Source organism: Aristolochia californica, unplaced genomic scaffold (genome assembly GCF_029961685.1).
Source record: "Aristolochia californica isolate CCGP_79_NKW_82.1479 unplaced genomic scaffold, dmAriCali1.0.hap1 SCAF_2, whole genome shotgun sequence".
Lineage (NCBI taxonomy): Eukaryota > Viridiplantae > Streptophyta > Magnoliopsida > Piperales > Aristolochiaceae > Aristolochia > Aristolochia californica.
Genome location: NW_027181881.1, coordinates 6,279,479 through 6,403,670, shown reverse-complemented (window position 1 = coordinate 6,403,670; position 124,192 = coordinate 6,279,479). Strand labels below are relative to the sequence as shown.

Genomic DNA, 124,192 nt, shown 5'->3' with positions numbered 1-124,192 from the left:
CATAGTATATGATTTTTGTATACAATAAGCTATTCAAAATAATTGTTATCAAATTATATTTTTTTCCCAATATAATATTTTTAATCAAAATCGGAACCCAATTTGTGTGCTTGAAAATTTGAGTCTGGTCATCCAAACCCAATTTAATCCATATATGCTTTCATGTATTAAAAATAAAATAATATATGAATAATAGAATTAATATAGAATCCACACAAATCAAATATGGATTTTATCTATGTTTTATTCCTTGTCTTTACAAATAAAGAAGAGAAAATAGAAGAAATGGAAGTTAACTTCCCAAAGTTTATCTCTTCCTCAAAAGGAGGAGACAACTTACTAATCTTTCATAACTATTTAAGATTAATCTGGGGCATTCATCAAAGTCCAACAAAATTTTGAGGTCTTTTTTTTTTTTTTTTGTGAAACCAGTGATGGCCCACAAAGTTCTCTAATGGTCGTGCTCCACTTAAAGAACTTTAAACTTGGCCAATGGGTATTAGCCCTCTTTGACTTCTCTAGAGGGGGGTGAATTAAATTTTTTAGATTAAAACTAAGTTGTGTGTATAATAAAAAATTATGCAATATTATAATTTTAATATAAAGTAAATATTCACTACCATAGGAGATAAATAATTTTTTTTATTGATGTTCCCGTAATGGTATTCATTGCCCAATAATCCTTGTTTGAAAAATTCGACTATTTCAAAGCTCTAATAGCTATAATTGATACAAAGAGATTCTAGCTCTCTTTAAGCGACGTGTAGCTCAATATACACACTTTTTACAATTACAATCTCCCCAAGAGATTGGTTAGATTCTAGCTCTAGTTAGCATTTTTTTTTATCTTAGATTAAATAGGTTTTAGATAAACCTTTCACAAATTAAAAATAAAGAGAGAAAAATTTACACCATAAACTTGAAGAGTACATTTTCCATAAGAGATCCAAGCTTCCACTTCTTTTTAGCATAGAGCAAGGTGTTTGGGAGTTTGACTATGTGATTTGCAAAGAATAGGTGGAAATTTGTGCAATGTTGAGGCTCTCTTTCACTCCGAAGCACTTTAGAGAAGATATGTAAGATTGAGAATAAAAGTTTATAGATTTGCCAATAAATGTTCATTCACTTCTCTATGTGTGGTTTGGTGGGGGTATTTATAACTTCCCCAAGCCAAATAGCCATTTTTTGCTTGTTTACAAAAATCAATATGTTGATTGATCGATCAATCGATCATAACATATCTTTTTGTGTCAAAATGTGACTTATTCATCAATGAACTGATCTATCAATATGTTACTATTGGTCTCGAAAAGTTAAATTGATCGATCATTATTAGGGGATGATCGATCAATCAGAATTCCCTCTAGTTGTGCAATGCAAGTATGATAGATTAATGAACTTCCTATGATCTATCATTACCAGGGGATGATCGATCAATTAGAATTCCCTCTGGTTGTGCAATGCAAGTATGATAAATCAATGAATTTCCTATGATCGATCATTACCAGGGGATAATCGATCAATCAAAATTCCCTCTGGCAATGCTATGCAAGTATGATAGATCAATGATCGATCATGTTTTATGTCCTTGACTGGTAATATTTTGTTTGATCGATCAATCTGGTGGGATGATCGATCATTCCATGTAAATTTTGTTTGCCTGGACAATATTGATTGATCAATCATCTGATCATGCATTATAGCATGATATGGCCATGATTTGGATGATCGATCAATCATCTAAGGTTGATCGGTCATGCTTCATTGATTGATAACGACGTCAATCTCGTTGTTCTTTGTTGGCATTTCCATCTCATAATCTGCCCATAATCCTTGTTGCGTGTGATTATTGTTGTTATTTCACTGCTACTTCTTCAGGATCTTACTGTTATCTTTTGAGCAGTATTCAATCGTTGCTGGTTTTAGAAATCTCTCTGGTTGTCTCTTTCGTTGGTTTATTTTCTCCGCCACAAAAACAGGAGGGAAGCTAAGAGAGAGAGGTGACCATTTAACCTAATTAGTCTGTCGGGTTCACATACTGTTTTTGTTCGCTGGTTATTTCCCGAGCGCCAACCCTGTTGTTGTTTCTGGAGACAACTTCTCACTGCGAGGAAGTCACACTGGTCACTAGTGGTGTCGTCGCACAGGAAGACGAAGGTGTTGTTTTTGAATTAATTAAACTACTGCTAAGTTAGGTGGTTATTTGATTGATAGCATATTATTTGGTTCTAACTTATTATTTGGTGCATATCTTCCTTATTTAAGGATGGACTCCGTGTTATTTGGGCATTGACCCATTTTCGATGCTACTATTGTGTCTATTTGATCGAGATATTATTACTGGAGAAGTACTCCTCGGTTGCTTGCCTTGGGTGCACTATTTGTTGACTGTTGTCAGCATTGGTTCATTTGATGAAGAATTTGAATTTCTTAGCAAAATAAAGCACATGGTGCCCCCTACATCTTATCTTCCTTTGATTCCCCATTACCCTCTTATTATTTGGTAATCTTTCTCTTTTCGTCCTTTATTTGACTCTTATTATTTTGCCAATCTTTTGGAGTGTTGCTTTGGTTAGTCTCTTTTATATATATGGGTGTTTTTAAGTCCTTTGACATTTTTTATTGGTACCCTTGGATTTTTTATCATCTTGTGAATGACAGACATTACCCACTTTAGTGATTATTATCACTATATTTTTTTGAAATCATTTAAGGTTGGTTTCGACTTATCACATATTTCTATCCTTTGAGAGTTTGTGTCTGGTGTTGTATTTATCCTTGGGACACCATGATGGAGGAGTTTATTACTACGTCTATGTTATTTGTTTCAAGTTGGGATCACTGCCATTACCTCCTAGCTTGAGGGAAAATGTTAAAAGATATGATATATTTAGGGTGTCATTAATGTAATTAGTTTATGTTTCTTATCTCTATTCATTCTTACTAGGGTGAAGGACATACTTATAATATTATACTTTTATCAATTATAAATAGAGCTTATGGGGGAGGGTTTAGACACAAGTTTTGAACCTCATTCTTCATCTTTTTTTCTCCCTAGCGTGTGTTTTTCTTCTTTCTTCATGATGTAATCCATGAAGTCCTGAAAATCAACACAAGATATGAACAAGATGAATACCACAAAGAAGATGAATCAAAGTAAGACACTCAAAATTTGTCTTTCAAGCACGCAAGTGAAGTTGCAAACATGAGTTTGAGGGGGGAGGGGGGGTGCTTAAAGACACCCACAAGTATAGGTGTGGCATGGCTAGTAAATAAGAAGAACTTTCATAGAGATGACATATAATTGTATTGTAATTATCCAAACTGGTATATCCTTTTATGTATTTTTCCTTTTGAAGCATGTAGTCCTAAGGGCATTGTAGTCATTGCAAACACCTTCACACAAATATAAATACAACCTCAAGGCATGGGGTACAACATACAAGCCTCTTCCTCTTGTCTCAAATTTGTCCATACACCTCTCTCTCTTTTCCTCTTCCTTCTCTCCCTTGGTTTCTTTTCTATTTTCTCCCAAGAGCTAGTTCCTCTCCTCTCCTTCCATTGGAATCTCCTGTGTTTATGTGTTGTCCCTAGAAATCAACATGCCTTTACTAGATATTTATAATCTTTTCACATTATTGGCTTATAAATTTTTTAATATGCTTTGATAAAGCAAGCAAAAGGCATCCAAAGTAGCCACACATCTACGATTTCTCAATTAATCTAATTATGGGCTACATACGCTCTAATGGAAGTAGGACCTGAAAGTTTTATAAATATCTTCTAATTTGTCATAATTCATTTCTATTAGGCCTGATTAGTTTGAGTAGAGGTGTAAAGTTTCATGAGTTTTATTTCTCCAACAAACTAACCATTCCCGTATTGTGTAGCTATTCTGATTTTTGGAAAATACTTAATTAAAAGTTTGCCCAAGTACATCTAAACATCATGACTTGTATAAGTAGCAAACTAATGATTACCAACTAAGCTCATGTCAACAAAGTGGCTAAAATTACCAATTTTTGATAAAATTCACTTTGTTGTGGGTATAAATATATTCCAAGTTTAAACTTACAATCATGGATCTAATTTTCAAATGTGTTACAAGCCAAAAGTTCAAACAACTAGCATTAAGAATAATAGACTCAACAACCTTAGCTTAAGGTTTCATATTCATCTAATCTCTTAATCTCCAACTGAGTTGAAACCAAGTGCTATACAAAATTTATTTAACATAGAGTTCTTAATTTTCCAAGTTAGCTTAACTCAACAAGAACCATTTTCAGACTTGGTTAATGATGTAAGGTTAGTTCAAACTTTTCATACTCAAAACCAACTTACATTGAATACTCCAAAAATTAATTAAACAATAAATACATAATAACTTATAGTTCCATATTTGTAACATGCATCATTATGCATTGTTGATGTTGTGACCTTTGTCACACTCGTCCTTTGAGAAATTTTAAATTTTCTATCTTTTCTAGTCTATGGACCTTAGCTCCAAGTTCCTCTTTGTTCACATTTTTTGTTCGATGTGCTAATTTATCCGAATGAGTGATGTTTTTTCTGAAGTTAATTTCTCAAAAGCATGGGATAATTTAGAGGCCTTTCTTTCAACTACCCAAATGTGGGATTTTGTCATTTTGTTTTTGTTAAGAGACACCTATGCATGTAGGGTTGGCATGCCCAGTAAATAAGGATAACTTCCAAAGAGATGACATAAAATTATAATTATGCAAGCTGGTGTACGTCATCTTATGTCTTTTTCCTTTTGAAGCATGTAACCCTAAGGGTATTGTAGTCATTGTAAACACCTTCACACAACTATAAATACAACCTCAAAATATGGGCTAGAGCATTCAAGCCTCTTCCTCTTGGGACAAATTCGTCCTTACACCTATCTATCTTTTCCTCTTACCTTTCCCATGGTTTCTTCTCTCCTCTCTCCCAAGGGCGAGGGTTTCTCTCTTATCTCATTCCCTTGAGATCACTTTTGTTTATGTGTTGTCCTAGAAATCAATATGGTATTAGAGTGGGCAGAGATATGAGATGGAAAAGGAGAAGAAGCTAGAGAAGCAAGAGAGGAAGAAGAAGAAGAAAAAAAAGAAAAAAGAAGAGTTTTTTGTTTAAGTCTTCTTTTTCCCAATTCTTGTTTTTCATTAGATGTTTTACTCTGTAATTGTATATTTCCTATAGAAAATTATACACCTTTGGAAAGATCTTTGAGTTTAGTTTCCAACTCAAAAAGAATTGTTGAAATCAGATTTTTTCTAGAACTAGAAAAATTTCATGTAGTAGCAGAAAACTTCAACTTCCTGCTTCCTGAAAAGTTTATACCAATTTTACTAAGGATTTATATTGAGAAGTGTATCTCAAAAGAAATCTATGTGAGTCTACATTCTATCCCAATGAACTGTTTCTCAAATCTTATCTTTATAGAGAGAGATATCCACATTGGAATAATCAAAGGTCATGTTGGTATCCTGTTGCATGCGAGATCCGAATTTAAGCCAGATTTTTTACTTCACTTTTTGAGTTGCTAATGTTGGTTAAGTCTCCTATTTGTTTTCAAAATCTAGTCAAGATTTTACCAACTTGAGTATTTTTCCTTCCTTAAAAGTTTCTTTTGTTTGATATCACTTTACATTAGTTTCCTTAAGAGAAATCTTTCCCATTACGAGTTTCGTTTCATTTTTTACGAAGTCTGAAAATATTGATTTAGAAAGTTTTGTTTTCTAATTCTAGATTCCAAATAAATGTCCTAAATCTTCCTTATTCTAGAATTTATCTTTTGAATATTTCATTCCAAATTGGTCTAGTTGTGTAAAAAATAATTGCCTTATATGAGAAATCTATATTTATAAAGTGTCCATTACTAAGTTCAATTTTAAAAATTTTCTTATTCAGGGCTTTTAAAGTTTCCTAAATCATCATGTTAATAGAGAAATTATTTTTTAACCTCTTGTTTGAGTAAAATCTGGTCCCTTTTTATCCATCTATTTGTCTAAAAACGTCTCCTTCTTACATGGAAGTACGAAGACCTGCATTGTGGGCCTCCTTTTTGAAGAATGAGAGTTGTTATCTTTTTATTCACACTCTTGATTCCTCAAAGTACTTTATTCAATTTATTTTTGTTAAAATCACTTCAGAGCAATGCTTATAGAGCCACTACCTAAAATGTATAGGAGTCTGCCCAACATCCAGCTTGAGTCAAGTCTTTTATTCTTCACCCAAGAGGTGTTTTTTGTTTGAGCTACCTTAGAAAGTGAGTGTCCCTTTGTTGAGCCCTAAAGTTGGGCTATTTTTTGCCTTTAAAATTAAGCGGAGTATGTTTCAGACTATGAGCATTTTAACTGGTGTATGGAGTTTTATCATACGGCTATGAGTGATTTTTCTTCTTTCACCATTATGGTGTGCAAGTTGGGTCTCTTGGTAAAGAATAAAGAGATCTACAACATGAGGGAGAGAAGTAGAAGCAGAAGTACAATACAGAGGTAACCAACAATGAAGAATTCCACATGTTGTAGTAATCGGGTTTTATGAGGCTAGAATATCCAAGTAAGGGGGATAAAAGATAGGATCAAGATGAATAATACAAGCAAGATGTGAACAAGCAGAAGATAAATCAAATCACGACAATCAAAATTTCTTTTTCAAGCACACAAGTTTCTTGACCAAAATTGTTTGCAAGTGAAGTTACAAACACCAACTTCAGGGGGAGTATTAAGAGACACCACATGTGTTGGGGTGGCATGGCTAGTAAATGAGGAGAACTTCTATAAAGATGACATATAATTGTAATTATACAAGCTGGTGTATTTCCTCTTATGTCATTTTTTCTATTGAAGCATGTAGCTCTAAGGGCATTGTAATCATTGTAAACACTTTCACACAACTATAAATACAACTTCATAGCATGAGGTAGAACATTCAAGCCTTTTCCTCTTGGCTGAAATTCGTCCTTACGCCTATCTCTCTTTTCCTCTTCTCTTGCCCATGGTTTCTTCTCTCCTCTCCCCAGAACTAGAATTCCTCTCTTTTTCTCCTTCCCTTGAGATCACTTGTATTTATGTGTTGTCCCTAGAAATTAACAATTTTCTTATTAATATTCTATAATCAAAAGTTGCCATTTTCATTTCTTAATTTATAAATATTTGCGGAGTTCAAGTCTCTCACATTCTAACATGAGTCTTTTATTTCCTTTTTTTACACACTGCTTACTTGAAGGAACAATCAACTTTCAAGGATTTGATTTCCTTTTCTAATTTCGAAAGTTATCTTCTTAACTATTTTTTCTTCTTCTAATTGAAGACATAGATTTATCTAATTGTCTCATAAGTTCTTCCTTCTTTGTTTCCTCGTAATTATACTTTTAAAGTATCGTATTTATCTAAGATGATATTTTCAATTAAGCATGAGTGCATACAATCTTCAATGCTAACAATGTCTCAATGTGTAGTCCACTCGGAGTGTGAAAAGCTACATTCCATGTTCCTAGAAAAATTAGATTCTAATTTATGCCATAAAAATCCTAAACTAGTTTACTAGATGAAAAAGAATCTAACATTTATTTATTAAAGGAAGCAAGTATGAGTTCTATAGCCTTAGCATTGTCATATACTTTTGTAATGTCTATGTCATCCCAATCACATAATTGCTTAATAATAATCCTTCCTTCTATATTTTGAAATCAGATGAAGGGTCCACTAATGATGGCTTCCCATAATTCAAATCTAATGGATTGTAAAAAAATTGCATTCTAATTTTTCACCATTTGTATTAGGAACTATAAAGCATATGTGAAAATAGGGATCACGACTGTCTTAGAACATCATTTTTTCCTTAAAATGCAATGAAATCAATTGAATTAAATCAATTTTTAGGATTTCAAATGATTCAAGCTTGTTCTAATACCGATTGTTAGCCCAAATGACGTTTCAAGAGTCAGGTGAAATGAGATACAAAATAAAAATTTAAGCTCTTATAGTGCAACCAAAAATAAATAGATAGACAAAATGGAAGCATATTCACACAACTACATAGAGGTAAAAAAAAAATCTTATCAATGTTTTGCTAGTGCTAATCAATGCCCAAGAGCCCTTGCTCAAGAAAATTTTCACTGTCTTGCTCTAGTAACAAAAAATTCAAAGAGATTTCAATTCTCTTTAAGCCTAGTATAATCTCCAATTATTCTATCCTAAAATCTCCCCAAAATATTTTTATACAACTATATTCTAGCTCTAGCGTGCACTACCTTTCTACATTCACAACTCAGAATGCCAGAACTACAAACTTTTAAGGTACTAGAAAACTTTTTGTAAAGAAAGTAAAAATACAAAAGGGAAAAATGAAACTTACAACTTTCTTTTAGAAAAATAGCACTTCTACTAGTGAGGTTCAAGCTTACTGTTGCAGAGCATGTATGAAAGACTCTTACATGACTCTCACAAAACAACAATTAATATGATGGAGTCTTATAGACTCTTACAGGAGGTCTCATAGAAGAGTATTAGTTAATAGTATTTTAGTTATGTTAATATTTTATTTATGTTTAGTTGTTCAATTGTTCTAGGATTTATTTTTAGTGATTAATTTTAGGAGTAACTAGGACAATGATAGTTTATTTGTAATTAGATTTTACATGTTTCCTCTATTATAAATAGAAGATCGTTGTACTCAAATTAAAACTAGTGAGTGAAATATTTCACTTTTATGGAAACTCAACATGGTATCAGAGCAAATTCTGTGAGTTGACTTGGTCAACCCACAAACGTCATGTGATTTTTTTTTCTGATTTATCTTTTCTGGTAGTTTATGTTCGTATTCTACCTTTTTTCTTTAGGATTCATTTCCTTTGTGTGGGCACCTCCATACTGAACTTGTCATATTAAATATTATATATTGATGAAAATATCTTTGAGTCTAATTTCCAACGCAAAAATAATTTTACCAATCGAAGTTTTCCACAAAGAGAATTCAATATTTGAAGCAGCAAAGGTAATATTGCAAGAGAGGTTCGAGCATCAATAGAAAGCTTTAACTTTCGAGGTGTTTTATCACATCAAGAATGAGATTTTATATAGAGGTATATGTCAAAAGAAAGATTTATAAATCTATTTTCTACCCTATTAAACCAATTCTCAATCTAAGTTTTCTAGATGGGGATACTAATTTCGAATGGGTCAATGGTCATTCTGGCCAAAGAAGAAAGAGTACTAAATTCGACCAAATTGCACATGTTGAAATCTATCAGATTCTCTCTCAAAAGAAGTATATTTCATGAAGAAATATTATACTTTAATAAGAGATTTTGAAGCCTAGTTTTAGAAGGATCAATTTTCATGCCAATTTGATTTATAAGGTAGGAGATACTCTCATTGATGTCTAAAAGGGTTATGCTATAGAACGAAGTAAATCAAGTGGTCATAACAAATTCAAGAGCAAAGATTTTTATGTAAAATTGGAGATTAAATTAAAACTCTTGAGTCAATTTTCTTTAACAATGTACCATTTGTGATTTTGAGCTATATTTTTTTGGAGACATTGATATCAGAAGTACTAAAGGTCAGTTTTGCTAAAAATATATTCTTTTGTTATTTTATCTCCATGTATTGACGTGAATTGAGTTTCCTTTTATTCTAGAATCCTAGTTTTTTTTCCAAATTTGTCTTCCAATTAGAGAGTTTTGATAAGATTTAATTACTCTATGACGTGTTCATTCAAAATATACAATATCCTGCTTTGATGTTGTTTTCAAATTTGATGTTTTTGTTACTTAGTTGTATATCTTACGCATAGTCAACTCCAAACATTATGGTCACCCTACAAAAGTTATACTTGGTCAAATTTATTAAGTTCTACCATTATAATATCCCCCCTTTTTTTTAAGTCATGTTATAGATTAGTTTGGAAGTATGAGTATTGCGTAGTTACCTCTTTTCGGGTAAATTTATTTTCTCTAGTATTCCTTCAGTTATCATCTTTTGTTTTCACCACTTCATAGCAATACCTAGACTCAGTACCTAAAAGGTATATGAGTGTGCCCAACATCTAGCTTGAGTCAAATCTTTTAGTCTTTACCCAAGAGGTGATTTGTATGTGAGCTACACTTAAAATGTCTCTTTGTTGTACCCTAAATTTGAGTCATTTTTTCGCCTTTAAAATTGAGCGGAGTGTGTTTCAGACTATGACTATTTTGACTGGTGTATGACGCTTTGTCATACGACTAGGAGTGATTTTCTTCTCCTATATTGTATTTTATCTAAGTTGGGTCTCTATGTATTTTTTATCCCTAGTTTGTGGGGAGAAGAAAAAGTAGTACACAAAAGAGGTATTTTGTACTACATGTTTTGGTAATTTTTATGTGATTAAAATATTCAAGAAAGAGGGAAAACAAAAAATAAAAAATTTTGCATTTATGAAAATTTGTAGCCAATGAAGATTGCAGACCAAAAATCATTTTCATTAGCAGTTGAAGTTATAAACTTCTGCTTGAGGGGGAGTGTGGAAGGGCAACTATAAAAGAGTATTATACATCTCTCATAGGAAAAAATTCTGACAAAACTGCAATTAATATGGTAGAGCCTTTCAGGAGTTTCATAGGAAGAGGTCTCACAAAATAATCTCAATTAAAGGTGTTTTAGTTATGTTAGTTTTCTATTTATGTTTAGTTGTTCAATTATTCTAGGACTTATCTTTTAGTGTTTAACTTTGGGTATAACTAGGTCAATAATAGTTTAGTTGTAATTGGATTTTACTTGTTTGTTCTATTATATATAGAGGTTCATTGTACTCAAATTACAACAAGTTAATGAATTATTTATTTATTTTTCCAGAAATTCAACACTTCCAAATCATTAAGCATGTGAAAAAAAAGTGTACAAAGCTTAATGGAACTATGAATAGTAAGAATGTAAAGAGAAATTGGATGATTTAGGTAAATTTGGAGTTTTCTATTTAAAAGGGTAAAATCAAAATTTGAAGCACAAAGTATTTGTCGAGAGGTTTGATAAGCCAATATAAGCTCACTGGATACTCCTCTACAAGTTTGAGAGCTTATTTATAAGTTTTCTAACCAAAGTAGCCATTTTTTACCATTTACAAAAAACTACAAAAAGGGTTTATCAATCACGCCTTTTCATTGATCAATTATGCCTTTGTAACGGCAATTTTTTTTTTATTTTCTATAGCACAATAATCGATCATGGCATCAGTCAACCATTCAACTCTTTGATAAATAGGTTGATCGATTATGCTTTATAAAATGGATTGGTTGTATTCTGTATGATCCATCGTGCTACACTAGATGATCAACTATGCGCCTTCAATGATCCATCATGCTTTATAAATCCTATAGAGTAGCATTCAATATGGTCGATCATTCTTCTAATTGGATGATTAATGATATCTATCACCAGTGTACAAAAATGAGTTTTACGGGGGTTAGTCCACAATGAAGTGGAATGAATTCCCCCCGTATTACTTAGTTCATAAAAAAATTGCGTTAGTGTAGAAAGAATTGAATTGAAGTGAGATTACACCATTTCATTCGCTCAAGCAAATATGGGAGAAAGTTGATTCCTACCTATTTTGCGAATTATCAACTTTCCTCGCACGATGCGCGTTGCTTCTGCCTCCCCCCCCCCCGAAACGAAAAACTTCTCCACATTCGTTGTTCTCCTCTCCCTCTCCCTCGGTCTTCGTCTCCCGACGATTTTTTGCCCCATCTTTTCCTCTCGTCTTCTCTCTCTTTGCTCCTTCTCGACCTCCGTCGCAAAGCACGGGAGGTCGACTCTCTATCGCAGAGCTATTCGGCCTCCCGACTTCTCTTCTCTCTCGGTCTCCCTTTCTTCCCCCCTGTTGGCCTTCCTCCCTCCTCTCAGCCTCCCTCTCCTCTCCCTCATGACTTCCGTCGCAGAGCACGGGAGGCCGACCCTCTGTTGCAGAGCCTCTCGGCCTCCCAACTTCTCTTCTCTCTCGGCCTCCCTCTTTTCTCCCTCTTGACGTACCGTCAGAGCGTCGCCTCCATCGCCGTTGCCTGCTGGCTCGCCGCTGAGGAAGACGACGCACACTAAGGAAGACGATGTTTAATTTTTCCTAAGTTAGGAAAAATTAAACCATCGTCATAATTGGTTTAATTATCCAATTAATTAAACCATTAGTTTTTCATTTTTTTTAATATATTATTAATTAATAATATGTAAAATATATGTTATGTTATTGACAAATTAATATATTTATTTATTTATTATGTATTTATTTATTTTGTATTAAAATAGTGAGTTTTAATGTTAAACTATATCTTATGTTATTACAAATAATTTATTTATTTATTATATTCACTTATGTTAATTTGAAAAATTTTTAGTTATTTTAAATAATTTATTCTAGTCTCATGTAATTATTGTTTTAATTTATAATAAATTATAATTATTAAGTAATATAATATAGTTTTTCGTTAATTAGGATATTAATATATTCTAATACCACACGTTAAATCACTTATAAGTGTAGTAACCATATTTATTTTGGTGAATTATATGTTTAGGTATATGTTCTATTTAAGTATATTATAAAAGGTTACTCATTCTCTTCTTTATATGATACTTTTCATTTGGGGGCACTAACACTAAAATCTGTTTTCCCCCCATTTGAACTCGTCTACACTAACAGCCAAACATGAATTGAAGTTGAATCAATTCAATTCTTCACTTCAATTCAAGTTCATTGTGGACTAACCCCCCCTTATGCATGAAATTGGCATGGTTAAGGGTCTTGAAGTTTTCAAATATTTATATGCAACTAAAAACATATTTTTTGAAAACATTTCATGCCTTATTGCTTTTTCTTTATTTCAAAGATTGATATAATACAAAAGCATGAGGTTGGAGTTTTAATCGAAGTTCATATTTGGTAAAAACTTACATTATAATTCCAAAACCTTTCTATAACATGTATATGATGATTTTAAGTATGTATTTAAAAATATGAATGCCTAATAGTCTCTAACATACTTGTACTTAAGAATTAGAATTTGGAGAGTTATCTACTTTCATAGCTAGAGTTCTTGAGATTTTTTTAATGATGCCTGGACTCCACTCTTCAAATCTTTGTTCATCTCTTGTCTAAGTTTTTTTTTTTTTTTTACAATAATAATCTTCAATGAGTTTTTGGTTCAAGTCTTAACTTGGCAACTTGATTGATCATTCTTTTGTCTTGAATTGTTGCCATTAGGGGTGGCATCGAGCCGAGCCGATCCCGAACCTATGTTCGAGCCGAGTTTGATTTAAATATTTCGAGCCGAGCTTCGAGCCGAGCCTCGTCTCGAGCCTAAAATTGTTATCGAGCTCGAGCCCAAAAATCTTAACCGAGCTCGAGCAGAGCTTCGAGCCGAACTTGAGCCTCAACATACATTTAAAAATTTTCAAAAAATATATATCAAATTAATTATATATAAAATTATACATACATTTTACATAAAATTGGACATGACCTCTACAAAAAATTAAGCATAACCTATATATATAATACATGTAAAAGATTGAGGCATAACCTCTTCTTAAAATTGAATATAATCTATGTATATAATACCTGTATAAAATTCGGCCCTCTACTTAAAATTGGACATAATCAATATACATAATACCTGCATAAATACTCCATAAACACTCCATAAATACTCCATAAACACTCCATAAATACTCCATAAACACTCCATTAATACTCCATAAACACTCCATAAACACTCCATAAATACTCCATAAACACTCCATAAAATTATCTATACATTCCATAAACACTTCATAAAATAGTCCAAACACTTCATACACTACATAATATTATAAATAAACTTCATACAATAATCAAACACAACAAAATTAAATGAAATATCACTATCAATTTACAATCACCCAAATAAAAACTATAAATCCATTATAAAATTACAAACTATAATTGTTTCTCTTAATGCTAGAAAATAATATACATCCCTGCATGAGCAAAATCTCCACCTACGACAAAAACAAAAAAATAAAATTAGTTATTGTCAGATAAAAAAATACTCTTCCATTACTAGTTACTTAATGTCGTTAAAAATATTAAAATTACCATGATGAGAGAAACATGAAAAATCATGTAGCTAGTAGCATTATCTCTACACTCTTTTTCTCAGGTTGTAATCATAAAACAAAATTTTAATAAATAAAACTAAAAAATATACTAAAAATATCATAATAAAGAATTGATAAAAGAAATTCACCTTTTGATTTTTCTTTACACCGTGAAGAACCCGAATCCAATCACTGCCACAAATCAAAGCTTGAACTGTACTTGGTGCCAAGGAAGAACGATATGAGTCTATTACTCTACCACCAGCACTAAATGTAGACTCTGAAGCTACTGTGGATATGGGAATTACAAGGATGTCTACTGCCATCTTAGATAATACTCGAAATTTCATATGATTCACTTTCCACCATTCTAAAACATCAAAATCATATTGTGAAGTTTTCTCACAACTATATACACCTTCTTCAAGATAAATTTCCAATTCTGACCTTGGTAAATTAACTGCATCCTTTTGTTTCATATAACTCATCAACTTTGACCAACCTGAACTTGATGAAGGCCTACGACTTGTGGAAACACCCATAGAGCTACTAGTACTTGAAACAATCTCTTCATTTCTAATATCCACATTATATAAGGATACATATTCATCGTAGATCTCATATAAGGTGCGTCGAACTAAATTTATATTCATTGTAGCTTCCTCCATAGAATATATCACTGGAAAACACATTTTGATCAACTTTAATTTGACCCTTGGATCCAAAACTGAAGCAACAACCATCAATAAATTGCATTCACCCCAATACTTCTCAAATTTCTCTTTCATTCTACTAACCATTGTCCTAATGAAAACATTTTTATTTGTAGAATGAAAATCCAGAACTTCTTTTACCCTATATACCTCACTAAGGTACAAATTAGAAGTAGGGTAGTCACTCTCAGAAATTATATTAGTAACTGCATTAAAAACTTCTAAAATCTCACACACCATGTCAACTTTTTCCCATTCATCAAAACTTGGCAAACAATCATATGTTGGTTCTCTAACTTTTAATCTAGAGAATGCATCTTTGAATTTTAATGCAGAAGACAACATGTCATAAGTAGAGTTCCAACGAGTTGGACAATCAATAACCAACCTCTTTTCACCAAGTTCTAATTGTTGTACAATTTCAGAAAAAGTGCGAAGTCTAACCTCAGACAGATTTATGAATTTGACACTTTCACGCACATTATCAATGATATCTTTAATCTGAACAAGACCATCTTGGACTAATAAGTTCAAAATATGAGCACAACAACGCACATGAAACAACTTTCCACCACACACCAAATTTTTTTTCCTTGAAAAATCTTGTTTCAAAACTCTGATACAAACATCATTATATGCAGCATTATCAACTGAAATACTAAAAACTTTATTTTCAATCTCCCACTCTTTCAAACACTTGTAAATAGCATCTGTTATATCAACGCCACGACGAGGAGGAGGAACATGCACAAAACTCAAGACTCGTTTTTGTAGCTTCCAATTACTGTCAATAAAATGCCCAGTAATAACCATGTATTCAATTTTTTTATTTTGAGACTTCCAAAGATTCGTGGTAAGACTAATCTTGTTAATCTCTTTTAACAAAATTTTCAATTTCTTTTTTCTTGGCCTCATACACCTCCATACACTACTTAATAGTCTTCCGGGATATTTTCTCATAATTCATATTTGCCATCTTCATTACAAAATTAAATCCCTCCTCTTCTACTATCATGAATGGATGCTCATGCATAAGAATCCAATGAGCAATGAGTACTCTCATTTTAGCTTGATCATAATTTCCTCCAAAATCCATAAAAGGAAGTCCAGATGGACTCTGATCAACATTAGACCCCGCTCCCACTGGTTGAAAGTTTAAGGTTTTTTGTTTTCTCATTGCCACTTTTCTACTAGTGCAACGTTTCAAATGTCGACTCATATGTGTGGTCACTCCACTATTAAAAACACTCAAATTGATTTTACAATGAACACACCGAGCCTTTTTTGTACCATTAAGTGATACTTCTTTGAATTCCAACCACACATGAGACTTTTTTTGTCTTTTGGAGGTATGAGTAGAATCACCTTCATCCTCATTTATGGTAATTTCATCTGGGCCCACTTCTATGACAGAGGGTAGTGACTCTGGTGGAGTTGAGTCACTATTTATAGTTACACTAGAACTAGTGTTAATTATTGATGTCAATTGAGGAGGTGTTGACATTCTTACTTCTACAAAAAAACAAAATTACAAATTAAAAACATAAAGAAAAGAAAGTTATCCGAACAACAAAGATCCTACACATAATTTAAGATACTTGTTTATTCTTAGAGGAAGGTACGTGACATTGTGACAATCGGGAACGACCCTTGTCTTTCAATGCAGCGAGGTCTCTTTGAGCCAGTAGCCCTGCACCCAATAGTTTCCAGTCCAATATACCGATCCTTTTTTATATATAAATTTAAAAACTTCTAAGATAAGGAAATAAGCACACCAACATTCTCTTCTAATATTCTGATGAAATTCAACCTCAATACCAAGAAATTAATGATAAAAATGAAAAAAAATGAAATTCAACCTCAATACCAAGAAATTAATGATAAAAATGAAAAAAAATGAAATTCAACCTCAATACCCCACTATACCAAGAACAGCAGTAGATATAAGTTCAATGAGAATTAAGAAAGAAGGACAAAAACTAACTTTTTTATTCTTTTTTATAATAAAGAGAAGTTGGATGCAATTAAGAAAGCTCCTGATTCCATTAACTATAATAGAGTATTATTGAACAGAATATGTTATTAACACTCAAAATCATGAAATAAAATTCCATTGCTAAAATATATCAAGTAACAATTTGAATACCATTGCTGTTTATTGCTGAAATATATGATAAACGTACAAAATTTTATAAGAGGCCAGACACCTAAAAATAAGAAGGCAAAAAAAAAAAAACAAGATCCCACAACATAAAAATATTTGAAATTCTAGAATATTAACTTCATTTATGAAGAACAATGGAATTTGAGCAAAAAAATCATTGACAACCAACCAACTATTTTCCAAACATTATAGCAATTGAGCTTAGTAAGTCATTCTGAGATATACAAAAACATAACAAATGACAAGGTGGGGGATTTTTCTCCCCCACCCTTCCTTTCCTTCTTGAATGTTAGCTCAGTATGAAGTGTCCTGGCTCTCAGCCAGCTAGAATGCAATTTGTGGCACACTCAAGCAAAAAAATAAATTAAGAGAATAAAATAGGTCAACCTTATACAATCTGTATAAAATGATCTTCTTACATTCTACCCTTAAATCAAGAACTCACCATTTCAAAAAATCAAACAGTATCAACACTTAAAATCATGAAATAAAATTCATACCAGTTTTCTTACAATGATTTCTTCCCGAGTGTATTTGAACTGTCAGCTGGAAATATCGAAAAAAAAAAAACAGAGCTGAGTTTGCTTACAGAAACAGAGTGTGCCGTTCGGATATCCAAAAAAACTTTCCAATAATGAAGGAGCACTGCTGAGAAACGAAGCTGAGAAACGAAAAGAGAGTTAGAGATTTTTTAGGTTAGCTCGGCGACGAAAAAAAAAACAGAAAGATTAAATAAAAATCTTACCTCCTTCCATCGGACCGTCGATTTCGTCTCGTCAGCGAGGAAAAGCTTGGATGAAGAAATCGAAGAGGAAGACGGGAAAGAAATCTTTGAGGAAGGAAGACAGAAATCGTAGAGGAATAAATCGAGGAATCGAAGAGGGAGAGGGAGAACGAGGGATTTGAAGACCAAATCCCCCATTTCCCCTGAATACCTGCCGACGTACAGCAATTTCCGCAAGAAATCACACTGAAACGGCATGGAAATGGCAGACGGAGGTATGGGTTTCGCAGAGAAATTTTCCGAATCGAAGAGGTCTCCCGATCCCCGATCCACGATCCTGAATCGCTCGTTATATTAACGAGTCGGCTCGCGAGCCGACGAGCTGAACCGGGCTCTGCTCGAGCTCGACTCGTTAATGTAAACGAGCCCATCCCTGAGTTCGAGCTCGGCTCAAGCTCGAAATATAACGTTTCGAACCGAGCCGAAACTGAGACAAACTAGAGCAGCTCGCGAGCCGGCTCGGTTCAAAGCCACCCTTAGTTGCCATAGACCTCAAAATATATATACAGATAAATAGTCATGCAATAGTTCTCATAAACGTTAGGAATAAGGTTTTGTGGACTAGAAACTACCCAAAAATTGAGGTAGTTTCCAAGCATGATAAAGCTAAAGCCATCATAGTAAACACCAAAAAATATAAAGCTTCAACAAAAGGATTAAAACTATGTTTACAACTTTGTCCATTAGTATATTGAAAGACCCAAAAGGATGTCCATTAGAACTACGAAAATAGAAACTAGAAACCTAGAAGTTATCTTGGCTCATTCACTAATTCATACATGGAAGAGATCAACTAGGTTCAATCAAAACTATGGCTCTTTCTGGGCCTTATCTAAAATCATTTTCCCATAAAAACAACTAATCTAGCATCTGATTCAGTTATTCTACAAAAATGGATGGAATAGAGATGAGATGATGATTTGTGGAAAGAGTTGAGAAAGAATGTCTTTGGAATTAGAAATGTAAAGAGACTTTTAGACAGAGAAGAAGAGGGTCATCACAAAAATTGTGCAGGTACAAAAAAGGGATTTAAGAGAGGAAGATAGGAGGAAAGAGAAGAAAAGAAGAGGGAGAAGCATACCTTTTGTTTCTCAGTGCTGAATAGAAACAGTGCTGAATTGTTCGAAGGATAGAAGAATCACTCTCTTTTTATGTCTTGGGTTAGAGGGGATAGTTGGGTTACAGAAATTAGAGACAAGAAGGAATAATATGCTAACCCAGTGACCGCTGCTGTTGACGAGACCGATAATGGTATTCATGCTTCAGTTCACACTCCCACGTCGCTAGAAGTCGCTCTGAGTTTTTTCTCCTCTGTTTCTCCTCCTATCTCCGTTCTGAAAATTGAACATAGCATGTCTAGGCAATCACCTCCATCTCGTCGAACCAGGTCAAAACCTCTCTTCCTCCCTTCTTTCTCCATTGTTTCTCCGCTCGGAAAATCGAACAAAAACCCTAGCACATCTACACAAATATACCCAATCTTGCCAAACCAGATCAAAACCTCCAAGAATCAGCTACGTTCTCGCCGAAAGGTTGGTTGCTTTATATATATTTTTTTCCCCTCATTTCGAGCTTGTTATTACTTCTATTGAACCTTTTTTGTTTTATTGTTCGATTAACCCATCATTTTGACATCTACTTGTTGCATTCTTGATTCTTGCGTTTCCTTATCCCTTGTTTTGGTGAAATTGGAGGCATTTGGTTTATCAGAGAACAAAGGAGAGGGCAAAGCGTCCGAAGTATGCTGTTACTGGCAAGAGAATCAGGGTGCATGATTATTCATCTGAATCAATGTGACTTGAATGTTCAATGATTTGTATAAAGTTGCTTTCATTTGTTCAACAAACAAACTCGCTCTTAATGTGTTCAGCATTCCGTTCGCTAGTCAATGTGTTTGCTAGTTAATGTATCTGGATTTGAATTGGCATTTTGTTCAGCAATGTCTTTCTTGTAATGTGTTGTTGATGGTCCATTTAGATTTAGGGTGTGAAGATTTCTGTTTTTAGTTCTACTTTCAGCACCTATTCATTTTTAAATATATATATTTGCTAACTTGTCAGGTCTTAAGTCAGATGTGCTTCATTTATTGTAACCATCTGTGTTGCTTGATTGATTATGGAGAAATTATGTAGCTGCTAAGCACCAATCATGCGAATGGAATGTTATTGATGTGAAATTGTTGATCTTGTTACTAATTTGTATTGCTTGTGGTTATCCTTGAGCTCTAGAATGCATCTGATTTTGTATGTAAAACTCGTGCTTTCAAAATTCATGGAAGAAAGGTAAATACTCACTAGATTGTAATTCAAATATTTTTTCATTATATTGCTAGTTATAGTGAGTTGATCATTTATTTTTCAGGTTTAGTTATTGGGATTTCTGCAAACAGACCATATATTGAATTTCAGTATCAGGACGAGAGCCTGTGAGTTTACAGCTCTAGTAGTGGCGTATACAAGGATGCTACCATTGTGAGATCAACATAAAACTGTCAAAATGCAGCAGATGTATCAGAGACAATAATAGCAGTGAATAAACCTGAAACTGCCGATTTTCAGAGAAGCAGGACTTGAAAAAAGAATTACAGCTGGAGAAATGAAGTTTCAGCTTGAGGATATCACTGTATACTTCCCCTACTCACACATCTACCCAGAGCAGTATGCTTATATGCTAGACCTAAAAAGGGCCTTGGATGCCAAGGGCCACTGCCTCCTGGAGATGCCAACCGGCACCGGGAAGACCATTGCCCTTCTGTCCCTCATTATCAGTTATGCCCTCTCACACCCCTCCAGCCCCCCCAAACTCATCTACTGCACACGGACAGTTCATGAGATGGAGAAAACCCTAGCCGAGCTCAAGCTTCTTTACTCCCATATCCAGACCCACCTCTCCGGGGCAGTGCCGCAGTTCCTTGCGCTTGGCCTTTCCTCTCGCAAGAACCTTTGCATCAACCCCAGAGTCCAATCGGCTGAATCGCGTGATTCTGTTGATGCCTCGTGTAGAAAACTTACTGCGTCCTGGGTCCGAGCACTTGCTGCAGAAAACCCTAACATTCCGACCTGTGATTTTTTTGAGAAGTACGACAAGGCAGGGCCGGCCGCCATGTTACCCCCGGGAGTGTACACGTTGCAGGATCTTCGCACTTTTGGCAAGGACAAGGGTTGGTGTCCCTACTACTTGGCGAGGCATATGATACAGTATGCCAATGTCGTGGTCTATAGTTATCAGTATTTGCTTGATCCCAAGGTTGAGATATTCTTTTAATCACTTGATTCTGTTGCTTAGCAAGATAGCCAATACTAACTTCAATCTCATCAGCCTTAACATGCATTACTTTCTCTTTCTTCTCCGTTGGGACTTGACATTTCCATTTTGTTTAATCGTATTCGATGGTATATTTCTAACTACATGTAGATCTATTTTTCTTCTCTAGGTGGCAGGAATAATTTCAAAAGAAATGCAGAGAGAATCTGTTGTTGTATTTGATGAAGCACATAATATTGATAATGTATGCATCGAGGCCCTCAGCGTAAGTGTTAGACAACAGACACTAGATGGGGCCACCAGGAATCTTAACAAGATGGCGCAGGAGATTGAAAGGCATGGCCTGTTCTAAATGACTCTTTTCTTCAATTTTGTTGCATGAGTGTGAGGTTCTTTAAGTGGAAGTTGTTGTAGATGTTTAGAGGAGAATCAAATTGCACCAAAAATATCATAAATTATCTCTTGTATCATAGGTTAGAGGTGAGGTCAGTTATGGATAAGTAAAAAGAGCCATGATAATTATTGAGGTTCTTGACATATTATTTTAATGGTGCTTTGCTGTTGATTAATTCCTAAAATGTTTGATCTGTTAGAAAGGTTCAAAGCCACAGATGCTGGCAGGTTACGTGCAGAATACAACCGCCTTGTGGAGGGTTTGGCCCAAAGAGGAAACTTACCAAGTAGGTGCTAACTTCTAGTCTCTATTGGATTGTGTCCAAATTTCATTACTTTCAATAAGTCCTTGTCCTATTCTCCTTCTGCAGTAACGAATACCTGGCTTGCCAATCCTGCCTTGCCTGATGATATTCTAAAAGAAGCCGTGCCTGGAAATATTCGGCGAGCGGAACATTTTTTGTCTGTGTTACGGAGATTAGTTCAATACCTAAAGGGGCGTCTCCAAACTGAAAATGTTGAGACTGAGGGTCCAGTTGGTTTTGTTGCTTCAGTCAATTCTCAAGTTGGCATTGACCAAAAGATGCTCAAATTTTGTTATGATCGCTTGCACTCTCTCATGTTGACCCTTGAAATAACTGACACAGATGAATTTTTATACATCCAAACTGTTTGTGACTTTGCAACATTGGTTGGAACATACACTCGTGGTTTCTCTATCATTATAGAACCCTTTGATGAGAGAATGCCACATATACCGGACCCTGTTTTACAGGTAATCTCATAGCTTCTCTTCCCTTGTCAAAGTCCTCCTGAAAGGGCCTTCTTGGGGGCAGTGAATGGCTACACTTTCTGAGATGTAGGCCATTCATGTGCAACCAAAATCTACCAAGCATGAATACTGCCATGAATGACCTGTTACTCAACAAGGTAACAATTGGAAATTGACTCATGGAAATCAAGTGATAGAATTAGTTGATTTCTTCATAGCTGTTGGGTAGTGCATTTTATGTCATATAGGGTTAATGATTAAGTGGCCATGAATTTCCAATCTTGTTGTTGATTTGCCGAGTGATGGCTTATTCATGGTGAGCACCCCCAGTTTTTTGTTCTATGATCAGTCAATCATGCTTCTCATTTGAGTTAGAGGTCCTTGTTTATCTATTTCTGTATCTCATTTCAAAGTCTGCCTACATGTTCTTTGGTGACCCAGCTTAGCTGCCATGATGCTTCTCTTGCCATTCAACCTGTCTTCCAGCGGTTCCAATCAGTTGTTATCACGTCTGGGACTTTAAGCCCTATTGATCTATACCCACGTCTTCTTAACTTCAATCCAGTCATTAGCCGGAGTTTCACAATGTCTTTGACAAGGGATTGCATATGTCCTATGGTTCTCACTCGTGGCAGGTTTGAGCCCTTATACTATTTTGTTGTTTGTACTTTTCTATTATTTGACATTTAGGATATTATGTCAAATTATACTGTACAGCCGTAGTTTTAGAATATTTTTTAGAATGGTATGAAATTTTATAAGAAGCAAAAGGTTACAGTGATCCATTGCCGATTTCTGGTATTGGTGCTATTTCAGTGATCAACTTCCTGTTAGTACAAAGTTTGATATGCGTAGTGATCCGGGTGTTGTGAGGAATTATGGAAGACTTCTATTAGAAATGGTGGCTGCTGTTCCAGATGGCCTTGTCTGTTTCTTTGTCAGTTATTCTTACATGGATGGCATTGTCAATAGCTGGAACGAAATGGGTATTTTACAGGTAAAACTATTACCAGATATACATTCAGAGAAAATATTATTGCATTAGGGAAGACTTCTCTTCTTTCTGCTTCTTCTTACATGTCTCTTTCTCGGAGCACTGTTTGGTTTAAATCTTGCAATTCAACTAAAGGGCTTTTGGTTTATCAGAGTTGCTTGTGATTGTTCCTTCACATAAACTTTTGTACATTTTTTTTTATGGATACTTCCACGTATTTTCTGGTTGTTGATGCCTTGTTTTCTTGCATAATCATATGAATGCCTGATTTATTTTGTCAGGATGTCGGTCTGGATGTTGAGAAGTCTGACCCTTTTGTTGCAGGAAGTAATGCAGCATAAACTAGTATTTATTGAAACCCAAGATGTGGTAGAAACTACTTTGGCTCTGGATAACTATCGTAGGGCTTGCGATTGTGGGAGAGGTGCTGTGTTTTTCTCTGTTGCCAGGTTGTTCCTTTTCTTTAGTTTATCTTTCTTGATTTTTTATCATATGAGGATTCTCTTAAACAATAAAATCAGATCCCAGCCTAATGATTCAGACTTGTGAAGGAATTACCTAGTGTCCAAATATTTTCATAATAATCTAGATAGTGTACAAAGGACTGCTTCTGTTTTATATCTTAATTAGGTGACCATGGGGCATGAATCCAACCCAAAGGATTCAAGCTTTGGGAGAGAGTGATGTAATGTCAAAATAATTTCATAATAATCTGGAAAATGTCTGCTTTTGCCCCATGTCTTAATTAGGTGATCTTGGGGCTTGAATCGAACCACATTAAACCAATGCTTTTCCATTTTAGTGGGTAGGAGACTGCCTGATGTGGATAAATCCTCATTAGCTATGCTGAGAAGCATATATGATCAGTTTTTGTCAAAAAAAAAATGTATTTATGTACTATATGGCTTGCATCATCATTGGGTTTATGCAGGGGGAAGGTTGCTGAAGGTATAGATTTTGATCGGCATTATGGTAGACTTGTTATCATGTTTGGGGTACCGTTTCAGTATACTCTGAGCAGGTGCAGATCGCTTACTTTCACTCTTAATATGCTGAGATTCCATTCTTGTCCGCCAACTTTTCTAGATATTGTTTTGATTTTCATAAATTGTTTTTTTTTTCCTGCTGCAGAATATTGCTTGCAAGATTAGAGTATTTAAGAGAGACATTTCAAATAAAAGAAGGAGACTTTTTGACCTTTGATGCTCTGGTATGCCATTTTGAAGAAGTCTTCTTGGATGAAAAATACTTCACTTAATCCATTTAATACTGGTTGCAAATTATAAGAGTCATTCATTGGCTGATTCATATGCAGAGGCAAGCTGCTCAGTGTGTTGGCCGTGTCATTCGTTCAAAAGCTGATTATGGAATGATGATTTTTGCTGACAAAAGGTCTGATATCTTTTTTTATACTTAATGCATATATTTGTATAATATTCAGCACTGGTGTGTGCACCACTGGTGTCAAATTTGTAGATCTAACATGTGAGAGGAAGAAGCTAACCTCTACACTTGATGAATTACTTAGCAAGATATTCCCAGCACCTGACCTCAAGAAATCATTTCTCTGCTCAAAATGTGTTCATATGACTGGCTTGAGTTGCCACATTTACGGTGTACAGATCTGATCTCCTGTATAGTAACTGAAAGTAACGGAGAAAATTCTGACAACGCAGAAACGTGTAGATATAATATAGTGTATAATAATGGTGGATTACCGTCCTGGTCAATGGCGACTGTATTTTACTCCTGAACACTTTTTTTTCCTTTTAATAACAATGAGAATGGATTTCATTAAGAGAGCTCCTGAGGGAGAGAAAATACAAATACAAGGCAAACAAGAGGAAACAGAGTCAGAAACAAAAGCAGCACCCCAGAAAGAAGTGTCAGGCCCAAATCAAAGAGGAAGAGAGGTTCCTACAGGTGGAGATCCTGGACACATTTGACTTCTTTGTTTTGTTTTTATTGTCTCATTGGGCCCGTGGACTTTATGAAAATAGCAAGCAGAGATGAAAAAACATGGAGTGGAGAGAATGAGAGGCTGTTATAGTTTATCAGAATACAGAAAGCACAGCATTGTGGAATGGGCATCCGGAAAGTACCTTAATTTGTCTCTGGTACTTGGTATCCCTTTCACTAATAAATGTGTATCCTAGGAATCACAAAGTTTATATTTAACTTTGGTTCCAGCTCTTATTATATTCTCACATTTTGTTTGCCTTTTCCTCCAAGTAATCTGCATACTTTCTCTCATAAAAAAGTTTTTGTTCGAGTTCTGCACTACTTACCCATGCATGATTGTAGTTATCTTTTGTTACAGTTGCATATAATTTAACCTCCATACATGTTAATGTCCTGTAATTGTAAATTTACTAACTATTATCTTGTGCCTTTATTTTTTTTAAATATGAGGAATTTATTGAGAAAGGGAGGAAATACTGTCATCTAACGCCTTAAAATCAATTTGTACTTAAGTTGAAAATGAATTACTTGAGCAGCTTTGTGTTGGTGTTTTGTATATTCTGTGAGCTGCCATGTTGGCATTGTTTCCTCTCTTTTCTCATTAAATTTTTTCTTATTTTATTTAAAAAGATGAATCACTTGATCTCTGTTTGCAGATATAGCCGCCATGACAAACGTTCTAAGTTACCGGGGTGGATATTGTCACATCTGCGTGATGCACACCTGAATCTGAGCACCGATATGGCTTTACATATTGCACGTGATGTACGTAAAATAACTATGAATATTAGTCTCACAAAATTTTGCTTTAAGTACTCGTATTGGGTACTAAAATGGTTTTGCGCATGTTGACAGTTCCTGCGAAAGATGGCACAGCCATATGATAAAGCTGGCAATGGCGGCAAGAAGACCCTTTTGTCAGAAGATGACTTGAAGAAAATGGGAGAAGGGGTTGCAGACATGTTTTAAAGATAATATGCTCGTCTGAGGGGAGGATTGGAAAAAAGAGTTAATTCTACCACATGGCCTAGAGGTTGCTTTGGTCAAGTAATGTTGCCTCCAGTTGCAAAGAATGGCACAATTCCTTTGTGGGTAAAATTTGTGGCATCTAAGCGGCAACTGTTCAGATGGCTCAGCTTGCAGTGTGGAAAACGATCCAAAGTGCTAGTCACATTATGATTCCGAAGACTAGGACACATTATGAGGCTGCTTTGTGCTCTCTTGGGCAGCACCTAGTTTGGGTTTTTCTCCAACCTTCCTTTCCATCTCTTATTTCCTATCTCTTCTATGAACTTTTTAACGTCTAACTCACATATTCTATGAACTTTTTTGGGTATCAGAGAAGGATGTTAACCTTATTGAGTCTACTACTTTTATCCCATTTGTGTTGTCATCGTCTCAAGGCCACCAATAGATCAAAGCACCGATTTGAAGCTAATTTGGTTTTTTACCTTGCTATCCGTTGAATCTGTAAAGCATTTTAACATTTCAATCTTCGAGCACATCATTCAGTTAAGTGAGTATGAGTAATCGTTTCTAATATTTTTTGTGGGGATCTTTTAGACCAACAAGACCCACCTGAGGGAATGCCAGGAACAGTTAAAAAGACTACTTCGGTTTCCATTGCAGCTACTTTCAGCTGATGGGTTAATTCCTCACAATTAATCCAATAAAGAGACATATCAGACGATGAACTTTATGGCCAAGCAAGTCTGACACAACAACTCTTGCTGATTATTCTCAATGGGGGGAAAAGAGAACCACAACCAATCTCCTTCCATCAAACACTCCTTTCCATGCCATTTGTTTTTAATTTCAAACTGAAGATTAAGGCAATTACCAAGATCGCAGCATTGCCATGGATTTTCATTGCTACAACATTCTTCCGTATTACAAATCAAACGCATCGTCGCGAACAGGATGGGACAAGCTGTTCGCGACGAGACAAGCTAGCCGGTAAAATCCCCGCAAAAACAGATACACAGGAAAATGTGCATAGTCTGGACGACTACTATCTACACTCAGCATCTACACCCAATTCACCGTGATGATAACCGAAGCAACCACCAAAGATAACAATCCCCACCGCCAACCCGCTGCTCGAGAGTCAGATGTCTCAGCCTTAACAAAGCTCCCTGAGGGCGTGTTTGTGCTTAACACAACTACGATCCAATCGTCTTCTGTAGCAACCCCTGCCCCTGTAAACTGGCTGTCATTCAAGAATTTGTTGTACTGGCTCTGAGTATAATTAGCGAGAACGCGATCCGATGCCAGACCAGGCACACAAACTGGCATTATAGCACCATCTCGAGTGTTTGTTATGTTGAGATGGCAGCGCACCAGATACTGGGGATAGTTGGGGAACTGGTCCTCTGTCCCAGGTACAGTATTGGCTCCAGTTGTGTTTGTGCAAGGTTGGTGTTTGAGCTCCTCAGCAATTTGATCTGCTAGACAATCAGCATTGTCATTCCCCGTAAGAGCAGATAGGTTTAAGGCTGCCCTGTAGCTGTTGATGCCAGTAAGAAGTCTTTCTTCCTCGTCTGTAAAAGAATACAATAGGCATTACCAGAATGTCAAAATAAAGAACATCTTGTACTTAAAAATAAAAGTTCCTGATGAGGTACTCAAACATGTGATGTAAGAGATTTGTTAAGATGCATATTCTCAAAGCAATAAACAGATACACTAAGCATGTAATCAGATGTGTATCAAATACTATGGTTAAGTTTGATTCTAAGGGGACCATCAAACATTACTGATGAGTTTGGGACCAGGTGGACAGGAGCTTGAGCCGAAACCTATCTCTAACACCATGATAATTTTGAACCCTGTTCCATCCTTAAAATGACTAGCCACTTTAGAGGTGTATTGCTCAAGCTTATATGCCATTTGGCTTCCCAAACATTTTCCAATGCGGGATAGATACCAACTCTTATAGTTACTTAGTCAGAAAAACAAAGAAATAAGTAATAAGCATCTAGAGAAGAAGAAAGACAGATTGCTGCAACCATTTCTTTCTTTATTAACAATATAAACACAATAGCACAAGATAAAAGACCTTAACTTCACAAACATTATAAGTATTGACTCTCTCAAAATGAGAAGTGGCACTGAAGAGGACCAAGAGCTCTTTCCAATTGAGTAATTTAGGTTATGAGAGAGCCAACAACCCCTCTTCCCCTTTTTATGCTTAAGGGAGGCCAAATTAATATGTAGAGTCCTTCATGAAGAGTACATAGAGACTTCTAAATGATGTCCACTCACTTTATATTGAACTTTCCAAAGAAAATCAATAGCCAGCTTCCTTTTCATTAAACTTGGCTTGATCATTTTCACATACCAACTCCATGTGGGATTCTAATTCATTTGAATCTTCCAAAACCCCACAAGACACTCAGTGTTCAGTTGGATTAGGATGATTAGTCATCATCTTATTTGCTCATTACTCAACATTCTCGGTCAAAATATTGTATTCTGTGGATAAAAGTGAGGACAAAGTAGAAAATCTTCTATATTTGTTTCTTCCAGTAAGATGAGAAACAGAAAACATCTTGGCAGCCGTATTAATGGCAACCGTCAAGAGCATCTATAGAGTAGCAATACCTTTCATATTCCAGAATTTGAGGATAAGCTGAAAAATTATCCCCGACTCATTTTTCTGAATAAACTGACTCGCAGTGTTGCTTATGAGAATCTAGTTGACAAAACAGGATGGACTACAACCAACATAACTAGCAGCAGTATATCCCAATTGAGCCAGGATCGCTAGAGCTGCAAGACTCAAAAGAGTAATTGACAAGCGCAAAGAAGCAAAATCACAGATTTATGTTAAAATTGGGGACTCTCTGGCTGTAATGTCACCGGATCCAACTCTCATCAGATCCAACTGCCTCCAAATTCCAAGAATCAACATGAGAACAAAGACCGACACCCTGATCAACCACAGTCTAAAACTAAAAAGCCCACAAATATCACCTGCTCCGACAAGAAGGGGTTATCTTTACATATTTGCATTTTTTTTTTAAAAGGATTTCGGCCGCTTCTATTTCGAAAACCAACCTGTGGAACAAATCAGATCCCATGGAATCAGGATCAAACTGCAGGTTCACTCGGCAAAGCCCATTAAAATACCCTTACGACCTAATACCACGATTGGAAAAAAAAAAAAAAGAAGAAGGAGAGAGTCTAAATGTAAGTCTCTAAAATCAATCTCATCTATTAAACAATAAAAAGTCTTACCATCGGATCTCACAGAATGAGAAACCAATAGAAGTGCACCAACCAGCAGAAGGAACCGAGACGCCATCGACCAAGAACACTGAAGAGAAAGGAGCGACCGACCGAGAAGAGAAAGCAGCGAAGAGACGAGAAATGTAACACGTAGGCTGAAGCATCGCCTTCTTAACGGTTTTAAAATTTGATTTTTCGGTTGCTTTTTCTCTTTTTTCCTTATTTGTTTAGGCCAGGTGTCCTTTTCTCCGCTCCACAAGGCACCTGTCTTGGGCACTTCTTCTTCACGTGTCAGTTGGTCATGTTAGAGGAGTTTTCCAATTAAATTATTTAATAATCCGAAAAGCCGTAAAAGAGGCGAATCGGTACGGCCGCCGGTCGCTGCTCGCCGGTCGACATCAAGGTTTACCAACTCATCATCGATGGATTCTGAGAAGCGAGTCAAGTCAACTCATTCGCTCGGTAGGTCGAGTCGCCTTCCAGGTTGTTACGTATTTTGATCGTATGGATTAAGAGCAATTTAGACTGGCCAACCAAGATCAACGGTCCACATTTGTCGTGGACCTGCGGCGGTTCGTGTAATTGTCTGGTCTCTTTCGCAAATCTCCGGGAGGAGCTTCCATTGGCTGAGAATATCAGTAATTTCACTAGTTTCGTTTGAAAGGTCCATAATAAATGCAGAAATTGGTGGACGGTGAGGAGTTCGGATAACGTGGCCAAATCTTTCCTCATCGGAGCAGGGAATTCAGAAGCATATACTCTTCAGTAGCGTACTTCTTGTTCATTCTCTCTTCTTCAGAGAGTCGAGTATACGAGTATATAATTCTTCGTTTCCTGTTTTTTACGGTGTCTGGATCAAAAGATGGCGATTTCGATGACTGAAGGGTCCATCTCTCTCTCCGCCGCGGGGCGCCTGTGTGGTGGCAGGGGATTGACAAGTAGGAGGCTGCCGGCGTTCGTCGATGGCGAGATGATGGGTAAGAAGGTGAAGGCCACAGATAATGCACGTATGGGAGGCCAGCGGAAATCTCGTCTTGGCTGCGTCTGCATGTCGGTGACGACTAATGTTGCAGGTGAGGCAAAGGTGAGCCTTTTCACTTCTCCTGCTCTCGCTGCCTCCCTTCTTCTTTCCACCTGTCTTAAGAGAAATGGGTCAGCCTGACTGAGTTGCCTTGGAGTACGAAATGCAGCCTGCTTCGCATAAGTTGGGCTTTCTTGGGGAAGCAAAATATTTGCATCGAGGCTCATTAAACTTTAGTAGCCACTGATGGAGATGTCACTGCAATTTTTCAGCTGCGGAACCTGGAGTTGGAAAGACTGAATCCCCGGACGGTTGCAGCAGTTATACTGGGAGGGGGAGCTGGAACTCGTCTCTACCCACTCACCAAAACCAGGGCTAAGCCAGCGGTGAGTCTCTTTCCTCTGTGGATTACCTTCTCTCTGTATGTGGTACGGCAAAAAATTTAACTTCTTAATGGCTGTAATTCATTTGATCTGACAGAACAACTATATCTTGTGTGAGGATATAAATTTCGGTTTTGGCTCTGCATTTTGGCTAGAATTGGTTAGAGCCTAATACTACCCATCTTATTACATTGTTGTTAGAATTCAAGCTTTAATTTACGGCGGATAAGAATACCTTGACTAGACTAACCGTTTAAGGTTTGAAATGGTTAGTTTTGCGTAATAAACTTGCATAGGAAAATACGTGTTATTACGTGCTCTGGGAACTCTTGATCTGTAATGTATATATGGACTGTTGGAAGGTAAGTGTTAGGATTCATGATATCCAATTGCCGCTTCACAGTGGATATTGCAGAAGTTACTCAGTTCTTTGCAGGGCCTCTTTGTCCTGCTGAAAACTTAATTAGGGCTTTCATTGTAAGGTGTTCATTATGGTAACATTGAATTCTTGATTCTTTCACTGAAGCTGTGAACAACATTATGAAGGATTTTTCATGGTTGAGTGTTCTTCTGTGTTATTTACTCTGAACTCCATAGGAGACTTATGATTTGAAATTTTCTTCTGCTGTTTATTTAGAATCTATATGATACAGGTACCAATTGGAGGAGCATATAGGCTGATAGATGTGCCCATGAGCAACTGTATAAACAGTGGTATCAATAAAGTGTACATACTCACACAGTTCAACTCTGCATCACTAAATAGACATCTAGCACGCACATACAACTTTGGCAATGGAGTGAACTTTGGGGATGGCTTTGTTGAGGTATATATTGAAGAATTTTTTATTTTTGGTCTAATACAGAGGGTCAAGGTAATGTTAGAACTCATTATTGCCTGCAAACAGCTGCAATGTTTGATTAAGAATGGTGCTAAATGCACATGACACCTTGATTATTATTCACAAACACAAAGGTTATGAAGACGAACACATAAAAGTGTTGATCAAGAAGACAGAAACTTCTTGAATGGTGGGCATGGATACATTGCCAATGAAGAGGTGGTGCCTTTGTATTGTTCCACCCAATTGTTTCCATTTTCTCATACCAGAGGCAGTGGCCATCAGGTTAAAGAGTGAAACCGGGTGGTTTGTGTTGACTCCATCACGGTTGATGTTGTCAAATGATACCCACATTTTCTCTTTTATGGTGCATTGAACGTGATGGGTTATCCAATCAGATAAATGATTACCATTTTTCATCAGCATGCTTTACTCTTGAAACTTGCTTCCACCAAAATCATTATAGTTTTGTTTCACATGGCCTTGGGAATAATTTTCCTTGTTTTACTTCAGGTTCTAGCAGCAACTCAAACACCAGGGGTGGCAGGGAAGCAGTGGTTCCAAGGAACAGCAGATGCTGTACGACAGTTTCATTGGCTCTTTGAGGTACCAAGGATTGCTTATACCCCATCATCCTCACCGAAGCTTTGTCTAATCAACTTCTACTTGGACTAAATGAATTTTTTGTCTTTATTGTATTCTATCATTTTCTAGATCCTGTGTCACCTATGAAAGGGTCCACATTCATGTTTTGATGCAAAAAAACTCCCATACCCAGGAGTGCTTGTTATATTTTTGACTGGCAAGTCCCAAGAGTACTTTTAGCATTGCATTTATTAATTTCATACCATGTGAATGTCACAGAACAACAGCCAGATTTTTATGTGGAGTTAGGTGAAGAGAACTCACGTTTTATTTAAGGAATCTTAGGGAGAAACTTGTCAATGATTTATCAGTTCTATATTTATTTGAGCCTTGGTTCTACTAGTAGGATGTCAGGAACAAGGAAATTGAAGATGTATTGATTCTCTCTGGAGATCACTTGTATCGTATGGATTACATGGACTTTATTCAGGTGAAGCTGGTTGCTTATTGATCAAATTTATCTGCTGTGGTGTTGAATTAAACTTCTACATTTCCAATTTCAAAATTCAATAACCTGAAAGTTTCCTTGTTAATTATCAGAAACATCGGGAAAGTGGTGCTGATATTACTATCTCATGTCTGCCAATGGATGACAGGTAATTCTCAAGTAAATGACATCAGCCTTGCCACGTAAAGAACTTTATCGCTTAGATTCCTAGATCTTACTTTGGATGTATTTTTCATACTAATTTATATATAAGTTTCTAAAGATTTAAAGTTTCAAATAATCTGTTGGAGTTTTTCCTTTCCATGGCAGTCGTGCCTCAGATTTTGGTTTGATGAAAATAGACAATAAAGGACGGGTGCTTTCATTTAGTGAAAAGCCTAAAGGAGAAGATTTGAAGGCTATGGTAATTTTTCAATCTTATTCATTTCCTATGACCAATCAGAAAATATTCATCCAATGAATACTTTTGTAAAAAATATTTACTCGTTGCTCTTTAGGGAGTGGATACTACAGTTTTGGGGCTTACGAGAGATGAGGCAGAAAAAAAACCATATATTGCTTCTATGGGAGTATATGTATTCAAGAAAGAGATACTTTTTAATCTTCTAAGGTATGAGCATTGAAATTCAGTGTAAGATCAATACAAAAATTATTTAATTTTGCTCAAAAGCCAGAGGATTTTCTGTTTTTCTTGTTACAAATTAGATTATGATGGGAAGAGAACTCCATCTTCAGTTGGTTGTTTCACAAAAAGTGTGCAAGAAAAATAAAATTGTTTTTATTTGGTTCCATGAGTTGGATTCATTGAAGCAGATTCTAGTCCTGCCTCAATCTGTTGAAACCAATAGTTTCATTTGCTATACATGCAAACATAAAAGTCCATACACAGAGAACTTCTCTTCTGGAAATATCAAATGGTTATAATTCTCAAAAAAAAAAACTCTGTGACCTAATAGAGAACTGTGGAATAGACAATTGAACCCATATTGCAGTGGGTCAACCTTGTTCAGGTGTATACCAGTGGCTCTTTTAGTCTTGACTATACTCTCCAAAAAAGAGGATTTCCATTTTTGGAATTAACTTCGACCAGATCTGTTCCTGAAAAGATGGGGTCTTTTTATCTCGTCTTTTCTCTGCCTCAGCCTATGCAGCCATTAAAGCATAGTCTAGACATGAGATTGGAATATAACATTATCTGCCTTGGTGTTTTTTATGCAGTCAAAATTATGTCTATTGTAAAAATAGGAGATTGAAGAGTATAAGAGAGGAGAGAAGGAAGAGAGAGAAGAGAATGGAGAAAAGCTCAGAAATAGAGCTTCTTTCTATTTAATTAAGTGGGTCTTTATAAATTGCAAAATGTCCTCCCTTAAACTATAAAGCCTTAATTTCCCATTCTATATGTCTTACATACATGAAACTTGAACATTAGATACAATTCAACATGTAGAACAATATTACATATAAAGATAAATCTATTGAAGTGATAAAATGACGAAAATACCCCTGGACTTGTTTCCCAACGTCTAGTTTGCGTTTCGGTTGCCTCTTGTGGTTTTATTTCATTGTTTCTTTAGATTTTTGTATCAAAAAGCAGTTCTTAGCAAAAAAACAAAGTCTAATATTCATTACTGTCAGATGGCGCTTTCCAACAGCAAATGACTTTGGGTCTGAAATAATACCAGCATCAGCTAAAGAGTTTTTCATCAAGGTTTGTATCCAACAGTACATTGTGACTGCCTAGTTTAGTCATTATTGTTCACACGAACCTGGATTTCAATTGTTACATAGAAAAATGATTAGACCACTTGACTGAAAAACCAAGAATAATAAACAGACAGTAAATAAATAATATTTTTTATCTGTCTACTTGAAGATCATAACAAGAGTATCGATCCATCCATGAAAAAATGACTTCCAGATCAAGCCTTTGTAGGTCTGGAAATGAACTTTAATGGAACTGTTACTTTCAATGTTTTGCCAGTATGTCTTGAAGCGATTCTGTTTGTTTCAAATTCCAATCGAGCTTTACTGATTACTCATTTTTTAGATAAATTTTTTCAGGCATATCTGTTCAATGACTACTGGGAGGACATTGGAACAATCAGATCCTTTTTTGAGGCAAATCTTGCCCTTACTTCACATGTAAGTTGTATAAATACAAGTCCTTTAAATCTATCAAAGATATCGCTTGGATAATTCATTTTCTTCAAAGAGAAAAACTTACTCTTGCTTTTCATATTTCTATGTGCTTTTCAGCCACCAAATTTCAGTTTTTATGATGCAGCAAAGCCAATATACACATCGCGAAGAAACTTGCCTCCATCAAAGATTGACAACAGCAAGGTATGCTCTTATGCATTTATCTTTTCACTTCTAGATTTTGAAATTCATGTGACTCTCACGCACAGTAGCTTTAAATAATGAGTAATTATATTCATGATTTTAACACTTGCAGATTGTTGATTCAATTGTATCCCATGGAAGTTTCTTGAATAACTGCAAGATAGAGCACAGTGTTATTGGTATCCGATCTCGCGTAAACTCCGGTGTCCATTTAAAGGTTAGATACTGTTTTGAGGTTAAAACTCTGAAATAGCTTATGCTATTTGGTTTCATATCTTATGAATTCAGAATAATGTCTGCTTGCTGGTTCCTTTTGGGCTCTGCATTACGAGAGTGAAAATATTTTTACAGGACACAGTTATGCTCGGAGCTGATTACTATGAAACTGATGCTGAAGTGGCATCCTTGTTAGCTGAGGGAAGGGTTCCGATTGGCATAGGAGAGAACACAAAAATCAAGTGTGGCTCAGCAAACAACAATTCATTTTTTCAATTCTCTTCTTGGCCATATTGTTTCTCAAAACTTTCTGTATACTGTGTAGGGATTGCATCATTGACAAAAATGCAAGGATTGGGAAGAATGTTAAAATTTCTAATTCAGAGGTATGAATCCTTTGTGCTGCATCTTATAGATAAATTTGGTCAAATGTAAAAGTTAATAAGCAATAACCCAATTAGAGCAAGTAAGAATTTAATTTTAAAATCTGATTAACCATGGATCTCTGGTTGAGCCATTTCTAACCGAATCTGAGGCTTTTTTAGGAGCTAACTGCAGCCCCTGTCATGTTCCAAAATGCCCTACACAAATGGAGTCCTGATATTAAGCATAACCAGCTGCCGACATCCTGAAAGATTCAGGCATTCTACTGATCTAAATAAGTGGCATTAAATGATCAAGAGAAGGAGAATGATCTTAAAAATGATATTTATTGAGCCCATTTCGTTCAGTGTAAATGATGAACTTATTACTGGAGAATGGTTCTTTGGGAGCATAAAAGTCTCTAACTTTGTTACTGTAAAGTCACCTGGACATGAAGCCCTTCTTTAGTTTCACTAGATATCCCTAAACACAACCTTCCACCAGTTATCAAGATAAGAGATTAAACAGCATTTTTTTCCTCTAGCTGTACTAGAGATCAACTAAAGTGCAACTTATCATTGGATGTCACTTCCTAACATTTTCTTTTGAATATGTTTGCAGGGCATACAGGAGGCTGAAAGATCTTTAGATGGATTCTACATCCGTTCCGGAATCACAATCATATTAAGGAACTCAACAATCAAGGATGGGTTAGTCATATAACTGAGGCCAACTCTCCTCTTCCTTGGCTAGGAAGTTTAGAATGAGGATTAAAAAGAAAAAAAAAAGAAAAAAAAAACCAATGTGAACTGAGAGGCAATTTGTTATTCTTGATTGACCTTTCAAAATGGTTTTTTTTTTTTTTATGAAAACTTCTCATGTTCTTGCAGTTTATGTATGTTAATCATTCCAAGCCACATAAAAATTCCAAGTTTCCAACCTTTTCAGCATTTCAGCCATTTTCTCATGAATTTCCTGAAAAATTACCACAAACATAGCAGTTTAAAAAAAAAAAAAAATTGAACTGCTACAACTTCTCATTTACAGCTCTATCTGTGCTCCCCATTAAGCATGGCTATCTTCCCAATCTGGTTTCTTATTAGACGTGCTAAGGCAAAAATGGATTAACCCTTAACACGTTGTCTTCCCTGGATCCCTATTTTCCCTCTCGTTTCTCAAGATCTCTCATTTAATTCTCATGAAACCAGTCATCTTGCTATCTGATGCAACTGTTACCTAAGAAGGCAAAATACAATCACTAGTAGGAAAAGGAACTTTTTACTTGTGGCTCTATGAAGAGGAATTAATGCTGCAATCCAGTGAGCGCCATTAAATCAGCAGGCAAGGCAAGTGTTCATTGTGGAGAAAAGTAATCATTTTAAATAAATTAATTAGAGTAGCAAATTGTATTTTAAGCCTTACAATATCTTTTCATTAATATCATAAAGATGAGTCTAATTCTTAATTATCTTAAAAGTCAGATTTATGTCACTTAATTTAAAAATATTTCGTAATTTAAAGTAGACATGACTGCCCCTTTTTTCTATTTATTATTTTATTAATAATTTTTTATGCACTTTCTATAAGGTTACACCAACACACAAAAATATATTATTTTTTCACTTTTATCAATCACACTAATACATAAAACTTACATTCTTTAGGGAAATTCACTTTTACTTTCACATATTAGTAAGGGAAGGATAGTGCACTTGAAAAATAGATCACTTAGAGAAATGATTTTTTTTTTTTTTTTTTGTGTACTTCAATAGAAAGTGCAATAGGATTTACTTTTTGGGTTAACGTAACCTTGTGGAAATTGTATAAAGGATTCATTAATGAGATAAAGAGGGAGATGAGAAGGGATGAGTGGAAGGTGTCCCTTTTAGTGGTTCTTCTATAATTGGAAGAGGATGGATAAGTTCACACACCACAAAGATAACACAAAATATTTTGTTATCAATGTTTCTCTTAGTATTCACTGCCCACGAACCTGTGCTTGGGAAATTTCTCTAATTTAGCTCTATTAGCTAGAATTTACGCCAAATAGATTATGCCTCTCTTTAAACCACGCGTAGCTCACATACACACTTTAAAAAAAAATCACCCCAAGAGATTAGCTAGATTCTAACTCTAGCTAGGCCTTTTCTATCTAGATTTCAGTACTATATGAACCTTTCTTAAAATAAAAATAATAATAGAGACGATACAAATTACATCCTTTATCAAATGGTTATAAAATGGAGAGAATCTTCTCCTTGAGAAATCCAAGCCTCTAGCTTTGTAACACAATGAAAATGGCGGAGCTTGTCTAATGTAGATGTAATGGAGAGGATTTGAGAAAAGAGTAAGAAATTTTCTAGACCGCAGGCTCACTCTTTCTAAAAAAAAAAACACTTTGGGAGGATTTTAGTGAAAGTTTATGAATTTACCAATAAATACTCATTAACTTCTCAATGGGAGGTTTGGTGGAGAGTTTATAAGTTCTCCAAGCCAAACTAACCATTTTTTACTCGTTTACAAAAATCAAAGTTTACATTGATCAATCAATGTAAAGTGATTGATCGATCAGTCAAGTGTAACGACTATTTTTTTTGTTAGAATGTATCTTATTGATCAAGGGTATGATCGATCAATATCTTCCTTGTTGGGTCTGACATTTTAAGTTGATCGATCAATGAACTTCCCATGATCGATCTTGCTTTATGTCCCTAACTAGCAACGTTCTATATGATTGATCAGTCTTATAGGTTAATCAATCAATTAACATAAATTTTCGTTGCCTGGACAATGTTAATCGATCAGTCCAAATGGGATGATCGGTTATGGTTTATAGCACGGTGTGGCCATTTTATGGATGATCGATCAATCAACTTTGGTTGATCGATCATGCTTTATAATTTTGGCATGTGCACTTCTAGACGATCGATCATCCCAATGCCAATTAAGCGGATATAATTTTAAAACATGGGAATGAATGATCCTGAGTGCTTCTAACATGTTTGAAATGTGTATATGATGGTTTTAAAACATGTTTGAATGAATGTTATGTCTTAAAGGTCCAAGTTTGCATTATACCTCAAATTGGAAGGAGTTGGACAACTTGTACATAGACTGAGTTTTGACATTTCTTAGTAAGTCTTAAAACTAATCTTCAATTTTTCTTCATCTGTCAAGGGTGTTTCTTCAAGATTTTTTTACTTTTCATGAACAAATATGGAAGTCTTACATGACACTCATAATAAGAAGTCTCACAGAGCCATAATTAATGGTGGAGTCTTACAGGAGTTTCATATGAGGATGTCTCGCAGAAGAGTCTTAGTTAAATGTATTTTAGTTATGTTAGTCTTTTATTTATGTTCAATTGTTTAATTTTTCAATTGTCCTATGGTTTATCTTTTAGTATTTAACTTTGGATGTAATTGGGACAAGGATAATTTAATTGTAATTGGATTCTACTTGTTTCCTCTATTATAAATAGAGACCCATATACTCAAATTAGAACAAGTTAGCGAAGTTTTTCTCTTTTCCATAAATTCAGCATGGTATGAGAAGGGGTTATGTGAGTTGGCTCAATCAACCCATAGAGATAGTGTGATCATTTTCTGATCTATTTTTTATCTACTACCTGTTTGTTATCTTAATGTTGTACCCCCATAATGAGTTTTTCATATTTAAAATTATATATTAATAGAAATATCTTTGAGCATACTTTACAACACAAAAAATAATTTTTTATAATTGGAGTTTTCTCCAATGAGAAATTGATATTTGAAGCAGCAAAGGTCAGATTACAAGAGAGATTTGAGCAGCAACAGAAAGCTCCAAAATTTGAAATATTTTATACCATAAAAAACAAGACTTTATATAAATAATTATATATCAAAAAAATATTTGTAAGTTTATTTTCTTACCTATCTAACCAACTCACAATCTGAGTTTTCTAGAGGGAGATATCGATCTCAGAAAAGTCAATGGTCATGTTGGCAAAAAAGAAAGAGTACTTAGTTCGATCATATTAGAAAATCCAAAACCTATCAGATTATTTCTCTAAAAAGAAGTATGTTTTATGAATAAAAGTTATACTTTGATGAAATATATTGAATTCTAGTTTCAGAAGGAGAAAATTTTATGTTTATCTGATCTATATTTAAGGAGATACTTGCATTAGAGTTGACAAGGGTCGAGCTATAGAATGAAGAAAATAAAGAGGACATACAAGATTCAATAAAGAAGCATTTTATGTTAAATTAGGTATCAATTTTAGGCTCTTTGAGTCTAATTTCATGAGAAATAAACCATTTGTGATTTTGAGCTGTATTTTTTGAGATATCGATATCAGAAGTACCAAAGGTCAGTTCCACTTAAAATCTTTTTTTTCTATTTTCTCTCCTACTATATCAGAAGTACCAAAGGTCAGTTCCACTTAAAATCTTTTTTTTCTATTTTCTCTCCTATTATCTCTCCATGCATTGACGTGAATTGAGTTTCCTTTTCTCTAAAATCTAAGTATTTTAGCCAAAATTTTCTTTTAATCAGATATTTTTAGTCAAACATAATCACTCCATGATGTGGTCATTCATAGTAAGCAATATCTTGCTTCGAAGTTGTTTTCAAGTTTTGCGTTTTTGTTTCTTGGTTGTGTATCTTACTCATAGTTAACTCTGAAAAATTGTGGTCACCCCAAAAAGTTATACTTGGTCGAATTTATTAAATTCTACCATTATAGTCTCCCTAATTTAAAAAAAAAGGTCAATTTGGAAGAATTACCAAAGGTCTGTTTTGCCAAAAAAATTTCCTTTTTCCTATTGTCTCTCCTATTATCTCTCTACGCATTTGTGTGAATTGAGTTTTTTTTTCTTTTAGAATCCTAGTTTTTTTCCCAAATTTCTCTTCTAAATAGAGAGTTTTGGCAGACTTAATCACTCTATGATGCGCTCATTCAAGCTATACAATATCTTGCTTCAATGTTGTTTTCAACGTTTGTTTTTTGTTACTTTGGTTGTGTATCTTACACATCGTCAACTTCAAAACTTGTGGTAATGCCCAAAAAATGTATGCTTGGTCAAATTTATTACGTTCTAATATTATAGTCTCCCCTTTTTTTTTTATAAAAAATATCACATTCTAGAATTCGTTTAGAAGTATGAGTGTTGCATAGTCACCTCCTTCCGGTCAAAGTTGTTTTCCTCTAATATTTCTTTAGCTCATCTTCTTGTGTTTTCATCACTTCAAAGCAATGCCTAAACCCACTACCTAAAAGGTATAAGAGTGTGCCTAACATCTAGCTTGAGTCAAGTCTTTTATTCTTCACCCAAGAGGTGATTTGTGTTTCAGCTAACCTTGAAATATCAGTCACTTTGTTGTGCCCTAAAGTTGGACCGTTTTTCCACCTTTAAAATTGAACAGAGTGTGTTTCAGAATATGACCATTTTGACTGGTGTATAGAGTTTTGTCATACGATTAGGAGCGATTTTCTTCTCCCATGTTGTGTTTTGTCCTAGATGGGTCTCTATGTCCTTTTATCCCCAGTTTGAGGGGGAGAAGTAGAAGAAATGAGTATTTTGTTCCACATGTTGTGGTAATTTTTATGTGACCAAAATATTCAAGAAAGGGGGGATCATGAAGATTAAACATCTATGAAAATGTTTTAGACAATGAATATTGAAGACTAAAAATTCTTTTCATTGCAAGTTGAAGCTATACACTCCAGCTTGAGGGGAGGAGAAGTAGAAAAAGAAGTAGAAGAAATAAGTATTTTGTTCCACATGTTGTGGTAATCTTTATGTGACCAACATATTCAAGAAAGGGGGAGAATGGATGATGAAGATTCAACATCTATGAAAATGTTTTAGACAATGAAGATTGAAGACAAAATCATTTTCATTGTAAGCTGAAGTTTTAAACTCTAACTTGAGGGGGAGAAGTAGAAGAAGTAGAAAAAATAAGTATTTTGTTCCACATATGGTAATTTTTATGTAACCGAAATGTTCAAGAAATGGGGAGAACAGATGATGAAGATTCAACATCTATGGAAATGTTTTAGACAATGAAGATTGAAGACAAACTCATCATTACAAGCTGACATTATAAACTCCAGTTTGAGGGGGAGCAGTAGAAGAGGAAGTATAAGAAAGAAGTATTTAGTTCCACATGTTGTGGTAATTTTTATGAGACTAAAATATTCAAGAAAGGGGGAGAACGGATGAAGAAGATTCTACATCTATGAAAATATTTTAGACCATGAAGATTGAAGACTAAAATTATTTTTCATTGCAAGTTGAAGTTATAAACTTTAACTTGAGGGGGAGTGTTGCAAAGCAGATATGGAAGAGTCTTATATGATTCTCACAGCAAAAAGTCTCACAGAGCCAAAATTAATATGGTGGAGTCTTATAGGAGTCTCACGGGAGGAGGTCTCACTGAAGAGTCTCAGTTAAAAGTGTTTTAGTTATGTCAGTCTTCTATTTATATTTAGTTGTTCAATTATTCTAGGACTTATATTTTAGGGCATGTTAGTGCACCTTTGTGTCAAGTGAAAGTGAATTAGATTACATTATCAATTGACTCGGATGTGTAAGTACACACACCGGGCGTCAGTTCAACTGATGAATGGGTTCACCCACTTAAAATATTGTTAAAGTAAGTTGATCAAGCTTTTTTGTTTAATTATTCCACTTTTTTTCTTAATTAAACTAATGATTTTTAATTTTTTGGACATATATTATTAATTTATATTACATAAAAATCTATCTTATGTTATTAATAAAATATTATATTTATTTATTTATTATATTCATTATTTTATTACTATATTAAATTAGTGATTTAAGAGTGGTAATTAAAATATTGTTAAAGTAAGCATATGACCAAACAATTTTGTTTAATTATTTTATTTTTATAATTAAGTAAACTAATGAATTTTAATTTTTTAGAAATATATTATTAATTTATACTACATAAAAATATATCTTATGTTATTGATAAAATATTATGTTTATTTATTTGTTATATTCATTATTTTTATTACTATATTAAATTATTGATTTAAGAGTGGTAATTAAAATATTATTAAAGTAAGCATTTAATCAAGATTTTTTTAATTATTTAATTTTATAATTAATTAAACTAATGATTTTTAATTTTGTGGAAATATATTATTAATTTATACTACTTAAAAATCCATGTTATATTATTAATAAAATATTATTTTTATTACTATATTAAATTAGTGTTTTAACAGTGGTAATTAAAATATTTTTAAAGTAAGCAAATGATCAAGTATTTTTGTTTAATTATTCTATTTTTATTATTAATTAAACTAATGGTTTTAAATTTTGTGCAAATATATTATTAATTTTTACTACGTAAAATATATCTGATGTTATTATTAAAATATAATTTTTATCTATTTATTTATTATATTCATTGCACATAATTATTGTATTAATTTAGACTAAATTGCAATCTATCTTAATTTATTAATAAAATATTTTATTTAATTAATTAGTATATTAATATATTTTGATACTACATTAAATTAATTATTAGGGTAGTAACTAAGTTTGTTTTGCTTAATTATCTGTTTAGGTATATTATAAAAAGTAACCCATTCTTTTGTTTACACTATATTTTTTATTTGGGCACTAACACAAGAAAGTATTTTCTAGTGCATTTTACATCTACTACACAAATTCCAACAAATGATTCACTTTCACTTTCACTTTCACTTTCACTTACACTAGACAAAGTGCACTTACCCCCCCTTAATGTTCGACTTTGGGTGTAAATGGGACAAGGGTAGTTTAATTGTAATTGGATTCTAGTTGTTTCTTCTATTATAAATAGAGGTTAATGTAAGTTGTAATCAAGTTTTTTTTCCTATTTAAATCTAAAAATTAAAGTATTTTTCACTTATTTGTGGAAGAAGGTTCGGAAACTATAGCCAGAGGCTTCTTCTCCCCTTTGGGACCAAGTAAACCCTACTTTTGGTCATTTTTTCTTCACTTATATGAACCTAAAATCTTAGTATGGATCATTTTACATCTTCATTGTTGCTTGCAATAGCTTCATCTAAAAAAAATATTTATGTGATTTTAGAGGTCTTTATTGAAGATTTATTATTTTAATTGAAAATTGTAAAGGTAGGTTGTGATGTGGGGGGGTTGATAGGTGGTAGTGGATCAGGAAAGGAGATAAGCATCATGAAGCAGCATTAGAGTTTGTTTCTACTCCTCACTGGTATTTTAAGACGCAGACGACCACCAGACTCTCTTCCATTTCCGCAACTCGCCGAACCAGCAGCAGAAGCTTTTGTAATAATGCGATGATGGTGTTTCCAGTTTCTTCCCGAAACTGCTTAAGTATCCAGACGAAGCAAGACGGGGATCGCAGAGGGATGGCGAGTAATCGGGTTGCTGTGGTGGGTGAGGAGGAGGACGAAGGAGGAGGGAAGGGAAGTGGTGCAGGTGGCCTAGGACGGAAAGCATGCATTTTCAGTTAATTAGCGAAACAAGTAAAACTAATAAACCCAACCCTCCGCCGGCCCAAAGCACTCTGGTCAAGTTACTTTAATGACGTGGCAGGGAAGGGATTACGTGGAAGAATAACTGCACCATCCACCAGGTACCAACCAAGAGCAGGGAAGTTTACCGAACTCGACCCAAACCACGTCTATTCTCTCACGACTAGGACTAAACATGCATCCCTTTGCAACTTCTACCCCGTCTTTCCCATCAATTCACAAAGTTGCCATTCCAAATCGGTCTTAGGACTCATCATATGTTAGTGTATCTCCCCCTTTTAATTACTGTTTGCTGGACAAGAAAATTTGACCAAATGGAAATAATTTTATTTTATTGATTTGGGTAAATAAATTTGATTGGATTGGGATCTTCCATAACATCTAAGACTAATTTATTACTCAAAGCGTCTATTTGGAACAGATTGGAAAAAAAATAAAATTTTACCACTATTATTCTAAAAAATAGTTTAAAAATTTCTCTTTTTTATAAACTATTTTTAAAAATAATTCATTATTTTCTCTTCTTTTTTCTCATGGGTTTCCAAACACATCCTAAATCTTCGATCATATCATTCGAATTTTTTGTTTCTTTAAAAACAAGTTCGACACCAAAAATCCGCCAGTTGGAAAAAAATAGGCAAAATTATCGATATTTGTTTTTGCATCGAAACGTCAATACTAATTAAAACTAAAGAATTTTAAGTATCACAATTTTGCCCGATTTTTAATATGTATTTATCTTCTCTACGTACTATCGATTCTTGAGTACTTGGGCAGTCGGGAGAATTTGTGTTTGAGTGGGTTGACAATTAGGGCTTTTAGGACAGTTTTTGTCTTGATTTAGGTAAAAAACTTTCTTAACAAAAACTTACCTACCATAAAAACAAATTAATAATAAATAAAAAAATGGGGTAGGGGGTACCACATGAAACTAGGGAAAGTGGTCTAAAAAGTAGCTAAGCCACAAGAGGAAACTAAAATGAGGTAAGTCATCAATTGTATATTGGGGGCTCTACACATCCTCTCTAATTGTTATCTGACACCATGCTACCAAATGTTCCTTATGTTTTATAAGGATATTTTACTATAAGAAAGGAACCATTTATATATAATTCATGTCAAGTTCAAGTGGAATAAATTTGTGGGCTTCATGTTTGGTCACTTCGTCCTTCAAATTTGACTCTCATCAATGCTTGAGTCCTTCTCGTAATTAAGGGAAAACTCAAGGGCCTTTCCTCTCCGTTTTCTTTTTTATATTGAAGGCCTTCCTTCTATTCTTTGGTTACGTTGCAGGTTCGTGGTTGGAGTCGTCTTCTTCACACTGCCTTTGTAGCCTGAAGAGGAAGAAGACGAAGCAGAGACTCGTGAGGGTCTTTTTTTCTCCCATATGGCGAAAGACATCGACGGAACGGTGGTGGTGGGTTTAGAGGAGGCAAGGCTCTGGCTTCCCTCGCACGTTCTCGACGAGCCTTCTGACTCGGAGGTCTTCCACGAGTCTGAATTCCCCCGTTTCTCTCGTTTTCCGATATTCTTGATATGAATCTCACCAGAGTCGCCAGAGTTCTGTGGAAGTATGATCTTCTTGTACACAAACTCGAACTCATCTAATTTGGATTCTCTCAACAGGTGTATTTACAGTCTCAACAACGCCGGCGTCCGCCGCTCGACAAGGTGCCACAGGTATGCCTCTGGATTTCTTCTTTGAAGACGCAAAGATATTTCTGTGACTAATTCATTAAAAATGGAAACCATCTACCGGTTATTAGCTAGATCTCACTTCTTTCAGGAACGCTAAAAACAGTCTATGATTTTTTTGCTATTTCCATGGTTCCACTAATTATCGGAGCTGGTTTTATTTTGGAGTTTTTTTTTCTTTCTTTATTCCCTGTTTTCTTTAGTTTATATGTTGGGTAGTTTCTTGAGGCATACTTACCCCAAACCATGGTCGATCAGTGTCTGCAATTACCTACTTATCGATTACTTCTGATCACTCAAGCCTATCGCTAAAAGATGTTTCAAACGGAAGAACTTAGTCTGGTTTGGTACATGAAATTTGTAAGAGAAAATATTACAGGAAGAAATAAAACCGGCTTTCGAGTACGTGGTTTCAAGCCTTGTTAATTGCCATGCAACCAATGAGCAGCTAACATGGCCAAAAGATGAGTAGCGATTTGCTGTTCCACAGGGAGTAGTAAGTCCGTGATCCAAATTAATAAGTAGCTGAGCTCTTTATTAGTCTCACTCCATTGGTTACGGATAATGTGTCGATCAAATCAAAATAAGATGGATTCAAAAAACAGATTACATGATTTCATTCAATGGCTTGCTCCAAGCAAAAGAACCATAAAATATCCGAAGGAAAGAGCCCATTCTAATTGATATAACTTTCAAAAGAAACCTCCGCATCTGCAGGTTTACCCATTACATGTAGTATGATTTCTCTTCTGGTTTAAGAAAAGATCGATGAGTTCGAAGCCCCCACCAGACGGACGACCCAAGAAAGAGAAAATCTTAGCAGACTCATAATTTCATTTTTTTAAATGAAATATTATGATGGTAATTCACTGCTTATTGTATTGTAGTATTACGATCACGCTTTCGCTAAGCCTGGACGGAGATTGCGACAAAAGCCGAGGTTTCCGATCAACCGAGCAAGAGGAGGGCCAGGAATGCAAGCCGTCTTCCTAGGTTCCGGCCAAAGACCCTGTGGAACAGGTTTTTTTCTCCCTCGACAAGCCGGTGGCGAGTACCAACCTACCAGAAAAACAGGTACGATACATTCAAGCCATGATAATCTCCAATCAGTTTCTGAGTATTAACTCTAGCTTGTCGATGCAGGTTGCTCGCCGGTGCTCCTCCCTTGTCGAGTTGTTCAAGCTCTGAACCTCGATGTGCATTCCTTGGCCTCCCCACTCTCACCACAAAGAGGTATCCCTCACCATTTTTATATGTTTTAAATCTATAATCATATTGCCTTTTTGTTAATATTTATTAAAATAATGCTTATGTTTGTAAATTTCGTGCAGAAGTAGCAGATCAGAAAAACAGAAAAAGGATTGTCCAGTTAGTTGATAATGAGAATTTAGACAAGATTACATCGGAGAACAGATCACGGAAGACAGATATGTTTTCAAAATCTCACAGCGCTTCACCTGAAATATTTCTCCCGAAGGAATGGAGTTACTAGTTGAGGAACAGGGAGTAGAGAACAATAGGAGTCAAATCTTGTTCTAATCTTCAAATAATGAAAGAAGAGCAAAAGCTTCTTACAGTTCTTGATTGTAGTATAGAAATAAATACGAAAATACTTATCAGATCAAGAGATTATGTTCTGCATAAAAGTATGATAATCCCAATTGGTTGATGATAGCCGTGGTGTATAATTATTAGTTTAGCAATCAAAATGATTCATGTGTACAATTATTAATCCAAGTCTTAGAGTTATGTCAGTTTTCTGCTTCATATGGTTTTTCAGAACTTTCATCTACTGGTCTACTTTATCTCTGGTATTGGAAAATGGGCCCAAACCCACACGTCCAAATGTGTGGAAGATGGGCTCAAGCCCACATACCAAGGAGAAGGCCCATAAGCACACACAGTGGTGGCATGATGGTAAATAAAGAGTCATCTCATAAAGATGGTATTGATGTAATTAGTTTATGATTTATGTCTCATATTCACTCTTACTAGGGTGATTTATATTCTTGTAATGTTAGTACTTTTGATATCTATAAATACCGGGGAGTGTTTGGACAAGTCCATTACCCTATTTTTCCTCCTTTTTTCTCCAAATTCGTCAATCTTCCTCTTCTCTTCCTAAAGAGGGTCTTCTTCAACTAGCAATGTTGCAACCCCTCCTATGATTTCTTGAACTCCCATCGAACCCAACTTGATTGTAGTTGTGAGTTTTCTTTGCAGCTTAAGCAGTCCAAAACATTTAGAGACGACGTAAAGGATAACTGATATGAGGAAGATAAACCCAAATGACAAGTATCATCCTGTCAAGTGCCCATCAGCAGGGAGCGGTGCCCCTTGTATTCACCTTCTACCTTTCTCAGTACACTTGTGGATTCCTTAGAAGCCATTACTGTGTTTGTACTTCCCCTCCTCTTCCTGCACCATCAAGCCTCGAGTCCGGCGAAGGCTCTTAATGATACTCTCCACAACATATGTAATACCAGCATTCGTTTGTAAATTATGTCTGCGAATGGTGGACTCTTCGCCTCCTCCTAGAAGAAGTTCCATATCCTCCTTAGCAGCTTTCCTCATATTGGCCTTTGCTTTTAAATTGGCACTTCTCAAGCTCAAATGTAAACTTTCTTATTGTTCCTTCCAGATTTTCAATTTGGCCTGACCAGACTCCACTTCTTCTGAAGAAGAAAGTTGTTGCCCTAATAGATCTAACCAAAATTGCAAAGATCTCAAAATGGCCAATCCATCCTATGCTACAACACTCAATCTTGAAAGAGAATTTGCTTCCATTGTCCCCTTCCCAGACGTTTCACTTCCTAGGTTTTTTCAACTGTTTCATTCCACTCTTTTATCACTTTATCAACTGCTTCTGCAACCTCCTCCATCAAAACAACCTACCAGGTCGGTGAACAGGGGAAGGAGACTCCTTCTTATAAATTGATTTATCTACATGCATGTTTTTCGTATTTTTTTCTTGTTTTTTCATAATTAAAATATTTTGGAGGCTCTGGCTCTTAATATTTATTTTTAGTAGGTTTAATATACAATTCATTTTCTTTTTATAGTGTATTCAAAATAAAAATATTATATACCCTAAATCTCTATAACACAATTGTACTCTAAGTTTGATTGGTTATCTACTTACATAGCTAGAGCTCATGAAATTTTCTATCTGACTTTGACTATTGGTCTTCAAGTCTTCAAACTTTTTCTTTGTGTAAGTTCATTTCAACAACAATCTTCAAAGAGTTTTTGCTTCAGGTCTTGACTTGGCAACATGATTGATCATTCTTTTGTCTTGAGCTTTTGCCATAAACCTCATAATATTTGTGCAAGAGGGCATGAGTCTAAAATATTTTGACAGCACCGTTAGTAACACATTTCAAGTTATCCATTTTATTCATCAAAGGAATGGTGACGAACATGATTTTACCATTGGTCTAACAATCTCCCCCTTTTTTTATAATGACAAAATTGCTAGCTTGAATTTTATATACAATAAAGAACATGTTGATAAGTTTGAAAATAGTATGATATTGTCCAAAGAACATATATCTATGAATATTCTAAAAATTCATCGACCACATGAAATGAAGTCTTAAAATTTTAGCATTACATTATAAGGATTTAACTTTCTAAATATGGATTCCCCCTAGATTTTTACATGTATGGTAATTAACTCTCCCTTGATTGACGCATGAGCGAGTTGTTCTTCTAATGTACTCCTATTTGGTATAGACTCCCTTAATCTATGTTACACTCTTTCTCCACATTTTTAGTTATCGATCAAAAAGATTGTACTCAAGTAAAGCACAAGAAGAGATAAAGTAGAGAAATATCCATCCTAGACTTCACTCATGAATTTTCAAGTTTGAAATATTTTTAAATTCTTTTCAGCTTTTAAATTCATTTTTAGTATGAGTACCCTTCACCGTCACTAATCTTGAGCTAGCTAGTTTAAGGAGGATTGCTCATACCTAATTCCCCTCTAGCTTGAAGAATCAATCAACTCCTAAGGGCTTGTGGAAATGTCCATTCATAGTTTTTGGTAGGGACAAATTCATTTTTGATTAGTCTAATTTGAACCAATTCTAGAGAAATGTATTGTCCAATTTAATGTGTTTGGATCGAGATTGGTGAACCACATTTTCTTTAAACTAATGACACTCAAATTGTCACAATAGATAGGAATTTCATCTTTGATTCAAAACATAGTCGTGAAATAATTGTTTCATTCATAGGAGTTGCGCACAATAATTTCCAATAGTTATATACTCAGCCATGGTGGTAGAAAGAGCCATAAAATGTAATTTCTTGGAAAGCCAATCAACTAATGTGTTTTCTATCATTAGGCAACTACCAAAGTACTCTTACATTGAATTTACAACTGGTAAGATTAACATTAGAGTACCTAATTAAGTCTATGGTTAAATTGTAAGCACCAAATACCTATGTACGACAAAGAAATATTTTTACAGCCACTAGGTGTGATTATCTACAACTTGATCGGAATCTAATGCATAGGTAAACCTTTAAGCATAATACACTAGCTACTAAGAAAGGTAGAGACCCTATTATATTTCTATACGATTTTTTATTCTAAGGGTATACTAAAGTCATCCTAGTCAACTTTCAAGGATGCACTCATGGGTGTGCTAATATTTTCAAATTGTATTTCTTTAAAGCATCCTTTTGAATACTTGGATTAATTCATGAGAATTCTATTTTCAAATTATGATCCACTTAAAGTCCAAGGAAGAATGAAGGTTCACCCCCAATTAACTTCATTTCTTCATGACTTTTACCAAAATTTTCACACAAGGAGGTGATAGTGGAGCTATAAACAATATCATTTTTATATAAATTTGGATAATAATCAAATCTTATTCATGACTCATAGTAAACAAGGTTTTATCCACTCACTTCCACCCATTTTGTTCTAAGAATTCAGCAAGTCATGAGCTCTAAGAGCTTGCTTCAAACCATACAAAAAAATTCCAATTTTCACATATGGAATAGGTCCTCAATGTATCTTTGAGTAGTAAAGGATTAACTAATATAACTTCATACTCAAAGAATGAGAAAAATTGAGATTTAAAAGAGTGTTTTACCACTCTAAGCACAACAACAAAATTTAAAATTTTATCTTGGTCTAAATTTATACGGTGTATCATCTACCTGTAGATAATTTTCATGCATCTTTATTATTTTCTAATGAGATCTTCACGACTCTAGGAAGGGATGTCAAGTTTCAATTTAGCATAAGTAGGCAAACTTGAATTGCACTAAGCAAATTCAATACACTCTTTAAACTATTGTAGCCAAAGAGACAAGAATTACTTACGTTTAATTTTCTAAAAAAAGTATAAAAATCATGCATAGAATCAAACTCTTTAGTAAAAATTGATTCATAGCTTTCAGATGAGATTCTCAAGACCTTGATAGAGATAATAAAAAAAACACTAATTCCATAGAAAATAATACCTATATAATAATACCTAATATGCATTTAATCAAGTTTTGTCCTTTTTAACTCACTCAACTCATTACTCTTACTGTCCAAGTAAGGCTAATGGCAATGTAAGCCTAATTTTTAATACCAAGAGATTTTAATAATCTTTTCATGTTCTTAGCTTATGAGATTTTCAATATACTTTCATAAACTAGGTAAAAGGCATCCAAAGTAGCCACACATCAAAGATTTCTCAATTAATTTAATTTTGGTCTAGATAGGCTTAGGACCTAAAAAAAATTAATTATCTTCTAATTGTGTCTTAACCCATCACATTAGGCAGATTTAGTTAGTGTAGAGGCACAAGATTTCATGAGTTTTATTTTTTCAACAAACTAACATTTCCCTTAATTTGTAACTAATTCTAATTATGGGGAAATGTCTAACATATACTTATAATCTAGCCATGTACATCAAGTCATCATGTCTTGCAAGAGTAGCAATCAATGATTGTGAACTAGGATCATGTCAACAAAGTAGTTAATTTACCAATTATTGATTAAATTCGCTTTGATGTGGGTATAATTGTACCATAAATTTGAACTTATAACTTTGGGATTAATCGCAAAGGTATTCTACGTCAAAAGTTCACACAAGTAGCACTAAGAGTACTAGATTCAATAATCTAAGTTTAAGACTTCAGATTCATGTAATCCCTCAATCCTCAATTGAGTTGAAACCAAGTGCTATACAAATTTTAGTTAATGTGGAATGTTTAATTTTCTTAGTTGACTTAATTCCACAAGAACTAGTTTCAAGCTTGGTTATTGGGGTAAGGTTAATTCAAGGTTTTAATCCTCATCACCAACTTGAATTGATTAGTCTCCATAAATTAGTTGAATCAAAAAAAATTTCAAACTTCTCAAACTACGTGTTTGGATTTTTGGTTTTAGTTTGAGGTAGGAAACACAGCGATTCCAAGGCCCCAATTATCTATCATTTATCATAAACCCTTGGATAGTGATAACCTTGCGTTATTTCACATGTCATAGCACACTCTAAATCAATTAAATTTATATAGGTAAAGAACTGGAAATAAAGCAATTGTCTTGGAGTGTGGATTATAAGATTTTTTGTATAAAAATATTAGGCTAATTCTCGCCAAAATAATAAATCAAGGATTCTTGGGTAATTGATTTGACTCATAGAGAGTCACCTAAGGCTACCTCTATCAGATTAATCATAGGGATTAGCAAAGTGTTATCTATTAGATTGATGAAAGTGGATGCCGACAGCGGCTAGCCAATACACCCAAAAGACCGATCTGTTAGGTGCGGAAAGCTATTGCCTACAAGAGTGGACAGAACCACTCTGACACCCACCCCGCCCATTCTTGACCGCCTCTCACGGGATTCGGACATGGGACATGGCGTGCCCAGCTCTGATACCATGACAACGGCTAGCCAATACGCCCAAAAGACAGATCTGTTAGGTGCAGAAAGCTACCGCCTACAAGAGTGAACGCAACCACTCTGACAGATGCCAGTAATTAAGGACCAAATCCAACTACTAATACCATACAGTAGATGGTATCTAACTTTCAAGAATGACTTGTTATGTTCTCTAGACACTCTAATAGACAAGATGCATAATCGTTTCTCAATTATGAATTCTTGTTTGAAGTTATGAGAAGGTAGGGAATGCATCAACACATGAGCAAGGAAAACTACTCATTTAAAAAAGTTTTTCTTCTGTCTTAGTGAGTAGACCTTATCCCCTTATGGCAAGTTGGGTGTGGGTGGATTCATACAAATCCCTTTTAGTGATTAAGATGAGTATGGATTTCAAAATATGAGTTCAAAATGTCCATGTTGACATGAGTTGATCATGAGTTGCTTTGATCATATAATCTTTAGAAGACCTTCTTGACATGGGGATCCTAAATTCAATGTTATGATACCATATTGAATTTAGGATCTATTGAATTTAGGATCTCATGATTAGATCCTCAAGAAAAATAAGAGAGGGAGAGGAGAAGAAAAGAGGAAGAGAAGACAAGAAGGGAAGAGAAGGCAAAGAGAGAGGACTCAGGGAGAGAAGAGATAAATGGAGAGAGAGAGAGAGAGCATTTAGGCTAAGAGAGAGCTTGGATGAATTAAGAGAAGGGGAGAGAGTTTGATGCTCTACCCCAAGCCAAGGGCCTCTATTTATAGTTTTTGAGAAGATGTTACAATGTCTATAATGTCCTTAGTGTTACAAGCTTTACATAAGAAAAGACATATGTAGACATGTTTCTTCTTAACTAATTACATCCTTATGTCATCTTTATGAGATCACTTCTTATTTACCATCATGCCACCTCTCTTGGTATGGACCTTCTTCTTAACCATGTGGGCTTGACCCCATCTTCTAACAGAAATAACAAATTTCTTACTCGCCTTCCCACTTATTTGTGCATTCCTCGTGTAACAATAGTTCAGAAGAGAGTGAAAGAACGCCACAACATGCTTTATTGTTTCACCTTAACAACAAGCAATTAAACTAGGAAATAAGATACATGAATTTTCTTGAACACAAACCAAGTTGTTCTCTTAACAGTGGCCTGCTTTTCTTATACTTTTTATGTCAAGACCCAGCTCTATGGCACTATTAATAAAGACTATAGAAAGAGAGCCAATTGCACATTGTGTACCCAAAAAATAACATTTCTTCAAATATTGTTAAATTTTGTGAAGATATCTCTATGGATGTAGTCATTATACAACAAGCTAACCAAGAAATAACTTTTTTGCACCTATTGAAAAGAGTACTCATTAATGAACGTGCACTAATAAAAATAAAGAATAAAGCTAGTGAACATGGAACAATAGATTAAAGTTCTAAAAAAATAAAGAAGTTGAACAGAAATTCACATGACCAATTATTGACTCAGAAATAGGCTTAACTTTCATGACCAAGTTCATAGAAAAGTTAAAAATGTTGCATGGTTATACATTGTTTTAGATCCAAATGGAATAACCTCAAGGATCAGAGAGTAATATCTATCAAAAATCCTTTCTATAACCTTCTAAGAGGTCAACCATTCAGTTTTTATGTTTCTTATATTTATGCTAAGAATTATGAGGATGCCAAGTAGGTGTTAGGAAGTGTTAGGAGGTGTTAGCAACAACACCTAAGAAGATTCCACATTTGGGCCTCTTTAAGGCAATTTTCCTTCTCATTATTCCCAAAAAGAATAACAACCACGAAGATCACATATAGCTAAAATGGCTTTCTTTAGTTTCAAGTGCTTTTAGAAACTTCTTATCATACTACTAAGCACTTGAAGATTTCTCTTCATCTTCCCGGAGGCCACAAAAGGAGCTGAGAAGTTGTGGAACATAAATATAATGAAAGAATAAGAAGTGCACCTCTTCCAATAATTTCCTTAAGGGATCATCCTCTAGGTACAAGTTTGCTCAACCTCTTGTCCAGAACTCAAATGCCTCATCCTTTCAACCACAAAACTTGCAAGGTCCACAACAATCAGGTAAATAATCTTTTTGGCAGGAAAAACACCCTATGTGACAACATTAGCAACGTCTAGGCCAATGTTCATCATGCATTGGCCTTCTTTATTCAGAACCATGAAGGTGAGTGATGGTAGAGCATTGCATTTATTGACCAACAAATCTAACTTATCCCTATTGTAGAAGAACTCCAAATAAGCCTTATGATACATATAGCCACCTAGCCCACCCCATCCTATTGAAAGCATGTTAAACAGAATAAGTACATTTTTGTTTCTTACACTGGTATGATCTCTTGAAAATCAGCAAAAAGATACAATTCTTCTACATGTTTTAATTACTCACTATAGGAAAGTCAGATTTCTCCCCTTTATAAGTTGATTGGTTATTGATAGTAAAGAAACCTTTTAGGTTAATTTGTCCTAATTTCTCATCAATGATATTTGTCTCTGGTTGAAGCCCATCTAACACTTACCATAGACTTGTTATGAGCTTCCCCAAGCAAATGTTCATGAATCTCTGACAAAAAAAAAAAAAAAAAATGCTAAACATAACTACACACTTTTCAAATATGCACCTCTAACAAATGGTACTACACACTTCCATCCCTGCATCAGGAAGGAAAACAATAAAAAGAGCAACGAAACACTAAAGTGCTTCTAGACAATAAACACCAAGATTCCAAAATGGAGCAAAAGTAACAAAAATCTATCAAATGGTATATGTCAATCTTAGAAGTATTCAATAAGAAAATTCTTAAAATTTCATCCACAATCTGCTCAATAAAACCTCCCAAAACAAAGAAGTTAAATATGCAGTATTTTAATAGATGCATACTTCATGAAGCAGTTTGTTTGTCAAATTCATGCAATAGTATTTTTTTGGAAAAAAAATGATAATAAATTCAACTAATAACATGAATACAATTATTTAAATAATTGCCTAATTGGAGTCACCCAACTAAACTTAACCACCCATTAAGTAATCTCAAAGAGTTGCATTAATCTAACTAACTTTATGACATTTATGGGAAGGAATGAGCATTTAGTAAATGAACGAGAAGTCACTCTGAATTTGAAAGGTGTTGATTTTTAGGACTTCATGAATTTAGCTCATGGAGAAAAGGGGAGAGAAACCCATTGGGAGAAAACTGGAGGAAAAAGAGTTATGGACTTGATTTTTAACCCTCCCCCTGAAGCTTTATTTATAGATTTATGAAACTACTATATTACAATAATACCCCTAAACTTAGGGTTTAGGGTTTTAACCCTAGAACTTTAACTTACTTATATCAATGTTATCTCAATAAAATGACCCCTTTTTTACCATCCTGTCATCATTGTATGTGGGCATACAAGCCTTCTCGTTCACCTATGGGCTTTGAACTCGTCTTCTATATCTCTTGGTTGCATGGGCCTTCCTTGGTCTTATGGGCTTGGGCCCATCTTCTAATACACTTGGATATGTGAGTCTTCCTTGGTCGTGTGGGTTTGAGCCCTATCTTCCAACACTCTCCCTCAAGTTGGGGGTGAGAGAACAACATGAACTCTTAGCTTGTTGCAAATGATGTATAAAATCTTTGTATAAAATGACACATCTTCCAATATGCCTTCATCTTCCAACACTCCCCATCACGCTGGTGCTCTCATTCATGAGGCCTAATTGGCATAATATCAGTAAAAGTAAATCACTCTTCGCCACTAAGACATTGTTCTATACTCCAGTCATAACTCATGCTGGATGTAGGGCACACTCCGTCTTTTGTACGTAGTGTGTCTATCAGCATTGCTCTGAAGTGTCCACCTCCACCACCGTGTCCCTCCACAAGACAACGACTCTCAAGTGGTAGAGTAATATATGATATTAATGGGGGAAAGTAACATAAATATAATAATAAGTTTCTCCGACATGGACTTTCCACCACAAATATTTTTTATATTTTTTACAGGGATGAAGTTCTTCCGTCATGGACTTCCAACCACAAATATTTTTGATATTTTTTACGGGGATGAAGTTCCTCTATCATGGACTCCCAACCACAAATAATTTTGATATTTTTGACGAGGATGAAGTTCCTCCGTCATGGACTCCCAACCACAAATAATTTTGATATTTTTTACGAGGATGAAGTTCTTTCGTCATGGACTCCCAACCACAAATATTTTTGATATATTTTACGGGAACAAATAAATAATGGTATGAGGCTACCTCTTCTTCAATAATAATGTCTCATCAAAATAGACACAATAGCAGCAATTGAAATGGGTTTGGGCCTATTTAACACGAACCAAAATAATCCTTGTAAAATTGACCCATGAAATAATCCAATGCACATATATGTACCAAATAATATGCTGACAAAGGAATAATCTGTCAATTCTTCAAAAATAATAATCCAGCCAAAGAAAAAATTACCAAGTCGCGCTGAAATATGTATAAACTTGGGCACGTATGTCGAGGTAAAAAATAAGTGGCCCGATTCAGGTTGACCCGGACCCAAGTTGACCCAATTCGGGTTGACCTGGACAGAGTTGGTCCGAGTTGACTCGGTCTGGCTGGTGCAGAAACAGTACCTTCGGGTCGACCGGTTGGCTGGTTTGCTGGGTTGCTCTCGGCCCGGTCCTGGTTGCTTGGAACTTGATATTGCTACAGTATCATTAGAGCTCTTTGGGAGGAAACTTTCGGACAGCGATGCAAGGCCCAAAATAGTTTCCGAAAAAATCAGTAGATCATGATCAATTTTATGGAAATAAATCGGCAAATCAACAATAAGTCTTCTTCCCAACTTCTTCAGCAATGGCTTCTTCGGCAACGGTAACAATGCCTTCTTCCCCGAAGAGCGGTGGACTCTCAGGGGAAACTTCTTCCTCGCGGCCGAATAGAGGAACAATAGCGACTAAGCCAGACATGGTGAGGATCTGTATCTCGGTATGGAATTGCCAACGGTAGCAGAAAAACAGACATGGCAAAGGAGTTTCTGAAATCTTCTGTAAACCAGCTTAACAGTAGAGAGCCGGCAGGTCTTTCTTCCCCACTCACTTCCAAACAGTTGTTCTCTTTGAAAAAACAGCAACTCTCTGTAAGTTTTAATGGAGCTCCTACTTCGATAGAGATTAACGCAGTTATCAATCAGCAACTTTCGAAGGAAAGACAGCAATGTGGCCTGCTTAGATGATTCACCAACTGGATAAAACAATCAAGAACAGCAAGAACACATCATGCTGAAATTCCAAAAAAACAACGTCATAACGTCTTGAAGTTGTGCTGAATAATCAGAAACATGCTGGAAACTTCTCTCCTCAATGCATACTCGTCGGTGTTAAGTATTCAAAACCAAAGAAGAAAATTGGGTGCGGAAGCAGAGAAGAGAAAGGCGGGAAAAAAAATTTGTCTTCGGTTACTCATTGGTGTGAGCAGAATGAAAACACTTTTGCTGTTATCTGTAAACTCAAGACTCCGAGGTAGTATATTTTAATCAAAATAAGTAGAAACAAATCAATGAGACTAAGATAAAGAAAAAATAATAATGACGGTAATCGGAATCTTAAAAATCAAAGCTCTGAAACCATGTTGATTTTCAGGACTCAATGAATTTCTCATGGAGAAAAGATAGAGAAACCCATTGGAAGAAAATTGGAGGAAGAAGGGTTATGGACTTAATTTTTAACCCTCCCCCTGAAGCTTTATTTATAGATTTATGAAATTATTGTATTATAATAATACCCCTGAACTTAGGACTTAGGGTTTAGGGTTTTAACCCTAAAACTTTAACTTATTTACATCAATATTATCTCAATAAGATGACCCTTTATTTATCATTCTGCCATCATTATATGTAGGTCAATGGGCCTTCTCTTTCAACTGTGGGTCTGAAGTCCGTCTTCTATATCTCTTGGTTGCATGGGTCCATGGTCTTATGAGCTTGGGCCCATTCCTTGATCGTACAGGTTCGAGCCATGTCTTTAAAAAAAAAATACCACATAGAACATAACATTTGAATAGTGCAAGCATAGCGGTAAATGAAGCTAACCTTGAATTACGGAAACATATAGAGTTTAAAACATTTGAATTGTGCAAGCATAATGTTGTTTAAGAAAAAAGATAGAGATTAAAACAGCAAAAAGTATCGTGGGTATCCAAACTAGATCCATACAGGATTCATGAATCAAACACAATGAAACAGCAAGCCAAACCGGGGGAGAGGAGGGAGGGAAAGGACGGAGTATCTCGCTCCCATTTATCTCTTCATAAATTCTCAGGGATTAATTTTTTTGCTGCCCAAATTTCTCTCCTGAGAGGATGAAAGGGAAACAAACGAGAGGAAACCCCAATGACTCTTCTCTGTCGGTTCTCTCCATTTCTTTACCATGAGCTCTTTAAATCGAAGAGCCTTTCTGGTAAAAAAATTAACTATGCGACTGAAGCAGGAGAGGGAGGAGAGAGTGTGAGTATTACCTGTAGACTGACAATGGGAAGAGAGATTTGAGATGAGGAGAGAGTGTCGGGAAGACCCATTAACGTTTTTTTAGTGTAGGCAAGTAGGAGGCTCGGAATTATATGCCTATGAACTACATATGCCTCCATCAAAGAAGGTTTCCATCTATGACAGCAATAATTTCGAGATTGGAAAGGAGAATAGGACCATCCACAAAAATCTCTATTTCGTGTCTTTCCACACTTTCCATGGGAGTTCTCATCTAGGTTGCAAAGTACAAAAGGCCCTCTTGGTTTTCACCTTTGATAGCACATCTCTTAATTCTTGGACCATCCACATTGCTCGTTTGAACCACGCTGCACATGAGAAATTTTTCCCTTCATTATTATTTCTATCCTTCACATCTATCAACCTCGAAAGAATACTCTTGGACCATCCAATGAATAATCTAATCAACCAGGAGGTATTAACTTTAACAGAATATGTTAGAATACATCTTTGCCTATAACACAAAACTAACAGGCTCTTCCCAGCTCCACTTGGCTTCCAACCAGCCTCCTTGTTTCCGAGTCGACCACTTCCTCTGCGAGTCTAGGATACCCGTGGGAGTTCAGATATAAGAAATGTGCCTTGTTCCCTTGAAATTCAGGGGCCAGACCTCGGTTTTCCCCAGACAAGTGATTTCTCTGAAATTTTGTGACAGGCAATTTCTTTGGAGATCCGTTTTCAGTCACTTTTTCTGTATCACAATGCACAACAATATATCACTTAATGAACAAGTATATGTGGCAACTGAGGAGGATCACAAGAGATTTTGTTGGCCCACAGGTTCGCAAGTGTGACAAAAAAATGCTCCCCGTTCCAAAGTACCATTTTGATGTCTGCTAAATTTGAACAGGTGGAAGAAAAAAGGTGTCAATGAGTTATTTGCATTGCATATAATTTCTGAAAAAGTACTAATCAAATTTCTGCTGACTTTAAACCTTAATTTCTCCACGAACGTGGGAGGTTCAATATTCTTAAACGTACCTTGTGTTAAACTCGATGATAATAAAGAGATTCTACAAACTGGATGTCCCTGCCGTGATGAGTTCCACAAAGCATCCGTATCAAGATCACAGATAGACTTGATTGACTCCAACAGGGACTTGATTGATCCACCATATTCAAGAGGCGTTGAATCAGACATTCCTTCAAGGGCTTCTTTTAAACCTGATTCTGACCATGTAGTTGTACAATCAACCAAAATGCTCGGTATATTGGTAGCTAGTCCACAACTTAACAGTATCCATGGTTCGTACAGTCTTGCTGATGCTTTTATAATTTCAGCCACTCTATAGATTTTCCCAAGGGCAACAAAATACTGCTGAGCTGATGCAATTAAATGATAATAATTAGTGAAAAGAAATATTAAAGATTAACTTTTTCCAATTTAGTCAAGGATCAAACAAAAAAAGAAGATTTAGCAGTGGAATACAGAGGTGAATGTGAGAGAAAGACCTTCAAAGGGTTGATGCAGGAAAGTCACCCACAGACACTAAAAATCTAAGCCTTGGACTTTCTGACTAAGATGAGAGTAGCAGAAAAGAGAACCGTGCATAATTGGGATAAACCACCACATGCAACCCAAGGTCCAAAAGCACAACAACTCAAACTTGCTGCATATTATATTACTATTATTAAACCAAAAATGGAAAAATGCAGCACAAGGGCCAGCAGATCAGCTACTGATGTTCTTTGGGCCTAAAAGATGTAATGACCGATATTTGAATAAATACCTTGGGGTTTAAGTAAGAGTTCTCTGTGAGCCTTCTTCTGTAACGACTGTCTCCAAATCATGGAACCATGTTGCAACTCTCTTGCACAAACCACAATTATTCTAGACCATGCACTAACATAAGCAGTTTGCTCTTCCATTGATGCCATGCTCAAGATATGATTCACCCAACTTGCATGCTTGAGAAGCTGAACCGCTACACTCAAGTCTCCCTGGGCCTATTCATGGTATCACACAAGTTAGCAAGTGGCTTAAAGTGGAAACCACTTGTTCTATTACTAGACATTTCACTTACCAAAGGTTTGCATGTTTTACATAAGTTACCCCTGCATTTCATAGACATATTTTTGCTTCATCAAATCACCTTACTAATTTTGTATTTCAACTGAAGATCATATTTCCACTTTCTATTCTGATAGTAATAGATGAGCTTTACTTAAGAAACTGATTAACATCCAACAGTAACCCCCCATCATATTCTCAGCATTTGACAGGCATGCAACTTTTTGTTTTTCCTTAGATAGCTTTCAGTTAAATAAAATATATATGTTTCTAAAATCTGAAAAAGACCAGCTCAAAACTATTTCATGGTGAATCAGTTATCTACCTGCAATAAAACTGGCCTGCTCATCAGCACTGCCATGAAAATAAAGCTAAAGATAATTAAGAGTAACATCATTGAAGAAAACATTATTGTTCCTTTATTCTGGTGACATCTAGTTAGTCAGTGAAACATAAAATCAAGAAACTTTTCCTGAAGCAAATAAGTCCCGCAACTTAAGCATACCATGCACATTTCAGTAAGATCAACTAGAAACAAGAGACAGGCAATATTTTAAATCAAACATACCAAAGATAATTGTGATGACAGGCAATATTTTAAATCAAACACTCCAAAATCTGGATCCTGAAGAGTTTCAAACAATTCTCCACCATGACCACTTTTTGGTGGTTCCTCTGGATGAACTTTTTTGGAGGCCTCAGTTTCTTTTCTTACTTTTGCATACACAGACTGTTGGAAAACAGACAAAAAAATCAAAGATTTAGCCCCATTAAAAGTGAAGAAAATTTTAGCAATCCAGTACATTTTTAACTCGATTCAATACCGCACAGTTCCAGAAACACACATCTAAGAGCATTTAAAATTTTTCCATCTAAGTGTCATTAAAGAGGAATCAAAAGACAGAAAAAGTATCAGATCTATTAGTAGAAAATAGAAAAGAACAACAGCTAGCAATGTTTCACAGAACTCTTTACATTTCTACACATAAGAAACAACACCAGCTAAGTGTTTGTGTGGATCACATATTTAAAATACATCACTTCGGATTGGAAAACATGTTTCTAATAAGGTTTATAGAGACAAATATTAAAGAGTAAATGATGCATGATAGTTATAAAAGCTTGAAATTTATGGTCCTATCCCATAATGACTAGCCACTTCTATTAACCTTATAAACCAAATACTTTTTATGCACTTTATCTATGTGGGATTATTCCCACTAACCCTCCCCTTAGATGTTTGGGCTCTGAGATGTGGACAACAAAAATAGGGTTTAAATTCAACAGGGCACAAACTGACCCCAGTAGAGGTCTTGCTTGCCATGATATTATGCTAAGATTGAACCCAGTTTAATCCCAAAATGACTAGCCAATTAAAGGCCCATTATTTAACCTTATAAACCAACAACTTTTTATTACACTTAACTATGAGAAATTATTCCCACTAACAGTTACATTTTCATCTTGTTTATGTATTCCATGTGTTGGATTAGACTGAATGTGACAATATAATTCCCATAAGATTAGATAACTGTAAACAACAAAAAGTATAAATTGCATTAAGTGGTTCATCTTGGAAAGTAAAAAACCCACACAACAGCACACTAGAAAAATCCAACAGAACTTATTATATACTTTTAGTTTCTGGAAACGAAATTTCAATGTTACACACCTGGATTTCATCATTCAAGATGATAACTTTCTCTTCTTCTCCAGATAATGCAGCAGCCACTTTTGCTTTCTAAATCAACCATTTTTTACAAGTTTTAGTATTGTGAATTGTTGTTCAGAGAGTGATTCCAATGATGAATGTGCACTAACCTTGAGGCCTTCAAGATGGTAGAGTGCCAAAGCATGGGATTCTTCTTTCAAATTAGAGTAAAATTCCACAAACTTCTGTAACTTAAAGTTGGCAGTATGTTGAGAAATGTTGGTCCAAGATCCAAAGATGTTGTCTTCCACTTTGGTTTCTGAGGAAGCATCTTTGAATTCCCAATCTGCATCACCATTGACAAAATTATTGTCCAATCCTGACTGCAGCAATTCAAATCTACTGTCTGCAGTTTCTTTTTCGGAATTGGCAACAGAAATCTGTTCATCCGGAGGGTATAAATTTGATATCAGATCATCGAGACCTGCAATCACTTTTAAGTTAAGGCCATTCATGCCATTTCTTCCATCAATTGAAGGTTTGGAGACAAAACCATCTTGAACATCACAGAGATTGGCAAATTCAAGTTTTCCATTGAAAGTGGAAGAAACTGCAATTTTTTGCATATCCTCTCCTTTTTTTTCAATCTTCTGCAAGCATAAAAAGGCAAAATTAATCTCAGTCCTACAAAGGGTAGCAGCTCGATATATAATTTTTTTTAGAGAAAGATAAAGAGGCAAGTAGACAGAAACAAATAGCAAATACATTAGTGTTAGAGAGAGAGAGAGATTGGTCTGCAGATATGTGCTAAAGAAATTATCAACAAATAGTTAAAAATAGACGGTTCAACGGCTCATTTTCATTACTGGAGCTATACACAAATAAGAGATGTTGCTGCTATAATTATTCATCCAGATTGTAGCTGAATGCAGGCGCAACATTAACCGTTAATGGATAATACAAATTACACCAAACTTGGTGTGGTGTAATGGTGGAAATTTTGATGTACATCATTTATTTCCATCACTAATTTCAGATGAATGGATTAAACAAGAAGAAATCAATATGAAGCTCAGAGCAAACACACACCCCCCCCCCCACCCCACCACCACCACCACCACCACCACCCCAATCCAATCACATGCACACCTGTGTCAGAGACCCCAAAAAAGTCTGAAAAAAATCACAGGGTTCCAATAGCCACCTAAAACGAATTATTAGACTATTCGTATGCAAGGAATAACTACATCATGTGGTGAATTATTCTTATTCTTTGAAGAAGAAATGCCACCTCCTTATAGATCCACTATTCTTTTGTAGGAATAGATATACTATCTGATCAATAGCAGAGCCAAGATTTAAGCCTCACTCATAAAGGGCATTGTGAAAGAGAGAGAGAGAGAGAGAGAGAGAAAACCTGAATTTTGGTATCACTGGATTCTACTTCGTCAAAGCTTGAAACCTCCAAACTCTTCTGCTCTGTCTAACACCCAAAAACCAAAGACCATTAACACAAAAGAATTTTCAGCATTTTATGTCCAAAACAGAAGTTAAAGAATTAGAAGAAGAAAGAAAAACAGTAGAATTTAGGCCTTACAACAGAATTGGCACCTTGAACTCCTATTTCTGAGAAAGAATCCTTAAATTCCCAGATTTCATCTCCAAAATCACCATTTTCATCAAAGTAACCACCCTTCGTTCCATTTTGGCCTCTAATATGATTTGCCTGATGACATATATACACAGAATCAAAACTTCACGCACTCTGTTCACAGGAGTCACATCTCAACTGGGCTCTAATATTTCAATGGAAACTCAATTACACAGAACAGGATTGAACAACAGCAAGGAGTATGACTCTTGTAAGAAAGAATCCAAAATAGGCACCTGAATTTCGCTATTGGTGGAAACTTCTATATGATCCCCAGAAATACCCACAACATTTTGCTCTTGCTGACATTCACAAATTATAAAAAAAAAAGAATAAAACTCAATTTTGATGAACATACAAATATTAAGCAACAAGTTAACAAATTTAGCTTCTGAAAATAATATAAAACATACTTTACAGCTCTCATTTCCTACAAAGACATCCCAACAGTCCACACCATTTTCAGCAACAAAACTACCAACTGCTCTCTTTTCCCCCTTGAAGTCCTCACCCTGACAATATGAAACACCATGTCTTGATTTTATCAAATAGACCACTCATGAATCCGAAGCCAGATATGTTACTCCCAGCAAAGTACAAACGTTTGAACAAAAGACCATTGGCTCTTGCATTAATCATGTTTATGAGAGGATGCCATAAGATTTTCATTACAATTATTTGGTATATTCATATCAAAAGAGTGAGGGAATATACCTTTTTAAGTTTCAAAACGGATTTAAAGTTTAAACCCACATGGCAGACATCCTTGACTGCATCTTTATTTGTTTTTCAGTCTTATCATGGCGAGTCAAAGAAGTTTTTCTCCTCATACTATGGTAGGCATTACTTCCCCTACTTTCGTAATAACATATTAACATAAGCAGCTTGGAAAATAGAATTTTTATCACCTGGTTACCATGACCGGGAAATGCACCCCCATTTAAACCCAAAACCTCTGAAACCTTCTGCTCTTCCTGAAACCCAAGACCAGAAAACGAGTATTAAGATATTTTTTTCAAAACGGCCAAATTAAGAACTAGCAAAAGTATATGCGTAATCCCCCCAATTTCGAAGCTTACTGCAAAGTCACCATTGCCGCCACTAATTTCTGATAAGGCATCCTTAAACTCCCAACTGTTCTCCTCAAAGTCACCCTCATCGTTTGCTAAATCACTTCTTGTTGCATTTTCAGTCCGGATCTGCTCAGTGGAACCATACAAATTTGAAATAAGATCAGTTACACTCGTATTGCTTATCACTTTCGTGGAGTTAGATCCATTTTCTACAGTAGTTTTCGTCGAGAATATGTCTGCCTTCTTGAACATAAAATCAACTTTTTCAGATTCTTGGTCTTCTAATTTTTCTTCATCGCCAAATATGGACAGAGGCAGAGCTCCCTTGGGCCTCTCCCACTGCTTAGTCTCCGATTTCTTAGGGATCGAAAGGAGATCAGGGAGAGCTTCCTGAAGGGAAGCAAACGAATCTGAGAAGTGGATATTGGGGGAGTTCAAAGGAGGCTTCTGAGAGCCATAGGTGTCGTCGGATGCTTGGTGGAATTGAATCGTGCTGTCGACGAAGTCTCCCCAATCGTCATCCTCTGCAGGAACTGATTGTTGTTCGGAATCGAAAGCGAAAGACGGGAAAGCCACAACGGCGGCAGAAGAAGAGGCGACGAATTTGAAGTCGCCGAAAGTGTCATCGTCCTCCTCTTCGTCTGGCATATTTCGTGATCTTTCTTCCCAGTGACGCTGTGAGGGTCTGAGTTGCGAACCTAGGGGGAGGCAGGGGAATGGGTTAGATATGACACTTTAATGACGTCTGAGCTGGTTTTTCTTGTACCTTGTCGCGGGCTTAGTTGTCAGTCGGCGCGCAAGATTCAATAACCCGAACCCGCCGCTTTGCCTCAAGATGCTGGGCCGGCAGGGATTGCTAACTGACCCGTCGGGTTGAACCCCTTTGGGTGGGGCAGGTTTTTCTTTTTTGCCTTATGAAATTTTAGAATATATATTTTCAAATTTTGTAAGTAAATATTTTTATATTTTTATATTTTTTAATTTTATGTTATTTTATTTATAAACTATTATATGAAGTAAGGTACAAATATAATTAATATATGGGGTGTTCTGATTGGGTTTTTTAAAACCGGCCTTACTACCATCCCTAGTGTAAGAGCAGATCCATAAGCCAAAAAAGAAATTTACTATGAGAGGTAATGTGAAATTCACCTAAGCTTTGAGAAAGTGAAAATGAGACTGAAAATGACAAAGAATAGATAGGGCACTCAAAAAAAATTATTTGATGGCCTCATTATCATAGGTCTCCTTGCATCTTGTACTCCTTAGTACACTCTTTTGAACATTTTAACTTCTCTTACATCCTCCTACTCTTCTTTACTTTCTCTTATGGCATTCTACTTCGATTTTTTTTTTTTCAAAAGGTGCCACTATTTGAATAATCTTCATAGTTTTAAGCTTCTCATTAAAATGACATTTCCATGGGCAAGGGACAACAAATACGTCTAGAGGGAATTTTTGTTATGGAATCAATCCATAATTCAATTTCTTGTGAGAATTTCTTTCTTGGGTTGGACAATTCACATGTCGTCTATTCTCCCTTGAAACTATACCTCAAACTCATAAATGCCTCTTTCTTTTAACATTATCTCAAGGGAGTAACATATTAGATGTTATTGACCGTAGGTTGACTCCTATATTGCTTTTGATGATAACAAAACTTAATCGATCTAACAATTTAAAAGCCTAAGTATTTCATATAATTCACCTTTAAGAATCATTGTATCTCAAGGTCTAAAGCTTCATAACGATCAAGTCAAACTCAATACCTCAAATATAATTCAAGGATGTCTCTTTAAGAAGCACTCACAAGAAAGAAAATAACAAGAAGACTAGAGTTCAAGTATAATACTCAAATGTCCAAACTCAGTCACATATGTAAGAGAGTATTCTAAACTCCATTCTTTAAGTATAAATGTGAAATCGGAGTTTTAGGTCATAAATTGCATAAAGACATGTTTAAGAACATCATAAACATTATTTAGAACATGTTAGAGCACTTAGAGAAAAATATTCTCATGTTTGAAAGGTCAACATTATGGAACTGCTATTGGAATGATCGATTAACCACTTGTAATGATCAATCATTCAGAACTATACAGGATAGAAATATAAAGCATGATCGATCAACTATAGTCAATTGATTGATCATCAAGAACATGGCCATTTCATTCCATAAAACATGATGGATCATCCCACTTGTATTGATAGATCATTTCTGCCCAGACAATCAAAATTCGCATGGAATGATTGATCATCCCACGTGATTGATCGATCAAACAAAACTCTACCAGTAAGAGACATAACACATGATCGATCATACTTGTATTGCACAACCAGAGAGAATTCTATTTGATTGATCATCCCCTTGTCAATGATCGATCAACTTTAACTTTTCTAGACCAACAATAATATATTGATCGCTCAATCCATCGATCAATAAGTTATTGTCTGACAGAAAAATAGTCATTATGATCGATGGATCAATTAATCACTTTTGAGTGATCAATCAATCAACGTACTAATTTTTGCAAACAAACAAATTATAGCTAGTTTAACTTGGGGAAGTTATAAATACCCAACCAAATCGTATATTGAGAAGTGAATAAGCATTTATTAGCAAATACTTCAAGTCATTATTCTCAATCTTGCAAATTCTTTTGAAAGTGCTTTAGAGTGAAAGAGAGAGACTCATACTTTGAAAAAAACCCATATCTCTTTCATCAAATTCTTGCATTCACATAGTCAAACCTCCTTCAATCATTTCACACCGTGCTACAAAGGAAGATGAAGTTTATATCTCTCAATGAGAAGCATCTCTCAAAGTAAGAGTGTATGTTTTCCTTTCTTTTACTTAAATTTGTGAAAGGTTCATCTAGAATCCATAGAATCTAGATAGAAATACCGAGATAGAGCTAGAATCTTGTAACAATCTCTTGGGAAGATTGGAGTTGTAAAAAACGTGTATTTGAGCTACACGTGGCTAAAGAGAGTCAAATTTTTTTTATATAATTCCACTTATTAGAGCTTTTTAAATAGTGAAATTTACCACTAGGGGAACATCGATAAAAAAAAATCTCATTGTCACTATGATCTGTGCATGTTTTAATTTACTTTAAATTAAATTTATGCATGATTTATAATTACATGCACAACTCGATTTTAATTTGATAATCTCAATTCACCCCCACCCACCCCTCTTGAGAAAGCACCTGGGCCGATAGGTGTGTTTACTCAATGTTAAATTTTAGGGTTCCATGAATAAAACTCTGGAAGTTTTCTTAACTAGACATGTGAGAGAAGAAGAAAAAGAAATGTAGAGGTGATGTGAAAAGAAGAGGAAAGGAAGGGCTTGAACAAGGATAGAAAGAGTGAAGTGGAAGAAAATTGAGAAGGCTTGACTGTTGTTTTAGAGATCCCTTCTCCCTTAGCCATATTTTTATAGTTTCCACTAAAAATAAATAATTACAAGATTACCCCCTTAATTAGCCGGAGTAATAAGGGTAAATATAAGTTAAAATATAAGGATAATTATAACGTAATCTCTCTTACCTTTAACTCCTCACTACTCCCCCTCAGGCTGGTACATACACATCATAGACACCCATGTAATTCCATCTTGTAATTTCTCTCAAATGAAATGACCATCAATCTCAATGTACTTTATTCTTTCATGGAAGACTGAATTTGAAACAATGTGTATAACTGCTCTGTTGTCACAATGAAGTTTTGTTAGTGTTGTTGAATTTATGAAAAAGAGATGATTCATTGACTTGTTTAATTTGAATGCACTAGGCCTCTATTTATAATAGAGGAAATACATATAATCATAATGAAAATAAACTACCCAAGTCCCAATTACTCCTATAATAGTACTCATAATCAAATTAAGTAACAATTAAAAAGAACTAAAATAACTAAAACACCTTTAACTTAGACACTCCTTTGAGACATCCTCCCATGACGCTCATGTTAGACTCCACCATATTAATTATCCATCTTTGAGATTTCTTCTTATGAGAGTTATGTAACACTATTTCATAATTTCTCTTCAACACTCTCCCTAAAGTTGGAGTTTGTAACTTCAACTTACAAGGAAAAATAGTCTTGGTATACAATCTTGGTTTTCAATCTTCTTTGGTTGAAAAAATTCTTCATAAATGCAAAATCTTCATATTTTGTTTTCCGCCTTTGCTATTCTTGTCACATAAAATAAAATACTTCTTTCGTTGTACTACTTCTTTTAGGACTATTTTTCAATGTTCCCCCTCAAGTTGGATTTTGTAAGTTCTGTTTGTAAGGAAAAAGTAATTTGGTCTTTAATCTTGGTTTTCAATCTTCTTTGGCTAAAAAAATTCTTCAAAACAATTTTGATCACATAAAATAAAATACCTCTTTCTTTATATTTCTTCTACTTCTACCCTTCAAACTAAGGAATAAAAAGGACATAGAGAAACTTCTACTTCTCCTCTTCAAACTAGGGAATAAAAAGGACATAGAGACCCAACTTAAGGGGGAGAAGTAGAAGAAGAAGTACAAAGAAAGAGATATTTTATTATTGTATGTGACTAAAATATTCAAGGAGAGAACAAAAGAAGAAGATTTTGCAGCTATGAAGAAAGCACCCTAATCAGGAGAGATGCAAAAGAGGAGACTGTAGTGATTAAGATTTAAGGTTTATTTTTTATTTTTATGTTTTCTATATGCTTTTAGTCTAAGTATGCAATCTCCTCTATCAAAAAAATCACCAAAAAGGAGCTTAAATTGTTCATTGTGATTTTCTTTATAGCCAATGAAGCCATGATTTTGTCATTCAAAAAACAAATCACCCCCTAGGTGACTAAAAGGACTTCAGTTATATTGGATGTTGCGTGCACAAGTACTCTATGGGTAGTGGGTCTATAAGCATTACCCTGAGGTGACGAAAAAAAATGATAAATTAATGAAATATTAGAGGAGCACAAAGATAGCATCACATTTACTTCAAATGGAAGGAGGCGACAATGTAACACTCAACTTCCAAAAAAAAAGGAGGCATTAATCGAATCAATAGATTAATAAGAGTGACCAATCTTGACACAAAAAAAAAAGGAATAAACAAATTAGAAGACCAAATTTCTATCATGTATTTTGAAATTTTATTAAAGGAATGAAGTAACATTAAGTGGGAGAAAAAAGTTTATCACAATTAATCAAAACTTACAAACTTTTGGGGAATATTCAATGAAGCATGAGGGCTTTAAAGGGAGTTAAATAAGATAACCGGTTTCGCCTAAGAGTCAATGGTGGCAAGTTAATAAAATAAAATTAAAAACTCCAATAGGAGCAAATGTGATAAATAAAACCTTCTTTTCCCTTGTTTCTCTTTTGAAACAACCTCTACCCTAATTAGGGTTTCATGTGGGAAACAAGTTAATTCTATCCAATAGAACTTTTTTATTGAAAAAGGAATTTTAAAGGAAAATTTGTCCATACATTAGTGAGTTTATGATATATATAAATTGAAGGTAATGGTTAGATATAAAAAGGAGAAATTTTGGCATACATAGTTGTTGTATGGTACATGCAAAATAAGATTTTGATAGGGAAGAAAGGACTTTGGAGTCTATAATTTATGTACACAAAGGAAAAACAACCATAATTGAAACACATAGACTTATCTTTAAGGAAGGAGCTTGAAATTTGGATTTCCTGCAAAGAACATACTTCCAACTTGAGCTTTTAGTCTTCCAATATTGATCTCTCTCTAGAAGTGACGGATTAAAAACAGTTTATTGGGTTAGAAACTAGATTCACAAAAAATTCTTTAGAGATATATTCTCCATAAAACATCTCGTTCTCTATAGAAAAAGTGTCTCAAAATATGAAGCCTTTTGCTGTCACTCTAACCTTTCCCATTGTTTGACCTTTGAAATTCAGATATCGATTTTTCTTTATAAAAAACTATGATTGCAAAAATTCTTTTTGATTTGAAAAATAGACTCAAAGACCTTTCTATCAGTATATAATTTATGATATGAAAAGTGTAGGATGGAGGTGCTAAGTCCAAGTAAAAACCGAATATTGGGACAAAAAAATCAATGAAAAAGAAAAAAGTAGAATAAAAACCTAAACTAATTGAGATAACAGATAAAAAAAAGGATCACTTTATTTATGTGAGTTGAATGAGTCAACTCAAAATACCTACTTTGATACTATGTTGAATTTCTAGAAAAGAGAAATAATTCATTGACTTATTTAATTTGATTAGATTGGGCCTCTATTTGTAATAGTGAAAATACATAGAATCATAATAAAATTGAACTACCCAAGTCCTAGTTTCACCTAGAATAGTACTCCTATTTATCATCAAACTAAACAATAATTAAGAGAACTAAAATAATTACAAAACTTTTTTATAAGACACTCTTATGAGACTTCCCCTCATGAAACTCACGATAGACTCTACTATAGTAATTCTCATTATTTGAGACTTCCTCCTATGACAGTCATGTAAGACTCTTCCATAAATGCACTTTGTTAAAAGACACCCACGGGTATAGGGGTAGCATGGCTAGTAAATAAGGACAACTTTCATAAAGATGACATAAAATTGTAATTATGCAAGTTGGTGTATATTCTCTTATGTCTTTTTTCCTTTTGAAGCATGTAGTTATTGTAAACACCTTCGCAGAACTATAACTACAGCCTCAAGGCATATGGTAGAGCATTCAAGTCTCTTCCTCTTAGATCAAATTCGTCAATACACCTCTCTTTCTTTTCCTCTTATTTCTCTCCCTTGGTTTCTTCTCTCCTCTCTCCCAAGAGCTAGAGTTCATCTCTTCTCTCCTTCCCTTAAGATTTCTTGGGTTTATGTGTTGGCCCAAGAAATCAACACGGTATCAAAGTGGGCAAAGATCTGAGATGGAAAAGGAGAAGAATATGGAGAATAAAGGGAGGAAGAAGAAGAAAAATTAAAAAAAGGGAGTTTCTCATTTTTTCCTTTACTGTTCTTTCCAAAATCCTATTTTCCATTGGATGTTTCACTCTCTTAGTGTATCTTTTATATAGAAAAATATATAGTTTTGGAAAGATCTTTGTGTCTAGTTTTCAACTAAAAAATAATTGTTGAAATCAGATTTTTCTATAAAGAGAAATCAATATCTGAAGTAGCAAAGGTCAAGCAGTAGAAAAGTTTCACGTAACAATAGAAAGTCTCAATTTTTTAAAGGGTTTGTACAAACATGACTGAGAATTTATATTAAGAATATTATGTCAAAATATAGTTATGTGAGTCTACTTTATATCCTAATAAACCTTTTCTCAATCTGATCTTTCTAGAGAGAGATATCCACATAGGAAGAATCAAAGGTCATGGTAGTATCTTGATGGATATGAAAATCCGAGTTTAAGCCAGATTTTTTGCATCATTTTTTGAGTTGCTAATGTTGGTTAAGTTTCCTATTTATTTTTTTCAAAATCTAATCAAGATTTTACCAACTTGAGTATCTTTTCTTCCTTAAAATTTTCTTTTCTTTGATCTCATATTACATTAGTTTCCTTAAGAGAAGCATTCCCTATTATGAGTTTAGTTTCCTTTTTTTTACGAAGTCTGGAAATTTTGAATTAGAAAATTTTGTTTTGTCATTCTAAATTCCAAATGCTAGTGTCCTAAATATCCCTTATTCCAAAATTAATCTCTTGAATATTTTTTTCCCAAATTGGTCAAGGTGTATTAAAAAGTAATTGCCTTATATGAGAAGTCTATGTTTTGAAAGTTCCATTATGATGTTCCACCTCAAAATTTTCTTATTGAAGATGTTTTTTTAAGTTTCCATAATTATCATATTCATAGAGGAAATATTTTTTTACCTCTCTCTTGAATCAAACCTGGTCACTTTTTATCCATATGTTACCCTTAAAGTGTCTCCTTCTTACTTGGAAGTGTGAAGAGTTGCATGGTGCACCTTCTTCCTTTTGGAATATGAGAGTTGCTATCTTTTTATGCACACCCTTAATTCCTCAAAGTACTTCAATTTTGTGTTTTTAAAAATTACTTCAGAGCAATGCCTGTAGACCCACTACCTATAAGTATAAGAGTGTTCCTAATGTCCAATTTGAGTCAAGTCTTTTATTTTTCAACCAAGAGGTAATTTGTGTTTGAAACACATTAAGGTCGAGGCCCCTACATTTGAAGGTCAATTGAATCCATGGGTATTTTGCACGAAGTTCGTGAGATGGACCAATTTTTCTAGTGGTATGACCTATCTGAGGATAGGAAGGTTAGGTTTACCAAACTAAAGTTAACCGGTATTGCTCAACTTCTTTGGGAAAATATTGAGAAGGATATCACCAGAAGGAGTGAACCTCCTATTACTCATTGGGAGGAAATGAAACCCAAATTACAAACTAAATACCTTTCCCCCTCCTATCGAAGCACTCTTTAGATTAAGGGCAAAACCTTAGGTAGGGGAACAAGTTACTTCCCAAATACATCACTCAATTTGATCAGTCTCAAATGCGTTGTTTTATCATCGAGGATAAGGTAATTTCTTTGAGTCGATTTAAAAAGGGCTTCAATGATGACCTTAGGTTTGAAATGCTACTTCGAGGTGTCACAACGATGAAAGATGCCTATGCACTTGCATATAATTATGGGTTGACCTCTAAGTTCCCACCTACACTTGGGACTAACACTCGTCTGATGCCTTTTAGGTCATCCATTGTCAATTCACAAGTCCCAGGAAAGTCAATATTAGGGCCACCTCCTCCGATAGTGAATCACACTTCAGAACCCCCTCTATCAAGAATAGAGAAAGACGTATCCAAATTCAATTCTTGAATTCGGTGTCACAAATACCAATGATTTGGCCACATTGTATCCAATTGTAGTTCTTAGTCCCTTCACATTGAGGATTAGGAGTCACCACAAGAATATGGAGTATGCACTTGACCCTGCCGATTTTGATTTGTTAGATGAATGAGGACAATTCGGCCAATGAAAGTCGCACTAGATCTACCACCACTCCCATCTCCATAATGAATGTTGTTCGGTGGGTGTTGACTCAGCCGAAGGAGTCTGATGATTGGCATAGGACTACTATATTTCATACTTACGTTAAGTGTGATGACAAGGGCTACAAAGTCATCATTGATAGGGATAGTTGCATCAATGCTATATCGTCCCACACTATTTCCCACATAATCCTTGAGACTGTTCCACCCCAAACCCTATTGAGTTTCATGGTCGATGACACTTCCATCTCAATTGAAGGACAATATCTGGTCCCCATTCAATTCCTTGGGTGCAAGGAAGATATCTGGTGTGATGTGATAACAATGGACGTGGAGCATATTATTTTGGTTAGACCATGGCTTTATGATTTGGACGTCACCATTTATTAATGCTCAAACATTTGCTCCTTTGTGTTTAAAGGGAAGACTATCCACCTCAAGCCATTTCCACCTAAGTCTATCAAGTAGTGTAAGGGACAACTAAACTCTCAAAGGAAAACTCTACACTCATCAGTCCCAAGGATATGGAGGAAGAAATGCTACATGAGTGTGCAGTTTTTGTTGTGGTAGCCCATGAGGCACCTATGCATTATGTTGAAGATCCTCCACCTGAGGTTGAGTCCATTTTAGAGGACTTCCAAGATGTTTTTCCCTGGGATCTTCCCAATGCACTACCTCCTATGCGTAATATCTAGCATGCTATCGATTTGGTTCTAGAAGCCACATTGTCAAACCTACCACATTATCGAATGAATCCCTCTGAATATGGTGGACTACAGTGGCAGGTGAATGAGCTTCTCCAAAAGGGATTTATCAAGGAAAGTTTAAGCCCTTGTGTTGTGTCGGCCTTACTCACAAAGAAAAAGGATGGCATCTGGAGAATAAATGTGGACAATAGGGCCATCAACAAAATCATTGTGAAGTACTGTTTTCCAATTCCTCGACAGATGATATGATAGACATGCTGATGGGAGCCATTATATTTCCAAAGATTGACCTCAAAAGTGGTTACCATCAATTTCGAATCTGCTCGGGTGACAAATGCAAGACAACCTTCAAAACAAAAGATGGACTATATGAGTGGATGGTCATGCCATTTGGACTATCAAATGCACCCAGTACTTTTATGAGGATGATGACACAGGTGCTTCGACCATTCCTTGTCAAGTTTTTAGTAGTCTAATTTGATGATATCCTCATCTACAATCAAACTAAAGACCAACAACTTGACCATCTTCGTCTGGTTTGCCACACACCTACAAAAGGAGAAGCTTTATGCTAATCTTAAAAAATGCTCCTTTCTGACGGATAAAGTGGTGTTTTTGGGTTTTGTGGTCACTCCTATTGGCATCATTGCAGATACCTAGAAAGTAAAAGCAATCATTGAGTGGCCATAACCTTCTACTATTTATGAGATTCATATATTTCATGGTTTAGCCACTTTCTATCAATGATTTATTAGGGAATTTAGTTCCATCATGCCCCCCATCACAAATTATTTGAAGAAAGAAGAATTCTCGTGGTCAAAAGTTGTCTCTCCCACTTTCCAAGAAATTAAGAAACGTGTGATACAGGCACTTGTTATGAGATTACCTAATTTTTCTAAGGTTTTTGAAGTCGAATGTGATGCATCATGTATAGGAGTAGGTGGTGTACTGAGTCAGGAGTGACATCCAATCGTGTATTTTAGTGAAAAACTTAATGATATCAAATAAAAGTACTCGACCTATGATAATGAATTCTATGTGGTTATACAAGCTTTATGTTATTGGTGTCACTATCTCCTTCCGCATGAATTTGTCTTGTACTCCGATCACGAGGCCCTTCGATAACTCAATTTTCAAAAGAAACTTAATTCTAAGCATTGGTGATGGGTTGAGTACCTTCAAGAATACTCTTTTGTCATGAAGCACCAATTCGGAAGTATGAATAAAGTGGTAGATGCTCTGAATCGTAGGATTAATTTATTGTCCGCTATGAGTGTGCAAGTTACTAGTTTTGAGATGATCATAGATTACCACACCTCTTGAAGTGTATACTGAATTGTTGGAGGGACGTGGAAAGTTCAGGATGGCTATTTATTTCGAGCAAATAAGTTATGAAAAAAGTCAATAGATGACTATTGAGGAGGTGGAAAGTACATTTTGCTGGCCGAGTTTAAAAATGGATGTCGCAAAACTAGTTGGATAGTGTAAGGCATGTCAATTGGGTAAACACAAGAAATAAAACATTTGGTTATATACACCACTACTAGTCCCTACATGCCCCTGACAAGACTTCAAATTGACTTGTCTTAGGTCTATCATGTACCTTTTGGAAAAATGACTCTATCTTTGTCGTGGTAGATCATTTTTCAAGATGGCTCATTTTATACCTTGCGCTAAAACTTCCGATGCATCACGAGTCACTCATCTATTCTTTAATGAATCGTCAAGCTATACGGTCTTCCTCAAACCATGGTATCTAATAGAGATGTCTGTTTTCTGAGCTACTTTTGGAAAACCTTGTGACACTTAGTTGGTAAATGATTGAAAATTTCTATTGCCTACCCTCCACAAACTAATGGTCAAACTGAAGTCATTAATCAGAGCTTAGGGAACCTACTTCGATGCTTGTTGGTGACCATCATCTGACATGGGACTTAATTCTTCCAGCAACACAATTTGCATAGAATTACTAGGTGATTAGGTCAATAAGTATGAGTCCATTTCAAGATGTCCAAGGGTATCAACCAAATAAACCTTTAGATCTCATACCTATATCTCCCCATGGTAGGGTTTCTGAGTCCATCGCTTCATTTGCTCATAGAGTCCAAGAATTGCATGTTGAAGTTAATAAAAAAATTCACACAAGTAATGTCTAGTACAAAATTTATGCTGATATGCACAAACATGCTAAAGAAGTTAATATGGCTGACCATGTCATAGTTTGAATTCAACCCAAGCAGTTACCTTCAGAGTATGCTTGAAAGTTACAAACTCATAATGCCAGACCATTGAAGCTGTTGAAAAGATTAGGATTTAATGCTTATGTTGTCGATTTGCCACCTAAATATGGAATTGGCTCCACTTTTAATATTGAAGATTTGATAACTTACATGGGTCATTCATCCATTCTTGATGATCCTTTTTATCCAACTCTTTCTGACTCTACTACATTGTTTGATACAATGCATGCTCCCACTCTTGCAATCCCTTTGACTCTTTCCCCTATTCCCCCTCACCAACACAAAAAGATCATATTAATACTATTTTAGATGAATTAGTGGTTTTTACTTGGAGCGATGAAGTTCAACGTTTCTTAGTACGTTGGGTGGGGTGTCTAGACTTGGACAACACTTGGATTTCTTATGAGACATTGTAGTAGTTGGACACGGATTTGTTTGAGTACTATCTGAATCACTAGGAGCTACACTCGACAAAGACGAGATTTGCCTACCTCAGGAGAATTGGTCGAGACACCAGTATGCCACCGATCACCCATGTATACTCGGAGGCATAGGGCCCCACTAGGACTTGCCACGTTGTGGTTGGGTGATTCTATATTTTTCATAATTTATTTATTTTAATTTATTTTATTTTTAAATATCTTCATTGATTTTAGGAGATTTTGCCGTTATTGATTTTATCTAGTTTTATATTTTTGAATTATCATCTCTTTTATTTATTGATTATAACCGGATGGATATATTAATTAATGATGAATTAAAGTTTTCTCCCCTCTATTCTTCTCTTCTGGATCTTTCTCTCCTTTCAATCTATTCTTCTAATTCTCTATTTCTCTTCTTTTCTTTCTAATTTCACCATCGGAGTCATTTGTAAATATGCAATGATTATATGACAAATGTCGCTTTACTTTCATCCCTTCCTCTTTCCTAAGCAACGGCCAATCTCACCCCTTCCAGGCGTCAAGTTTCTTCTATTGGCGTCAGTAACGAGCGACTTCTAAGCCCATTTGAACCTTTTCGAATTTTTAATCTTCCCATAAAGCCGGAAAACCCGTCAGAAAACAAGTTTGGTTTCGGGTTCACCTTAATGGTTTGGGTTTCAAGTTTCAACCCATGAAAGTGATGACACCGCTGTGCAAATGGGACAAAAAGAGTCTCGGACACGCGTTTTTCGAGCCTCCCGAGTTTTACCTGCAGATTGGTTACAGATACTAATACGCTCTCTTTAGAGATCTGGTTCTTTTCATTCTGGGACGAAGGCGAAGGCAACAAATAAAAGGAGAACCTCTCGCAGGGCCTTTGTGAATTCCCGTTCGAACAAGATGATGTCGAGCGGGTATACCACTATAGACAGCCAAAGTGTCTCCGGATCTGTGCCTGTAACTCTCTTTCTCTCTTCTTATTTTGTTACTCTTTTTTTCCTTTTTTTTTATCTCTTAGATCTCGCTCTTTTCCTGCAGGCTGCCTCAGCTCCCGACCATGTAGCCGTCAAATTCGCAGGTTAGGCTTTGTAATTTGCAACTGGTTTCTTGTTCATCTTTTCTGAGGTTACTCCGGCTTAAATTTCTTGAATCCGGATTCACGTTTATTAATGGATGCAGACTCGAATCTTCAGACATTTCCGCCTTCCGTAACGCAGGGAAAGATCTCCGGTGGTTTTCGCCCGCCCGCTGATGCCGATGGTATTTCTTTTCTTCTTGTTTTTGTTACTTCTGTATCCTGTTGTTCATGTATGGAAATTCAATTCTTATTTGACTGAGAGGATGAATGAAATTCAACTTACTGTCTGGTGGTTATTAGTTCTCTTTTAGGTCATTATATATGTCATCAATCTAAATTATCTCGTGAAACTTGGAAATATTTTCTGACTGTTATTAAAAACAAAACTTGGAAGGAGAACTATTCAGAGCTTCTTTGAGATCCACCTGCATCTAGAATGTGAGAGGTTATTGCTGAATTATAAGACTCGAGCATTATGCCCATTCAGAAGACAAAAATGAAGGCAATTAAGAAGCAGTACTTTTTGGTTACATGTACCAGAGCATGGAGACGGATGTCATGATTCACCAAGGCAGTTCACTTTCTCTTTAAACCCCCTCTAAAATGTTAGTGCTCCAGGTCTTGGATCATGTAAAAGTAACCAGGATGGAAAATCGATTCAGCAGCCTATGCTATTAGTTTTGGAAATCATGCTCTTGAAGATAACTCTTACTTTTCTTATCAGTAGATGAGTTTAGACACTCCTTATTCATACACAGTCCCAACCTCAATTATTCCCTATAATTCTATAGATGGGTTATGCTTTTCTTCTCTTCCAACTATAAGCAAGGAGGCATACTCTCATCAATTTCAATTATGCACTGGTTGACTGTGTTATTTTTATGTTTGGAAGACAAAGACTGAAGTTTGGTTTGTCTTGTATGAACTGTTATTGTTTTTTGAAAAGGTATGAACTGTTATTGATTATGTTAACCCACTCATTCATCTATTTTTCATGTTATTATATGTAAGTTCTGGTGTTTTAGAAAGAAATTATTTTATAAGTTTTGGAATGGTAAAGTGGATTAAGTTTGGCACAATCTATACTTTAAAAGAGAATTTTTTTTACCGATTACTTTAAAAGAAAATTTTACAAGTTTAATTTTGGTTGGTCCTGGGTTTTGGTGCATGAAATCTCTTTTTGTTTTAGTACTTGACTGGATTTCATTTATTTTCAATAATTTGTTCAGTCATATGTGGTATCACTAATTCTTACCATAATGTTGATGAGAGTTGTAGACTCGATAATTATAATAATCCAAATATCACAACTATTATGTAATTAGAGTAATCCAAAAATTACAACTGTTATGATCTTATTGCATATTCTAAGCAGAGACAACTAGTAACTTTTAACGACGCATTCCTGTTGTTAAGCTATAGTTCTTAGTTGACTTTTCAATATGGTCTGTACATGCAAATCAGTCTGAAGATGCCAACACGAGTAAGTGGTATTTCTCTGTCAATCAGACTGCAGATGCCAACTAGTTGCAATTCACTGTCATGGATGGATTTCACCTGACCAAGGAACAAGTCTATCAACTTGTCTTTGTTCTGAATTTAATTGAGCTTCACTTTAAAAAATATTACAAGATTTAATAGCAAGTTTCCTTTTGCATGTTAATATCAATCTATCCACCTGAGTGGAAGCTAATTGGTTATCTATTATTTCACTCTTAGTATCAAATCTTTTTTTTGAAATGCGTTGGATAAATATTTAATGCTGTTAATTTTCTTTGTTTGTCTGAATGAACCTTAAAGATGCACTTTTCAAAAAAAAATGAAAGATGTTGCTGTTCTTTCACTTATGTATGTTGTAGTGCAACTATAAGTTTTTGCTTGTAGCGTTGGTCTTTTTTGGAGCTGTGTTCTAAAATAGAGACAGAAAATTCTGATTTTTGTGCCTTGACGACTGCTTTCCTTTGTGGAGATATTGGTTATAACTGAAAGTCATATTTGTCTTTGACAGATACGTTCTCCAAACCAGTGGGTGGTAGTTCTGATGAAGCTCAGTCAACTGGTTGGTTTAAAACATTTACCATTGGAGCATACAAGCCATACTTTGATGTTGATACCTCAGATGTCTTGGAGAGGATTAAAGAGTCACTTTTTCCATTTAAAGGAACCTTTTCTGAGAAGACAGCTGACAATCCAGACTTGTGAGTCTTGTTAATCTTACATTTGTTTTATTCTACCCTTTCTAGTTGAAAAGGTTTTATTCTACCCTGTTAATCTTATGTAGCTTACTAGTCTTTTTGAATCCTTTCTGTGTCAAAAACCTTGTACTGCTAGATAAATTTGAGTTTGGAAGGACTCTAGTATATTTGGATGCTGCAATTCATGGTATTTCAGATGTGACTTATGTAGCTATTTTAGGTATAATTAATAAACTAGAAGCACTATTTAGTTGCGACATTTTTCATTTAATAATTTTATATTACAGTGGAGTTAATTTAAACACCATCTTTTAAATTGTCCATCCAGCTGTTTGGTCATGTGTGTGTAGTTTCTTAGAGTAGCTTGCTTTTTTAATCTATGAATAATGACATTTTATTTATATATGTATATTGATCTTTGACATCTGTGTAAGAAGTTTTTGCTAGCATTTTTTCCTCCTACTGCTATTACAAACGGCTGTATTCAAGACCACTAAGTAAAGCAAGATTATGCTCAGCAACAGCCGACTATACTGGACTTGGGTGTCTAGTGGTACAAAATGAATTTCAGAAACCTTAGAAAATATAACTGCAGCCTTGAATGAAGGGAAAACTTTTAGTGGAAGATGGAATAGAATGGATTTGAAGTGGGTTGGTTCCAATTCGAGAAGGAACTGACTCTCCTTAAACTCTGAACATACAGAGGGGTTGGTGTCAATTCTAGTTTGCCTTGAACTTGGCCAAACTGTTCCTTTCAGTGGCATATACCTTTGGAAAAATGACTAAAATGCCCTTTCACACCTACTTATTTAAAGTCTTCTAATAAAACACCAAAATTACAACCCCCCCCCCCCCCCCCCCCCCCTTAAGTCAACCTTGTCGTCAACGTTCTAACCATCTGGATATGGCAAATGTCTTTTCTACACCATCATTGTCAAATAAAATGGTGGAAGTTTCAAATTGACTTTGCCACCAATTTGGAACTCCGGTTTATTACAGTGCTTGGCAGCTTGTTGCATCAAATGAACTTGGAAATTCAAAGAAAGGCTTAGTAAAATTCTGGATGACAGTCCCAAAAGTATGGAGCTAGTCTACGCTGAGCATTGCATATGTCCCCTTAACAAATACTATGTAAATTTATGAATCTTTAGGTACCCGAAATACATAAGGTACTAGTTGACATAGAATTGAAGAGAAGAGATTGTCCATATCCCAACATCACGCAGAAGGAGACCCTCTTCTGCACCAAATTTAGGCGTTTTACCACATTCCAACAAAGGAAATTGGGGGTATTGCGACTATCTAACAACTCTACCACTTCATTGTTCTTGATAGTACCAGTAAGCGTCATAGTCCGAGGATTAAGATTACTTGCCAGAGCATGAATGGACACCCCAGAGTAGGGTTCCTGTGGCTTGGTCTGGTCATCCACTTCATCCTGGCTGGTTGCTTCTTCTAGCTCGTTATAAAGTAATAACAAAAAGATCTTGCACTGTTGTCTTGGGGCAAACTTTTCATCATAATTAAATCATGATCCCTTCGCTTTTTTGTTGCCTATTCCTTCTCGAGAAGGAACTGACTCTCCTTAAACTCTGAACATACAGAGGGGTTGGTGTCAATTCTAGTCTGCCTTGAACTTGGCCAGACTGCTCCTTTTATTAGCATAGACTCTTGGGCAAAAATTGACTAAAATATGCTTAGACGTGTACTAAATTAAAGTCTTTAAATAAAACATCAAGATAGACAAAAATAGCCCCCCAATGCTAGAAATGAAATACTAACACATAATTGAGTTCTAAGATATATATAAGTGTATGAGCTCTGCTATTTGTGATTCTACTACAGATGGTTCACATTTAAATAAGCTTCAATTTAGAGGCATAAGTATCCAATTTGTGGTCAATAAATAGACTATAAATGTAATTCACTTGCATTAGTTCATGGTTCAACTTATAAAATCGCTTGTTTACTTGAATATTTTCTTGTATGCCTAGGTTATGGGTTAATATATTCGTAAATGTTGGTAATCTATTATTCTGTAGAACTTATTTTTCTCTAAACAGGTTAAACATGGCCTGATAGAATGTGAAGCATGAGTAAATACGTGAAAAAGTATATATAAGCTAGATTTTTTTAATTATCTAGATAATTCTCTTGCTCATGAATAGTCCTCTTGATAATAATACTTTATGAAGGGCTCTAATAGAATTCTTTTACTCCACCTGCAAATCAAACATGAAAAGAAAGCAAAAGAAAAGGACCAACTAGAAACTATATGTACTTCCACAATCAAGTTTTATGAAACAACAATACTAGAAGTTATTTGAGCAACAAGAATCACTGGAATTGATTTCTTTTGAACTTTACATTTGTTTTGTTAGAATAGGAGGTAGCTCATGTAGATCCATTGGGACCATAAGGAAGCTATACTACATCTTTAGATAGAATATACTCCTGTTACGAGGTTTTGTTTCCTGTCAATCCAATTACCTTTGTGGATAATTTTTATTTCAACAAGAGCAGCCATGCTAGAAACTTTCATGCATTATCCCTGCTTCATTATACTTTAATCTTGTTGAAAACTTAAGTCATATTGTTCATGAATTTCTTACAGGTATGGACCCTTCTGGATATGCACAACCTTAATATTTGTTGCAGCTGCAATCTGCACAGTAGTCACTTATGTGGTGCACACACTTCAGAAGAAAGAGTGGGATTATGATATAACCTTGGTCACTTGGTCAGCTGGTTTATTCTATGGATATGTGACAGTTGTTCCTCTTGGTCTTTATATCGTCCTTAAATACTTCTCTGCTCCCTCTGGTCTTGTCCAGCTCTGGTGTTTATATGGATACTCTCTCTTTGTGTTCATCCCTGCCTCTGTAAGTTTTCTCTATTTACTTCAAAACTGTGAAAGTTGTTTCTATTTGTTTACTATAAGAGTATGTCAAATCCTACTTACTGGAATAATGAACTCATCTTTCTCGGCACAATGAATTTTCTTACAGTTTGATGAAAATGTAAATAGGTGAACAAATGATTTTCTAATACTTAATAGTTTCAAATTTTATGGTTTTCATAATGATTTCTGGTTTTGACTTGTGAACAGTAAGTGAGATGGTAAATGTATGAAAGAGTTATCCCAGCAGGGTTGATGTTGCTGACTGTGGGAACCTCAGTCATTTTGTGGTTCCACGCTGGATATTGGTTTTCGTACTTCTCTGCAGAAATTAGTTTCCTTGTCTTGTCCTCATTTAGCATTATAATGAAAACAAAAATAGATGAATGTGTAATACAATTTCTTTTCTTTTTTTGAATGTTGTCACACACACACACACACAGTCTTTTACCCTTGGTGTGACTTGAACTCAAGATCTCACATTAAATCCTCTCCGACCATTGAGCCAAAGGTCCAAGTCACAATATTAATACAAATTTACTTTTGCATAGTGCCTTTTTCTTGTGTTTTTTGCAGTCTCAGTTGTGAATCATTTGAGGGATATGTTTTTAGCTTTGTTGTTAGGCAGGATTTTCTAACATATTTTGGGTTCGTGTTGCAGTGTCTGTCTATTGTGCCAGTGGAAATATTTAGATGGGTAGTTGCAGGTGTTGCTGGTTTTATGTCTGCTGCGTTTGTTGCCCTTAATTTACGAAATCATATCAGATCAGCAGGTGAAAGTTGGTTTCTGATTGTAGCGGGCATCTTTATGCTACAGTTAGCTCTCGCTGTCGTGCTCAAGGTTTATTTTTTCACCATTACAGTAGGGAATTAGTGGGAAGATTTATACGGTGGCAGGTGCGTCTCTGGAGAATGTTAGTGGGACTTCGCTTACTAGCCGATTCATCATGTTTATTCTTTCATTTTTGTCAACTTTATAACTCAAAGAAATTGATAACCTGACAATTACATTCTCCAGGCCATTCTCAGTTGTTAGTTCGCATCTGTACTTGACAGTTAGCTTCATAGTTTTACCATTCAAATTCTCAGTTGTTACCATTCATAGTTGTTAGTTTTGACCATTCAAATTTATAACGCTATATAATATGTTATATATAATTACCTAAATATTGTCATGATTTGTGTATAAATTTAGTGTGTTATGGATCTGTCATTTGGTTTTGACCAAGTACTTGTTGATTGAAGAAGAAATAAATACCAAAATAAATCTTAATAGTGTAAGACTAACAACTTTTGGGATTGAGATTGGCATTAGACGTGGTGTCCACTGATCTCGAGTCCTGATTTGATTTGCAACAATCCTTATTCACGACTTGACCCGACTCGATTGTACAATGTTAAAGACACTCATGTGTGTAGGGGTGGTAGACAACTAAATAAGGAGAATTTTTATAGAGATGATATAAAATTATAATTATGCAAGTTGGTGTATATTCTCTTATATTTTTTTTCTTTTGAAACATGTAGGTCTAAGGGTATTGTAGTAATTACAAATACTTTCACGCAACTATAAATACAATTTCAAGGCATGAGGTAGAGCATTCAAACCTCTTCCTCTTGTCTCATATTTGTCTTTACACTTTTCTCTCTTTTCCTCTTCCTTATTTCCTTAAGTTTCATCTTTCTTCTCTCCCAAGAGTTAGAATTCTTTTCTTCTCTCTTTCCCTTGAGATATCTTGTGTTTATGTGTTATCCCTAGAAATTCGCATGGTATCAGAGCGGGTAAAGATCTGAGATGGAAAAGGAGAAGAAGATGGAGAAGAAAGGAAGGATGATGAAGAAAAAGCAAAAGAAAATAAAAAGAGAGAAGTTTCTCATAAGTCTTTCTTTCCCAATTCTTATTTTTCATTAGTTTTTTTATTCTCTTATCGTATGTTTCCTATAACAAATTATATACCGTTGGAAATATATTTGAGTCTAGTTTCCAACTAAAAAATAATAGTTGAAATAAGATTTTTCTAGAAAGAGAAATCAACATCTAAAGTAGCAAAGGTCAAATAGTAAAAAAAAATTTGTAGTAGTAGAAAACCTCAACTTCCTGAACGGTTTGTACCAACATTATTGAGGATTTATATTGAGAATTATATCTCAAAAGAAAGCTATGTGAGTATCTACTTTCTATCCCAATAAATCATTTCTCAATCTAATCTTTCTAGAAAGATATATCTACATTGGAAGAATTAAAGGTCGTGTTGGTATATTGTTGCATGCGAAAATCCAAATCTAAGCCAAATTTTTTGCTTCACTTTTTGAGTTACTAATGTTTGTTAAGTTTCCTATTTGTTTTCAAAATCTAGTTAAAATTTTACGAACTTGAGTATCTTTCCTTCCTTAAAAATTTCTTTTGTTTGATCTCATATTACATTATTTTCCTTGAAAAAAGGTTTTCCCATTATGAGTTTAGTTTCCTTTTTTTGACAAAGTTTAATATTTTTATATTAGAAAATCTTGTTTGCTCATTCTAAATTCTAAATCTTAGTCCTAAAACTTCTCTCATTCCAAAAATTATCTCTTGAATATTTTCTTTGCATATTGGTCAAGTTGCGTTAAAAAGTAATTGCCTTAAAAGAGAAGTCTATGTTTAAAAAGTTTTCATTATTATGTTCAATCACAAAAATTTCTTATTGATTTTTTTTTTTTTTAGTTTCCTCAATTAGCATTTTCATAGAGGAATTATTTTTTTACCTCATCGAGTAAAACTCGATCACTTTTTATCCATCTATTGGTCTAAAAGAGTCTCCTTAATAGGAAGTGAGAAGAGGTGCATTGTGTACCTCTTTCCGTTTGCAGTATGAGAGCAACTACCTTTCTATCCACACCCTTAATTCTTTAAAGTATTTTCTTCAATTTATGTTTGTTAAAATTACTTCAGAGAAATGCATATAAACCCACTACCTAAAAAGTATAGGAGTGTGTCTAACATCTAGTTTTAGTCAAGTATTCTATTCTTCACCCAATAGGTGATTTGTGTTTGAGCTACCCTTAAAAAGTAAGTATTTTTTTTGTACTCTAAAGTTGGGTTATTTTTTCGCCATTGAAATTGAGCTGAGTGTATTTTAAACTATGACTGTTTTGATTGGTGTATGAAGCTTTGTTGTGTGGCGATGATTGATTTTTCTTCTCTTGCCATTATGTTGTGCAAAGTGGGTCTCTTGGTCAACAACAAAAAGATCCTTAGCATGAGGGAGAGAAGTAGATGAAGTACAAGAAATAGGTAATCAACAATAAAAAAATCCATGTGTTGTGGTAATCAAATTTTATGTAACTAGAATATCCAAGTAAGGGGGAGAACAAGATGAAGACTACAAACAAGATGTGAATAAAAAAAAGATGAATGAAAGCAAGGCATTCAAAATTTCTTTTCAAGTCACACAAGAATGAAATTTATTTTCAAACACACAAGTTTTTTTACCAAGATTATTTGTAAAGTGGAGTTACAAACACCAGCTTTAGGGGGAGTGTTAAAAGACACTGACGTGTGTAGGGGTAACATGACTAGTAAATAAGGAGAAATTTCATAGAAATGGCATAAAGTTGTAATTATGCAAGCCGGTGTATATCCTCTTATGTATTTTTCCTTTGAAACATGTAACCCTAAGGGCATTGTAGTAATTATAAACACCTTCACACAACTATAAATACAACCTCAAAGGATGGGGTAGAACATGCAAATCTCTTCATCTTATCTCAAATTCGTCCTTACACTTCCCTCTCTTTTCATCTTCCTTCTCTTCTTTGGGTTCTTCTCTCTTCTCTCCCATGAGCTAGAGTTACTCTCTTCTCTCCTTCCCTTGAGATCTCTTGTGTTTATATATTATCTCTATAAATCAACATACAACCTTCTGCAAAGTGACTTAGCCAAAAATATATTTGAAATAAATAAACAAACAAAATTTAATATAAAAATTCTCATGTTTTAATATTATAATAATAAATATATTCACAATTTTTAGGATATAACAACACATAAGGCAACTCGTCTAGAATTTATTTAAAAAAATAAAATAAAAATAGGAAAAAAACATCTTCAGTTTGGTATATAATATGTTATCAATGCTTAACCAACTATCATAATGATTTTTGATGCATGACTTAATACTTTTTTAGCTAGAGAAAAAAAAAACACTAATATAAAATATATAAATTAAGACTAATGGCTTTTGAATTGATGTGGTATTCGAGTCCAATGATCTCGAGTCCTGAGTCAATGTGTAACAATCCCTAGACCTGAGTTGATACAACTCGGTTGTACAAGCTTCTATTAATGAGACTTGACAAAAAAATTATATAAATAAATATAACATATAAAAATTATTAAAAAATATTTAATTAAATATACAATGTGTTAGTGATAGTTAGCTAAATATAATAACATTTTTTAGGGTATAAATTTAGTGTGTGCAGTCAATTCATCTCGTGAAGGAAAAAAAAAAAACAGGAGCAGAAGATAGGATAGTATTTGTGTCACTAGAATTATACCTCGTGGTTGATAATAAACATGACCACCCTATATGGACGCATATTCAATGCCCATTGAATCAATTTGATGTATTTCATTTGTACCATCCACATTTCTGTTACCTTCATCATTAGTAGCACTACCACTAGAGTTGGCTTCACTCACTTGAACTAGTGTTCTTTGACCCATACCTTGTATTATCATTCTCATCTTCATTATTTTTATCATCTATGTTAAACTATGAGTGAAGCCATGGACAAAATCTATCATCATATTCTAAAGTGGTTTTTCAACTTCAACAACCTAAGGAACATCATGCACAAATCCTAGTGATGGTATATTCTCACCATTGACAAACTTAAGCAATTTCATATGAGGCAATAATATCAAAATTACCTTTTCGACAATTTTCCAAAACTCATCATCAAATACTATAGGTGAGCTCAAAAATCTTCTAACCATTGAACTAACTTAAGGGCTTTTTATTTTTTTAGAATGAAGGGTGGAAATGAAGAGAAGAAATGTTTTCTTTTTAACTGAAATTTAAATTAAAAACATTTCACCTTAGTTTCCCTCTAAGAATTGACAATATTTTGAATGATAAATTCAAGTTTTTATGTTTTCAACAATATTTTAGATTTCCATAACAGGCATAAATCATAGAAAATGGGTAAGTAAATGTTTATTTTATTTTTAAATGTGATTGCTTATGAGGAGAGATGGAATATGGTTAGCAGCAAGTTCCAACGTAAAGGAATAATGAGAGCTCCTGTTCATGCAGAAGTCGAAGGAGATGAACCAAGCTAAGAGCCAGAGTTACAAAATCATCAAATCTGGACATCTACTGCGGATAACAATCTTTAATGGGCTCAGAACATTTATGAGTCTGCTGCACCATTACATAAACTAAGAATCAAGCATGTGCATTATCTATAAATTCAAGTTTCATAACAAATATTTACTATCGAAACTCTTGTTCTGAAATCGAAGAACGAAATCTAATCTCACATAAAATGAAAAACCAGCATAATCCCGTCCTCAACAGTAAAATGAAAAGAAGTTCTTTACAGGTTTTTCTCATATAGTTTCAGGCACTTCTGCTCCAGCCAACAGAAAAAGGTTTCTTTCTTTCTTTCTTTCTTTTTGTTTTTGTTGACAAATTGTCAGCCAATAGAACGGCTTAAACAGTTGACAAGAGCAAATCAGGATTCGAGTTCCAGAATCTTGTGCAGTTTCCCTCTTGGAGCAGTTCTTCAGGTTCTACATTAAACTGGGCACATGGATTGTGAGACATCATTAGTCGAGGTTCGTACAGTTCTAACTTTGATTAGGAGACAATCAGAAACACGAGAAAACCGACCATTAGACAAATGAAACATAAATCCTTGTTTACTCTTACAAATCTAAACTTGTTTCCCAAACAAGGAACAAATTTTCAGTCGGGTCAGTGCAATAATATAAAGCCAGATGAACCAGAAACTGCAAGTAAATAATACAGCGTGCAAGACAAGAAGAGAGAAGAAAACAAAGTTGAGACGACAGGCATAAACGACTAAATTAAACTCAGAAGTGGGAAAACAAGAATTTTTCCATAGTTTTTCTAGTCAACAGAGAAGTGTTTGTCAAGACGTAAAGTAATCACTCTTTGAAGTTTCCAAAAGCATATCTTTCTTAAGAAAAATCGAGTACTCCTCATTCTTGAATGGCAAAGGTCTAGTGACATTTAATAGCAGAAAGTGTCAGGAGAGTCAACCGATTGATCCTGAATTTGAGGTTCTGGGCCCAACTTTTTAGGCATGATTTTCTCTAGTTTAATGGATTTATGTGATTTTTTTCCATTCCATGACGCTGGTCTGTTTCTCAAGTCTAATAAGCTATGATGGTTAGGAGGAAGTTATACCACCATTAATGACGTCTGCGAAGAAGACGACTCCTGGACTCTGTGAACTGTTTACTTGCTCTTTTTTTTTTCTTCTGTTTTTTTATATCTATTTTTAAATCCAAAAAAAAAAATCCTATCAAACTTGTCTTTTCACCATAATTCTTGAGAAACGCTAACTGTTTAATCGATGCATTTTAGAAAAGCTCAGAACTATCCATGCAGCGCCCAACCTCGATCATCAATCGTGAGCTTCACTTCACTGAAAGTTTCGTTTTCCATTTAAAGGAAGAAAGACAAATTATCTTTGAACTCAAACCAGTGAAGTTGTAGTCTATATGTATCTTCCCTAGGGGCGATGTTCAATAAAAACTAGCCAGAGGCTAAATATAGAAACAACAGTAGGCAAGCATAGATCCAGTAGGGTAAGTTTCTGTCTGCAAGTAAAGAGGCAAGTACCAAACATCTCTACAGTGGTTCCCCTGTCACCACTGAGCTGCAGAAAATTGGCCTTTTCTTTTCTGTGTTTCTGGAAGAGAGGATGTGGGAGATGAAACAGATTTTCTTTTTTTAAGGCAGTTTCTGGATTTAATTATCAATGCTATTTAATTCCCTGCAACAGTGTTGAATGAAACTGCATTTAAACATATTCTAGTCAATGGGTAATGTAATAATCACATGGAAAGGAGTGGGCCATTACATGGAGAAACTCGAGCTTTCAATGAGATCACATCCCATATGACACATTTGTCTTCCCTCCACAATTATCTTTCGGTTTGGGAACTGAACTTCACTTTCTTCATCTCCTCCTCCTATATATAAGAACCCGTTTGGCATTGATCAGCTCCTCCGTCGTCTACTGCAGTGGCTCTCCTCTTCTTTTTCGGAGAAGAAGAAAGTAGAGAGAATGTTAATCTCCATTAGGAAACTCGGGTTCTTTCTGCTTGTTTTGTTGAGTGTGGGAGTGGCAGAGAAGAGAGCTTTAGGCGTTAGAGTGCTACAGGAGAAGGTAGTACAACAGGAAGAAGACCTTCAAGCTTCAAATGCCAGTTTTTCATATCGGAGTGGAGATTTTTTCTCAGAGACGAAAAGAGAAGTCCCTTCATGCCCAGATCCATTACATAACAAGTAGCATCAAACGCGAAGATCTGAGTTGACATGTAATTCTGCGGAAGTCGAGTCTTGGGTAAAGACCATGATTTTTTTTCTTTCAAATTTACTTATATTTGGTGTATAATTGATGTAGCCAGATTTTTGAATAAGACACAGTTTGTCTTGAAGAGATCCGCTGAATTTGACGGAGAAGAAGAGAGATTGATTTCCTCAAAAGTTTTCGAACATCTGTCTTTCTGGGCCTCTACTGTATTAATCCACGATTCCCTCAAACAGAAGGAATTGCAATTCTAAATCGTCGATAACTCGAGCCGTAAAAAGGTCCGAGTAACTTGAACCGCGTTTCGTCCATCTCTGCCCTTCAATTTCGCCATGCTTGCACCCCATAGACCATTTCAGCCAACCATGAATGCCACTTAGTATTCCTTAACATGATCAGTTGTTTTACTCTTTAGAACATTAGCTGCATCAAGGGACCTACCTTTGCTTTTCAATTTGAGGATTGCAATGGGGTTAGCGATGCACTGAAACTGCTCTGCTCTGCAACTCACGGGAAGGAAACCATTCTCTGGGAGGTGAAACAGGCAAGTTTAACTGAGGATCATACCATAAGCAGGGCTGTTAACTTATTTAATGTTAAGATCTAATGATTTTAACTTGTTTTATTACTCTTCTGCATTGTTTTCATTCCTTTGCCATCTGTTTCGGTATTTCTTTTAATCCTTGAATGATCAAAATAGAGATAACAACATTTGGTCGTAATCTGAGGGGACAAATCATATCGTAGTTTCCAGATCAAGGATTTTGCTGATTGAACACAGAGCAGTTAGGACGATTACGAAATATAGCATGAGTTGCTATTGAATTCTGTTTGGAGGCCAATAATACATTCTCGTTAACTGTTTCATCCTTCCTAAGCACCAGTATTAGCCTGCAAAGTTCAAAGACAGGTTCAAGTTTATAGTAAAAATAAATAAATGCATGTGTGACTAACTTCGCTGTGAGACATGCTAGATAGATGAAATAGATATAGACCTTAGATTTAGGCTTCTTCCCTTTTGCATCTGAAGCTGGGTTGTTCTGGAAAGGGAGGAAGCTAGTCCCCATGAAAGGTTGCAAAGGTGGTGGAATTTCAACTCCATCTTCTTTCTGGTAATTTTCAAGGATACAACAAATAGTCCTCTCTGTAGCAGTCAGAGTAGAGTTCAAAAGATGAACATATTGCTTCACTTGTTCATTACTCTGCATATAAACAACAAGGATTTGTTAGGACATTGGACCCACCTTCACGCAGATATCCTAAATCATGAAGCCAACAAACATATGTGATTTTCTAATTGAACTGTTTCGTCGGTATTTCAGTGTTCCCATCACTGAGCAGAGTGAGAAAATTTCTTGCCTTCTTCTGGCCATATCGTATTTCTAGTCTCCTGGATTGGTAGTCTGTGCAGTTTGAGCATGAAACAAGCTCCCTGTATGTTTTGGATGCTGGGAACCACCCTTCTAAATCATATTTCTTTGCAGCTGCATCATTCAAAGCTCCAGAAACAATAGTAACAACTTGATATGGAATATTCAACTGCAATGAGTTGCCACAAGAAAAGCTTTAAATAAAATATATCACTTTAAGAAAAGAAATAAATAAAAAATACATAAAACATTCAGGATTGCACAAAAAAGACCTCCTTATAGAAATCCTCTGAATTCTTAAGCATTTCTTCATGCATCTCCCAAGAGTCATTTCCATTTGGGCTGGTGATACAGAACTGTTCCACTTTCTCAAACTGATGGACTCTGAAAATGCCCAAGGTGTCCCGACCATGTGAACCAGCTTCTTTACGGAAACAAGTTGAATATCCAGCATATCTGAAATGGCCTAAATTCATCAACAAAATCATCTTTATCTTTCTTTGTGTAAACTAATAACCCTTAACCAAGGAAGTGACCCTGAAAATCATTCCAGTCGAATAGGTCCCACATAGTGAACTAGCAGGTTCATGCTTTACCATTACATAGAAACAGCCGTGTGTTAAAATCCACATTACCTACACTAGGATCTCAAGTTACATGGCATGCAACTCATGTAAATGACATAAATGGGTGCAGTCGCAAGAGCCAAAATTTGCTGTTAAACAGATAGCGTGAGGCTAATTCCAATAACTGTGTAAATGAGCACCATGAAAGGTCTCCCAGTAAATGATGGCACTAGGGTCCAGTTGCCTCCCTGTTTGAAGGGTAATTTTCAAATATGCCCGTCTTAGATATCACATTTCTAAGTACAACCACTTAAATGCCATTCTTCCAAATATAGCATTTTTAATGCTAACAGAAACTGTAAATAGAGAGCATTACTCTCTGTTTCTATTTAATTAATGTTGACAAACATGTAAAATAGTAAAAAAGAAGGGCATTTCCTCCTTTTCCAACATGAACCCTCCCCTACTCCCTGTTTCCATGCAAAAGAGAGTGTAAGGGCCTCCCCCCTCCCCATTCTGCATCCCAACCCTATTTCCGTGCAAAAGAGACATGCCAAAAGCTGTATAAGGGCCTTCTCCCCTCCCTATTCTATACAAGGCCCTCTCCTTTTGAAGAGAAAGATATAGAGGAACAAACACATTTATAACAAGCATGTAGATAATATGCAGTAACTCATTCACTTGAACTAGTCTGCAAACATGTTGTATGGTACAGATGAGAGCCAATAACTACAATCTACTACTTGAAGCAAAACAATTGTCCTTGAAAAGGTAACCACTGAACTAACCTGATGGGCAATTGTGAAGGATGGATCCATTCGCCAAGGTGGAAAGCACAAAGTGGCTGCTCAGCTGTAGCAATTAGATACTTGTCATCCCCCTCCCCAGTTACCTGTCAGATGTCAATAATTAAACAGAGGGAACCTCAGTTTCCAATCTACACATATCACATAGAAAGTTAAACACAAAAAGGGGAAAGCATTATAAGAAAAGAGATTTGAAAATCAGACTACTCAAGCACATTTGCATTACCATGCATGAATAACCAGTAAGCTCATGAGACTGAATCAATTAAAAGTTTAAAAAAAGCAAGGAAGAAGCTCATCATGCACAGTTAAAAATATAGGGAACAATATATTCAAACATTGTAATACATGATCAAGTAAGTGTTATCATATATAAGGGACGAGATAGTAAATATGTATTTCTAAAGATATTATTGTAATTTCTGTTTTAAATCTCTATAACTATGTATCGAACAGAAATCCAGGGATCCTTCTTCGATCTCTCGTTTCGGAAAATAAAACTAAGTTTCGGAAATTCTGTCATGGTATCAGAGCTTCATTCCGCGCCCTGATTTTTTGTTTCTCCGAGCTTTTTCGGCGCCTTTGGCGGTCTCGGTTCAGTGGTAGAGAAATTGGTTCGGTGTTGTGCTCTCAGAGGTGCGTTATCTTTCCCTCTTTCTTGGTTCTCGATTTGTAGTGGATTTCGGAGGGTCTTGTGGTTTTATTTTGGATTTCAGAAGTTCCTCTCTCGGATTTAGCGGATTTCGGCAGCTCCTCTCTCGAGCATTTCGTTTTTTGGTGTTCGACGGGACCATTTTCGTTTTTGGTATTGGACGGTTCGTTTTTGGTGTTTGACAGGGTCATTGTCTTCGTTTTTGGTGTGCGACGAGAGCAAAGGTCCACTCCACGATGATTCTTTTGCTCGGTACACTTGTCATAGCGTCTGCCGCGACCCTTCCCACCGCTGCAGCCACGAGAGAGTGGCTCATATTCACGTAGGTGCGTACTATATTCGCAATTGCAGCTTCTCAGTCCTGGCCGCTGCATCAGATGGATGTGAAGATTGTATTTCTCCACGGTGATCTCCAGGAAGATGTATACATGAAGCTCCCCTCGGGTATGCCTACCTCCTCTCCTGATCAGGTTTGTAAGCTTCGTCGTCCTCTGTATGGGCTTAAGCAAGCCCCCCGGGCTTGGTTTGAGAAATTTCGTGGCACCTTGATTCTCCACCGGTTTACACAGAGTTAGTATGATTCATCTCTATTCTATCATAAGTCTACCGCGGGCATGGTCATTCTCCTGGTTGATGTGGATGACATCATTATTACTGGCACTGACTTTGGACTGCTTACCAAGCTGCAGCAGGTGTTACATTTCACTTTCCATATGAAAGCTCTTGGCCAGTTCACGTACTTCTTAGGCCTAGAAGTCCATCATCGGACCACTGGTATTTTCTTAAACCAGCATAAGTATCTTCAAGATATTATTACCTTGGCTGGTTTGGAGGAAACTTCTTCTGTTGATACTCCTATGGAGGTATATGTCGAGTACATGAAAGATGAAGGGGACCTTCTAGATGACCCTACTATCTATCGGCGCTTGGTTGGGAGTCTCATCTACTTGACCACTACTCGCCCTGACATCTCCTATGCCGTTCATCAGGTCAGTCAGTTTATGTCCTCTCCTCGTCATCTCCATATTGCTGTCGTTCGATGTATCATCCGCTATCTTCGAGGTTCTCCTACTCGTGGGCTATTCTTTCCTACAGGGTCCTCTCTTCAACTTATAGGTTATAGTGATGTTGATTGGGCTGGGTGTCCGGATACCCGCCGCTCTACTACGGGTTGGTGTATGTTTTTAGGTGGTACCTTAATTTCTTGGCGATGTAAGAATCAGGATTGTGTTTCTAAATCGTCTACTGAAGCTGAGTATCATGCCATGTCTACTGCTTGTTCTGAGATTGTATGGCTACGCGGTCTTCTTGCGGAGATTGAGTTCCCTCAGACTACTTCTACCCTTCTTCTTGCTGACAACACTAGTGCTATTCAGATTGCCACCAACCATGTTTTCCATGAACGCACCAAGCATATTGAGGTTGATTGTCATTCTATCCGCGATAGCTTGATAGTCAGGTGATCTCTCTTTCTTACAGTTCTTCGGATCTCCAAGTGGCCGATGTCTTCACTAAAGCAATGACTCGGCAGCGGCATCAATTTTTGGTTGGAAAATTGTTGTTGGTTGATTTACTAGCATCAATTTTAGGGGGGATGTTATCGTATATAAGGGACGAGATTGTAAATATGTATTTCTAAGGGTATTATTGTAATCTCTATATTAAATCTCTATACCTATGTATCGAACAGAAATTCAGGGATCCTTCTTCGATCTCTTGTTTTGGAAAATAAAACTAAGTTTCGGAAATTCGGTCGGTAAGATCATGATCTACAAGAGATTTTGTTCTTTCAACCCTCCCACTACAAACACAGACACTATCATTTCCAGTTAGATACGAAAACTGAATCTCTGGAACCAAACAAAAATGCAATATGATAAGCAGAACTAATTCAGTAAAAAGGTTTAAGGATTACTTTTTTTTCAGAGCAGATAAGAGCTCAAGCATGGTATATGAAGAAATAAAATTCAGAGTATTGAGGATAGAGCACCATGTGTGAAATGCTATTGCAAGCACCTAGAATGTTAACTCAAAGATGATGTGGATAGCACCATCTGCCTTATCATAAAAGATCAAATCATGTTATGTCATTATTCCTCATCTGTGACATTAATATTCCTCATCTGCTATTTTTATACATATCTTATCATCACCTTACGAAACATGTAATTTTTTTATCCAGGCAAGTTGTATTTTAGGAAAGAAGTGAACATTTTTTTTTTCCTTCATGAGGTTAGTGAACAGCAGACATCCCTGGATGTTTAGTAGGCAATGCTTGATGGTGTACTAGAACTAAGGCTTCTGAAGAGGAAGGAAATATAAGCCAATCCAACTAATAGATTATCAATGATATCATCGTGTCAAAAAACAAATATCTCTTAGTCCAGCAGGCCAACAAGTAGAATGCCTTTGCAAATGATAAACTTGACCAACTTTAGCCAAGATGCATTCAAATTCTGCTTGATGACGAACATGTGTATGAAATATTACCTTGTATAGTTCTTCATCAAATTGAGCTAGTTGAGCACATTTTGCCATGATATCTTTTCTCATGAAGAAGGGGGTCTGAAGTGGTTCATATCCTCGTTTTGCCAAAGAAACAAGGCCATAATTTATTAATGCTTGGTTGAGAAGGACCCCAGCACCTTTCAGATAGAAGCCTCTTCCTCCAGCCACATCAGCACCTTCACATATGTCAGAATGTTTGTAAGTTACAAATCCATACAGCAGTGAGAGAGACACTTCACATACTACCAACGTAAATAAAAATTAGATAGAAAACAGTGGTTTTTTACCAATTTCAAAAGTCAATTTCCTGATGGTATAAGAAATTTTTCTACATCTCTAAACACTGTTTTAAACTAATCACTTGCATGAAAGAACTGTAGAGCGTCAGTTATTCTGGATAACTTAATAGTGGCCTGCCAATAGGATAACATAAACAAAGGATTCAAGAATTACGGTTTGACCAAAGAATATTAGAACAGGCCAAAAGAGATGCAAAAATGGCACAAAAGGCAAAATTATTACATATCTCGTAAGTAGTTAAAAAATAATGATGAAAATCAAAAAAAGTTGTTATAAGCTTCAAACATGACAAAAAACAAATCAGACCATCAAAAGAAAACTAAATCTTTCAACACTAGGAACTTGGGTAGAATACTTAGCTCACAAAGAGCATCATGCCACATCACTCTGTTATAAAGCACGGATAGTTCGATCTTGGTGCTGCTTTAATGTTAATGTAGAAGACCCATTTCATTGATGACAATCATAGTATAAGAAAAGTTAAGGAAGATGATCAATATCTTGTAAGGAAAGATTAGATGTTGAGATTACATTCGCCATTGATGGATCTAAGAATTCTAATGGAATAACTGATATAACACACTTAGTTACCTCCAGTCCAAAGTTCAAAACATAACTGGACAAGATGAAATGCAAAGGCCTATATTTACGTGAAACATTAACTTCAACTTACCTTTCACCAAATCTGCAATTCCAAGCAGCTGAACTAGCTCCACATGATTTCTCAACTTCCCTTCCATACGTTTCCCACCCCAGGATCGAACAATCACATTGTTCTCCTGCAAATGGGTGAATTTTAGGATAACAGTGAATTCCAACTCATGAAGCCTATTATGCAGTATACAGAAAAGCTTCAATTATCTGGCCTTCTCAAGAGTAAACATAACAAATTCATGAGACCAGAATTCTTATGCTAGCCTCCTCCCTCCAGGATCAATCAAACTTAACTTCGATGGAAGTTCAACGGGCATCCAGGTCTATCAGAATGTGGTGGTGTTTTGCAGTAATTCTTGTTACCTATTGTAGTCGCCTAGGGGTGATGGACTCCAATGAGGCATAAATTAAATCAGTGCTGACAGGTTTGAGAATTTGTAAACAGCATTTCACTTTGGATCATTTGATAGTGGAAGGTGAGTGAGCTCTAGTGATTGGCTGGTGCAAGAATGCGACTGCTATTACTTGGAGATTCAACCACATTTTTAAGCATATTGTTTGTTATTCATGAAAATATTGGCATTGTATGGTCCCATGTGCATAAATCAGCTATTGGCATCGCCAGCAAGCTAGCTAAAGAGAGCATCATCACATTGTGATCCCCTCTTCCTCTTACAATTATGTCTCTTTTCATTCAGCGAAATTTTTCCATCATTCAAAAAAAAAAAAAAAAATTATTTTCCTTGTAGACTTACCAACTAGGCATTTTTTGGAAGTGAGTGACCAAACACATAATTTAGGTGTATTACTGAGCAACCCTTGTGGATCTACCAATCGGACAAGTAACAGGAACAACCAATACAAGCGACATCAGAATTCACATGATCCATAGGAGATACCTTTTCTCTTACGAATTTGATATGGGACCTCTAAAATGAAAGAAATGCAGCTAGACACTTGCAGCATGCATACAGATCCCTTGCTCCCTATTTCTATATAATCTTTGAATTTTTTTGTGTCCTTTTTTGAAAACGACTGGTTTAAAATTTCTAACAAAGAAGAAGGAGACGGAAACAGTAATTAATCACGAAGATAATGAAGAAACGAGAAACAATGTAGTTCCATTAAAGCGAAGAACTAATTCGTGTGACAAAAAACAAAGTACCGCACCTCATCATTACTAACAGGGACACTGTCGTGTACCAGGTTTCCGATCGTTTCCAACTTTGAATATAATGCAGTTCTAGCTTCGTTGACTTCAGTTTCTTTCTTAGCAGTTAACTGCTTGTTTTCATCCGTATTCTTTATCATCTCCGTCGCATCGTTGCCAGACTTCACCAACAAAACCATCTCCACCATCAGTTCGGAAGGAAGAAAACTGGCAAACAGAACAATTTATTTTCTCTAAATAAAAATGAAAAGTAACGATACAATTACAATTTTAAGGCGGGCAACTTCTTTGTTGATGCGGTTGAAGTCTTTGCGCAGATTGTCGAACTCGAATTGGCCTTTATAGAAACAAAAATACGAGAAGACTCGTTAGGTGCACAGGAAGAGAGAGAGAGAGAGATGTGATGGAAGTAGAGTGGGAAAGAATTACTAACGTTGACGCCATTCCTTATCGAGGCGGATGATGTCGTCGACGAGATCGACATTTGCAAATCGGCGGCGTTGCGACTCGCGGATGCGTTCTGGATCATTGCCCTTGTCTTCTCGGAAGAGATTAATGTCCAGCATCTTCGTTCTCTCTCCCTCTCTGTCCTCCTACTGCTGGCTTCTCTGTTAGGAGTCGAAATGACTAGCTGTTAGTAGCTTGGTAAGAAGTATTGACCAATGGCATAAAAAGGATTTAGGGTTTATGAGCTGCGTAGATGTGAGCACCAATTGCCGAGACATCTCCGCGTTTTATGGCTTCATACACAAGTTCACAATCATGAGTCACGGATTCGATTCCAACAAGATTCTTTACGCTAATCGGAATCGCTGGGCCGCAGAAGCAAGCGTTGTGGTATTTGACCTGAGGCTTCCTTCCCCCCTCACACACCGATTCTGATTTCAGTTACAATATGGTGGCGAGACTGATTTTCCATGCAGATCCGGCTAACAACTGTTTCATCTATTTGATCTTAAACAGATATAAAAACAACTCCTTTTAATTAATTACTCGTTTGAGTTTTAAGCAAAAATTAACAACTAATTTGCATACTTTTATTTAACCATGCAGAATCAAAATAAAGTAGTTACAAAATGCCAATGATCCGCACTGGTATTCGTAAATGCAGCAGCACAACTCGTTTACTTTCTAACATCATTCAAGGAAACTTCTACCAATTTCAAGGAAACTGACTGCATTTCTGGCTGAGTTTATTTCTTCATAACAGAGTACATTGTTCATCGAAACAATCCTTGTCAAAAGATCTGAAAACTCAAGAAATTTTCTATCAATCGCTGATAAAATTATGGAAACAACAACTAGAATAGCTTCACCTCACGCTTAATGTACAATTCTCTTCAAGAAGAAAAAAATTAGCATCTTCACAATCCATCCCCTCTCCCTCACCATTGGAATAGGCTTCAGTGCAGCAAATATGATTAAACTGCAAAGATAAATCCCACGCCACCAATTCTCTGGCACCCTTTGCATCAAAATAGTTCTAGTGAACATAGGGACATGTTAAACAAATATCTGGCTGTGGAATTAGATTAAAAAAAAAAAAAAAAGGTTTGCTGACTTTGGAATGGATTATTGTGAAAGCTGCACCTTGGTACCACTACATTTATGTCATTAGGCATGGTTCCATTGAATTTGCCTATTCTGGTTCAAATTCCCATTCAAGCTTTCGCTTCAAGTGAGACCTGTCAGCACTGAAATTTAAAAAAAATAATAAAAAATGAGAGGCTGCATCACACATTCCCATACTCCACATAAGTGGCAGTGCCTGAACATATTTTCAGCGTTATAACAACTATTAATGGATGTTTTACACTCAAACAGAAATGATCACCAGACACCCCCAAAATACTCCTAGAACTCTTCTGGAAGACATCACAATAAGATACACTTAAGTGGTCCTCAAGCCAAAGACTCAAATCCACTAATGAAAGATATCAGTAATGTCTGAAACAGATTGATCAGCTTTTTTTTTTTTTTTAATGTACACGTGCTCTTCACCCCATTCCTCTGGTGAGACTCTGGCCATTAACCTAAAGGCCCAATTCACTAGATTGACAAGCATTTTACAAAAGGATTAGCAACTAATTACCAAGAATTGCCACTCAAATACATCTAATTCCTTATACATGGCAATATGAAACAAAAATCAAGCACTCTATCAATGAAATGTAATCTGAAACCTTAAAAAGCCGTAATAAGGCGGCAAAAAAATCAGCAGTTTTCCTAATGATTATGGCAAGAAAAGATAGCCCCCTTTTGCTTTGTAGTTTGTTTGCTGGCTTTTCGGCCTCTTAATGGAGCTGCCTTTCTCAAAAAATAAATGCCAGGCCATGCAGGGTAGCAAAGACCTTACTCCAAGAGCACCCCAACAAAAAAAATTTCAGTGCATAAACTCTCCCTTCTCTACATGGATGCGTGCAATTGCCTGTGTTTTTCATATGCAAAACCTCAAATGAACATAATTACCTGTTTAGTGTTGGCCTAGGTGGAGGTTTTGACCCAAAAGCAGCAGCAACATCTATTGACATAGGCATATTTTTGCTCTGACTCGTATCCTCACCCTTCTGTCTTAAGCCACCCCCAACTTGCTCATCCACCTGGGCATCCAATCCATCGCGATTAACCATCACTCTCCTAAGCTTATTTGGTGGCGACAATACCACAGGTCCTTGTGGATTAAAATCCATGGGCTTAGTGCTCAGAGATTCCCCCTTCTTAGGAGGCCTTGGAAGTAATGCCGGCTTTGTTGGTGGAGGAACAGAAGAAAAATACCTATACACTGATCATCAGTATTTCTCTGAAAGATAGAAGTCCACATAAAACTTAAAAAAAGTAAAGCAGGCAGATACCTGTGCTCTAATGCCTGTTGAACTGAAATCCTTACTTTTGGATCATATGTGAACATCTTTGATAATAGATCTAAAGTATCATCACTAGCCATGGGAAAAAGTGATCGAATTGAAGGTGCAGGGACAAACTGATATTCAACATAATCAGGGAGATAAACCATATCAGGCCATTGAGATGGTTTTGGTGTCCCAAATGCAGCAAAGATCTTTCCTAACTGATCTATATCACTTGAACCCTGTCAGTTTAACATTAAACCCTTGAGCCAAATAAAAATAACATAAATAAAATACAACACTCAAAAAAAAAAAAAAAAAAAAAAATCAAACTGATTCAAGAATCGTTTTGTCACATGCAGCCAACAAGAATACATGTGGATGTGGAAGTAACTCATTTAATGATTGAGCTCGGAGCAGAGGAGAAAGCAACCTTGCAATCAACTATCAGTCTATTACAAACTCACATTTTCCAGGACCATTGCCATCGCTAAAGCATAAAACATAATATTCATTCAAACATAATTACTCTACAGCAAGATTTTTCGTTTTCTTGACAAACAAAAGACAGAGAGAGATAAAGAGAGAACTAAAAAATCAACCTTTTTCCATAATGTGAGAAAGGGAATTGACTTATAAGATCTAATTCACCTGCAAAAATGGCCGCCGGAGAAGAAGCTCAGCAAAGATACAAGCTGCAGCCCACACATCCACCCCAGAGCCGTACTGTTTGGTGCCAAACAACAGCTCAGGTGCTCTATACCAGCGAGCAAAAACCTGGACAAAAAAACTGCCACTAAGAAAAGGTTTCAAATCTCGAAAATTAGCGTTTCCAGAGCAATAAAGGGCCCATTGTCCGTCCCACTTTTTAGCTATTTTGCTTTTCATTGATCATGAAGTTAGGAAAGTTCACTGAATCTGGGCATTCATTGTGGCTACACTGGAACAGTATACTAGCATTTATCTTTTCTTTTTCTTTTTTGAGAAAGAGCACTTATCTTGCCTGTCAAACAATGCTAAAACTCATACAAAACCATTTTTTCCTAGAACAAAAATGTCTGTGAATCTCCAAAGATATTTTTTTGATTGAAAATGATGAAACACACATAAAAGGGACAAGGAAAACAATACAAAAGAAGAAATGCCCAATTGATGAGACCATTTCAACCAGAATTACAGCAATACAAAATAAAAATGAAAATGCAATAATTAGACCTCAAATGAATAAATAACAAAAAGGTTCTTTCCTTATCTACAACAAATGAAAAAGGCAGTGGACTATATAATGTTCAATGATAGAAAGAACCAACTGAATTATTGGTTTAATTCCAGGAAGAAATAATCCATTTACAGTAATGGAAAAATATTTTCTAATCGTACTGGAGAAATATTTCTAATGTAACATAAAGTACGATGTTCACAATTTCTTTTAAATACAAAACATTTATATAGCTACCTGTTCTAATGCATTAACTGATAAAATGAGAATAACTTTCATAAAAAATGATGAAATTGTTAATAACAAGGCTTCTTTTTCAATCTCACTCTTTTTTTTTAGAAGAAAGTGTGAATGTATTACTAAAAGAAAGAAGATTACAAACCTTACATGCTAGTAAGATATTTCCACCACAACAAGATGTTGGAGGGAAACACCCTTTTTCGCTTGAGCATCGGCTAAATGATTAGCCGATCTCGGAACATGTTGTCACTTACATTGTAAGCAAAAATTAACTTACAGACTTCTTCAGATAACTCCCAGTGACGCCAAGGAGGTTTGGATGGCTTTGTACACCAACTGATAATGACTTGAGACTCTCCCTCAACTAAGAGAACAACCTCCTTTTTTTGTTTGAAAAGTTTCAAACCGTTGTACAGCCCATGTAACTCCGCACTCGTAGAGTTAGAAATACCAATTGGGCCCGCATATATGAAGAGAAGATTAGCATTTTCATCATGAATGACTCCGCCATATCCGGCCGAACCCGGACATCCCAATGCGCTTCCATCAAAATTCAATTTAAAGTATCCAGGAGGGGGTTTAGACCATTCCACCATTTTAGGGGCTCTTGACGAAGGAGACATACCTGCAACATTTTGCCAGTTTCCACGAATATTTGTCCCTTTTAAATTGCAGAATTCCTTGTGAAGGAGAACCCAAGAAGTTACTTGACCAATAATTTGATCACAAAGAATTTTCCGAGGTCAGTGGTTTCAGGAGACGTATTGCAAAATGGGCACTGAGGGTTAAGAACATTTCTGATTAAATTTTCGATTATTCCCCTCTTTCCATAAATTCCACGCAATGTGCTCAACATAACAAGAGATTAAAATTTTCCCCAACTTCGGGAGACAAGTGTTGACCAATATGAAGATTGTGTTATGCAAATCTTGCGGTGGGTAATATAATATTCCGATTTTATCCATCAATTTCATTCAAATCTTATGAACATATTCACAGTGCAAAAGGGTGTGGTCAGTGGTTTCAGGAGACGTATTGCACAATGGGCACTGAGGGTTAAGAACATTTGTGCCTCGTCTTTGTAACGTGTCAAAGGTTAAAATTTTCTTGCGGCATATAGTCCAGATAAAGAACTTTACTCGAGGAGGAATATGCAGTGACCATGCAAAAGCAGCTGGATGTACTGCCTGGGGGATTGGGTACGAGATCATATGGGGGTATGCAGAAGCCGTAGAGAACATACCTTGTTTATTCGGCATCCAGATGAGTGTCAGGAGAGCTTTTTATTTTCACATCGGAGAGCAGCTGGACGAGACTAGTTGCTACCAGAGCTTCAGAATCATTCAGAGCTGGCCTGAGATGTAGATTCCAGTCACCCGAGGACTGCCAATGGTTAGAAACCATTGTGATACGGGATCTTGACAGTTGAAATAGACGTCGATGGCTATCCTTTAAACAACTTGACTCAAGCCACCAGTCCGTCCAAAACAGAGTTTCCTTTCCACACCCGATATAGCATTTGATGGCAGACTTGAAGATAGGAAAGAATTTGGCGATTTTCTTCCATACAGGAGATAACTTATAAAGTCTTCCCCAGTCCATCCACCATTCATGGTCTTTTCCGAATTTAATTTTAACGATTTGGTGCCACGGCAGATTGGGTAGCATGTTGAATTTCCAAATCTACTTCAAAAGCAAGGCCTTGTTTGTCGTAGCAATGTCCCAAATCCCGAGGCCCCCCATTATAATTGGTTTACAAACATCTCCCCGTTTTACAAGATTGAATTTTCTTTCCCCATTTGGCCCATCCCATAAGAATCTTTTTTTTTTTAAATTCTATTCTATCCTGAACAGATGCAGGACAGTGATACAAAGATAAAAAATAGGATGGAATTCCATGAAGGCAAGATTTGATGAGAACCAACTTACCAGCTTTGGATAAAAAATTTTCTTTCCACGAAGTGAGCCGCTTCTCAAGACGCTCAACAACGGGGAACCAGGAGTTCTTTGAAGGCAATAGAGGAGATAGAGGCAAGCCCAGATATGTGCTAGGAAAAGACGCAACCTTACACCCCAAATAACTCGCCATCGAATTGAGCATAGAGGATTCAATGTTAAATCCGAAAAGTGAAGTTTTCTCCCAACTAATCTTTTGACCAGTGGTCAATTCAATAATGTTCAAAACTGCTTTCATGTGAGAGACTTGTCTCATGGACCCTTCTCCAAAAAGGATAGTATCATCAGCATATTGTAAAATAGGAATATCTTGATTCGGATCTTCAGAAACCAGATTTAGCCAACCCGAGCGTTTTGCAAAATGGATCATTGAGGTAAGGTATTCACCTACGAGAGTAAAAATGAAAGGAGATAGAGGGTCTCCTTGTCTTATCCCCCTAGAAGCTTTGAAATAACCTCGAGGTTTGCCATTTACCAAGACAGAATAAGAAGAAAAGGAAATACAACTCCTCATCCAAAATTTCCATCTTGTGCCAAAACCCATTCGATCAAAAAGATAATCAACAAGTTTCCAGTCAACCTGGTCAAAAGCTTTCTCAAAATCAATTTTCAGAACAAACCTTGGAAGGGAGGATTTTTTGAAAGAATCAAGGAGTTCATGAGCAGTTAGAGAAGAGTCCAGGATATTCCTATTTCGAATAAAAGCACTTTGACAAGGATTAATTACCTTGGAAAGGACTCCTTTTAGCCAATTTGCCAAGAGACGCCCAATGATTTTATAAGAGCTAGAAGTGAGACTAATGGGACAAAAGTCTTTGGGCAGCTCCGAGCTTGTTTTTTTGGGAATAAGAGCACTAAAGGATGCGCCGATCCCAAAATGAGTTAGTCCCACTTGGTGAAAATTGCTACTGAAAGTACATATATCGTTTTTTAACAGATCCCAAAAACAGTGGTAAAACTCACCATTAAATCCATCAGGTCCAGGGGCTTTATCTTTAGGTAGGCCAAGGACAGCCCGTTCAATTTCTTCTTATGAGAAAGGCTTTTCAAGATCTGCAGCATCTTCATATGAGATACTCTCAAAATCGAGTTGATAAAGTTTTGGTCTTCTGAAACAGACTTCTGAGCATAGTTCTGTGAAGTACTTCACCAAATGGTTAGAAATGGAGGCACTATCCGTAATCACTTGTTCTCCATTACAGAGAGCAGTGATACGGTTAGTCCTCCTGGCCAAGGTGATGGAATGGAAAAACTTTGTATTTCCATCTCCCTCGGCCATCCATCTAAATCTAGAACGTTGTTTCCAACGAACAGACTAAGAACGAAGAATCGTCAGAGATTCAAAATTTAAATTATTTCTAACCAGTAAATCAGAAGGAGAGATTGACCTTTGTTCCTCCAGTAGATCCAGCTCAGAGATGCGGGGGCGAATCGATTCTTTCAGGGAAGCAGCAGAAATTCGGTGATTTTTTTCCCACAGTCTGATCTTTGTCTTGAGGGCTTTGGGTTTCAGAGGGAGGGCCCAGCCTGGGTTTTCCTGCTCAAGCCACCAGATTTTGAAGGAAGGAATGAAGGATTCGGTTAACAGCCAGGCATTCTCAAAAAGAAAAGGAGATCTTTCCCATGCAACCGAACGAGTATCGAGTTGGATAGGCCAATGGTCAGATCCGATTTTGTTTAGGACTTGACCAGAGACACTTGGAAAGAGGAGGTTCCAGTCATTGTTGACAAAGAATCGGTCTAGTTTAGATAAGATGGGGGGGGGGGGGGGGGGGGTCTGGCAATTTGTCCAGGTAAATTTTTTCCCCGAGAGAGGAGGCTCAAAGAGAGCAAGACTGTTAATAAAATCAGCAAAAGCTCTCATGGTTGATGAGGTTCTGGTTGCAAGAGGGTTTTTGTCTGAGCAAAGAAGTGTCGCATTGAAATCTCCTCCAAGAAGCCAAGGGAGGTCCCATAACTGGACAAGTTGGAAGATTTCTTCCCAGAAAGATGCCCAGTCACGGTATCGAGTAGGCCCATAGATGCCGGCTAGCGCCCAAGATGTTCCGAGATTGTGATCGAGAAATTGGAGACCGATTGAAAAATGTTCTGGAATGACGGATATTGCATCAAAAGCATTTGGATCCCAGATGACAATTATGCCACCGGAATGGCCAATTGCATCCACATTGGCCCACGCAGGATTGGTGTCATACCATAAATCAAATACAATCTCACTCTTAAAATAAATTTTCTAAAAAACAATTAGCTATGCAACAACAAGTCATACAAATACAATTTTAACCTAAAAGGGTAATTGCCAAATGCACCCTTCTTAGATGTCATATGTCTAAGTATGATCATCTCAAATGGGAATTTTCAAATATGACCAAATTCAAAATACTGCCTCATCAAATTTGACAGAAACACTTTTCAAAAAACAGAAAAAAAAAAAGACAAACTGTTAAGTGGAGGTTTAGGTCATTTTACAATAATGATGAAATTTAAAATTAACTATTAAACTAAATGTTCTAAAAAAAAAGGTGTCGGGAAGGGCTTCCAACCCTCAAGTTTGCAGTTGCACAGCAAAAATATGAGGGGAAGTGGTACCTCTCCCCTGCAAGGGGAGCAGAGTGTAGTGTAGAGGAGCCTCCTCTCCTGTAAACCTACTCAGCCAGTAAAATTTTAGCTTTCTAAGTAAAAGAAATGATTTTATTTATATAATACCTGATGGGTCCAATTTAGGTGCAGTAGTCAGCCTGATTTAGATGTTTCAACATAGGCAAAACTCCTTTATTCCAGAAAATGGTAAGAATTCATTAAGAAAAAAACATACGAAATACCACAAAAGGAAGAAAAAAACAACCCAAAGTTCAGCTGCAGACATAGCATAAGGAAGATCTAGCAGGATAAAGTCCCTAATAACAAAGTAGTCTGGCAGGTCCACTCCTAGCAAGGAAATCTGTCAAGTGGTTTGTCACCTAAAGGAGTCTCCATGATACTGTCAGCTGATAGTTAATGAATTCTATATCATCAAAGAAACTTGTTAAAAGGCCAAGATGAAGGAGATCATATAGTTCTCCAGTGATGACAATCGCAATGTTGCCTTATTCAGCCAATTCAGGACAGGAACCATGGAAGAGGTTGAGTCCCAAGAGGGCTCATAACTCTGCTTTAGTAGAGCCTGCAACCAAAAAGTTGTCCTATTTGCCAATTCAGGACAACCATGAAACAAGGTCTTCTGACCCAGACTCAGAAGCCAACTTGGGCACCTAAAAACCCAAATTAGGTCAGATCGATACTTGCGAGTTTCATAGCCAAACTCGGGCCAAGTCGGGGTTGACACGGCCTGTCCCCTCACAAATCTGAGTCTACCTAGCAGAGCTGCGAGCCGACTCAGCAACTCAGAAAACCATGCAGCAGAAGAGATCGATCCCCAAAGGGCTCGTCATTCAGCCTTCACAGAGCCTGCTACACTCAAGAATGAAGAAAGCTAGAAAAAACCTTCAGCAATTACTCCAAATTACTAGCCCACCTTTACAATTGTAATATAAGTTCAGCTTGAGTGAACACAAAGAAAGGAGGAACCAACAATTTACCTCTCACAACAAGTAGTAATCCTCAAGCTGCATCTAATTATTTCTTCCTTCAAAAAAGCACTTCCCCAGAGCCCCTATTTCACTATTTCTAAAGGTCCTAAATGAGAGTTGTGATGAATATGTGCCAAACAATTCAAACAACTTCCAGGCATAAATCAGTTGAAAAAGTGGAATAATGCTTTCGAGGAAGGAAAAAGGGTATTGATGTCAATCTAATTAAAGGAACCCTGCAAGATATCAAAGCAATATTTCAAAAAAAAAATAATTAAAAAAATGGCAAAGCAATGCCAAATGTATCTAGAGTTGCCAAAGAAGGAGTTATGAATGGTGGCTATTTTGTTTGGCTGATTCAATATCAGCTATCATATTCTCATAAAGCTGAAATATTTTGCTAACCACATTTTTGGTGGACCAAAAGAAGGGGTAGTTGTTTGGTAGTTAAGAGTTAGAAAGGCCCATAATTTATTTATTTATTTATTTTTGGAATATTTGATTATACATGCACATACCATTTTATCCCCCTGGTGAGACTTGAACCCAAGAACTCACACTAGAAACCCCCCAACATGACCATAGAGCCAAAGTGTCACACGGTTAGATTTGGGCTAGGTCTGTCTAGCGAAGCGGAATATCTACCCCGTGCGGCCTAGCTCTTCCGAAGAACTAGTCAGCCTCCTTGAGCCTCGGATCTTCCAACCAATACTTCACACAAGAAGTTACAAGCCAAATGAGACAACGAAAACACCAAGGAATAGAAGAGAAAAACCTACTTTGTATTGAGAATACAAGGTTACAAAGGGTGGCCAAACACTCTTGAAGGCCAAGGCTAAAAACTCTCTCTATACACCAAAAGAGTAAAGAAGGCTAAGGATTTTTCGACCTCTTTACCATGGGAGAGGCCTCTCTATTTATAGTCTCTCCCTAGGCCTTTTGAAATCACTAAAAACGCTCAAAAACCCGTCAGATCCCAAAAATTCGGTTTCTGGCGTCAAGGGGCGCCCTGGTCGCCAGGAAACCCCATTTCGCCCGGGGCGCCTGGCGCCTGGCGCCTCAGGAAACCCCATTTCGCGCGGGGCGCCTGACGCCTGGCGGAAACCCCATTTCGCCCTACCTGGAGTCCTGGTTGTGCGCCAACAACCCCATTTCGCCCCGCCAGGATTTCTGGTTGCGCCCAACCCCATTTCGCCCCGCCAGAAGTGTCTGCTGGCGTGCTGCCTTGTGTCTGAGCTGGCTGTTGGGGTTGTTGTGCACCTTGTTGCTTGGCCATCCGTTTGGCAAGCTCAAGTGTGTCTTTTTCCGTTGCAGCTGGTTCCGGGCCGGCCATATGCGTGCGCCCCTCTGGGTCGTGCCTTTGCACTTGGCCTTGGCCGCCGCTGCTATTGTCGTGCACTGGACTTGCACAGTCTTTGGCCTTGGTGTTTGGCTACACCATGGCTTCTTCCCCCGTCTCATACTCCCACCGCCATAAGGCAGACGCCCTCGTCTGCATCCCCTGGCGATAGTGGGCCACCTCCTTCTCGGATTGCTAGAACTCGGCAGTGTCTTGCCATGTTGCCTAACTTTCCGGTTGACCCCGCTGCTTTGCCAAGTATTGCGTCCTCCGGGGCTTGCCCCTTTTGCGCTCCTCTCGGTCTTTATAAGCTCCGTTTGGCCGTCAGTATGAGGATGTAAACTAGTGGAAAAATTTTCAGTATTTTCCAATAGTTTAGTTAACTCGGTCCAGAATTTTCTTGTGAATCTAGGGTTACGATCACCGATGATCGTTGTGGGCACACCCCAGTGCTTCACCACTTGTGCAATGAAAGCTCGAGCAACCTCTTTTGCTGTACAATCACTTGGCACTGTTACGAATGTTCCGTGCTTCGTAACCTGGTCCACCACTACCATGATAGACTCAAGCCCTTCTTTCTTGCGCAAACCAGAAAGGAAATCCATTGAAGTAGACTCCCACGGCCGTTTTGGAATGGGCAAAGGCTGTAACAAGCCTCCGGGCTTTCTTTGTTTTATCCTATCTTGTTGATAGATAAAACATGTGTACACAAACTCCTCCACATCGCTCTCCATGTCCAGCCAATAATACTGGCCAGAGAGCAAGGCCAACGTCCGTCTTTGGCCTGGTTGTCCTCCCCACAAGGAATCATGGCATTCCCTCAAGCAGTCATGCCGTTGGTAATCGTACTTAGGCACATAAAGTCGACTACCTTTGGTCTTGAACAATCCGTCGTCAAGCCATATTCTTCTCCTCTCACCCATGGTTGCAGCTTGCACAATGCTGAAGGTCTGGGCGTCTTGGTGAAGTCTATTACGAATCCGGTCTAGCAACGAAGTACTAACATGTGTAATTGCTGCTAAGACTCGTAATCGCCAAGTCGCATTTTCCGTTTCTGCGATAAGATGGTCCTGCATGTGCGCAGGCACGCATTGCACAAAGCGGATGTCTCCAACGTCTATGTGTGCGTCGTGCGCCACATCAGGTTCTGCGACTACCGCACCGCGCGTGGTGCGCGTGAAACAAGTGCCGACGCATGTGCTGCGCGTATATCCGTCGCGCGCAGCCGTTACCGCATTGCGCGTGATGCGCGTGAAGGGTCTGCCACTTGCCGCATCACCCGTTGAGGTTACTGACTGCTGTTCGCATAGCGCCACATGCACTTCTGCCTCTGCTGCACGCCCAATTTCCGTTTTTGAGCGTGTTCCAGCAGTGCAATCTGGTGATGTGCGCTGTATATGCGCCAATACCCTTGTGCCCTTTTCTCCATCAAAAGGCATAGCAGAATCCGTTTTTCTGCTTAAGGTATCTCCAACACCATAGGCTTTCCCCAACTTGTACCTCATCTCAAAGTCAAACTTGGCAAAGAAAACTTGCCACCGAGCTTGCTTTGGGCTGAGCTTGCTAGCATGGAAGTATCCGTCATCGAGCCAGAATGTTCTCGTCTCATACTCCCACCGCCATAATGCAGACGTCCTCGTCTGCGCGCCATCACCATATGCCACCCACTCATGGTTGGCTTGCTGCTTCCGCCAGAAGTTTCTGGAACGCAGCACTGGATATGGCCACTTTCTGCTGTCTCTCCCAGCAGTACAGAAACTGGCACCTCCTTGCTGCCCTTCCCAGCAGTTTCTGGAAATCAGCACCGGATCTGGTGCCTTGCTGCTGTCTCTCCCAGCAGCACCGGATCTGGCATCTCCATGCTGCCTCTCCCAGCATTTCCAGGAAAGCAGCACCGGATCTGGTGCCTTGCTGCTGCTTATCCCAGCAAACTCTGGAAAACAGCACTGGATCGGGCACCTTGCTGCTGTCTCACCCAGCAGCACAGGAACTGGCACCTCCTTGCTGTCTTTCCCAGCAGTTGCTGGAAAACAGCACTGGATCGGCGCCTCCCTGCTGTCTCTACCAGCAGAACCGGAGCTGGCGCCTCCTTGCTGCCTTTCCCAGCAGTTTCTGGAAATCAGCACAGGATCGGGCGCCTTGCTGCTGTCTCTCCCAGCAGCACCGGAACTGGCACCTCCTTGCTGCCTTTCCCAGGAGTTCCTGGAAAGCAGCACCGGATCGGGCGCCTCTCTGCTGTCTCGCCCAGCAGAACCGGTCGTGGCACCTCCTTGCGAACCTTCTCCATTCGCAAGGGCTCTCTCGCATAGGGTGAGTCTTGCCCCCACTCCTTTTTCGATAGTCTTGACATCTCCGTCCACTCTCTGGATTTCAGTTCGCATCACTGCCATGGCACTATCTACGTTGTCCAAAAACTTTTGGGAAAAGTTAGGGACAAAGTGTAGGCCATGCGCAATGTCACGTACGAACTCCTCCATTCTTGAAAGCTGATTTTTCAAGCTAACAAGCTTGGACTTGAAATCATCCAAACGTAAATCGTTTTTAGAGAGTGTTTCCATACCTCTTGTTGCTACTTCTCCACTTGTGGACGTCATGGATGGAATGCCGCTCTGATACCAGTTGTCACGCAGTTAGATTTGGGCTAGGTCCGTCTAGCCAAGCGGAATATCTACCCCGTGCGGCCTAGCTCTTCCGAAGAACTAGTCAGCCTCCTTGAGCCTCGGATCCTCCAACCAATACTTCACACAAGAAGTTGCAAGCCAAATGGGACAACGAAAACACCAAGGTATAGAAGAGAAAAGCCTACTTTGTATTGAGAATACAAGGTTACAAAGGGTGGCCAAACACTCTTGAAGGCCAAGGCTAAAAACTCTCTCTATACACCAAAAGAGTAAAGAAAGCTAAGGATTTTTCGACCTCTTTACCATGGGAGAGGCCTCTCTATTTATAGTCTCTCCCTAGGCCTTTTGAAATCACTAAAAACGCTCAAAAACCCGTCAGATCCCAAAAATTCGGTTTCTGGCGTCAAGGGGCGCCCTGGTCTGGCGGGCGACCTGGTCGCCAGGAAACCCCATTTTGCGCGGGGCGCCTGGCGCCTGGCGGAAACCCCATTTCGCCCTGCCTGGAGTCCTGGTTGTGCGCTAGCAACCCCATTTCGCCCCGCCAGGATTTCTGGTTGCGCCCAACCCCATTTCGCCCCGCCAGAAGTGTCTGCTGGCGTGCTGCCTTGTGTCTGAGCTGGCTGTTGGGGTTGTTGTGCACCTTGTTGCTTGGCCATCCGTTTGGCAAGCTCAAGTGTGTCTTTTTCCGTTGCAGCTGGTTCCGAGCCGGTCATATGCGTGCGCCCCTCTGGGCCATGCCTTTGCACTTGGCCTTGGCCGCCGCTGCTATTGCCGTGCACTGGACTTGCACAGTCTTTGGCCTTGGTGTTTGGCTACACCATGGCTTCTTCCCCCGTCTCACAAAGGCTCAAACGACAATTTAATTAAGTGTTCCAATCCAAATCATCAACTAGCAACTAGTAAAACTAAGGCCCTATATGTGCAAAGGCAATGTTCTAAAATGTTTTTTGGAAAGTAAGGGGGGCAGAATCTACTGTAACAAAGCAAATCACCCCACTCATGTACAAAATGAAATGAAGTACTATAGAAAGAGAGAGTGAAATTCCATGCACAACAGTAAATTTGACTTTCTCCAAAGAATGCTCAAGTGATATGAGGAGGCATTGCTTTATCCTCCAGCTTTGTGTATGATTTTGAAATACAAAAGTGTCTCTACCTTCTCCATTACACTTAGTGACTACGTTACTAACAAAGAAAAACACATTTTCTAAACAAAGTAGATCACCTTGGAATGAACTTTTTTTTTTTTTGGAAGGGAGGTGTCAGTGCCAATCGTAAGAAGATCACCAAGAGAAAAGAAGAGAGAAAGTTCATGCCAAAATGATTCACTTTCTCTATAAAAATGTGTTTTTTTTAAGTATTTGCAAGTCAAAAGTCCACTAGAAAAGGAGGGATACTTAACTTTTGTTTCAAATCTAAGGTTTAGATGGAAAATAACACCATCCAACATCATCTCACTTAAACATTCTTCCACAATCTTGAGTGAAAATTGCTTTCCCTTGTTTTATTTTTTTTAATGGGTTTTTTTCTAACTTTATATAAACATAATTTTAATTTTTTACTAGGTAACACAGATTCTACCCATAATTTTCGACGTGCACTAATACAATTTGGATGCATTCCCTAGAGGATTCATTTTCCCTCCCAACACTTCTAGTGCACTAACGGGTCTGGATGATCTATATTCACCATGCACTAACATGGCAAGTAATTTCTGTCTATTTAGTTCCAAGATCAATTGGCTGAAATGAAAAATCACTGAAAATAACATGTATCATCTAATAATAAGTTCTTAAAGTAAAGAAAATGCAGATTACAATAATTTAGTACCTAAAGTTTCCAGTTCTTGTTCACAAAACAAAATTTCGATTTTTTTTATAAAATCATTGCCTATATTTATGGGGGAGGAGATGTGTAATCCATTTGTCAATTGGAAGGAGTATAAAGAAAAAACCTAGGTGGAGTTGCCATCAAACAAATAACAAACATGAACTTGGCGCTCCTCTCAACATGGTTGTGGAATTCTAGAATGGTAGAGAAGGTTTGTGGCACAATATCATTTCAAGAAAGTATAGCTATGAAAATGGTCTTTGGTTTTCCCACAGCAGGCCACCCAACCAAGTATCCAACCTGCAGAAAAGTATTTGCAAATTTTGTCACCATTTTGAAGGGGGCATACAGGATTCATTTTAGAAGTGGTAACTTCACGTCCTTTTGGCATGATACTTGGGTGGGGGACACCATCCTCGAAGGGGATTTTCCTAATATCTATAGGATTGCTCGGAACCAACACATCACTGTTCAAAACTCAAACATTGTCACAAATGGAGTACGTTGTTGGGACCTCAATTTAAAAGGGATCTTAATAGATTACAATGCCTCAAAGGTAAGCAATCTCCTCTTCACCCTGGAAATCAGTATTCGCGAGAAAGGGGATCTGATGTAATGATTTGGAACTGGGATCCATTTGGAGCATGCTCGGTTGCATATCCATACATATATTTTGTGGCTACAACTCTAGCAATTATCTTATAGCAGCTTAATATGGAAAATCAAAGCTCCCCCCACGGTTATCCACTTTCTTTGATGTTCAGTAAAAAAAAAAAAATCTTATTGCATACCAACTCCGTAAAAGGGGAAACTAAATCGGAGTCCTGAACTTCCATGTGAGTCATATTGAAACAACAAATCATCTTCTCCTTCACTGTCCAATCTTAGAACAGATCTGGGCAGCACTTGGACTTAAGTTTGGTCTCCATTTTTATTTTTCACCCTTGCTCCCGATGCTACTTCCTCTCTCGGTCTCTTGGGGGATGACTAGCAGGGTCCTTTGGCAATTACCCCAAGTAACTATAGTTTAGCACATGTGGAGAATGCAGTAATAGACTGTTTCAAAACAAGTAAAGGTCCATCAGAGGAAACATTGAAAGGGTTATGCACTCTAGTCTCTTCTGGGCAAGTAAACATGGTTTAACATCCCATTTCCCTAGCTCCATTATCGGAAGGAAATGGAAGCACATTATTAATTCTATACCTCATCATATGGACAGGACGGTTGCTTGGCTTCCACCTTCACTTTGATGGCAATTTTATGGGAAATCTTGGGCCAGCAGGTGGAGGGAGGTTATTTGGGAATCCTTGGGGTGTTGTTTGCTCGTCTTTCTATGCTCCTTTTAGACAGTGTGAATCCACAATGGCAGAATTAAGAGCACTCCTTCAGGGCCTCAATTTGTACAAGAAGCAATCCTCCTCCCCTTTACTTGTGGAAGGTAAATCATCAATTGTTATCTTGTGGGTCTCAGGAAAGAAAAAGATTTTTTATGCACTTTGATGAGAAAGAAGACATATGAAGTCATTTGACCATTTCTTGGCAGCATATTCCCAGGTCAATCAATATTGCAACTGACTCTCTAGTGAGAGATGGAGCTGCTGGACAGCATCTCGCCGTAGGCAACTCATTCCCATTAGGATCTTTGTCTAGTTATGCAGGACTCCTTCGTTTTTTTTGTGAGCTATATAGTCTTGGCCTGTGTTGTATTTTCTCTTGTATCAATTGCATTTGAACCCTCTCAATAAAGTCTACTCATTATTCTTAAAAAAATGTTTATGGGAGAAGAGTTACACAGACATCCTCCTTAGAGTTCTCTCTGATGTGTTTATTTCATTTTGTTGCACTTTACTCAACCTAAAATGTATTAGCTATCAAATATCGACTACACAAGAACAAAGTGATGCCAGGAAGAAGGTGAAAATGGTTTTCTTTTTTATTAAAGGGCAAGAATGTTATTAAGATAGAAGGGGCCCAAAGGGAAAATAGAAGAACATAGTGAAAATGTGAATTAAACTTTATTGACTGGGAAGACACCTTAAACAATAGACCAGCGTAAAAAGTTCAAATTACTGGCCATTAAGATGCTTACTATCATGACCATTACAGCACTATCCTAACAAGGGAAGCTACAATAATCCTCTTCCTCCCTTTTTAAGAATTTAAACAACTGTTCTGCTTACATGAACATTGTATTAGTCATGTTGGTTTCAAAACTATGGGGAGAATAGTTCTGAAAGAAATAATCCCTTGAATGGAGATCTCTATGTTAGCACTTCATGCATATTAAAATGAGAATTTTCTCTTTTGAATGGTAATGTAACTCCTTTTCTCTCCATTTTCCTTGATTTCCTTTTTCTGACATTCCATCCTTAACAATAAAAAAGAGAAAGGGAATCAATCACCATGTAACATGGTAGAAAGGAGGTCTCCATATCAACACCTCTTTCCCTCTTCTGCCAAATAAATGCCATACCTGATGAGTAAACTTGCGATCTGGGCTCCCAAATATACGAGCCAAACCAAAATCTGCTAACTTAAGCTGTCCATCAGCTCCAATGAGTAAGTTATTGGGTTTCATATCCCTGTACAAACAAGTTGCTAATGATCAAGTGGACAGCATAATAAACAGATAAACACAAGAGAAATTAAAAAATTGGTGAGAGCTATCAAATTAAACACCAAAGACAAGCATTTAGAGTACCTGTGTAGCACCCATTTTTTATGGCAATAAGCAAGACCTTTTAATGTCATCTGTAGATAAGACTTTATGTCAGCAGGAGAAAGAACTATGTTTCTATCACGAATAACAGCCTCTAGGTCACTCTCCATGAACTCAAAGACAAGATGCAAGTTCCCCTTGTGAGGGAAAGCATCTATCAACTCAATGATATTTGGATCCTTGAGCTCTTTCAGCAGTTTAATTTCTCTTAGTGCAGTAAAGTTTACACCTTCCTTGTACTTCCCTAGACGAATTTTCTTAATTGCAACTGTTTGTCCTGTCTGCACATGCGAATAGCATAAAACAAGAAAATCAACACCCAATTGAGGTGCCATAACAAAAATAAAAATAAATATAGGTACAACAGAAATTATGCACGGAAAAAGTAGACATCCAAGCAACATAATGATACAAGATTATGCAAGCCATAGAGCATGCTACTGACCAATCAAAGAATTGGATTAGTTAGAAGATCTAGTATAGAACACCTGACAGCCAAGACCAGTCTTCCCTTCGACATAGTAACAGCACCAAGAGAGGGATAAATATCCTCGTCTGACACATTTTATTAGGACAGTATTTTTGCTCTAAACCTTAAAAGGAGGATTTCAAACAACTGAAGAAGAACAAGAAAAACATTAATTATGAATTTTGTAGTTGAATGGTGAATAAACTTTAACTTAAAGGAAAAAGATAAGAGATACAACAGCTGGAGGGCGTGAGATATTGGAAACAAGGCACCTCTTTAGCAAACTTCTCAGCCAGACCATTAGCAGATCTAAATACATGAAACCAAGAAATTGAGATACAATCACAGAGTTCTTTTAATCTGGCTGAGGATAGCACTGAAACACCAAGGAAAGTTGCTAGGATTCTTGCACCAACCAATAACTATTGCCAAATCACCTTCTACAAATAAATAACCATGCACAAAGTGTTGCTTGAAAACCTTAAGGCCAGTGCACAGGCTTAATTTTAGCTTCATTAAACAAAGCAGAATAAGGGGACCTCACCATTAGCGTTCATGAAGACCCCTCTGCAGCCAGCAGGTCCCCGGGCTACCAAGGGAACCGCCATCAATGTTGAGGTTGATTAACTTATGAAAAAATTGTTGAAGAGCAAATATGGAAAAGTCTTACATGACTCTCACAATAAGAAGTCTTACAGAGCCACAATTATTATGAAAGGAGGTCTCACAGAAGAGTTTCAGTTTAAAGGTGTTTTAGTTATGCTAGTCTTCTATTTATGTTGAGTTATTTAATTATACTAGGACTTATTTTTAAGTGTTAGAGCTTCGGTGTAATTGGGACAAGGGTAGTTTAATTGTAATTGGACTCTACTACTTTCCTTTATTATAATTAGAGGTTCATGTACTCTGATTACATAAAGTCATTAAAGTATTTCTCTTTTCCATAAATTTAACAAAAAACAATGCACAAAAGAATAAATGTGTTTCAGCATACCTAAAAGGTTTCGAAAAAAATCCTAAAGACTTATTTGAGAAAAATTTCACCATATTTAAAAAAAAAAAAACAAAGTATACCTCAAAAGATCAATAAGACAAACAAATCCCAAAATCTAAAAAGATGCCTAGCTTTCATAAGGATTGCTCTTAATCAAACTTATACATGCCACCTTCTGTATTTGTGGTTCTCATGCCTATATAAAGTAAACCTTTCTTTTTCTTTTTTGAAATGAAAATAAACCTTTCTTAAAATAAATAAAGATGTAAAGAGTCAGGTAACTTGTTGATGACAAATATAGCAACATATGTCAAACCAAAATAAGGTTTACTTTGTACAGGTTCTACATGGAGCATATACAAGGAGAGAGATGAGCTGCCAGCAGCCAATACAGATCAAATGCGCCTTGGGTTCCCTTTTATAAAACGTAAAAGGATACAGTCAACTAGATAAATAGCCATAAGAGAGAGATGAGCCGCTAGCAGCCAGTACAGATAAAAGATGTCTTCAGTTCCCTTTTGAAAAATGCAACAGGATGTGGTAAACTTGGCAAAAAGCTAGGAGTTTTTGTTTTCTTTCACTAACTGATCCATTTCAAGGACTCACAGATACATATCAGGCAAACTAACCCAGTTTCTATACCATATTATTTGATCTCCGTGCATATATTCCACTTTGAACAAAGTAAGCAGTAGAATTGCTAGAATGCATTACAATGTACCTTGCAATTCGATAAACCATCTGAATACGTGTTACAGTCCCGTACATAAGCAGATTTTACAGTCATTAGTTAAAAAGTACACTAGAAACAACAAATGGTCCTTCAGAAGCAAACGAGGCACTGCGTAACGTTATCCATTTACCAACTCAAGCACATCTACTTTGCAAATTGCTCTGTTACGCTAAAAAGATTTTAAATAAAATTCATGGTTTTTTCCAGTAAAAAACTTCCCCAAAACCTTCAAAAAGGTCAAGCTAAATCAAGCTATTTTAGCTTTCGTTTAAAAAAAATACGGTATAGTATAGTAAAGGGTAAAATGTATGGGTATATACCTTGGTATCGATAGCCTTGTAGACGACACCGTAAGTGCCTTCCCCGAGAACCTCGCGCTTGAGATAACGATCCGCAACTCTTTTTGAAACCAGAAGATCGCCTCTTGCACCAACACTAGGATGGGACATGGTGACGAGGGCAGATTCCTACTACTTCTTCATGTTCTTGTCTCCAACGGATATAGAAACAAGCCGGTACGAGCATTGAGCATTTTCTTCAGAAGTGCTCATGTAAGGAACCCTAGAAGAGGGGTTTTCATCGTGCTGGAATCGGACAGTCAGGTCCTATCTGCTTCTGTTCAACAGAGAGAATAAAAGCAACAAGATATGAGAGAGTTTTATGTCCGGTGAGTGAATAAAAACGGAGAGTTGCAGGAGGGCAAGGCTGCCAGGACGCACTGCCTTAAGCGTGTTGACAGGAAATTGAATGAATTAAATGAATAAATGTTGAGTAAAAGCAGAGACAGAGCCCAAAGTAGCGGGTGAAATGAAATCTCAGCTGTCCCTAGCTGTTCCCCACGTACTTTCGACAACGAGCGCCGATCACCATTTTCCCCTCGTTGCAGCCAGCGCAGTCAGAAGCAGACCGGCTATTGAACCGGTGATGAAGCCGGTTTCAACTCAACCCACTTTAAATACCATTCATCCCCATACGAAATTCTAATCAATAGTACATAGATAAAAATATATCTATACATTAATTCAAAAATTCCTAAAATAAAATATATCTCATCATTATTACTAAATATAGCTATATATTTTTTTAATTTTTTTTAAAAAATATTATATTTGATCATTGTTATTGAAGTTTATTATTTTGAAAATCGTTTTCTTCTTTGAGAATTTATGAGTTAGATTTTTGTAGCAATGTAATCCTTTTTTAGATGTTCTTGTTAACCTTAGATTGACTCACTTATTAATTTTGATGATAACAAAACTTAATAGAATTAACAATTTGTTAGCTAAAATATTTCAAATATTTTACCTTCAAGTATCAATACATCTCAAGGTCTAAAGCTTCAAAATGATCAAGCATATTCAAGACGATATCTCTTGAAGAAACACCCACGAAGAAGAAGACTAGAGTTTTAATGTCAATGTTTGATGTCAAAATTCAGTTACAAATATATGAGAGAATTTCTAACTCCATTCTTTAAAGTACATTGGTGAACATTAAACTTTAGGACATTGTATATGAACTTGTTAAGGAACATCATATACGTCATTTAGAACATGTTAGAGCACTTAGACTAAATCATTCACATGGTTTAAAAGTCAATTTAGTTGAACTAGCACTAGAATGATCGATCAACCTCTACCAATGATTGATCATCTAGAAGTGTGTAGGCCAAGACTATAAACCATGATCGATCAACCTTAGTCGATTGATCAATCATCCAGAACATGGTCATATCATGCTATAACGCATGATCGATCATCCTATTTGGATAGATCAATCAATTGTGTCTAGACAAGCAAAATTTACATGGAATAATTGATTTTCTCACAAGATCGATTGATCAGACAAAATCTTTCCAGTGAGGGACATAAAACATGATCAACCATAAGAAGTTCATGAATCGATCATACTTGCATTGCACGACTAGGGGGGGGTTAGTGCACATGACTCAGGACATGATCTTCATGCGCATTACGCAGTTCATGTCCTGATGTCGTTAGGGGGCGCCGAAATTCATGTCATGTACATGAATATACATGAATCACGAGTTCATGTCTCAAGAGTAACGGGCGGAAAGTGCTTTCCGCTCGATTTTGAGAGTCATCTACATGACTCTCGCGCGGGCTCTCTCTCGGCGAGCGGGGCTGTCTCTCGGGGGGCTCTCTGCCGCACACCCTCTCTGTCGTTTCATTTCCACAACCCTCTCTCGGTGTTGCCACAGCCCTCTTTTGTTCCGCAACTGTCTCTCGTTCCCGCAGCCCTCTCTCGTTCCGTCGTCGGCCATCGCCGTTGCCTACTAGCCCGTCCCCGTCGCCATCGTCGTTGCCCGCCGTCGTCGCTGGCCGTCGCCGTCGCCTACTAGCCCGTCCCCGTCGCCATCGTCGTTGCCCTTTGGCTCGCAGCTGAGGAAGACGACGATGGTTTAATTATTTTTATTTATAAATAATTATTTTTATTTATTTAATATATTTATTTTACAGTTACTATATTAAAATAGTGATTTAATAGTCATAATTAAAATATTGTTAAAATAAATATTTGATAAATTATTTTTGGCATAATTATCCGATTGCTATAGTTAATTAAACCAATAGTTTTAAATTTTGTGATAATATATTAATAATTAATAATACATAAAATATATTATGTACAAATATATAGTGTGTTAAAGTTATGATTAGATCATTTTTTTCTCTTAAATTATTCATTTTTAGGTTAAAGTATATCATATGTTATTAATAAATTAATAACTCAACGTATTACTTTCGTTTTTGTTATTTATAATGTTATTTATTTATTATTTGTAATTAATCATGTAGTTATTTCATTGGCTCATGTAATTACCATATTAATGTACAATAAAATATCTAATTCAATTAATAAATATATTAGTATATTTAATTATACATTAAATAATTTATTCGTGTAGTAATAATAGTTGTTTTACCTAATTTGGGGTTTAAGGATTATGTTGTAATTAAGTGCACTGTAAAAGTTTAGAAATTCTCTTGATTTTTATGTTTTTCTCATGTTGGGGTACTAACACTGGAAACTGTTTTCCAGTGCACATGAAGTCGTCAACACTAACACAAATTCTTACTTGATCTTCATGTACATGACATGACATGATCTTCATGTTGGACATGACTTGATCTTCAAGAATCCACTTTGGGGCACTAACCCCCCCTAGATCATCTGGTAATGATCAATCAACTTAACTTTTTAGGACCAACGGTAACATATTGATCAATCAGTCCATCGATCAATAAGTCACATCCTAACACAAAAAGAGTTGTTATCATTGATTGATAGATCAATGACTTTGATCGATCAATCAACGTACTACTTTTTTATAAACCGGCAAAAAAAATGGCTGGTTTGACTTGGGGAAATTATAAATACCCCCACCAAACCGCACATAGAGAAGTTAATGAGCATTTATTGTCAAATCCCTTAAGACTTTATTCTCTATCTTGCAATACTTCTAAAACATATTTTTTGAGTGAAGGAGTGCTACATATTTGCATTCCCAATCCTCTTTCCTATACCTATTCCTTGCATATCATCATAGACAAGCTCCAAATACCTTACTATGCGCTAAAAAGAAGTGGAAACTTGGATCTCTCAAGGACAATATACGCACCAAGTAACAAGTTTTCCTTTCTTTATTTTCAATTTGTGAAAGGTTCATCTAGAACCTGTTTAATCTAGATAGAAAGGGTCAGCTAGAGCTAGAATCTAACCAATTTCTTGGGGATATTGTATTTTTAAAAAGTGTATATCAAGCTACACATGGCTTAAAGAGAGCCGAAATCATTTTGTGTAAATTCCAGCTATTAGAGCTTTGAA

The 124,192-nt window shown here is 36.3% G+C and overlaps 9 protein-coding genes across 20 annotated transcripts; 4 read left to right on the top strand and 5 right to left on the bottom strand.

The window, feature by feature from the left end:
* The first annotated feature begins 18,751 nt into the window (after window positions 1-18,751).
* On the top strand, window positions 18,752-26,636 carry LOC137955378 (general transcription and DNA repair factor IIH helicase subunit XPD). Its single transcript, XM_068802291.1, has 13 exons — window positions 18,752-19,304; window positions 20,134-21,018; window positions 21,206-21,372; window positions 21,634-21,716; window positions 21,801-22,204; window positions 22,643-22,836; window positions 23,018-23,198; window positions 23,520-23,644; window positions 24,127-24,216; window positions 24,327-24,405; window positions 24,511-24,587; window positions 25,814-25,922; window positions 26,013-26,636. Exons 2-13 carry the CDS (start codon window positions 20,368-20,370, stop codon window positions 26,124-26,126), a joined length of 2,274 nt encoding a protein of 757 aa, XP_068658392.1. The 5' UTR covers window positions 18,752-19,304; window positions 20,134-20,367; the 3' UTR covers window positions 26,127-26,636.
* Window positions 26,637-26,978: 342 nt separating this feature from the next.
* Window positions 26,979-29,549, bottom strand: LOC137955686 (uncharacterized GPI-anchored protein At3g06035-like). The gene is made up of 2 exons (XM_068802753.1): window positions 29,397-29,549; window positions 26,979-27,697 (listed from the first exon to the last, which is right to left on the bottom strand). The coding sequence occupies exons 1-2, from the start codon at window positions 29,461-29,463 to the stop codon at window positions 27,186-27,188; spliced, it is 579 nt and encodes a 192-aa protein (XP_068658854.1). The 5' UTR covers window positions 29,464-29,549; the 3' UTR covers window positions 26,979-27,185.
* Window positions 29,550-30,112: 563 nt separating this feature from the next.
* LOC137955379 (glucose-1-phosphate adenylyltransferase large subunit 3, chloroplastic/amyloplastic) lies at window positions 30,113-36,560 on the top strand. Its single transcript, XM_068802292.1, has 15 exons — window positions 30,113-30,471; window positions 30,681-30,794; window positions 31,445-31,618; window positions 32,147-32,239; window positions 32,625-32,708; window positions 32,819-32,874; window positions 33,036-33,129; window positions 33,224-33,336; window positions 34,362-34,434; window positions 34,788-34,868; window positions 34,983-35,069; window positions 35,182-35,286; window positions 35,421-35,527; window positions 35,611-35,671; window positions 36,270-36,560. The coding sequence occupies exons 1-15, from the start codon at window positions 30,250-30,252 to the stop codon at window positions 36,369-36,371; spliced, it is 1,566 nt and encodes a 521-aa protein (XP_068658393.1). The 5' UTR covers window positions 30,113-30,249; the 3' UTR covers window positions 36,372-36,560.
* Window positions 36,561-45,478: 8,918 nt separating this feature from the next.
* LOC137957361 (uncharacterized) lies at window positions 45,479-47,576 on the top strand. The gene is made up of 5 exons (XM_068805126.1): window positions 45,479-45,655; window positions 45,799-45,852; window positions 46,755-46,941; window positions 47,011-47,100; window positions 47,199-47,576. Exons 1-5 carry the CDS (start codon window positions 45,560-45,562, stop codon window positions 47,357-47,359), a joined length of 588 nt encoding a protein of 195 aa, XP_068661227.1. The 5' UTR covers window positions 45,479-45,559; the 3' UTR covers window positions 47,360-47,576.
* A 412-nt stretch (window positions 47,577-47,988) lies between these two features.
* LOC137954836 (uncharacterized) lies at window positions 47,989-48,441 on the bottom strand. The gene is made up of 2 exons (XM_068801739.1): window positions 48,261-48,441; window positions 47,989-48,131 (listed from the first exon to the last, which is right to left on the bottom strand). The coding sequence occupies exons 1-2, from the start codon at window positions 48,439-48,441 to the stop codon at window positions 47,989-47,991; spliced, it is 324 nt and encodes a 107-aa protein (XP_068657840.1).
* A 10,955-nt stretch (window positions 48,442-59,396) lies between these two features.
* On the bottom strand, window positions 59,397-66,401 carry LOC137956339 (uncharacterized). Of its 8 annotated transcripts, XM_068803802.1 has the most exons (13): window positions 65,701-66,401; window positions 65,530-65,595; window positions 65,035-65,133; window positions 64,858-64,923; window positions 64,568-64,696; window positions 64,388-64,453; window positions 63,455-63,620; window positions 63,141-63,316; window positions 62,992-63,060; window positions 61,888-62,049; window positions 61,039-61,255; window positions 60,290-60,631; window positions 59,397-60,144 (listed from the first exon to the last, which is right to left on the bottom strand). In XM_068803802.1, exons 1-13 carry the CDS (start codon window positions 66,340-66,342, stop codon window positions 60,029-60,031), a joined length of 2,316 nt encoding a protein of 771 aa, XP_068659903.1. In that variant the 5' UTR covers window positions 66,343-66,401; the 3' UTR covers window positions 59,397-60,028. The 8 variants fall into 8 exon arrangements, with proteins under 8 accessions (XP_068659903.1, XP_068659898.1, XP_068659899.1 ...); XM_068803797.1 differs by having other exon boundaries at window positions 63,141-63,620; XM_068803798.1 differs by having other exon boundaries at window positions 59,397-60,141; window positions 63,141-63,620.
* A 12,410-nt stretch (window positions 66,402-78,811) lies between these two features.
* On the top strand, window positions 78,812-85,331 carry LOC137956456 (uncharacterized). Its single transcript, XM_068803961.1, has 6 exons — window positions 78,812-79,014; window positions 79,096-79,135; window positions 79,237-79,317; window positions 81,144-81,333; window positions 83,945-84,212; window positions 84,891-85,331. The coding sequence occupies exons 1-6, from the start codon at window positions 78,958-78,960 to the stop codon at window positions 85,101-85,103; spliced, it is 849 nt and encodes a 282-aa protein (XP_068660062.1). The 5' UTR covers window positions 78,812-78,957; the 3' UTR covers window positions 85,104-85,331.
* Window positions 85,332-92,438: 7,107 nt separating this feature from the next.
* Window positions 92,439-100,536, bottom strand: LOC137955885 (serine--tRNA ligase-like). Its single transcript, XM_068803085.1, has 11 exons — window positions 100,518-100,536; window positions 100,241-100,415; window positions 100,074-100,144; window positions 99,807-99,968; window positions 98,656-98,761; window positions 97,665-97,858; window positions 94,505-94,608; window positions 93,423-93,606; window positions 93,140-93,319; window positions 92,776-92,982; window positions 92,439-92,671 (listed from the first exon to the last, which is right to left on the bottom strand). Exons 2-11 carry the CDS (start codon window positions 100,371-100,373, stop codon window positions 92,654-92,656), a joined length of 1,359 nt encoding a protein of 452 aa, XP_068659186.1. The 5' UTR covers window positions 100,374-100,415; window positions 100,518-100,536; the 3' UTR covers window positions 92,439-92,653.
* A 557-nt stretch (window positions 100,537-101,093) lies between these two features.
* On the bottom strand, window positions 101,094-121,207 carry LOC137955962 (cyclin-dependent kinase D-1-like). Of its 5 annotated transcripts, none has more exons than XR_011113194.1 (8): window positions 120,664-121,086; window positions 118,130-118,428; window positions 117,902-118,010; window positions 103,305-103,430; window positions 102,660-102,895; window positions 102,277-102,582; window positions 101,369-101,501; window positions 101,094-101,272 (listed from the first exon to the last, which is right to left on the bottom strand). XR_011113194.1 is itself a non-coding variant. In XM_068803204.1 (8 exons), exons 2-8 carry the CDS (start codon window positions 120,790-120,792, stop codon window positions 101,447-101,449), a joined length of 1,260 nt encoding a protein of 419 aa, XP_068659305.1. In that variant the 5' UTR covers window positions 120,793-120,958; window positions 121,188-121,207; the 3' UTR covers window positions 101,094-101,446. The 5 variants fall into 5 exon arrangements, 4 of the variants coding, with proteins under 4 accessions (XP_068659305.1, XP_068659307.1, XP_068659308.1 ...); XM_068803204.1 differs by adding an exon at window positions 121,188-121,207 and having other exon boundaries at window positions 101,094-101,501; window positions 120,664-120,958; XM_068803206.1 differs by having other exon boundaries at window positions 101,094-101,290; window positions 101,398-101,501.
* Between the last annotated feature and the right edge of the window lie 2,985 nt (window positions 121,208-124,192).

Excerpts from the sequence above, each read along its gene's own strand:
- LOC137955686 (XM_068802753.1), bottom strand. The coding sequence starts at position 29,463 with ATGGCGTCTCGGTTCCTTCTGCTGGTTGGTGCACTTCTATTGGTTTCT. Across the intron at positions 27,698-29,396 it reads TCATTCTGTGAGATCCGATG|ACGAGGAAGAAAGACTTCTT; the intron begins GTAAGACTTTTT and ends ATTCTTTTACAG.
- LOC137955885 (XM_068803085.1), bottom strand. The coding sequence starts at position 100,373 with ATGCTGGACATTAATCTCTTCCGAGAAGACAAGGGCAATGATCCAGAA. Across the intron at positions 100,145-100,240 it reads CGATAAGGAATGGCGTCAAC|GCCAATTCGAGTTCGACAAT; the intron begins GTTAGTAATTCT and ends GTTTCTATAAAG. Across the intron at positions 94,609-97,664 it reads TTGATGAAGAACTATACAAG|GTAACTGGGGAGGGGGATGA; the intron begins GTAATATTTCAT and ends GACATCTGACAG.
- LOC137955379 (XM_068802292.1), top strand. The coding sequence starts at position 30,250 with ATGGCGATTTCGATGACTGAAGGGTCCATCTCTCTCTCCGCCGCGGGG. Across the intron at positions 30,472-30,680 it reads ATGTTGCAGGTGAGGCAAAG|CTGCGGAACCTGGAGTTGGA; the intron begins GTGAGCCTTTTC and ends GCAATTTTTCAG. Across the intron at positions 32,875-33,035 it reads TGTCTGCCAATGGATGACAG|TCGTGCCTCAGATTTTGGTT; the intron begins GTAATTCTCAAG and ends TTTCCATGGCAG.
- LOC137956456 (XM_068803961.1), top strand. The coding sequence starts at position 78,958 with ATGATGTCGAGCGGGTATACCACTATAGACAGCCAAAGTGTCTCCGGA. Across the intron at positions 79,015-79,095 it reads GTGTCTCCGGATCTGTGCCT|GCTGCCTCAGCTCCCGACCA; the intron begins GTAACTCTCTTT and ends CTTTTCCTGCAG. Across the intron at positions 79,318-81,143 it reads CCCGCCCGCTGATGCCGATG|ATACGTTCTCCAAACCAGTG; the intron begins GTATTTCTTTTC and ends TGTCTTTGACAG.
- LOC137957361 (XM_068805126.1), top strand. The coding sequence starts at position 45,560 with ATGGCGAAAGACATCGACGGAACGGTGGTGGTGGGTTTAGAGGAGGCA. Across the intron at positions 45,853-46,754 it reads CGCTCGACAAGGTGCCACAG|TATTACGATCACGCTTTCGC; the intron begins GTATGCCTCTGG and ends ATTGTATTGTAG. Across the intron at positions 47,101-47,198 it reads CCCACTCTCACCACAAAGAG|AAGTAGCAGATCAGAAAAAC; the intron begins GTATCCCTCACC and ends AATTTCGTGCAG.
- LOC137955378 (XM_068802291.1), top strand. The coding sequence starts at position 20,368 with ATGAAGTTTCAGCTTGAGGATATCACTGTATACTTCCCCTACTCACAC. Across the intron at positions 21,717-21,800 it reads CCAAAGAGGAAACTTACCAA|TAACGAATACCTGGCTTGCC; the intron begins GTAGGTGCTAAC and ends CTCCTTCTGCAG. Across the intron at positions 22,837-23,017 it reads ATGGTTCTCACTCGTGGCAG|TGATCAACTTCCTGTTAGTA; the intron begins GTTTGAGCCCTT and ends GTGCTATTTCAG.
- LOC137954836 (XM_068801739.1), bottom strand. The coding sequence starts at position 48,441 with ATGAGGAAAGCTGCTAAGGAGGATATGGAACTTCTTCTAGGAGGAGGC. Across the intron at positions 48,132-48,260 it reads GGAGGGGAAGTACAAACACA|TTATCCTTTACGTCGTCTCT; the intron begins GTAATGGCTTCT and ends TCCTCATATCAG.
- LOC137956339 (XM_068803797.1), bottom strand. The coding sequence starts at position 66,342 with ATGCCAGACGAAGAGGAGGACGATGACACTTTCGGCGACTTCAAATTC. Across the intron at positions 64,924-65,034 it reads TAGGAAATGAGAGCTGTAAA|CAAGAGCAAAATGTTGTGGG; the intron begins GTATGTTTTATA and ends TGTGAATGTCAG. Across the intron at positions 64,697-64,857 it reads CCACCAATAGCGAAATTCAG|GCAAATCATATTAGAGGCCA; the intron begins GTGCCTATTTTG and ends ATATGTCATCAG.
- LOC137955962 (XM_068803204.1), bottom strand. The coding sequence starts at position 120,792 with ATGTCCCATCCTAGTGTTGGTGCAAGAGGCGATCTTCTGGTTTCAAAA. Across the intron at positions 118,429-120,663 it reads ACAAGGCTATCGATACCAAG|ACAGGACAAACAGTTGCAAT; the intron begins GTATATACCCAT and ends TCGCATGTGCAG. Across the intron at positions 118,011-118,129 it reads AAAAAATGGGTGCTACACAG|GGATATGAAACCCAATAACT; the intron begins GTACTCTAAATG and ends TTGTTTGTACAG.